The 117,476-nt window shown below is 41.4% G+C and overlaps 4 protein-coding genes across 28 annotated transcripts in view; 2 read left to right on the top strand and 2 right to left on the bottom strand.

Moving 5' to 3' along the window:
• Window positions 1-16,261: 16,261 nt before the first annotated feature.
• On the bottom strand, window positions 16,262-17,716 carry LOC118673521 (tubulin alpha-1B chain-like). Its single transcript, XM_036344455.1, has one exon. The coding sequence runs from the start codon at window positions 17,618-17,620 to the stop codon at window positions 16,277-16,279; it is 1,344 nt and encodes a 447-aa protein (XP_036200348.1). The 5' UTR covers window positions 17,621-17,716; the 3' UTR covers window positions 16,262-16,276.
• A 6,520-nt stretch (window positions 17,717-24,236) lies between these two features.
• On the top strand, window positions 24,237-102,987 carry PRRC2C (proline rich coiled-coil 2C). 25 transcript variants are annotated; one of them, XM_036344394.1, is made up of 36 exons: window positions 24,238-24,441; window positions 44,782-44,947; window positions 45,738-45,915; window positions 47,229-47,338; window positions 48,668-48,793; window positions 50,971-51,194; window positions 52,528-52,610; window positions 53,192-53,325; window positions 53,406-53,493; window positions 55,089-55,233; window positions 58,315-58,368; window positions 60,855-61,467; window positions 62,836-63,005; window positions 63,438-63,687; window positions 64,658-64,868; window positions 66,332-68,569; window positions 70,903-71,111; window positions 72,515-72,669; window positions 76,521-77,292; window positions 77,665-77,750; window positions 79,301-79,486; window positions 79,623-79,874; window positions 81,026-81,118; window positions 83,898-83,999; window positions 87,825-88,026; window positions 89,911-90,114; window positions 91,385-91,497; window positions 91,860-91,996; window positions 95,176-95,407; window positions 95,637-95,759; window positions 96,879-97,097; window positions 97,396-97,499; window positions 97,880-98,006; window positions 98,890-99,126; window positions 100,595-100,647; window positions 101,086-101,293. In XM_036344394.1, the coding sequence occupies exons 2-36, from the start codon at window positions 44,836-44,838 to the stop codon at window positions 101,156-101,158; spliced, it is 8,415 nt and encodes a 2,804-aa protein (XP_036200287.1). In that variant the 5' UTR covers window positions 24,238-24,441; window positions 44,782-44,835; the 3' UTR covers window positions 101,159-101,293. The 25 variants fall into 25 exon arrangements, 21 of the variants coding, with proteins under 21 accessions (XP_036200300.1, XP_036200287.1, XP_036200294.1 ...); XM_036344401.1 differs by lacking the exon at window positions 98,890-99,126; XM_036344389.1 differs by lacking the exon at window positions 100,595-100,647 and having other exon boundaries at window positions 24,239-24,441; window positions 45,744-45,915; window positions 95,637-95,744; window positions 101,086-102,987.
• A 4,273-nt stretch (window positions 102,988-107,260) lies between these two features.
• Window positions 107,261-109,833, top strand: MYOCOS (myocilin opposite strand). Its single transcript, XM_036343902.1, has 2 exons — window positions 107,261-107,601; window positions 109,689-109,833. Exons 1-2 carry the CDS (start codon window positions 107,507-107,509, stop codon window positions 109,831-109,833), a joined length of 240 nt encoding a protein of 79 aa, XP_036199795.1. The 5' UTR covers window positions 107,261-107,506.
• Window positions 109,834-112,745: 2,912 nt separating this feature from the next.
• Window positions 112,746-117,476, bottom strand: part of MYOC (myocilin) — a 7,437-nt gene continuing 2,706 nt past the window's right edge. The window contains exons 2-3 of the mRNA XM_036344222.1: window positions 115,559-115,684; window positions 112,746-114,135 (exon numbers count right to left, since the gene is read on the bottom strand). Of these exons, the coding sequence (XP_036200115.1) occupies window positions 113,351-114,135; window positions 115,559-115,684 (911 nt within the window). The 3' untranslated portion in view covers window positions 112,746-113,350. The remainder of the gene's footprint in view (window positions 114,136-115,558; window positions 115,685-117,476) is intronic.

Raw genomic sequence — 117,476 nt, 5'->3', positions numbered from 1 at the left:
CCTTCAGTCCACAGGCCAACACGCTATCCATTGAGTCAAACCAGCTAGGGCAATACAAATATTTTTTAAAAGAGTGGTATCATAAAAGTCATAGTACAAGGGTATTTCTCTCTGTGTCTCTCTCTTTTTTTATGCCCAAGAGTGTGTATGGATGTGTCTTGGATTTGGTGGGTCTTTCCCTTTATGTACATCACTATGTTTCTGAGTCCCCACATGAATCTTTTTTCCCTGCTTATCCCCCCTCTTCTTCTCTAATGATGACCGTGCTAGACCTATTCTATGGCCATGGTGTAGAACAGATTCAATAGAAAGAAAGGGTTCTCATTCCTCATTTTGAAAGCATTCTATAAGCCATACTGGGAAACAGTATTTGGTTTTGTTCCTTTTCAAAAAAAATAATAATAATTCATTTCATTAGATCCCAGAAATCTAGCAAAAGAGGAAGCATATTAAACACATATTTTTGCACATAAGAAACACTGATTTTTGCACATACCCTTTAAGTCAGGGCTTCTGAGACATTTCATCTCCCAGAGTAATTTGACATTTTCAGAAATTCTTTTTAGTGTATACAAATAGTACCTTTTGCTGAGCCAGTTTTATGTGAAATATCTATCTTTTTACATTTCAATGCTCTGCATCTTTCAACGTGTCCCACTGGGAGGTAGTGGGGGATACTTAGAGAACTGAGCCCAGTATCAAAGGTCTAATACTTAATCAGCTTAACAATAACCCACAACCTTCGGACCAACTAAAAGGTCTAATACTTAATTAGCTGTGTGAGCTTGAGTAAATCATTGACTTTTCCTAAACTTGTTTTCCTTGCTATAACAGAGGAGTTATAATACATCCTATGTCACAAGGGTATTGTAAGGATTAAATGGTGTGATCTACAAACAATGCTTAACCTAAGTCCTGGTAAGTGTTTACTGATAGCTATCTCTACAATGTTAACCTCAGCACAGTGGTTCTCAACCTTCTGGCCCTTTAAATACAGTTCCTCATGTTATGACCCAACCATAAAATTATTTTTGTTGCTACTTCATAACTGTAATGTTGCTACTGTTATGAATCGTCATGTAAATATCTGATATGCAGGATGGTCTTAGGCGACCCTTGTGAAAGGGTCGTTCGACCGCCAAAGGGGTCGCGACCCACAGGTTGAGAACCGCTGCCTCAGCGGGATGCACGTTTTAGTGCTTGTTTTATTTTTTCTGAGCCATAGACCTAGCTCCTCATTGGACATTTCCAACAGTAGATGTCATGGGCTTCTCAAATGCAATATGTACAAAATTAACCTCATTATCATCCCCAACAGTCCCCCTACTCACTCCCTGATACCATCCTCCTTATTCTCCGTAGGGGGAAAAATGTGTATCTCAATAATTAGCTATACACAATTTAAAAATAAATGGTACTCTGACCAAAAAATTTTCATTTTCATAACTAAAATGTCCCATCTTGTGCAAGCATCAAAACTTGCAACTATATATAATGGTGACGCTTCTCCCTCCCCCAAATGGCACCTGCTTGGGCGGCATCACTTAAGTCAGACAAAGACAAATACTGTATGATATCACTTCTATGTGCAATCTAAAAAACAAAAATGAATACACAAATGAGAAACAGACCCATAGATATAAAGAACAAGCTGATGGTTACCAAAGGGGAGGGAAAGGGGGTATTGGAACAAAAATAATACTAAAACAAAGTAAATATGGACAATTTATGGAAATTTATGGGATATTCGGCATTTGCATTATTTTTTGAGATAAATCAGAAGAATTCAAAGAAGCTGGACCATGTGGAGGCTTTGCTTCCATGTGCTACTTCCCTCTCAACTCTCACAGAAATGCTTTGCTCACTGCTCAGGGCTGCACAGGCTTGAGTAATATTAATACATTACTAGTTCTGCAGCAAGTTTGAGAGATAACACGGGAAATGCAGAAACGTTAGCAAATGGCTCCCCCTGCTGACCCAGATTTTAGGAAGCTTTTAAAAAAAAAAAAAAATAACCCTTAGTGACTCCTTATACTAATTGAACATTGACTGGTCTAGCTCAGAGTGTGTGTTAATTAATCCTATGGTAATAGAAATTAAACCCCCCACCCCCCCACCCCATGGCTTTCTCCATTTTATGAAATGAGTTGTGTGCTTCTGTTTCTCAGTGGGGGACACAAGGGTTCCAAATGGGTGGATTGGACTAGATCAGTGACTTGTAACTCCCTTGCTACCTACTTCAGTGGACCAAAGATACTTAAATGAGAGGAGAAAAAACTAAAGCATGCCTTCCCTGCAATCCAACTCACATGCCAGCTTTCTTACCATTTTTTTCTTTCTTGTTTTTTTTTTTTTCTTTTTTCAAGAGAGGGGGGGGGGGGAGAGAAAGAGAAAAAAAATTGATTTGTTGTTCCATTTACTTATGCATTCACTGGTTGATTCTTGTATGTACCCTGACCTGGGATCAAACCCAAAACATTGGCATATTGGGACAATGTTCTAATCAGCTGAGCTACCCAGGCAGAGCCAGCTCTTTTATCTGTTTTACAAATTGGAGTACCCACTTGATTTTATTAGAGAAAATGACACCCTACTAAATATTTGGAAGCCACTCATTCCTACTCTTAATAGAAAAGGATTCTATGTATTAATGTTCAACTCCATCATCTCACTAACTCTCGTCCCTGCTTCTGCGTATAATGGAGATGCCCAATGGGTATAGCTGGATATTCAAGTCTGAACTCCTGAAAGGCTATGGGGTTCTCTCAAAGAGACCACTGGGTGATGCAGAACACTGAATTTCTGCAACACATTCAGCAGAAGTACATTCTTTCTTATAATGTCCTATGTAGTCACTGACAGCAGAAGTCACTAAAAGCAATTCTAGCCTGGCCAGTGTGCCTCAGTGGTTGAGCTTCGACCCAGATACCAAGAAGTCACTGGTTCAATTCCCAGTCAGGGCACATGCCCAGCTTGGGTGCTTGCTCCTCAGTAGGGGGCATGCAGGAGGCAGCCTATCAATGACTCTCTCATCATTGATGTTTCTATCTCTCTCTCCCTCTCCCTTCCTCTCTTAGATCAATAAAAATATATTTAAATAAAAATAAATAAATAAACCTTTTTTAAAGCAATTTTCGGAGGGACCAAATAGCCCAATACAAGTAAGCAGGAACCTGATGTTCTAAAAGGATTACATACCCTTTAGAAATCTTCCCTGAATGCTTTTGGCAAGAGTGCAGCTCTCTGAAAATATGTGATCAATTAAGGGAGTGTCTGCATTTAGACCATCAATTCTGCCAATGTGTATAGAAGCATTTGGACAACTATGAGAACTCAGACTTCTATACCGTAGAGCTTGCCTGCAATTACTTGAGCCTGAAAATTTCTCTGAGCTCATGTTATCATTCGCCTAACTGGTAAAAAGAAGAAAAAATTCCAATGAAGTGTCTTCATTTCATTTTAGCAGCGCACATTGTCGTGAACCCCTCAAGGTATTCTGACTGCAACATGTAATCCTGGGTAATTAAATTAATTGACCTGTTAAGATAAAATGTTGGAGGATACCCCCTGAAAATGAGTCTATAGATAGGTGTGCTCTCTACACTCTTAGAGCTTACCTTCCAGCGGAAAGATGGGAATTAAACAAGTCGTCACAAAACAAATATGTAATTACAGATTGTGACAAATGCTTTAAACTAAAGGGACAGGCCTGGGAGAAAGAATGACAGATTAACCTGATTTAAACTGTGAAGGGATGTGTTAAGGAAGCTCTCTCAGGAAGTAACATTTAAACTGAGATGTAAAGGATTAGTAAAATAAATAAATAAATAAATAAAAAGTGAAGGATTAAGGGTATTTCAGGCAAAGAACCTTAGGTAGGAAGGCCCTGAGGCAAAAGAGAGTACAGTGCATTGCTGGGCATAGGGCTGCTGGCAATTGGTGAGAAAGGAGATTGGTGGGGGAGAACTCGGAAGGAACAAAGCCAAACAAACTGAATAAATCAAGACCTTATAGGCCATGGGAAATATGTGTGTGTTTCCCTAAGGAAAATGTTGTAAACAAAAAGTACTGCGAAGGAATTTTTTAACAGCCTTATTGAGATATAATTGACCTACCACCCAATTTACCCATTGTAAGCCTGCAGTTTGATGAGTTTCAATAAATTACTCACACATTGGAATTGGTCCTACATACAGGGTGTTACAATAAAATGTAGACACACTTTGAATAATTATTCATTCCAATGGATTAAATCTGAAAACATCAATTGAGCTTTCAAAAAACGTGTGTCTCTACATTTTTTGGGACACCCTGTATTATAATTGGGTGTAGAATCTTTATTAATTTTTTAAGTGAATGGGCCATTTATATTTCTTCCTTTGTGATTTCACAATTCCTATTGTTTGGCTTTTTATTGTTAATGATCATGAAGGTTCTGTTTGTTTTACAAACATTAACCCTTTGTGTGTTACATATGTTGCACATATTTTCTTCCAGTCTGTCTGTCTCTTATCTTTTATTTTGTTTATGGTAATTTTCACCATAAAAACACTTTTAATTTTACCTAAGTTCTCTGTATATCTGGGGTCGGGAGGGCACAGGGGAGTGACTTCTAGGTTTGGTGTCTTGCTTGTGTCTTCCTCTCTCAAAAAAGACTAAGATAATCTTTGTATTATTTTAGCACATTAAGCATTTATTATGCTTAATCCTCTAAACAATTTGAAATTCAGTTCATAGCCTGCTGTGAGATAAGAATAAGCTTTTTTCTTTTTCTCAATAATAACCAATTTTCTCGGTAGTATGTATCAAATACTCCATCACCCCTTTGATTTGAAATGCCACCTTTAATACTGAATTTTCTTAAGTACATAGGCAAGTGTTACTGGAGTCTCTAAAGTTTATCCAAGGCATTCATTTTATAGTAAGAGATTACAGTAATTCCTGATAATAAAATCATGGTACCAGAATATCCGTGTACTTATCTCCTTAGCAAGGGGTCAGGCACCCACCTCAAAGAGATATGATGTCAAGTCATTACAGACGAGCTACTTTGAAAGGAAGGTGTAGGCTACATCACATTAGATTTTACTTCCAACTGAATTAAATATCTATTGACCCAAGTTTTCATGAGGCTGCTAAAGTACAGCTTCTACTTTAACTTTGGCAGCTCTGGGGACCATATTAAACTACACAGCTATGTTCAGAATAGAGTCCTGACCACAGAGGCAAAGACCAAGGAAAGATCAATAAAAGCTGCAAATAATTTCATGCTTAGAAAAGCGATGTTGTCACAAGGTGATGATGAGTAAGATGACGGTCAGTAATGGAGGAGCAGTACCTAATTCTCTCCTGCTCGTCCTGTAAACTAGGTACCTACAAAACCTGAATGTGTTCAGGGGGAAACTGGCAAGCATTTTAGATTTAACAACTAGTGAATGAAAGGCCTGTCATATGTAGGCAATAGAGCATTGGCCTTTACAAAAAGGAACAAACCAGACTCTAAGTCCTGCCAGATGGGAACATTCTAACGGGGTTAAAATACAAGCAAGTGCTACAAATTAGAAACCATCATGCCACAAGCCTTGACTATCCTAGAGGCAGGAGATTTCCACCAGACACTGTTTATTTGAGGCTATGCTATGTGAGACTGTTCTCAGCCAGCAAAAGGCTTAGGGTTGATTTCCTTATTTGATTTTCTTCTATTGTTATATTCCTAAGAAAATAAGAGTGAGGGTTTTGAATTGAGTCCGTTCTTTCAATGTTCTTATTAAAACCAAAGCAATTTACTAAATACCTTCTCAAAATCGATAATATCAAAATAGCTACTATAAGTATCACCCCATCCCCTTTTTACAGATGAGAAAACTGAGGCTCAAAGAATTTAAGTAACATCAAACTAGTGTATGGCATGGCCATGAATTAAATCTAGGTCTGGCTAATTCCAGAGCCGGTATGGTATACTTCACCAGTATACCACACCAGCTCAAAGTCAGGAATGGATGGAAGGGCTAGGGTAATGGGTGCGAGATAAGAAAGTTGTTATCCTTGTCTAGCAAAGAAATTATTACAAAAGAGATTTTATCTGAATTCCTCTGGAGGGAAATGAGAGGAAGTAAGGTTTATTTTTCATAAACCCAGATACATAAATGATCCCACAGCTGTAGGCCTTAATTTAAGAAGTTGATGCTTAGTAATTTAGATGATTTATGGAATTTGTTGTTGTTGCTGCTGTTTGTCTTGTTCGACAAAGGGCAGACTCACTAAATCCATCCTAAATTGACAATGTTTGGTCAAAATTTTCATCTCCCTGCCGACACCGGTTTGGCTCAGTGGATGGAGCGTCGGCCTGCGGACTGAGGGGTCCCAGGTTCGATTCCGGTCAAGGGCATGTACCTGGGTTGCGGGCACATCCCCAGTAGGAGATGTGCAGGAGGCAGCTGATCGGTGTATCTCTCACATCGATGTTTCTAACTCTCTATCTCCCTTCCTCTCTGTAAAAAAAATCAATAAAATTTTCATCTCCCTACCACAATCAAATGTGCCAATTTAATTTCAAACTATAATTTTTAAAATGTTATTTTTTTAAAATAATTTTTATTTCTTGAAGTATTACAAAGAGTATTACATATGTCTCCTTTCCCCCCGCCCCCCCTTGACATTCCCACTGGCCTCCCCTACCCCCTAGGGCAGGGGTGGGCAAACTTTTTGACTCGAGGGCCACAATGGGTTCTTAAACTGGACCGGAGGGCCGGAACAAAAGCATGGATGGAGTGTTTGTGTGAACTAATATAAATTCAAAGTAAACATCATTACATAAAAGGGTACGGTCTTTTTTTTTTTTAGTTTTATTCATTTCAAACGGGCGGGCCGTAGTTTGCCCACGGCTGCCCTAGGGTCTTGTGTCCATTGGTTATTCTTATATACATGCATATAAGTCCTTCGGTTGATCTCTTTACCCACCCCCCCCAAACCCTCCCCAGGCTTCCCACTGTAGTTTGACAGTCTGTTCAATGCTGCTCTGCCTCTGCATCTACCCCTGTTAATCAGTCTATACTGGTCCCCATTATCTGTTTCAACCTCACCAGGGCTGTCCCAACCTCACCGGGGCCGTCCCGACCTCACCGGGGCCGTTTCGTAAAATGTTATTTTTTAATGTGTATCATTTGATGTTGGCACGAACTAAATTAAGCTCACTTTAAGCATGTTTTCTTATTTAATGTTATTAAAGGTAGGTGACATCAATAGTATAGTGTGTCATTTGGTTTTGTGATCAGATAAGCAGCAATTATGAGCAATAGCTTTAACCAAATCTGATGAACAGACCAGGTCAGATTGTATGGGTCAGATTAGGGGGTAGAGGAAATACTCAGGGTATCTGATAAAAATATAAACTAGAAATCACATTAAGTGGAAAAAAAGAGGACTTTGCTGAGCAGGGCAATTTTTAAAAGACAGCATGAAATTCAGTACTAACTGTTAACTTTCGGATAAAAATGCTAAGAGAGTAGAGGAAATAAACTAAAATGCCAAAGCAGGTCAGCTCCCATAAAGTGGCTGGACCAGCTGTCCTGATTCCAGGTCAGATACCTGAGTTGCCAAAGCTCTAGGTAAATCCCACTGTGCAACAGCAAATTCCTCCACCAGCAGGACAATGTCCTGAAAAATAGCCCAAACTTGTCCAGGAGGAAGAGGTTTAGATTGGCACCCAGAAACTGAAACTAGTAGCAAGTGAGTTCATTCATACTTTGTTTTTCTAAACCAGCTAAGTATTTGACCCAGAATATCAAATCATACTCATCATTTATTCTAACGGAAACTGTTTCCCACCTACAAAATGCTTTCTATTAAATGAGATCTTGAGCCCATCTTGCTGAAGAACTGTATGATTCTACAAGAATAGGATTGTAGGAAGAATTTGGCACAATAAGCAGTTTCTGAGGGGGGAGAAAATGTCCCAGAATTATTCACCATGACCTGAGAAGCACAAACAGGTAGATGCATGTTTAGAATAGCATTTAAATCAAAGGAGCTGACAGGCGAAGGGCACTGTGTTTTTCCCAGCCCACATTCAGAGCATATTCTGTTCTAAGAAACACACTCTAATAATGACGCTGATACAATAGAATGTTAACCAGCAGAAGGTGATCAGGCTGGTGAGGCATCGGGACTTTGTGTGCCATAACGAACATCAGGACGGGTGGGAGGGTTAGGGAATATTGGTTTGGAGCTCTATAAGCTTGTTCTTCCCACAGACTTGCCATCAGAAATGGCCTAGGAGTCCACTATGAATAAATGGATTACCCATCTTCTCCTAAGAGACCATCACAACTAATGTCAGCATGTCTCAACTCCCTTTTTTCCTTAGTCACCTGCCCAAGTCCAAGCTTCCAGGTCACCCTCAGCAACAGACTCTTCTCTGCCTAGGACACTGTACACACCTGACTGGCCCAACCTTCCACCATTCTGGAATCATCCAAACTTTTCTACCATGTCCTATGGAACTCACAGATCTCATCAGCAGAACCCCTCTACCCTCAAACACTTCAGAGTGTTTCCTCCTCTCTGTGCTTCTCACGGTTTCACCTGGATCCTCCTCAAGTAAATGATATTTTGTCCACATCCAACATATCACAACGCTGGAGATGATATAAGTATCCTTGTTCCTCAATCCCACCTAAAAACCAATTCTCCTCCCTGATCCCACAAAAATTCAACTCTTTAAAGAATATAGCCGAAACCGGTTTGGCTCAGTGGATAGAGTGTCGGCCTGCGGACTGGAGGGTCCCGGGTTCGATTCCGGTCAAGGGCATGTGCCTGGGTTGCGGGCACATCCCCAGTGGGGAGTGTGCAGGGGGCAGCTGATTGATGTTTCTCTCTCATCGATGTTTCTAGTTCTCTGTCTCTCTCCCTTCCTCTCTGTAGAGAATCAATGAAATATATTTAAAAAAAAAAAAAAAAAGAATATGGCCTTGAGCTCTAGTGTCAACTACTTCTTCATTTTATTTTATTTTTTAATCCTCACCTGAGGATATTTTTTGGAGAGTGAAAGGGAGGGAAGAGGAGGGGAGAGAGAGAGAAACTTTGATGTGAGAGAGGCACATCAACTGGTTGCCTCCCACATGCGCCCCCCAAGGCAGGGAGTGAACAAATCTCCATCCACCTAGCACCTGCACCCAGGCAGTTGACATGGTTGCATTAACACACAATAGTGCTGACTGGTTTCAACTTTTATTTATTTATTTTTTAAATGTATTTTATTGATTTCTTACAGAGAGGAAGGAAGAGGGATAGAGAGTTAGAAACATCGATGAGAGAGAAACATCAATCAGCTGCCTCCTGCACACCTTCTACTGAGGATGTGCCCACAACCAAGGTACATGCCCTTGACCAGAATCGAACCTGGGACCCTTGAGTCCGCAGGCTGACGCTCTATCCACTGAGCCAAACTGGTTAGGGCTGGTTTCAACTTTTAAACTGTGGCCACTGGTGTCACCCATGTCTTTAGCACTTAGCACTGCTTATCTCCTGACTGGAATCTTTTGGCAGCAAATGTCTGGATTGTCTAAGTGACTCAGCTCAGGTGAGTGAGAGTGAAAGAGAAACAGAAAATAATGGTGGAAATAGGGGCCAGAGACACACCCTAGGTGATAAGGCTGTGTCTGGAAACAAGCCAGCGTCTTTCCAGAACATTAATTCCTCCTAAAACTGCTGCATAATTTCCAGGGTCATCCGGCATTTTAACACAACATTTAAATTTAACCTCGGCATGGTTCGTTCTTATTCTGTAACTAAAGACCTTCTGAGTCCTCTGTTTTGTATATGCTGTTTTTCATAAAAGGAAATGGGGTGAGAAAATCTGAAATAACTCCACCCAGATGGTTAAAGCAATCTAGAGTTGTACAGAATTAAACACACCTTAAAATAGCCTGCTGGAACAAACAGCCAGAAGTGGGATTGCTGGGTCATATGGTGGTCCTCTTCTTTATTTTTTGAGGAACCTCCATACTGTTTTCCACAGTGGCTGCATCATTTTGTGTTCCCACCAACAGTGCATGATGGTTCTAGTTTCTCCATAGCCTCTCCTACACTTGTCTTTTGGAATTTTTTTATTTGTTTCTGTTTTTGTTTGATAATAGCCAATCTAATAGGTGGGAGGTGACATTTCACTGTGGTTTGATTTGCATTTATCTGATGATTCGTGATGTTGAGCATCTTTTCATGTCTGTTGGTCAAATCAGGATCTTACAGAGATAGTAGCACTGATACGTTTACTGCAGCACCATTTATAGTAACCAACCCTGGAAACAATTTAAATGTCCATCAACAAATGAGTGGATTATTAAAATGTGACACATACATACAATGGGATATTATTCAGCCTTAAAAAAGGAAGGAAATCCTGCAATATGCAACAATGTGGGTTGCATGAATCCACTATATGAGGAAGCTCAAATATCATACTCCTGGAAGCAAAAAAATAAAATTGTGATTGCCAGGGGCTGAAGAGGGCAGGGGAAGTGGGAAGTTGCTAGGCAATGAGTATAAAATGTTAGTTATGCAAGATAAATAAATTCAACATAGATAACAATACGTACTGTGCAGTAAAAATCTGTTAGGAGGGAGGTCACATGTTAACTATTCTTACCACTACATATATTTACTTATTTATTTTTAAATTTACCTGACATTGACATATTCTTCACATGACATAATGATCCAGTGGTCTTTGGGCAAGTTATTTAACCTCTCTGGGCCTCCATTTCTTTCTCTGTAAAATGGAGCAATAATAACACCTACTTCAGAAGAAGACAATGAGAATTATATGACTCAAGTGCTTGAAATGGTGAAGGGCATGAGGAAAGTTAACACGTGTTCGTTAACTTTTCTCGTTATTGCTGTGTTTATGCTGAGGAGTCACCAATAAGATAGAGAAACATCTTCCAAAAGAAAGGAAAAAAAAATGTCTCCATGGTTAGCCAATGGGTAAACCACCCACCCTTGTCTCCATTGAAGAGCTATGCACCAAAATGCTCCCGTGCATTATTAGAACGGATACAGGATATTCCCCGTGACACATCACTACAAATGCATGGCTTACCTTTGTACTGATCCCTCTGTCAAGGTCCTAAGGGGCCTTCATGGGGCACAATAAAGGAAAAGTTGGCTGGGATTCCAGAATGAGTCAGATGAGTTGCTGAAGTGAGCAGGGAGAGAAGCATTCTGGGAAATCTTGGAACTTGGACAAACGGGTCAGTAGACAGGAGGAAGTATTAAACGCTTTCTCTCTCACCTCACCCCTGAATCACAGAGGATGGAAAAGGAGTTGGTTATCAGAAATCTTGAGCCACCTTCCTCCCAGCCTGCCAGAGGGACTGTGTTTAAATGGAAACATTTAAAGTCTGCTGCTTAAAACCCTGCCACGCCTTCCCATTTCACACAATGCTCTCGATCAATATTTTGCAATGAGCGTGTTGGGGGAGGGAGTCAAACAGGATGAAGACAAGGAGTCCCTAGAGATAGATGGGACTTGCGGGGAGGACCAACCCCTTCTCACAAGTTACAACCTGGGATTTGCTCATTATTTCCTCACAAAACCCTCACATTTTCTCCTCCTTGCCCATATCTCATCCCCAGAGAAATTGATCCCCTCAGGACAAAGCCAGAACCTCAGTTCAGCCAGCCCCAGTCCCTCCCCTTTCCCATCTCAAGAAGCCAGTGGAAACCTGGCTCCTGAGTCAGACAGAGCTCATTCCTGACTCACAGCTGCCCGGCGGACAGGAGGGTACAGAAGTGATCCCTTCCGGTGCCAGCACTGGGGATGCAATATCGCTTGGTGGTTGGGACCATGGTCTTCTGAGACCCATGGTCAGGGTTGGAGTCTGGACACTTTGAAGGTGTCAGTAAATCTTTCTGAAGCCCAGTGTCTCGTGTGCAAAAGGATGATAAGAGTACCTGCTTGAGAGTTGTTGCAATAATGAAATGTGATGTCTGGCACATAGCCGCTGCTCAATAAATGTTGGCTGTTATTAGTCATAAAACCTTAATTCTAGAAGCTAAAATTGTAACCTCCTTTCTCCCCTCCCCCATATAGGACAATGAGCACAAACTTCACATTATTCTATTAGCTATGGTAAAAATGAAAATAGTCTCAGGTGCCCTGGCTGGTTTGGCTCAGTGGATAGAGCATCACCCTGTAGACTGAAGGGTCCTGGGTTCAATTCCAGTCAAGGGCACATGCCTGGGTTGCGGGCTTGATCCCCAGTGGGGGGCAGGCAGGAGGCAGCCAATCAATGATTCTCTCTCATCATTGATGTTTCTATCGCTCTTCCTCTCTGAAATCAATAAAAATATATTTTTTTAAAAATTGTCTCGGGTGACTGGAGCACAGGAGAACTAAAACTTGGCACAGAGAGTGGGCTTGAAAGTCAGACAAATCCTTGCCATGCCATGCTAAGTCCTCTCAGGGCCAAGACTATTTGACTCATCCCTTTATCTTTATCGGTTCTAATAGAGTGCTCTGTATAGAGGCAGATTAAACATTAAATATTTGTGACATGAAAAAGCGAACATGTGAAATTACATTTACTCATGCTTAGTGAGTCAGGTGGCCTGAAAAACTGTGAGGAGTCCCAGCAGATGGTTCAGGCACCGTTTAGCTAGGAAATTTACATCTGAATTACTGTTTCTTGTTTGATGAGCTCATCCGCTGAGTCAGAAACTGGTTTCCCGATGTTCCTGTACAGTCAGATGGCAAATGCTTAACTTACTTGCTTCCAACAAATTCTTAAAAGGAAAAAAAAAACAGTTATAAAAATAAAACATGTTCATTTTAGAAAATTTGGAACATACCCAAAATATATATAATAAAGACAGCTTAAATCCCTGTAATCTCTTGTTAATTCTGTAATATGATAATAAGATTTTCTTATGTCATTGAAGATTCTTTAAAAGTATAATTTTATTGATACAACTTTCTATTAATGCATACACCAAACTATTTTCAATTTATTTAATTATTCCTCTGTTATTGGACATGTGGATGGTTTCCAAATCTTCACTATACTCTTGTAAATGTATCTTTAAATACATCTTTAATGGTTTTCATACTTGAGAGTCCTAAAAATAGTCTTACAAATCCTAAAAACATAAAAGAAGCCCAGAAAAGATAGAATAGCATGTTGATGTATAATAGCTCACCAGTAGAAATCTGTAGATTCTTTCAAAAATAACATAGCCCTGGCAGGTGTGGTTCAGTTGGTTAGTGCATCGTCCTGTGCACCAAAAGGTAGAGGGTTCAATTCCTGGTCAGGGCACATGGCCAGGTTGTTGGTTCAATCCCTGGTGGGGGCACTTGTGGAAGGCAATTTATCAATGTTTCTCTCTCATATCAATGTTTCTCTCTCTCTCTCTTTCCTTCTCCCTTCCTCTCTCTCTCAAATCAATTTTTTAAAAGTATCCTTGGGTTTGGCCAGCGTGGCTCAGTGGCTGAGTGTCGACCTATGAACCAGGAGGTCATGGTTCAATTCCTGCTCAGGGCACATGCCTGGGTTATGGGCTTGATCTCATGCAGGAGGCAGCCGATTAGTGATTCTCTCTCATCGTTGATGTTTCTCTCTCTCTCTCTCTCTCTCTCTCTCTCTCTCTCTCTCTCTCTCTCTTCGCCTTCCTCTCTGAAATCAATAAAAATATTTAAAAGAAAAAAACAACCTATAAACCAGTCTGTGAAGTGGCAACTGTTTGAAAGCCAATCCTTAAAAACAACAACAACAACAAAATTTCCAGGTTAATTGCTTCAGCCCAGTAGGAATAGAAAATGTGTGTGAAGTTATTTCCCATATGCCTTTGGGAGTTTATTATATAAAAGATAATGATACACTCACCAGACCATACTTGACTGAATGGTATGTTTTCTCTGATTTGTAAATTCTTTCATAAGGAAAAGGAAATTCTTTTTGTCTGACATCAATTTGAACATCATAAAAATCAATTTGCTAATTGTGTAAAATTGGTATCTAGCTTTCTATTTTCTAAATTTTTCTTCATGCCTTTTCAAATAAATTAGCATTTGACTGGCAAAATTATTTGCCTCCCCAAGATGATTAGAAAGGGAGAAGCTTTTGCAGGTGGCACACATACAAAAACAATTAAAATATCAAAAACATATGATGCAGATTTGATTAACAGAGGACTACCACCTAGAGCAGGGATGGTGAACCTTTTTTTCTGCCAAGGGCCATTTGGATATTTATAACATCATTTGAGGTCCATACAAAATTATCAACTTAAAAATTAGCCTGCTGTATTTGGTCAAATATTTAATTAACTCACCCCTAATTCCTTGGCAGAGCCAGACCAAATTATTTGGCGGGCCTTATACGATCTTCAGGCCAGACATTCCCCACCCCTGATCTAGAGAAAGAAAATCATCTGTATATGAACAGTTTCTACTCAATGCTGGTGACATCTCACCTAAAAGAATGATTTTACTCCCACCAAGTACTCTTAAACACCAGGTTAATCTCCTTAACTCTGAAGAGTTGAGTCCCTTTCTAACATTTTAGGCAGCATTCCTTTTCTGTAATCATTCTTTCAATTTACATATTTCAGAAAAGTTATCTGTACAAAATTATCAAAAGAAAGTGAGTTACATTCAGGTCCTTACCCTGCTCTAATTGAGCCAGAGTGACAAATGTTTCACTCCTGTAGGGGTTTTTTCATCTCTCAGAGCAGTATCATGGTTTCCACTAAATGGTTTGGACAATCAAGGCACTAATATCTGGGGATCTTCCTTTCTATGTTTTCCAAAATAAAACAAAATACCACTGCCATCCCAGTTAGACACAACAAGCACCATTCTAACGATTTTAGCATGCCATTTTTATATACAAGCAGCCCACAGGGAACAGCACATAATAACATCACCCTCCTCCTCTCACCTCCCACTCCCTTCTAAGGCATGAGACACCAAAGAAAGTGAACAAGTGGTAAGCCGATTTAAGAAATTGTGGGTGACATTTGAAACCTGTCTGAGGATGCTTCTAAACTGTCAACCATGGAAAACATTGGTTTTATCTGAAATGTCATGGCTCTTAGAATCAGTACTAGCCAGTTTTGCACTTAATCATACTGTTAGTTCTTTTCACAAAGAAATCTTCACATTTATTGTGAAATAAACCATTGGACCTATCAACCTAAAGGGTTCTTGCAATAAATTTAATCGATCACAATTAAAGATTTAATTAGAAGTACTTGGTGCTTTGTACTCTGCTGTCTGAAAATACCTTTGTACTTGTTTTATTATCTGTCTCCCACACCAGAATGAAAGCTCAGTAACTTCAGGGACTTTTTAAAAATATATTTTATTGAATTTTCACAGAGAGGAAAGGAGAGGGATAGAGAGTTAGAAACATTGATGAGAGAGAAACATCGATCAGCTGCCTCCTGCACACTCCCTACTGGGGATGTGCCCGAAACCAAGGTACCTGCCCTTGACCGGAATCGAACCTGGGACCCTTGAGTCCACAAGCTGACACTCTATCCACCGAGCCAAACCAGCCAGGGCTTCAGGGACTTTTTAAAAATCTTTCATCTTTTCTTCTGCTTTCTCTACTGTACCTAGAGTATAATAATGGGAGCTCAATAAATATTTGTTGAATGAATACAAATGTGCCAGCAGCTAGCCAAATGTTTTTTGTTCCCTCTAGAAAGCCCCCTGAGAATCTCTCTGGTGGCCATCAAATCCCCAAACTGCTTCTACCAGAGTCGCTATAGCATTGCCTTATGTCACTGGGACAGCAGTTCACTAACAAACTGCCTCCAAGATGTTCCCATGACTACAGTTTGCTTATGTCTTCAAGGTTCTCCCTCGAGGTACTCGCAGTATTCCTATGGTGCAAATCTAAGACATGTACACAAGGTAAGATTTAGACCAGCTGGTAACTCTTAGAAGCCTTTACAAGCTTTTAAATTATGATGTTAAAACCAAGAATGAACAGTTATTCTGACACAGATTGGGTTACCACATTGTCCAAAATATGAGGATCAGCAGGTGCACGGGGGAAATGCTGAGCACAGCTGGGCATTCTTTTTTTTTTTTTTTCTTTCTCCATGCCTTTACTTTTAAACATGAAGGGGAAATCGTACAGGTATACATGAAAAAAAAAAAGGCAGACATGATCGCAAGTAAAAGCGAAGAAAATCTAACCAGAAAGCTTTAATGCCTGTCAGTTGTTGAACCTGAAGTTCTGAGTATGACATGTTGCACGGCTGAAAGGAGTTAGTATTCCTCACCCTCTCCTTCAACAGAATCCATACCAACTTCCTCATAATCCTTCTCAAGGGCAGCCATGTCCTCACGGGCCTCAGAAAACTCTCCTTCCTCCATGCCCTCTCCCACGTACCAGTGGACAAAGGCACGCTTGGCGTACATCAGGTCAAACTTGTGGTCCAGGCGAGCCCAGGCCTCAGCAATAGCTGTGGTGTTGCTCAGCATGCACACAGCTCGCTGTACTTTGGCCAGGTCTCCACCAGGGACCACAGTGGGAGGCTGGTAGTTAATGCCAACTTTGAAGCCAGTGGGGCACCAGTCCACAAACTGGATGCTGCGCTTGGTCTTGATGCTGGCAATGGCAGCATTGACATCTTTGGGGACCACGTCACCACGGTACAACAGGCAGCAAGCCATGTATTTACCACGGCGAGGGTCACATTTCACCATCTGGTTGGCTGGCTCAAAGCACGCATTGGTGATTTCTGCTACAGAAAGCTGCTCATGGTAGGCTTTCTCAGCAGAGATGACAGGGGCATATGTGGCCAGAGGGAAGTGGATGCGGGGATAGGGCACCAGGTTGGTCTGAAATTCAGTCAGATCAACATTCAGGGCTCCATCAAACCTGAGGGATGCAGTGATGGAGGACACAACCTGGCTAATAAGGCGGTTAAGGTTAGTGTAGGTTGGGCGCTCAATATCGAGGTTTCTACAACAGATGTCATAGATGGCCTCGTTGTCAACGATGAAGGCACAATCAGAGTGCTCCAAAGTGGCATGGGTGGTGAGGATGGAGTTGTAGGGCTCAACCACAGCTGTGGAGACCTGGGGGGCTGGGTAGATGGAGAATTGCAGCTTGGACTTCTTGCCATAATCGACGGAGAGACGTTCCATCAGCAGGGAGGTGAACCCAGAACCAGTTCCCCCACCAAAGCTGTGGAAAACCAAGAAGCCCTGAAGGCCTGTGCACTGGTCAGCCAGTTTCCGAATTCGGTCCAGGACCAGGTCAATGATCTCCTTGCCAATGGTGTAGTGTCCACGGGCATACTTATTGGCAGCGTCTTCCTTGCCTGTGATCAGCTGCTCGGGGTGGAAGAGCTGGCGGTAGGTACCAGTGCGAATTTCGTCAATAACTGTGGGTTCCAGGTCTACAAACACGGCCCTGGGCACATACTTGCCAGCGCCTGTCTCACTGAAGAAGGTGTTGAAGGAGTCATCTCCCCCGCCAATGGTCTTGTCACTTGGCATCTGGCCATTGGGCTGGATGCCGTGTTCCAGGCAATACAGCTCCCAGCAGGCATTGCCGATCTGGACACCAGCCTGGCCAACATGGATGGAGATGCACTCACGCATGGCTGCGGGTTTGCAAGCGCAGGAAACAGGAGTAGACACGGGTCCCGGTTATTGTTCCCGACAAGCTAAGAGTCGAGGTAAGTAATGTACTCACAGCTGGGCATTCTTGAAAGCAGAGCCAAATGGAGATTTTCTGTAGGTACAGTCAGCCTGGAAATGAAATTAGCATTTTCTCTCTCCCTCTCTCTGCCTGCACAGATACTCACAGATGCAGCAGTGAGATGAGGGCATCAGCTGGGTTTGAAATTAGACCTACGCTCGAACACCAGCTCAATCACCAAAATGCATTGTGAGTTCAAAGCAACTCACTTGTCCTCTTTGAGCCTCAGTTTTAGTATCTGTATTGCAGTTTGCCGTGCAAAATGACATGTGCAGAGGACCTAGCGCAGTGCTGGCCCCAGTGGGCATTTGCTAACTCGAAGCTATAAAGGGGTGGAAGGAGTTAATGCAGCAATAACAGCCAGGTGGGAACCACACCAACGTGTCCAACTGCTGCCAGGGGCTCCTCAGGCCCAGATTCCCAGTTTTCTAGCTCCTCAAGATTAAGAGGACCTTCTGTAGTATCAGCCAAAGAACGCTTCCTATTAGCGGTCTCATCAAGGGCATCTTGACAGGCAGATAGCATAGATCAAAAGGAAACTTAAAGTGGAAGAAGCTTGAAACTAAGATCCATGTCTCCACTTCATTGTGGCCAGCACAGGGTGACCAACTGTCCCATTATGCCCTAAGGAAGTTCCTGAGTCATAGGAGGCATCAAAGTCATGACGGTCTCATTGCCCTACCAGCATCTTCTCAAGATTGAGCAGTTGGCCTGGTCACATGGAGCCTAACAGGTGGCACTATTTTCTTAAAATATATTTTTATTGATTTCAGAGAGGAAAGGAGAGGGAGAGAGAGATAGAAACATTAATGATGAGAGAGAATCATTGACTGACTGCCTCCTGCACACCCTACACTGGGGATCGAGCCCACAACCCGGCATATGCCTGACCAGGAATCAAACTGTGACCTCCTGGGTCATATAGGTCGACACTCAACCATTGAGCCATGCTGGCTGGGCATGGTGGCACTATTGTAGTAACCTTTTATGATTAAGACTTTGCAATTACAAGTTTCCTATAGGTAATACTGGGTATTGAAATGAGAGTTTCATTTCACTGCAATTTACCCAGGCTGTTAAGTACTTTAAGAAGGTTTCCTCAATTCTCTTTCAGTCACTATTCCTCTTCTCTCTTCTGATCAAGACGGTGCCCTACGAAGTTACCAATGGTCCCATCCTTAGAGTATTATACTACTAATTCCCATTCGAAGTAATTATATCACTGAGACGCAAAGAAATATATCTGAAGTGACTTTTAATTAACCCCAGCAGAAATAAGAACGGAGACTACTCTAAAGAAACAAAATCTGAACCAGACAGAGACTACTGATTCTCTGTAATATATGAAATTCTCTTTTCGGTCAGAGTTATTCAAAATACCCTCTCCCACTCCCATAAAAAAAAAAAAAAAAAAAAAAAAGGACTTTCAGCCTTACCTCTCTTAATTACTATGGAGCAATAAAAAATTTGAAACTGGATGGCTTCATTTACACATGGCATATACAGTTGGTTGTGCAGCAAAAAAATAAAGTGTCTTAAAATTTAATGCTACAGACAGCAGCCAAAGTTACAATTTTAGAGATAATTATTGGGTAGTATTTATATCTATTAGTAATATCTCCAGTTTCTTTTTTCTGACCCGAAAAGTTAAGAAATCACCTATTTTGTATCTTCAGTTACCACTTGGCTAATTTCCTTTGTCACCTTTTCTGCTCTGCATTCCCTAGACCCACCCACTTACCCTTTGGTCTCTTGACCTTTTTCATTACTCACTTCCTGTCTCAGGTGAACTTCCAGCCTCAGGCAGAGCTGAGTCTGCAAGTCTGTTTTCTTCCATCTCCTCCCTCTTTCCCTGCCTTCTTCCCAGGGCTCCCAAATTTTGCTCATTAACAATGCCACACCCTCTTGACTTGGAGCCATTGTTCCAAGAACTTGGTTTCTCCTCACAGCTAAGAAAATTCTAGTGAAATTTGGGGTCGTATTAACATATGACTTGTGAAAAATAAATAACATTTCGCCAAAATGTACCTTTTACTTCATTATAAAAAAGGGTTTATTGAGCTAACTAATAATAGAGTGATAAATTACAGAAATAGTTATCCTACTTTATACCAGTAATGTAATATTTTATATATAACACATAGAATATATAGTTCATTTAATATATAACCTTCTAAAGTTGGCCAAGGTAATTTTTCAAAGCACTGGCAATATTTTCGTTATCTTTATTAGCAAAGTTATAATATCTGTTGACATTCATAAATAAGATTACATTTTCATACAGTATTTGGGTATTACAGCATTCATTACATCAGGCTTATAATGTTTCAATTTTATTAAGTATGATTTGCTGGACCACTGGTGAAAAGAAACCAAAACTGTCATGTGCACCTAAATGTTTAAGAAACATTGCAACTAGTAACACATGATGCCTTCATCGTTCCTTTTATTTTTCACCTAATACAGGTCTCCCCTGCTTTTTTAAAATTCACATTACACCACTTTGCTTTCATGAACGACCTCCATTGTTACCTCTTTTTGCTGACCCAAAGAAATCTGAAGAGGATTTTCACTTTTATGTAAAAGGGCAAAGTGAAAATAGTGTTCTGCCCAACGTTTGCCAGTGAGGCGTACAGGGGCAGTGCACACCTGAGCAGTGAGAGTGGCCCTGCCGAGCTCCTTTTCAGGAGCCACACTCAGCATCTCAGTTCAAAGCCACCAGGGCTCTGACCATGTCTGTGAGCATCTCTGCTTTATCTCGGTTGATTCTGTGCATCCATTAGGAAGGTGAGTCCTAAGGTATCAGGAAAGTGCAAGAGAGCTGGTAAGGGTGTTAGCTTAATGTAAAACTGGACATAATTAAGGATATTTGATTTAGCAGGATATTTTGGGGGAACACTCAAAGATTTTTCTATGTAAATTAATGGCAATTGCTTTCTTGCTTTGCACCACTTGGGCTTATGAAAAGTTTCACAGAAACACTCTAATTTCGGCTACTGGGGAAACCTATATCCCATAAGTCTTCAGTGCCTACAGGTTTATAGAATCAATCCCAATGAGAAGGGTAGAAATTCAATAAAACCATTAGCTTAATAAGGCTGGGCAATGACAAAGGAAATAGGTCATGCTATTTGGAGAATCCATTGGTTTTCAATAAGAAACTAGTTTGCCTGATTTTATATCCCCAATTGGCAATTTGATAATGTTAGCCTAAAATTATTGTTTAAAAAGCAGAGCTGGAAATTACATGACAAGCTTTCATTCAATATGTCATGAAAATATTTTGTTATGACAAATGTATTTACTGAAGAAGTATTAGGAGTGAATAAGCCAAAACAAAGTAAATTTTAAAAGAAGAATATTAGCCCTAACTGGTTTAGCTCAATGGATAGAGCATCGGCCTGGGGACTCAAGGGACCCAGGTTCGATTCCGGTCAAGGGCATGTACCTTGGTTGCAGGCACATCCCCAATAGGGAGTGTGCAGGAGGCAGCTGATTGATGTTTCTAGCTCTCTATCCCTCTCCCTTCCTCTCTGTAAGAAATCAATAAAATATATTTTAAAAAAATAAAAGAAGAATATTATTTGGCTTTGGAAATTGTACCGATACCTATAGATTTTCCTCAAGATATTGGAAATAAGGGAAATAAGACTGCTCTCTGAGCTCTAAACTTTAAGATCACATGCAATGGATAAGAGCACAAGCAAGCAAAGTCATCTTTCACACACAAACTAGCCTGGCTTGACTGTAAGTTGATTTTTATTGAAAGAATATTAGTAAGAGGTTTGGGTAGCCATGGAAACAGAGAAAGGAGCACACAGGGGCACCATGGACCAGTGCTATCAAGGAGAGAGGGAGCCCCAATCAACAGCACAGCACGATGTCCCTATTGTATTGGAGATCAATGTGGAATGTTGAGTATTTCTATCGTTGGGACAAACTCATCCTGTCATAGAGCTAGATGAATCAGGAACAAGCTATACCACAGATCTCTACTCCTTCCAAATCCGTGCTCATCAAGCAAGCTTCTGATTAATGCCTTTGGTTTCCTGGAAGTCTATATAGAAAATGCACTAGCTTTTCAGTCTTTAGTAATCAGGTATATAAATGATAGCTCTTGGAAATCAATCCATGAATATTCTGGTTGTATTAACATGCATTGTTTCATGACCTTGATTAATGTACGCTCATCTGAATGCTGGAGCTGCTCAGCATTGCTAAAGGAAGATATTTCTGAGACTAAGACAACCTGGACTGGATCCTGGAAGGTTGCGGGAAATTTACCAAAGTAATGCTTCCCTGTGCTCTTGGCGACAGTCAGCAGGCATCCCCCTGGCCATGACCCTATAGCAGCCAAGCTTTGCCATTTCAAAAGGCCATTGATATGGGGGTGGGGAGGAAGAGTGCCTGTGATTTACCTCTGTTTATTATTTTATTTATTCTAACATTGCTACAGTGGCAATTCTACCACCATATTGATGGGGAAGACAGTTCCAACCAAAAGAAGTGGCAGGAAGTCTTTGGATTTAAAATATACCACAGAACATGGACAACAGTGTGGTGATTCCAGGGTTGGGGCAGAGAAGGTGGAAGAGGGGATAAATGGTAATAGAAAAAATATATACCATAGATAATTCATAAAATAGACACGGTTACCATTTCCTACACATACACCCCATGTTCAAACACAATATTATGATTATTGTCTCTCAGATACAGATGTCCTCACCTCTTCACATTAAGCTTGCCTGAAAAAACCCAGCACGGAGGAATCTTACTATCTGTCTTCTCTATAGCTGTACCAAAGAGCTGACCACTGCTGGAGAAATCATATAAATAAACTGAACTGCATAGTTTACATCCACAATCAGAGGCTTCCAACACGCTCTCTGCAGAGCGTGCCAGTCCTACAGGACTCCTCACACTAGGTTTACTTTTTCACTCACTGAGCTAACTTTTGGATCCTCTCCTCCGCACACACACTCAGCCCTCCCAGGAGAATACCATGTCCCCTACTTCACTGAGAAAAGAGAAGCCATCAGTGTCCCCACCGTCAACTATCACCAAAGGTCCCTAGAGTTGTACCTATTTCTCCTTCAAAGCTGAATCCTGGATCAGCTCTGTTTTCACCCTCCCACCTTCCCATGGCTTTGCCTCCTTTAGGTTCCATCTCTCTGCTACGTTATTGCTGCCCACCTCCTTCTTTTGGATGACGTACTCTCTCCAATACTTTAGAATGCCCCCTCTTTAGTCCACATTCCCTCCAGGCACTACTTTGTTTAGAACAACTTCCAATCTGGAAAGACTTGTTTATCGAGTCTTCAGTTTCTCAACATCTATTTTGCTCACTACCATGTGGCTTTCTGACCTCACTGCTCCACCAAAATTTCTTGCAAAAGATACCAGTGACCTACCTCCACATTGCCAAACACAATGGGCACCTGTGGCTCCTTCTTCACCGGACTTGACCTCTCAGCAGCATTTAACAGAGCTGATTGCTCACACCTTCTTGTAAATCTCTCCTCTACCTGCTTTTGTGACATCATCCTCTTTGGGGTTTCCAGTTCTCTGGTTTCTCCTTCATGTTAGTTGCTAAGCGCTCCACCTGCACCTAACCCCTCAATGTTGTTGTTCCTTGGGTCTGCCCTTTTTTCTTCCCCCCCACACTCTGTCTCTGAGAATTTATCATTTCCCACCATTTTTAAACACACGAAATCACTGTCTCCAATACCAACTCCCCTCTGAGCTCTAGACATGCATGTCACTGACATACTTAACCTACAGTTGGACATTGCATGAACACCTCAGATTTAACATGTCCACATTTTAATTCTTCCTTTTTTAATATTTAATTTTTATTGCTCTACCAACCACATTGTTTTCCTTTCCCATCTCCATAGTCTCTATAAATGTCAGTCATCCACTCAGCTGTTCTAGCCATTAATCTACACGTTTGTCATGGACTCTTCAATTCACACTCCCCACCGCCCATTTAGAAGCGATCAGCTCATACAAGAAAAGTATATTCTAGCTCCGAAATATATCCCAAACCTGTCTACTTCTCTCTATCTCCACTCCCTCTATACTGCTCAGGCATATGATGGCGTAAGGAGCATTTTTCCGGTCATTAAATATTATTCTGAGTTTAATGGCTTCAAAAGTATTACATAATATGGATGTTTTATAATGCATTTATCTATGTCTGTATCAACGGCAGGTTTTGGTATTATGAATACTGAATATGTACCTTTCTGAAAAAAATATCAAGATATTGTCAAATATCAAGATTAAAGATGATTCCTAGTTTAATCTTGAAACACACTGCCAAACCTGCCAGAGTGCTCTCTTCCGTGAGGCATAGCCATGGTCTCTTTAAAAGTCCCTCCGTCCAGCAGGTGGCGACGTCGCCTTCCGCCGGGGTTGCGCCGCCACGGAGGCTTCACGTGGTCCGGCCCGTCTGTGCGCCGAGGGCGGTCCTGCGGCGATTGCCTTACGTACGCCGCGGCATGACGTCATACGTAGGGGCTGGCTAGCCGCCATCTTGCTTCTTTTTCTCGCTCGCTCTCTCCCTCTCGGGCGGCAGCGAAAGTGCTTTGGCGGTTTGTCCATCCGCAACTGCGTCTCTGCCAGTCGGGTGGCCCTTCAGCCACCTGCTTCCTGGGATCAGAGCTCGCGGAGACCCTCGAAGTGCACACACACGCTCGGCTCGACACCCTGGCCGGTAAGGAAAGCCGCGCGGGCGGAGGAGCCGAGATCAACGCGGGCCCCATCGGGGCGGGCGGGCGTGGGAGCGCCCCGACACTGGGGAGCCGCGTGGAGAGGGCCTGGGTTCCGGGCATCCCCTCCCTCCTCTGAGGCGACCACCCTCTCGGTGCCCCGGGAAGTCGCGGCCTCCTGATCGGGAGCGAGAAAACGGAGTCAGACCCGCCCCATGTGGTCTGCAGCGGGAGTTCCGGACCCGTCGGCCTCTCCCACCCGCCCCGGGTCGGCCCGGCGGGGGAACGGCGCGCGCGGCCGGCAGGCGAAGGGAGTTTCCATCCAACGGGATGGGCGAGGGTCGCGATCTTTCCTGCGTGGGGCGTGCGCCCCCCCCCCCAATAGCCCCAGGCTCCTCCGGGGCCTTTCCTGGCCGCCTCCGGTGCGTGTGCAGTGCGGGTGGAATTGCAAGGAGCGGGGTGCGGGAGCCCGGGTTCCAGTCCCGACTCCGGGAGCGGCGCGCTGGGGAACCGGGACCGACCCCCCCTTTCGCTGGGGACGCGCTGCCCCGACTCCCGCGGCGGGTTCGCTGGGCTCTCGCCCCCTAGGCCTCCATCCGCTGACCTGCGGGGTCAGTCCCACTCTGCAGCTCCCCGCTTGGAGATACCGTCCGAGTTATCGGCGTGACGATCACGGCCCCCATGATGGGCCTGGAAGAAAGGGGCAGGAGAGCCAATAGGAACACTGAGCATTTCTTCTCTGCGCGAGAGGAATGCGTCAGATTCCTGTAAAGGGATGTGCATTTGTTTTGACTTGATTTGAGATATTTTTTGGACATGCCCTGCATGCTTGTGTGCTGGCTTCTGGAGCGACCCGGATGTCCGCATTGGCTGATGGAGGAGCGTAGGCTCAGAGATTCTGACCCCGCTAGGCTAGGGTCCTTGAATATTGTCCCAAGGCTGCCCTGCTGAAAGATTTCACTTGGAATGCACTGGAAGCATCAGGATCCGTGATTCAGTGCTCGATCGTTTATTTTCCTGCTAATAGGAAGGATAGGGTGATAGGTCAGCGCCCGCCAAGCCTTCCTCCGGCATTGGTTAAAAGTAGCTTTAAGCTTCTCTATTGATAATTAAGATGCTGCTCAGACTGGAGCCATTTTTAGGTGTGTGTCTCCGATGCACTGCAGCATCTTTTCTGACCCAACTCAAATGCATTGATCTACTAAAAACCATTGGGCATACGTTAGTTTGCGTTATAGCTGAAGCATATCGTCACATAGTCAGCCTCTCCTTTTCTATAGAGGATTTTCAGAACACAGGCTTTTTACCTTTTCTGTTTTGGTCTGGTGAGCTAATAATATATGTGGCTGCGCTGCCTTCCACCGTTAGTTGACCTTTTTCTGTGTACTGAGCACAGTAATCAGCTCTTCGTACACATTACCTTCTTAAATCTGACAGCAAGCCTTTGCAGGCGGTGCTGTTATTGTCATCATCCCCATTTTAAAGGTGAGAAAATGAAATCTAAGAGATGAAAACAGTTCGACCAAGGTCATACAGCAGTTGTTGGTGATGCTGTCTGTATAGATTCAGATCCAGACTGTCTGAACCCAAGGGAATCCTAAACCATCAAACTGCCACCCTGCCTTGTAATTTTATGATCTATGGAAGTTAAATAAGATACAGCATTATTAACCTAGTTTCTTCTGTTTGACTTCAGTATAGAAACATTGTATGTGAAGGTGTAAAAAATGGATTATAGCTACTTTAGGGATGGGCTACAAGCTAATTTTTGTACCTTTTTTAATTTCAAGGACAGTCGAGTAAAACTAACTACAGTATCAGTTATAATTTTTTAGGTTTCTGGACTCTTACTGATAAAATATTTCCTCATCTTTAAAATGGAGATGGTGATAATAACAGTACCTCCCTGGAGGGGCTTGCTGTAGGATTGACAAAGATAATGTATATAGAGGGTTTATGACTGTGCTCAGTACCTAGTAAAAGGTCAATAGTAGTGGAGGGCTAGTGGCAGAATATTGATAGAAGATACTCTCTCCCAAGCAGTAAGTGACCTGCATTTTCTCAGAATGGAGTAAATATTCTTTGGAAAGTTGAAGAAATAGATTTCATGTCCTCTTTTTATTTTTTAAGGCTGTTCACGCTTCCATACTGAATTATGTTTCTTAAAGATTTCTTCTTCATGCTGTACAATCGGTAACCCTGGAATCAGTCTATTACCCATAGCTGAAATACAGAAGTCCTGGCTTATTCCTGCCCCTGTCTCTGCCTATCTCTACTCCATGTCACCTTTCTTAGTGGTAAAATGTCTTTGAAGATTATACTGTTATGTCCCTCTCTCCCTCTGAGTGGTTTCCTCCCACACCCCAAACACTGCTTCAATTTATAAGTCACTTGTACAAATACTTATACCATATTTGTGTAAGAACTGATCATTGACATTTGTTACACAAATTGGTACAGAACCCTATTCTTCCAGTGAACAAGATCTAGAAATCGTCTGACTTGAGTTATACCTAATACACTTTCAGTAAATTGAGACTTGTCACCTTATAAATAGGGTAACACAAAGAAAGCTTATCTTAGTCTGTTAACTGTTGCTTAGAAGTCTTGACATTTTAAATTTCTCAGTATTGCAATTGATGCATCAGCCAGGACATCTTTGTGGGTAAAAGTATTCTAGAGAGGTTAACTTCAGTAAATTTTCTATTGTGTGTTTTTTTACCAACCTCCAGAAAGGCTAAATATATACTGATTTTTTAGTAGTTGTATTTCTAGTAGTTATTTTGACCAAATGCCAGTCATGGTTTCAGGCTTGTGTGTGCACATATTTGTTCACAAATCAGATTAAACCAGGGCTGTTACTGAGTTTCAACACTTGTCTAGTTGGGAGACAGAAACTTTGATATGGTTAGCAGATACCTAGAGTCTGAACACAAAATAACAGTACAATTACTGTTAATGTAATGTAATGTACTCACCTCTATGGTGCTCTGCATTAAAGAAGGATGGAGTCTAATCAGGGTTTATGGAGCATAGCTAGTATTGAAAGCACTGATGGATATTATTTATATAGCATTTTATCGGGTAATTTTCTGTTTACTTGTTTGTTTTCACCAGTACTGATCTGTTTTCCGTTTCTACACTGTTTCCGTGCCCCCATCACATTGTATGGTGGTTGGCATATACCTAGAGTTTATTATGGGTCATTGAATGAATGAGATTAGGAAACAGTACAATAGACCCACAACTCAGGTTCAGCTGATGAATGTTTTAGTGGAGCAAAAGAATACCCTGTCATTTTCCCCGCTTTATGTACCCATGAGAATAGTAGCAGAGCTTTCAAATAGCTTATGTACTATGCATCGTGAGGTTTCTTTTCATTTTTGCATCAGAGTTTCTTTTAATTTTATAAGGCCCAGTGAATCAGAGGAAAATGGCTTTTGGGTCCCACTGCCAAGGTATCCACAGTCTTAAGGGTTATGAATAATAGAAGTTATTGTGTGATATTTTGTTTTATTATTATTCATACCAGAAGATAAAAATAAGGGTTATACAAACAGGTAAGGGAAATTTGGGGCAGAAAATCCATATATGGAAAATTGCCTATAGTATACATTGGCTGCCCAGTTGATTACAAGTGAAGGCATGATGGCCAGAAGAGATCAAGAATAATTGTAAATGTTAATATTTGTTGAGCACTTACCATGCCATGCACTGAGCTAAGAACATTTTGTACATTATCTCTTTCAATCCATATAGTAAGCCCAGGAGGTGGATTATTTTATTCCCACTATATATGTGGGATTTAAAGAGATTTAAATAATTTGTTCAAAATTACTTAGCTAGTAAGTGGTATTCAAATCACTGATCCAGAGTCCAAGTGCTTAACTTCTGTGCTACATGGATTTCCCAGTGGCGAGTATTTCTCAACCAAGTCATTCACAATTTTTGCTTTATCTTCAAATCATATGTCAATATCTTTCTTTAATTCAATTAATTGTCTTTTAATTAAAAGAAAAATGTACATGATTATTTGGTTTTACAGTTTTTCCCCAGCATGTTTTAAAATATAATTTTGAATATTCCTCTGTGGACCACTTAAAATCGTTATAATATACCATCAGTAGTCTTGTATTCCACCCTTTGGGACGATGTAACTGCTGAGAAGTGAGTGCTGGCTGGATAGGCTCAAGCAACAGTTGGAATTGATAAGGCCAGAAGTGATTAAGCCTAGAATGAAATAGATTCGTCAAACAGGAAATGGCAGTATTACGGGAATACAGATATAAATTAGAGCCTTAACTGCATAACTGGGGCAAACATTTCCATGATGAGCTGCAAAGTGGAGTGGTTTGATTTAGACAAATGTAATAGGATGCTTAAGACAATCTATGGCAAGAAGAGGAGGATAAGAAGGAAGTCAGTGGAGAAATAAGGATGGAAGAGAATAATCTGAAAAAATGGGATTATTAGCCAAATGTAGCAGAGTTCAGAATAATGTATGAGAAGTAGCCTTTGGATTTGTCTTAGAAATCCTTGGTGACTCTAAAAGAATTTAGGTCAAATGAGGATGAAAGGTTAAGTAAGCAAGGAGGGCTAAGTAGTGAGACCTTTTGATTTTTAGGTGTATTGAATATGTGTTTCCGTATAGCTTTTGAATTTCATGGAGGAAGGGAGAGGGAGAGAAAGAGAGAATCATTGATCAGCTGCCTCCTGCATGACCCCCACTGGGGATTGAGAGCCTGCAACCTGGGCATGTGCCCTAACTGGGTATTGAACCCAGCAACCTTTAGGAATGAGGGATTATGCTCAACCAACTGAACCACACCAGCTGGGAAAATGTGATCTTAAAAATAGGTGATGTTGCTAACTTCAGAATTACTAAGTGATTGATTATAACAGTTAGAAATGGAAGTGACCTTAGAAGTTAACACATTGTATGCGGGAAACGTGTTTACACGTTTTACGTATTTATACATTCTACCAGTGTAGTAGAGCGCGGGACACGTATTAATACGTTTTTTATAGACTCGTGGTAGAATGCGGGTAACGTATAAATACGTAAACTAAAGTTATTGTAATTTTACTGAACGTTTCCATTTGTGCAAAAAATTAGCAAAAATGGCCCGCACCACCTGTTAGCGCGCGATAAAAACTACCCGCAAGCAATGTGTTAACCAGTTCAACCTCTTACCCAAAGCAAGAATTATCTTGAAAACTAGAGGCCTGGTGCACAACATTCGTGCACTGGGGGCAGGGGATCCGTCAGCCCAGCCTGCGCCCTTTCACAGTCTGGGAGCCTTCAGGGGATGTCTGACTGACGGCCACCACCACTGCGCTCTGACCACCAGGGGGCAGCTCCTGCGTTGAGCGTCTGCCCCCTGGTGGTTAGTGCACATCATAGTGACTAATCATTCCGCTGTTCGGTCAATTTGCATATTAGGCTTTTATTATATAGGGTGATATTTCTGCAACAGATGAAATACTTTTGTTAAAAGAGATATTACTGTTTGTTGCTATAATTTTTATCCTTAATATTTTACTCTGTATTGTAGCACAGATTTTGATAATTAAAACTTGTTTTCAACAATAAAGATTTAAAAAAAACTTGAATATTTCAGAGTCTCTTAACCTCATGATATTTATTATTACATATTTTAAAGCTTTGATGTTTGCCCTGGCTAGGTGGTTCACTTGGCTGGAACATTGTAAGTTTGATACTTATTCCTTCTATATTGAAAATTGAATTCTGATTTTCATAAGGTTTTTATCTAGGGTACTGGTTTTGGTTTCGAGCCTGGATTTAATCTTGGCTCCATCACTTCCTAGCTATATTAGTTTGAGACAAGTTATTTTACTTCTCTAAGGTTGTTTCTTGGTAAGTTTTAGTGACTTGGGCTTTGAGCTCTTATTACCAATCCAATATTTTTATATTATACTACACCTCTAGAGCTTAGTTTTGTTTTTTTCTTAATTGGCTTCAAGAGTTAGTACTAAACTAGGATATATAAAACTTGGATTTCTCTCTATGTTAGAAGTGGGAAAAAGAAATAGCAAAGAGTACTCAAGGTCAGGGAAAATGGTTCTGTGAAGTTGGGTCAAGTAACGTTTGGGAGAGCAGATGAACTTTTTTAAAAAGAAACTTGCCCTTGCTGGTTTGACTCAGTGGATAGAGCATCGGCCTGAAGACCGAGGGGTCCTGGGTTCGATGCCAGTCAAGGGCACATGCCTGGGTTGCCAGCTTGATCCCCAGTGGGGGGCGTGCAGGAGGCAGCCGATCGATGATTCTCTCTCATCATTGATGTTTCTCTCCCTCTCCCTTCCTCTCTGAAATCAATAAAAAAATATATTTTAAAAAGAAACTTTTTCTTTTTGAATAATTTTAATCTTACAGAAAAATTGTAAAAGTCGTGTAAAGAATTCCCATATTCCTTCATCCATAATCTCTGATTTTTGGTAGTTTACCATATTCTCTTTGTACATGTACATAGGCCATATGCATGTGTACTTAGTCACATATATATGTGTAAGCCCTGTCATCACCTGAAACCTTAAATTCAAATCCAAGTTCCCATGCCTCCACTTTTCTCACTCACATAGTCCATTTTCTCCTATTATACATAGGAATTGAATAATGCAATACCTACAAGCTTGACTCTAATAAACATTCAGTAATTACTCTTGTTAGAACTTTTATTCATCCTCATTGAATTGCCAGTCCTTTCTGCTCTCCTCTTTATTCTCTTCCAACTTTTCTCTTCACTCTCTGGCTTAGACTTCCTGGGAATGTTCCTCTGACCAATCTCCTGGCAGTGTTCTCATCTCCCTTGCTTTTCTTCACACCTGTCTGGTACAGCTCTCCTTATGCAGTCCAGCTGCCGTGTACTTCCCACCGGACATGGAGGAGTTTTCCAACCACACAGACTGCAGAATATTGAATACCCTGCCCTCCAGCTTCTGCTGGGATTTCAGTACTGCTTGTTCAATACCTGGAATTCCTAGTGGGATTTCCTCCCAGTTCTTTGCAAACCTTTTTCAGCCTTCTCATATTCCCAAACTGTTACCTCCACTCTGTTGATGAGGACAGCATGCCTCTTTCATTTGTTTCTAGTAGTGTCTGATAATATAATATAGTAGGCAGTGGGTAATGTTTGTTTGAGTGAATGGGAATTCAACATTTTGAGTGTGTAGTTCTATCAAAAACTTTAAGTCAAGATATTTTACTATATAGACAATTAAAAATAAATGTCTTAAAATTGTAGCTTGGAAGAAAGTTTTGGGAATTATCCTTACTGAAGAATGAACAGTAGATGAGATAGATGGCCAAAGGGGAAAGGAGAGGGGGGGGGTGGGGGGAGGTGGCAACAGCATTTGTATAGAAGGGTAGAAAAAAAGGAGACCGCAAGATGTCAGAGTCCCAGAAGCCAAAGAAAATGGTTTACAAAGAAGCTATTTACTTTTTATATTTGTACATGATAACTATTATTACTTAGTAGACATACTTCCTTTACTTTTTCAGTAAGACATTTGTGAAATGTGTACAGTATTCTTCTCATCTGGAAATGGGTTGCGCTTTTTAATGTTAAATTTTTAAATCAGTGGGACATTTTACTGTATCTGCACTGTCTTTCCCATAGGACCTAAACTCTCAGCCAAAGAATGAGGAAAAAGGATATAAATACAGCCTGGGTGGATATCTAGAAGTCCATCATGGCCAGAAATGTAATTGTCATTTAATTGAATTTGGAAAATTGGCCATCTGTGAGTTTTTTTTGTAAAATATATGTCAATATAAAAAAATTCAAACCTGTGAAGAATTTTTGTGAGTTTATTTGAGCCAAACTATCGACAGTTGCCAGGAAGCAAAATCTAAAGAGATTGAGATAATGCTCTGGAAAATGATGGCTTTGCACCTTATTTTATACATTAAAATCAAAAGAGGAGACATGAAATCCATTGATTATAGACTGGGGAGGGGCAGGGGGAAGCCTCTGGGATTGGATAAAATGATAGACACAGCCCTGACTGATTTGGCTCAGTGGATAGAGCGTCAGCCTGTGGACTGTAGTGTCCCAGGTTCGATTCTGGTCAAGGGCATGTACCTTGGTTGCGGGCACATCCCCAGTGGGGGGTGTACAGGAGGCAGCTGATCGATGTCTCTCATTGGTATTTCTAACTCTCTATCCCTCTCCCTTCCTCTTTGTAAAAAAAAAAGATAGACACATACTTCTTTTACATAGTTGGGTATAGGATAGTTAGCAGTCAACAGTTAACTCAATAACAGTGAGAGGATTTGTGACCTGTGCTTTGAGGGGTCCGGAAAGGAAAATTACTTTGACATTCCAAAGATGTGTTATCATAGATGCAAAAAGACAATAGTCTCAGTTAAGGTAAAGATTGACCTTTGTCAGGGACGATACTGGCCCAGGACATAATTATCCACCATAAACTGCTTTTAGTTAAAAAGTTTTAATTTCAGACCACCCTTTGTGGTTACTTTAGGTCTCTGGGTTTGCAAAGCCACCATGCAGGTCTTCTCTGAGCTAGTTTGGTTAGCATGTGGTCCCTTTTCGTCCACATACACAGATTTTGAAAAAAATTTATCTTTATTGTTGAAAGTATTACAGATGTCCCCCTTTCCCCCCATTGACCCCCTCCACCATACCCCACCCCCAGGCCTTCACCGCACACATACTAGATTTTAAATATCACTTAAAAAATATTTTCAGCATTGAATAATTTTTCGTCCTTTTGTGATTGGTACATGAGTAACCTTTGTTATTTTTGCACTGAAGGAATTTTAGAGATCATAGTTTAATCAATAATCTGTTTGCTTTAAAAATACTGGCTCTTTTTTCTTCTTCTTTTCCTTTCTTTTGTTACTGTAAAGGAGACCTGCCCCTAGTGGCTCTGCCTAGGGCCAACTGGTATGTGTGGGTTCTTGACTTTATGCAGGAAAGATTTCAGGTAATTTTTATTTTTATTTTTATTTATTTTTTTAAAATATATTTTATTGAGTTTTTACAGAGAGGAAAGGAGAGAGATAGAGAGTTAGAAACATCAATGAGAGAGAAACATCGACCAGCTGCCTCCTGCACACTCCCCACTGGGGATGTGCCCGCAACCAAGGTACATGCCCTTGACCGGAATCGAACCTGGGACCTTTCAGTCCGCAGGCTGATGCTCTATCCACTGAGCCAAACCGGTCTTGGCAGATTTCAGGTAATTTTTAGAGGATGTTTATTAAAGCTGGGGACAATGAAATAGGGAAGGGCCTAGGATGGAAGGAGCAACAGGAGAGGGATGAGGTGAGGAAATGAAGAAGTCAGAGAAAAGAGGGCCTTGGGGACAGGGTCCAGGGGATTAGCCTGGCATGAGCCGCTGCTGCCCATTGCTCCCTGGTTGCAAGCCTTAGAGTTTAGGGGATGCACACCTGTGGGAGAAGAGTGGGAAGGGCAAGGCCCAGGTATGCTCCTCAAGCACTGGGACTTGTTTTGAGGGTTTTTAAGGGCTGGGAGTTTAGGGAAGGATCTCAACAGAATATTCATCAGTTTTATGCTGATATGCCAAAATGGGATTTATTCCCTTAACTTCATTTGTCCTTGGGTGTGGTTGGCAAATGGCACTAATTGGATTCCTGAGTAGGGTGATTTAAGCTATTTACCCTCTAGTTGGGGAGAGGTGTAAACCAAGCATGTCAAACTCGCAGCCCACCAGCCACATGTGGCTCACAGTGAATATTTTTGCAGCCCAGCCAATATAACAGTATGTAAGAAACATTTTAATAAAAATTTTGTAACTTAATTTTTACAATATCCTGGTATACATAATCCTATCTAATAAAGCAGTAATATGCAAACTGACCATCACTCCAACACACAAGATGGCTGCCCCCATGTGGACACAAGATGGCCAACAGGGGAGGGCAGTTGGGAGGGACCAGGCCTGCAGGGGAGGGAAGTTGGAGGCAATCAGGCCTGCAGGGGAGGCCAGTTAGGGGCAACCAGGCCTGCAGGGAAGGGCAGTTGGGGGTGACCAGGCCTGCAGGGGAGGGCAGTTGGGGACGACCAGGCTGGCAAAGGAGGGAAGTTAGGGGTGACCGGGCCAGCAGGGGAGGGCAGTTTGGGGCGACCAGGCCTGCAGGGGAGAACAGTTAGGGGTAGTCGGGCTGGCAGAGGAGCAGTTAGGTCAGGGGTGGGCAAACTTTTTGACTCGAGGGCCACAATGGGTTCTTAAACTGGACCGGAGGGCCGGAACAAAAGCATGGATGGAGTGTTTGTGTGAACTAATATAAATTCAAAGTAAACATCATTACATAAAAGGGTGCGGTCTTTTTTTTTTTTTTTTTTTTTTTTTTAGTTTTATTCATTTCAAACGGGCCGGATTCGGCCCGCAGGCCGCAGTTTGCCCACAGCTGAGTTAGGTGTTGAGCAGGCAGGCAGGTGAGCAGTTGGGAGTCAGCAGTCTTGGATTGTGAGAGGGATGTCCCTTGGGGGGTCCCAGATTGGAGATGGTGCAGGCTGGGCTGAGGGACACCTCCCCTGCCCCCGCACAAGTTTCGTGCACTGGGCCTCTAGTTATTAACAATGAACTACAATGTTCGTTAATGACTGGTTGGTTACTGTAATTGGGTTGCATTCATTTCCCTTACGTGCCTTACACGCAGGCGCACCCTTTCTCTCCACTAATACTAGCAGTGGATATTTTAGCAGCCGATTGCCATGTCATTAATCTTGTACTGACTTGTTTGGTGTGTGCAACAAGAAATATTTCACTTTCGGAGAACAAGAAAAATAGATTTATTTGCATTATGCTTATTTGTACAGTTACTCAGTGTCTGGTAAGTTAATGTTCAAGAAAAAATACTAATTTTTATTAAAATGTTATATTCACGATTACTCATTTAGTTTAGATCTGTGTGTTCAGCATGTCTCTATCGAAATAAACCTGTTTCTATGAAAATTGAAGCTTTTGGGGTTTTTTTGCGGTCCACATAAACCTTGTTTATTTGGCCTGTTTCAGCCTTTGAGTTTGACATGCTTGGTATAAACCAGTGGTCGGCAAACGGCGGCTCATGAGCCACATGCAGCTCTTTGGCCCCTTGAGTGTGGCTCTTCTACAAAATACCGACTTCTGCGCATGGGCCACGAATGTGCGCCCGCATGTGGTATTTTGTTATAAAAGATAGGAATTGTTAGATGGCTATAAACTGCTTGGCTTTTAACTGTCTCCAATTTTCCCTATTCTGCTGTCCTGTCTTACTAGCCTGTCTCATTTTCATCTTAACATTTTTTGTCCCAAGTATCTGTTTACAAAGTAATTAATTGTTCAAAATCTGGAAAATGCAGATGCACATGTTTTGGTACATCTAACTTCAATGGAAAAACGTTAGTTTTTTTACCAGAATTGCTCAGTTAGAGTCATAGAACCTTGAATTTAGAAATAAGATTACTTTCTCTTCCCATAAACAAAGAATGAGTGGTGTGTTATTCTAAAGGCTTTGGCTTTTCAGAACTGATCCTTAATGATTTTGATTTTTAGATACATAGCAAGCAGGGTAGTAACATTAAAAATATTCTTAACACTGTACAAACAACAACAAAAAACTTCCAAAGTTAAAAGTGGTACAAGTAGAGGATATAATTTCTTTGGTCTCATAACTGTGCTGATCCCTGTTTTGAAATCAGAAGCTAGTAGAAAAGAAATGTTCTATTGAATTTACTGTTTCAAGGGTTTTTGAATTACTAATTGTACCATTTTCTTAAGTGTGAGTCTGCTGAATGCAGCCAAGCGATTGAAATTTTTTTTGTTAGTTTTCCCTCTAGTAGCTCTTCATGGCATTCAGAATAAACTCAGGCAATACTACTAGCCTCCCCAAAATCTGACTTCTGCCTCCTCCAGCTTCCCCTCTCTGACTTCCCCTCAGCCTCTCCCTGGCAGGCATGACCTTTACAATGGAACCTCCTTCTCCTGACCAAAATTGGTTTGTTTTTTCGGTGGTTCTCAACTGTGACTGTTGCCAGCCCCAACCCAGAAATTCTGATTTAATTGTTCTGGCATGAGGCCTGGGCAATAGCATCTTTTAAAGTTTTTCTGGATAACTATGCAGCCTGGGTTGAGAACCACTGATTGATCATTGTAGCTCACGTCACTTTTCCAGGGAGGTCTTCTGGACCTTTCCCAACCTTTTTACCCAGTTGCTTTTTTTTCACTTCCATATTTTTGTTTACTTATTAATTGAAAACAACAATTGACAGTTTGTTAGTTCTCAACACAATTTGTTGTATAAATGCTGTTGAATGAATATTGTCTCTGAGGCAATAGGGAGGTACTTCGTTGCTTCTGTGTAATCTATAAAAGATTGCTTTACTGAATTGTATTTCAGAGAATATACTAATTGCTCCAGCAGGCTTTAAGAGGGCATTGTTTTCAATAAGGCTTCAGTATCCTAGGACAAGAGCACACTAGAGAGATTTGTAATCCCCTAGAAACAGTGATATAGATGTGGTTTAGGTTCTCTTGGCCAGTGCTCAAAATGAAGAGGCATCACCATACTTGCAAGCAACTTTGGAGCTATGAGGAAGACTCATGACAATCCTGTATCTAGTCTCCATTTTTCAGCCACAGCCACATCATCTGGTGCCTAGGCTATTGCAGTCTGTGAGATCTCTACATTCCACCCTTGGCCTCCGTAAGATATTTCTAAACTAACAGACATACTTCTGCTCAGAATCTAATGGCTTCCCTTTGCTTCAAAGGTGAAATTTAAAATCCTAATAGGCCTACCTTATTCAGTCTTCTCTTTGTATTTCAATTCTCCCTTTCTTACTAGCTTTTATGTTTTGAACATGATTAGCATATCAGGGCCTTTATATTTCTTTTTCCTCAGCCTTGAAGCTGGCTCCTTCCTCATGAGATCCATATTAGAAGCCTTTCCCTCAGAGAGGCCCCAACCTCCTCTCCTCCTAGGAGGGGAGAGGAACTGGAGGTCAAGTTCATTACCCATAGCCAGTGACTTAATCATTCGTGCCATAAAAATCCCTGAACTGCATTGGTTGGGGGAGCTTCCAAGAGGTGGAGCACCACAAACTCCTGTGCTCAGGACCCTCTGGGCCTCCCCTTGTGTGCCTCTTCATTTGGCTGTGTCTTTAAATATTTTTGTCATAAAGGGGTAATCTAGTATAAGTAAATTGTTTCCCTGAGTTCTGTGAAGTGCTCTACTAAATTAATCAAATCTCTGGTTTATAGCCAGCCAGTCAAAGCCCAGTTAACAACCTGGACTTTTCCAATGGCATCTGAAGTGGTGGTGGTGATGGTGGTGAAGATACTATACTCTTGAGGCTCTGAGACCTATGAGATTTCATGCTGTCTCCAGGTAGATTGTGTCAGAATTGAGTTCAGTTGTAGGACACCTAGCTGGTTGGTTGGAGAATCTTAAGAATTGCTGGGTGTGGGGGAACACCCATCCCCCACCCATGGTGACCAGCAGTGTCAGAAGTGAAGTAGCATATTGAGTATGGTGACAGATGGCAATGATTTTCTTCTTTATACAGGGGGAAGGGAGGTGTGAAGGTTGGTAAGATTGGATTCAGAAATCAGCAGCCCTGATAAGGAAAACAGTGTAATAATAGAGCTAATATTGAAGCAGAAAATGTCAGAATAAGCAAGGAATCAACAAGTAGTGTTGTTGATAGGAAAACACTTTAAGATTCTTGTGGCTACAAAGTTAACCAATAGACAAAAATAGAATATAGAAGTGAATCAATTGGAAATTAAAAACAAGCCTATCTTGGAAAAAGGAGGACCTCAAAATCAAAATTGCAAAACTAACACAGAAAACACCTCTTAACGTTAAAAAAGGAATGCTCTTAAGAACTTTCATTACCAGACCAAAAAAAAAATGTTTAAAAAGTTACCCCAAAAAGCAGGAAAGAAATATCAAATTAAAACAAAAATAAAAATCGATAAATCTACGAGCTAGCTCTTTTGGATAAAATATGTTAGCTGAATCACTCTAAGTTAAAACTAAGAATGAGAAAAATAGTATAAACACACATGAAGAGAAGGATTGAGAGGTAAGGGTTTTCTAGGAATTACCAAATTTGGCTCAAAACAAAAAAACAACTTACTCAAAAGCTGGCCACCCCCAAAAATGTCTGGCTCAGGCAGTTTCACAGGGAAATTGTAGTGTCATTATAATAGGCATTTCTCATTGTATTTACAGTGAACTAAAGACAGGGCTTGGCAACTAAAATCTGGGCTGTGGCCTCTTTGTATGACCTGGGACAGCCGTGGGCAAAGTACAGCCCGCGGGATCCGGCCGTTTGAAATGAATAAAACTATTGGAAAAAAAGACCGTACCCTTTTATGTAATGATGTTTACTTTGAATTTATATTAGTTCACACAAACACTCCATCCATGCTTTTGTTCCGGCCCTCCGGTCCAGTTTAAGAACCCATTGTGGCCCTCGAGTCAAAAAGTTTGCCCACCCCTGGCCTGGGAGCTAAGAATGGTTTAGAATCCAGCAGTATAACTTAACGTGTAAGAATCTATCTAAAGAAAGAGTAACGTAAGTGTGTAAAATACATATACGAGGATATTGACTGTAATATGGTATATGATAAAATTTATAACATGTCGCTCATTAAGTGATCCATACTTTAAAACATTGAGCACCTGCTCTGTCTTGTATTTTATGGACTGGAGATACAAGAGCCAAAATATGCTCTCCTGGTCCTCACTGTGTAATCTGGTGATTCAAATACTAGCTAAACAAGATAATTTTAGATGGCAAAAAATGCTGTGAATATAACCAAACAGGACAGAATTGGAAAGTGAGAGGCTTTTATGAATATACTATAATTTGGTTATCCAGTCACCTGTTGGTGGACAGTTTTCCATTTTTTGTCTATTACAGATAAAACCAGAGTACAAGTCTTCATATGGACATATGTTTTTATTTTAGTTTTTTGTATAAATAAGTGGGATGAGGGGGAGGGGGTGGGGGATTGATGGATTTTTTCCTTTCTAAGAAAGAAATTGCCAAACTGTTTTACCAAGTGGTCACAGCATTTTACATTTCCATGAGCGGACTGTGAGAGTTCCACTTCTTGTACATCCTTATCAATACTTGGTATAACTATGTATAGTTTTAGTCAGTAGAGTAGATGTATGAAATATCTCATTTGGATTTAAATTGCATTTCCCAAATACCAATGCTGAAATGCTGAACATCTATTCATGTGTTTGCTTGTCGTTTGTAGATCTCTGATGCAGTGGTAGATCATCTTTCAAAAAGCAAAAAGCCAACTTATAAATTTCATCTTTTATGGATTATTTTTTTGTGTGTACTAAGAAGTCTTTATCTAATCCAGGCTTGGCAGTTTTGTAGTTTAAGGTTTTACATATTGTCTATAGTTCTTTTTTAAAAAATTGATATAGATTTAGCATGTGTAAATTTGAATTATACAATGTGTTGGTTTGATGGCACACTGCTGTAATCTTAGGTGACACCTCCATCAGGTCACATAGACTCTATTCTGTTCCATTCACTTTTCTATTTTTACACCAGTATCACATCTTCATTGTGTTTTACATGTCTTGAAATCAGGTAACATTGGCCCTCCATCATTTTTCCTCTTTACAAAGTGTTTTTTGGTTTTTCTAGATCCTGTCCATTTCCTTATGGATTTTGGAATCATGTTGATAAATTCAACCCTCCATCCTCAATTTTTTTCCTGAGATTTTGGTTGGGATTTCTTTAAATCTGTAGATCAGTTTGGTTAGAATTGACATCTTAATTTGGGGTCCTTTAACCCATGAACACAGCATATCTCCATTTATCTAAGTCTTTAATGTTTTACAGTTTTCAGTATACAAATCTTACACATTTTTGTCAGCAGCTATATTACTAAGTATTTCATATTTTTAATTGCTATCATACGTTGTACTTTAGTTTCAAGTTCTTATTGTTTATTGCTACTTGTTGAATGTATAGAATGCAGTTTTAATAAAGAACATTTCATATTCTTGTACAGTAATTCTAACATCTGGGTCAATTGGGTTGGTTTTAGTTGATTGATTATTCTCCTTAATTGGTTCATATTTTCTTGTTTCTTTGCCTACATAATAATTTTTTTAATATGTTTTTATTGATTTCTTGAGACAGAGGAAGGGAGAGAGATAGAAACACCAGGCTTCGGCTGCCTCCTGCACGCCCCCACAATGGGTTTGGAGCCTGAAACCCCGAGCATGTGCCCTGACCAGGAATCTAACCGATGGCCTCTTGGTTCCAGGATCAACGTTCAGCTGCTGAGCCACATTAGCCAGGCTGAATAATAATTTTTTTTAGTATATTTTATTGTTTTTTTACAGAGAGGAAGGGAGAGGGATAGAGAGTTAGAAACATCGATGAGAGAGAAACATCGATCGATCAGCTGCCTCCTGCACACCCCCCACTGGGGATGTGCCCGCAACCAACGTACATGCCCTTGACTGGAATTGAACCTGGGACCCTTCAGTCTGCAGGTCGACGCTCTATCCACTGAGCCAAACCGGTCAGGGCTGAATAATAATTTTTAATTGGATGCTACAGTGTGGATATTACCTTCTTGGGTGCTGGATACTTTCATTTTATATAAATACTAGAGGCCCGGTGCATGGATTTGTGCACCGGTGGGGTCCCTCAGCCTGTGCCCTCTCGCAATCCAGGACCCCTCGAAGCGGCAGGTGGTCAGAGAGGGCGCCACGTGGCTCCCATTCATCCCAGCCCCACTGCACCTGTGGCAGGAGAGGCTCGTGCCCCTGCGGAGCTGTGTTCACCAGCCATGAGCCCGGCGTCTGGCACCTGGCGGACAGCTGAGCAGTGCTCCAGCTTTGGGAGCACACTGACCACCAGGGAGCAGCTCCTGCATTGAGCGTCTGCGCCCTGGTGGTCAGTGTGCATCATAGCAACCAGTCATTCTGTCGCTTAGGCTTTTATATATATAGATTCTTTAAATTTGTTTGGGACTCAGTTTCCTGGAAACACTTTGATCATTTTGAGTGTTGCTTTAAGATTTGTTAGGCAAGACCAGAGCAGTATTTACTCTAGGGCTGTGGTCGGCAAACTGCGGCTTGCGAGCCACATGCGGCTTTTTGGCCCCTTGAGTGTAGCTCTTCCTAAGCCTTAGGAGTACCTAATTAAGTTAATAACAATGTACCTACCTATATGGTTTAAGTTTAAAAAATTTGGCTCTCAAAAGAAATTTCAATCGTTGTCCTGTTGCTATTTGGCTCTGTTGACTAATGAGTTTTCCGACCACTGTTCTAGGGGTACTTTTTTACCACCAATCAGATAAGACATTTCTGAATACTCTGCCAATGCCCGGTGAATTATGAGGTTTTAAAAAATGTCTTAGCTGGTGAGAATACTAACTATTCTCAGCCCTTAGTGAGCAACAGACACTATTCCTCTTATTATTATAAGTGGTTCTTTCCTAGCTTAGGGACATTTCCTCACACATGTGTGCACAGTAGTATTCTGCTGAATATACGAGGGGGTCCTCTTCAGATCTGTAGCATTTTTCTATCTGGATAGCTCTCTTCTTTCCAATATTATATCCTAGTTACTTTGGTCACCCTGTGGTATCAGACTCGTTTTTTTCAACTTAGGGAATCTACCAGCCTCCACTTGAACTCCTTCTTAGTGCCATGACCTGGGAAGTCTCCAGGCAATAAGTTCAGGAAACCATAGGGCTCACTTTATTTGTTTTCCATCTGTAAGTTATCACTGTTCTTCCTTGCTCTGGGTCCATGATTCTTCAATTCATTTTAGTCATCCAAACAGGACTTAAATTTTTTAAAGTATTTTTAAATAAATTATACAAGGTGAAGCTAAGTCTTGATGGTGCTTATTCTGGATTGGTTAGATTATTTTGACACTTTGTCCTAAAAGGAATCTTTTTAAAATATATATACATTATTTTATTTAATGTAGTTAAGTAATATTTTTAAACTAGTCTCTGATTTTTCTCTCAAGTATATGTTGATGAAGTTTTGATCTAATTGAGAGTTTCAGAGTGTCTCTCAAGCCTTTCAGAAACAAAACACCAAAAAAGGTAGTAGGCTAAATTAAACTTTGGCTTTAAACTAAAAGTGCCCACATTTAATGGGCAAACCATTATAGTGGAATTGGACTTTCTTGTTTTTTCAGTCTTGTAATTTATGGCTACAAATTCTTAGCCTTCAGAAATACATATTCGTTTATAGCAATGGGTATCTCTCACACATATCGATGTGTCTCGATTAATTTTTGATTATTTTTCATTTCATTTACTCTAACTTCAATCATATGTATTTGTGGTCTGCTTTTTCTGGTATAGTGCTTTAAAACATAAAAACTCATAAGCATATGAAAACACTGAAGAGCATATTATAGACAGTAGTTTAATAGTGGGAGGAGAAACTTTATAGAATTTTGAACCTTAAAAAGAACTACTCAAATATTAATTTAATATATTTGCAGTCACTTTTACTTTGCCCTAATATAAATCATATTGTGGCTTTTGGAGTCAGTTGCTTATTTTTTGTATTTGGCAATTTTTTTTCCCTATTGATTTACATTTTTTTTCTTTTTCTTTTTCTTTTAGGCAGTGGATTGGAGGGAGGGAGGAGGCGTGGGGACATTTATATGAGAGAGACACACATCAATTGGTTGCCTCCCGCAAGGGCCCTTGACCGGAAATCAAACACAAGACCTGACCCTCTAACCCAGGGGTCCTCACTACAGCCCGCGGGCCACATGCAAATACAAATAGTGTATTTGTTCCCGTTTTGTTTTTTTACTTCAAAATAGGATATGTGCAGTGTGCATAGGAATTTGTTCATAGTTTTTTTTTAAACTATAGTCTGGCCCTCCAACGGTCTAAGGGACAGTAAAACTGGCCCCCTGTTTAAAAAGTTTGAGGACCCCTGCTCTAGCCACTGAGTCACATCGGCCAGGGCTGTATTTGGAAACTTATTATAATTTTTGGTTTGGTTTTGCTATTAAATAGAGAAATTAGGTTCATTTTATGATTCTTTCCAAGCCCTAATTTTTTTGATGGCTAGAATTGAATTAAATAATATTCCGTCGCCCTGTGGTTCAGTTGTGTAATGTTATATTGTTTTCCCTGTGTAAGCCAAGGACAAGCTGAACCCCCTACCTTGTTATTTTAATTTTTGTTTACTTATAAAATTGAACATTTTGATACATTTGCTTATTGGTATTTCTCTAGTGAATTGTCCATAGCGTAGATTTTTTTTGTTCTCTTCAGTTTGTTGAGTTCTATTTTATAGCTTTCACATTTTGTCAAATGTTGAAATAGGTTGACTGTTGACTGTCATTTTAATTTTTTAACTACCATTTTCCATTGTGCTATGTAGAATAATTTGGTCATCTTATTTCTGAAATCCTTAATATAAAATAGATGCCTGTGTTTGAGGTAAAGTTGAAACTTTATTCAAAACAAAGATATGTAAATAGCCAGTGGGATATGTTCTTTAGGAGCACAGAGTTCTGGGCTAGAGATTCAAATTTTGGGGTGACCAGTTGGTAGTTGAAACCATGGGAGTGGAAGATTCTCTACAGAGAAGAATTTAGAATGAGAAAGAAGATGAGGACTGGAAGGATGTCATGGGAGGAAGGTCTGGCCTCAGGTGGAATGGGAGGAAAGCTGCACACTTCCTTTGTAGCAGTGAGTGTGAAGACTGCTCTCCTATTAGAATCACTAGAGAAGCTTTTCAAAATAATGGTTGATGTGCAGGCCCCACCCCAGCACCCCAGATTCTCATGTATTTGAAATCCCCTGTTGATTTTAATGTGCAGAGAGAATTAAGAACCACTCTTTAGAATATATCTGCTTATAATAAGTCAGTGAGCCCTAAACTTTTGTATGTCACAGAATTATCTGGAGGACTTGCTAAGTAAAATGCGGAGTACTGGGCCCATCCTCAGTGTTTGATTCAGTAGGTCTGGGATGGGCCTGAGAATTTGCATTTCTAACAAGTTTCTAGGTGATGCTGAGAACCACTATAACCATAGGTGGAGGAAGGGAAGCCCTTGGGAAAGATGGGTATATAGATACAGGTGGGCTTTGTAGGTTTGCTCCCAGGGCATTTCTTAAACTGAAGGGCAATAGTATGAGAGCTAATTTGTGAATTCTTATTGATGTGAGTTAATTGAAGATTGATTTCATTTCTCTGTGTTTTTTTTTTTTTTTTTTTCAGAATTTCTGTGAACATTTGAATTTTAGGAGTTTTTAGAAGGCTAATAAATTATAAAATTTTCTCTTTTTCTTTTTCTTTTTTCATGTGCATCTCTAAGACTGGTTTTAAGGGGTGTGGCCGGCGGTTTTGGACTCGATGAGTTTCCACCGAAATGTCGGAGAAGTCAGGCCAGAGTACAAAAGCAAAGGATGGGAAAAAGTATGCGACACTCAGTTTATTTAATACTTACAAGGGTAAATCATTAGAAACTCAGAAAACCACAGGTGAGTAAAATTAAATGGCATTTATATTTTTATGGCTTTTTTGCTTTTGTTACTATACCAGTAAGTGGTGCACTGGAGCTTTTGCTGCTAAGAAGTGGGACAAACCCATGTCCACACACCCTATTTACAGTGAGCTTTTTATGTACACAACACTTTTCAGGGGATATAAGTTATATATCTTACAATTAAAATCTATAAACATGTTTATTTATTTTTTCTTGTTTGTTATTAGCAGAAAAGTAGAAGTTGTGTGGTCTAAAGGGGAAACTGGTGCAAGGAGATTGGTAGGCATAGAGATACGTGTTAGTGGGATTTATTTCCATTTCATATTATGGACTAGAAAGAGTCCTGTGGTTTCTTTGTTTTGTTTTTTGATACCTTAAACCCAGTGTTTACAATAAAAAGTGAAAGCTGGACCACATATGTTACATTAGCAGTGTTCATTATGCACATAAGATCAGCATATTTATTCTTTAACATACTAAGTTTTTGAGTTTGAAATAGATTCTCCAAAAAAATTACAAAACTGGCATTGTCAGTGTTCACCTTTCGTTGTGTATAGGATTTATTGTTAGAATTTTTACAGCATCTGGTTAGTGGCTTGATAGTTTATTTTAAATATAATCTCTGCATTGGATTTTGTTGCAGATGTGTAGCTTAAAGATTCTGGCCTTAAAATATTAGGAAATAATAGTTCCAGATTTCATTAATTTCTATTTCTATATTGTTTTAAGAATAAAGTGGGTAATAAAATAGATGTTCTAAGAAAGTTGATGTTATTGACCTTTAGTTGCAGCTCGACATGGATTACAGAGTCTTGGAAAAGTTGGTATTTCACGGCGCATGCCTCCACCCGCTAACCTCCCAAGTCTCAAAGCAGAAAACAAAGGCAATGATCCTAACGTGAACATTGTACCTAAAGATGGCACGGGATGGGCATCAAAACAAGAGCAGCACGAAGAAGAAAAGTAAGTCAACGTCTAGTAAAGAGTGAAACCAGCCCCCTTTCTTGGTAGGGAACTTATGTTTAAGTTCCTTCTATTAGCTAGGTGTTGTGCTGGGTATATGATATATGTCATGCCCTTTAAAGTTCATCAAGTCAAACTTTTGATTGATTTTCCCTGTAAGTGGGTTTAGTGGCAATAATTCCATACGTTAAGACAGAACAATGACAGTTGATAATAACAACTTTTCTTAAAACCCTCTGTCAGGTTCCCTCCTTCCCCACTCCTACCAAATCAGGCTTTCTCTTTCTAGTGTGATTGGAAGTGGATTATATTGAATAATTCCATGGCACAAAGAATTTCTGTCTGCCTGGTTCCCTGAAACTATGCCTGGTGCACATTGTAGGTGCTCAAGTGGTATTATTTCACTGAATAAAGAACTAGCAGGAAAGCTGGAATAGAATTAGTGTCCCTGTTAATCATCATTCATTCAACAAATATTTAACATTCTGTATGTCAAGGATTATGCGGGGCTCTTAATTTGTTGAATGATCAGTTTAAGTAGCAGTAATTTAAAAAAAATAAGGCAAGTATCTGGGTACTTAATGCTTTTTGCCTATATCATCAAATTTCTGTGCTCTTGTTTGGGGAGCTCTCTATAGTAGATTTGACCACTGGAGTAAAGCTTGTCAAAGATGGACTGTCCTCTGCTTCTTAGTTGTAGAATTATTTTGCAGTAGTAAGAGGTCCGAGTATACCAGAAATATATTGTATTTAAGTCTCTTAACCACCTTTTTCCATATTTAAGCATTAACTCATTACAAGGATTGAATAAAATTGTAAACCCTTTTAAAAACACCTTTTACTTGGGGTGCATTAGGCAGATTGCTGTTACCTTTGAATACAGAAATAAGTACAGTGTTGAACCTGTTTACTGCCAGATGGAGAGCTTGCTTTATTAGCCTTATCCCCTGGCTAATTCCATCACTCCAGACCGTATGTATGTCTAAACTGTTAATTCTAATTATAAATGTTCACTTCTTCAAAATAGGTTTTGGGGAGCTATGTTCAATAATGAGTGTTTCTTTTTTTTACAAAATGGAAGTAAGCAGAGCTGTCTTCTTGGGGTATTTATCCAAAGGTAGAAATGAAGGGGGACAAAAACAGCTATACTTCATTTAAAGGGATGTTGCAGAGGGAAAGCTTTTGTGGAGGCTGCATCTGTGAGTAAATATGTAGCCAGAATAATTGTACAGAAATTCATCTTAAATACAACATTCAGTTTATTTTATTTAAACATAAAATATCTGAAATAATGGATTCATATTTTTTTTAAGAACACCAGAAGTTCCACCAGCACAGCCAAAACCTGGGGTTGCAGCTCCCCCAGAAGTAGCACCTGCTCCAAAATCATGGGCCAGTAACAAGCAAGGTGGGCAAGGAGATGGTAAGTGGACATTAGCTGGGGCACATGGTCAGGCTTGATAGTTACTGAACAGCCATGCAGGAGATACAGGGTTGATTAGTGTGCTGGCAGCGCGGAGAACATTGTCAAAGGATATACTCAGGCCCTATTAGGTGTCTTTTAAAAATCTCTTGGGCTAATTAAGATTCTAGGTCAAGAGCTATGTATGCCCTAATGATAATGAGTAAGATTTAAGAAGGAGTCTTTAGGATACACGCTGTCCCATATTATTTTATCTTTATCCTACACGGCCAGATAAAGCTTGTACTTTCAACTGTTTGAGACAAGTACATGTAGATTGCTAGAAACTATATTCATCTTCATCTATGTACCCTAACCTCTCTGTTTCAAACATACTGCTCATGATTTCCATGGTAGAGTAGAACTAGAGAGTAACCCGAAACATAATAGTTAGAATACTTCTCTCCCCACAGGGAATTGTGGACACCCTAGCAAAAATTTTTCCACTTAAAAACAGGAAATGTCTATAAAATACTGTACGGAAAAATTCATCTAAGCCCTGAAGCTAATAAAATTAGCTCTTTTAATATATACAAGTATAACATAAATACGCAGGCAGATAGGGTAGGTAGGTGAAGAGTGAGGGTCAACTAGTAGCTCAACAGTAAATTAAATGAAAGTAGGCAATGAGATGAAGGCATTTTAGCCTCACCATGGTACTTGAAGTATTCATTAAAACTATTTCAGCCCTAGCTGGTTTGGTTCAATGGATAGAACGTCAGCCCACAGACTAAAGGGTCACAGGTTTGATTCTGGTCAAGGACATGTATGAACCGCGGTTGCAGGCTTGATCCCCAGCACTGGTCGAGGTGCGTGTGGGAGGCAACCAATCAAGTGTCTCTCTGGCATGGATGTTCTTCTCTGTCTCTCCCCCTCCCTTTTACTCTCTCTAAAATCAGTGGAAAATATATCCTTGAGGAAGGATTAACCAGAAAAAATCTTTTTCAGTGATATAATTTGAACTGATTCTTAGAGGTATTAAGGAATTTACTTCTACTGAAATAAATGAGAGAGAAAAGTGAAACTCTTCACTTGCTTCATCTTAGTGAGTCCTCTGTGACAGTGTCTGGGATGCTCCTTAGATCTTTATCTCCTCATGGCTGTTCATTAACTTTCCAAGGGATTCTAAATCTAAATAATTAAAAAGTTTTGTGGATACGAATAATCATCATTGAAATATGCAATAATTTACCAGAAGAAGGCAGAGAGCTCTATCCTGGGAGGGTTTTGAATATTCTTTGGTATTGAGGTTACATTCACTGTTTTTTTTTAAAAAAAAAAATTCTATAGGAATCCAGGTGAATAGTCATTTTCAGCAAGAATTTCCCAGCTTGCAGGCAGCTGGGGATCAGGAAAAAAAAGAAAAAGAAGCAAATGATGACAACTATGGACCTGGACCCAGTTTACGCCCACCAAGTAAGAGCACTTTCTGTTTAATAAAAACCTAGAATGAGGTAACATTTGTGTTTTATCTTGTGATGTAACTTCCTGCCTGCTAGTGTTGTATATATGACTCGCCTACTTTTAAAAGGCAGACAGTAACTAGTTGTTCGCCATTCAAGTGTGGTTTCTACATTAACAGTATCAGTTCAACTTGAGAACTTGTTGGAAGTATACATCTTAACAAGATGCCTAGGTGACTTATTTGCACACTAATATTTGGTTGTTTTTACAATAGTAAAATATTTAAGGCAAACCTCCAATATGCATATACTTACGTATTTATAAATTATTCTTTTGCTACTCCATTAATATTTAGGGATCCCTTGCTTTTGAACTCAAACCCAGGAACTAAATAAGTTTGGATAGTGAGAGATACTTGCATTATGTATATTACAAAGCAAAAATTTGAAATAGAAATATAAAGTCTTTGAGATTTCTTTAAGGCTTATTATTTGTATTAGTTTCATATTATCATTACCAAATATCTCAAAGGACCTGTATTCCTGGGGAAGTTCCTCTTTACAGTAATGGTTACAAATTCATATTTCTGATATCCTGATACATTTTGTATTTTGGGGCTCATTTCTTGTCAGGTCTGGGTAAATCATCTTATTTTATTTATTTATTTAATCCTCACCTGAGGATATGTTTTTTTAAGAAAGAGGAAGGGAGAGGAAGAGAAACACAGATGGGTTGCCTCCTATACTCGTCCCAAGTGGGGAACAAACCCTCAACGTAGGTATGTACCCTGACCAGGAATTGAATCCATGGCCCTTTGGTGGATGGGACGACATTCTAACTAACCGAGCCACCCAATCAGGGCATCTTTTTTTTTTTTAAGTGCCATGATGTTCAGGAATTTATATTAGGAATAGAGTGTCAGCTCTGCTATTTTCCTTTGATTTTCATCACATATCTGTTACTGCAAAACCAATTTGGCAACTTTAAGCAAGAAACTGAGCCCTGCCCTGACCGGTTTGGTTCAGTGGATGTAGCATCGGCCTGCGAACTGAGGGGTCCTGGGTTCGATTCCGGTTGGGAGCATGTGCCTTGGTTGTGGGCACGTCCCCAGTGGGGGGTGTGCAGGAGGCGGCTGATCGATGTTTCTCTCTCATTGATGTTTGTGACTCTCTATCCCTCTCCCTTCCTCTGTGTAAAAAAATCAATAAAAATATTTTTTTAAAAAAAAAGAAGAAAGAAAGAAACTGAGCCCTGACCAGTTTGGCTCAGTGGATGGAGCGTCGGCCTGCGGACTGAAAGGTCCCAGGTTCGATTCCGGTCAGGGGCATGTACCTTGGTTGTGGGCACATCCCCAGTAGGAGGTGTGCAGGAGGCAGCTGATCGATGTTTCTCTCTCATCGATGTTTCTAACTCTCTATCCCTCTCCCTTCCTCTCTGTAAAAAATCAATAAAATATATATTTTAAAAAAAAAACAACAAAACAAAACAAGAAACTGAATAGACTGATGGTTTCACACAGTACCTGAGAGTCAAGGAATGTGGAAGCAGCTTAGCTGGAGGTTCTGGCTCAGGAACTCCCTTCACAGTTGAAGTAAAGCTGTCATCTGACGCTGACTTTACTAGGGCGGCTGTTCCCAGCTCACTCATGTTGACCTGCCATCCCTTCTGTTCTTTTCTGCAGGTTACACAGATCAGTCTTGGTACACTGTGAGTGGGTGGTAGACAGTGTGTGAATACCAGGTGATAAAAGACCCTTTGAGGCTACCTACCAAACAAGGATTCCTTGTAAAACCACTTACCAGTCTTACTTGGTTAAGTGTAGTTGAACCAGATAATATAGTCACTAAATCTGCTCACTTGGTCACATGTAACTAGCAATAGTAGATTGAAAACATGAATGAGCATTATTGTCAAACTTTCTGGGTTGTAGAACTCTTACTCCCTACCCTAAGGAACTTCAGGCATAACTGTATTTTAAACTCAATATCAGATATTGGTAAAGCTTAATAGAGAACTACTAATGTTTTCTTCCCCTACCACATATTTTGTTTTGGTGACACCTTCTGAGGTACATCTTCTCTGCCACTGTTCTTGACTACCTGAAGCTTTAGTAGGGCCTAGATTAGATTTTCACTCTGTTACATTTTCAGATTTTTCCTTAATTCCTTTCTTATCTCCCTCTGTACCAGATGTTGCTTGTTGGAGAGACGGTGGTAAGTCTGCTGGCTCACCCTCAACATCTGACCAAGATGAAAAGCTTCCTGGCCAGGATGAAAGCATAGCTGGGTCATCAGAGCAAAATGACATCCTCAAAGTAGTAGAAAAGAGGATAGCTTGTGGTCCTCCACAAGCTAAACTGAATGGACAGCAGCCTGCCCTGGCTTCCCAGTACCGAGCTATGATGCCTCCTTATGTGAGTATTGCTAAATAGCAAGTGCTTAAATTAGAGGTGTTTGATTGGGGTTCCAAAAAGAGACTTGGAATGGGGAAAAGTTTAGGTTTTTAATTTTTATTAACAACTAATAACAACAATTAGCATTTTCTTTGATAATGAATTAGGAAACAAATCACAGTACCTGTGTTTTTATTATTAATAGGGGTCATTGATATTTTCATATCACATTACATTGTTTTAGATATTTCAAAATGTTGTTTATACTCAACATTACTTCATAATATTTATTAGGCCCATGGAGAGACCCACTTGTTATTTAATGACCTAATAAAGAAGTACAACACATTTGTGACATTTGTTTTTTTAAATATTGTGGTGACAGAATTTTAGTATAATTGTCATATTTCACATCTATAGATTGTGCATTTTAAGACATTTTTATTTTAAAAGTCTATAGAATTTATCAGACTGCCAAAGGAATCATGTATGGCACAGAAAGGGTTAATACTGCTTTAGTTCTAAAGTCTTTGTTAGTATATCTTTTTTAGCTTTTCATTATGGAATATTTTAGACATATGTAAAAATAGAAATAATAGGACAGTGAACCTCTCTCTTCCCATATCTACCATCCACATTTAACAGTTAATTTGTGGTCACTCTTATCTCCTGTTTCCTACCATCTTGGATTATTAAAGTAAATCCCAGATGTCTCAGTTTATAATTACTGTCTGCATAGTAACTTGACTCAGAATCCACCTGTGCCTACCCATAGGAAATCTCCAAGCCACTCCCCGTCCACCCCCCTTGGAGTATAAACTCTCCCTTATTTTTACCTGAACTTAGTTTCTCTTTATCAGCAAATCTGCCTTCAGTTAACCTGCCCCTGCATTAGGATCAAGTCTCACATTATTTCCTTTCAAGTATTAGAATTTGGTTAAGGCAATGTTCGGCAAACCGCGGCTCGCGAGCCACATGCGGCTCTTTGGCCCCTTGAGTGTGGCTCTCCCACAAAATACCGACTTCTGCGCATGGACCATGAAGTTTCAATCGCACTGTACGTGCACGCCCGCACGTGGTATTTTGTGGAAGAGCCACACTCAAGGGGCCAAAGAGCCGCATGTGGCTCGCGAGCCGCGGTTTGCCGACCACGGGGTTAAGGCTTTGCTGTTTTCTGGGGTGCATGCATATCTTTTTTAGTTTTTCATGTCAGTTCACAATCACCTTTATGTAATTTTGTTAACGGGATAACAAGTTCTTCCTGTGATGTGTGCTGGTTGTTATCATTTGTAAACACTTGGTGGAGGCGGTGATCTTACAAATGGTATTTATCATGTTTGTTTTCCACATTCAGATGTTTCAACAGTATCCGAGGATGGCATATCCTCCTCTTCATGGTCCCATGAGGTTTCCACCTTCTTTATCTGAAACAAACAAGTAAGACTACTAAATGATTAAAGTCCACATGAAACACATATTATGCTCATTAAGATTTTCTGGCAGTTGAGTGGATTGTGATGACTGATTTATTTTTCTTTTCTCAAAGTACAATTGTATACTTGGCTAGCTTTTATACAACAAAATTATCTTACATAAAATTCTGAAAACTGACAATTAGGGCACTAAAAATCAATGGCACTTGTTTATTAGCCCTTCTTCTGTAATGTTAAGGACTCCCCATTCTCTTTTTGCTTAATGCTCAGCATCCTCCTGAATGATGGTTTTGTTAAAGTTCTGTATTTTGAGATTAGTATTAGCCATATTTTCCTTTAACATATATTTATTTTATTTTAAACCTTTGACAATTAAAAAACCTTGTCTGCTATTAAACACTTGCATAAGAATTATGTATTGCCCTAAATTTATATTTTAATATTATAATTTCTTCATATAAATGCATTATATTTTGTATATTGTATATAAAACATTGTTGAATTGAAATGAACTAAATTCTAATCTTTTAATTTAGAATTATTAAACCTTTGTATTCTTTCTCCTTAAAACCTCTCATTCATTAGAAGCCTTCGAGGAAGAGGCCCACCTCCTTCATGGGCCTCTGAGCCTGAACGCCCCTCCATCCTTAGTGCATCAGAACTGAAGGAGCTTGATAAATTTGATAATTTAGATGCTGAAGCAGATGAAGGTTGGGCAGGTAAGAGGCAAAATTAATGAAGCGTCTAAAATTTTTTGATGCTTCTAAGCAATCCTTCTGAGTTTTCCTTATTTTAATAGGTGCCCAGATGGAAGTAGATTATACAGAACAGCTGAATTTCAGTGATGATGATGAGCAAGGAAGTAATAGTCCTAAAGAAAACAACAGGTAAGTTGTGATGTCTTTTATGATTAATAGTGTGAGTTTATTGGCATTAAATCTGAGAGGCTTCATTATTAATAGGCATTTGTTCGTTATAGAATTTCTACATTCCATTCTAAGGACTTTTATTGAGTGTGGATGTGATTAATGAGCCAATTTAAAAAGTACAGTTAATCAGTAAATTAAAGTTTTTTGTTTCTAAAGAAAGTGGATATTTTAACAAAGATGTTTAGATAACTGCCATCTAATTGGAGATCTTTTTTAAAAAATATATGTATATATTTTATTGATTTTTTTTTTTTTTTTTTATAGAGAGGAAGGGAGAGAGATAGGGAGTTAGAAACATCGATGAGAAAGAAACATTGATCAGCAGATCTTTTTTAATCCTCACCCAAGGATATGTGTATTGTTTTGAGAAGGAGGGAGAAACAGCAATTGCTTGCCTCCTGTACACACCCCAACTGGGGATCGAACCCACAACCTTTTGGTGTATAGGATGACATTCCGACCAACTGAGCAATTCAGCTAGGGCTAATTGGAGATATTTTGAGAGACAACATTAAGGACCATTTAAAACTTATTACTTGCTTGACCTGATCTATAATTTACAAAATTGGAGAAATGTTACTTGGGTTACTACATCAAGTCTTTGATTTTTTAAGCTTAACAAGCAGCGTCTTGGAAAATGGGAACCTTATTTTTTCTTTCTTATGGAATATAGGGGCCCCAGCATCAAGAATATATAGGTTATGTGGCATAGCAATTAGGCTTTTAAAATACACAGGAGCTTGCTTACATGCACACATTGGTGTCGTTTTTCAGCCATGGCATTGTAATACTCTGCTGTTTCGCGATCAATTGTGAGATGCTGTGATTTGTTGTGGGTGTTTTTTTTTAATACTGTAATTTGATTTATCTTTTTCATTAAGGTAAAATAAATTACAATACAGTTATTAAGTATCTGTAATATTATTAAGTTGCATTCATTTGGGACTTTGGGTGAGGGTGATGGAAAATGACGGGCCATTTGCCAGGTTGTGTTGGGTGTGAATATATATATTTTTTTATTATTATTTTTTAATCCTCACTTGAGGATATTTTTCCATTGATTTTTAGAGAGAGGGAAAGACAGAGAGAAGCATCAATGTGAAAAAAACATAAATTGGTTGCCTTCTGCATGAGCCCCTACTAGGGTCCGGGCCCAGGCCAGGGAGGAGCCTGCATTCAAGATGTGTGCCCCTGACAAGAATCGAACCCAGGACCATTTGGTCTGCAGGCTGATGCTCTATCCACTGAGTCACTCCAGCTAGGGCTGTGAACATCTATTTTTGACGGTACTGTACTTTATATTTTGTGGTGATAACTTGGCCAAGCCCAGTCCCCACTACAGTATAGGTATATATAGTGGTGCTAATTTGTTTATATATTGAATAAACAAATTAGCACCACTGCATCACAAAACCATCTCTTTCATTCCTTGATAGATTTTTTTCCCTTGAAAACATCTGGAAATATCCTTTTCACGTAAAGAAAATTCATTTACTTAAGGTAGAGTCTGTCCACCTCACTTTTTTATTTCACTTGGTTTTTTTATTCTTCAGTGAGGATCAAAGTTCCAAAGCCTCTGAAAATACTGAGATTCGAAAAGAAGCAGATGAGGGGTGCAGCACTAAATCATCATCTCAGATACCTACCCAGCCACCAGTAGCAAAAGCTCCTTATGGGAAAGGACTGCCATTTAACCAGGTTTGTTGGGCTCCAGGAGATCTTTGTCCCTGCAGATACTATGGATGAATTAACCTTCTTAATCAGAGTTGGACAAAGACTTAGCAAACGGAAATGGTATATTTTTTTCTTGAATAGCTCTAGATCTAAATCATAATTTTATTGCATATAATAGGAACTGTAATACAGTAACTAAAATTATTATGTAGAAACTAAACTTTTACCCTTTTTTTGGTATAATAATTCTGTCATATCGAAGTAGAGGAATAAATTGTTTTGCCAGGCTACCATTGCTGAAGGGCTTTATGGTTCACTGAATACTTTATACATCCTAGTCAGTAGTCATCTGAAATTGTACCCTGAGTAGGGAGGTCACACATAGGGACTAGGAACATCTATTAACTGTGAGCCATTTTGAAGAACATTATTAAAGAAGGGAAGTAAGTATGTGGGCAACAAATACACTTGATCCTACTTGAAAGTAGCAAGAGCTTCATTGAGAACTGGGAATAAAAAAGAGCTACCTTCCAGAGAGTCCACTTAACTCCACGTATTAGTTGAAGTCACGCAAATAGATGGAGGAACCCGTCCCTTCAGGGCGTAAAAGTGAGTAGCTAGCAGTCTCTATGAAAGCAAAAGAAAGTCAACAGACTTCAGTTACAGCACACTGTGATAAAGTGCTGCAAGAGAGAATGCACATAGGAAATTCTTGGAGAATACTATGGAAAAGCCTTTACAAAAGGCTTGGTACTTGAAGCAAGAATTAGCCAGTAAACACGGGAGAGCAATTCCTAGCAGTGAGAGCAAGAGTAAGAGCTATGTAAAAACCAGTCGTTAGTTTTGTATGCTATAAAAGGAGGTTTAAATTTTGTTCTTAAAGCATTGGTTAGCCATTGGAGAATAAATTTGGAAACTTTGAAAAGGGATTTTTCAAGTATTCTTCATTCTAAATTTCATCATTTGTGTCAGTTTTAACCTACTGGCATAATGGGAAGTGATAATTCCTTTGTGAAAGAAGAGAGAAATATATATATGTACATATACACACACACACACACACACACACACTAGGGGCCTGGTGTACGAATTTGTGCACCATTGGGGTCCCTTGGCGTGGCCTGCAGGATTAAGCCAAAACCAGCTCTCCAACATCACCCAAGGGGTTCTGGATTGCGAGAGGGCGCAGGCCAGGCTAAGGAACCCCACCAGCATACGATCAGGGACGGGGAGGGATGCGGGAGGTCTCCAGGGGGTGTCCGGCCTGTCTCACTCACTCTCGATCAGCTGAACCCCAGCAGCAAGCTAATCTACTGGTCAGAACATCTGCCCCGGGTGGTTAGTGCGCAAAATAGCAACTGGTCGACTGTCTGCCCCCTGGTGGTCAGTGCACATCATAGTGAGCGGTTGAGTGGCCTTAGCATATCATTAGCATATTAAGCTTTGATTGGTTGAATGGACAACCGGACACTTAGCATAGTAGGCTTTTATTATATAGGATATTTTTTATTGTTTAAAGTATTATATATGTCTCCTTTTTCCCTGATTGACCCCCTCCCCTGTCCACTCCCATCCCTGGGGCAAACCCCCACTACCCCAGTGTCCGTGTCCATTGGTTATGGTAATAGGCATGCATACAAGTCCTTTGATTGATCTCTAAACCCCCCTCCCTCCCCTGCCCCTTGTCTTTGGATCTTTTTTTGTTCATTAGTTTATGTTGATCATTATATCCCACATATGAGTGATATCATATGATATTTATCTTTCTCTGACCAGCTTATTTTGATTAGCATAATGCTCTCCAGTTCCATCCATGCTGTTGCAAATGGTAAAAGTTCCTTCTTTTTTATAGCAGCATAGTATTCCATTGTGTAGATGTACCACAGTTTTCTACTCCACTCATCTGCTGATGGGCACTTAGGCTGTTTCCAAATCTCAGCTATTGTAAATTGTGCTGCTATGAACATAGGGTGCATATATCCTTTCTGATTGGTGTTTCTGGTTTCTTGGGATATATTCCTAGAAGTGGGATAACAGCGTCGAATGGGAATTCCATTTTTAGTTTTTTGAGGAAACTCCATACTGTCTTCCACAGTGGCTGCACCAGTCTGCATTCCCACCAGCAGTGCAGGAGAGTTCCTTTTTCTCCACATCCTCGCCAGCACTTATCATTTGTTGATTTCTTGATGATAGCCATTCTGACAGATAGGAGATGATACCTCATTGTTGTTTTGATTTGCATCTCTCAGATGATTAGTGACTTTGAGCATGTTTTCATATCTCTCAGCCTTCTGCATGTCCTCTTTCGAGAAGTGTCTATTTAGGTCCTTTGCCCATTTATTGATTGGATTATTTATCTTCCTTTTGTTAAGTTATATGAGTTCCCTAGATGTTGGAGATTAAACCCTTATCAGTGATAACTGGCAGATACGTTCTTCCATGCAGTGGGCTTTCTTATTGTTTTGTTGATGGTTTCTTTTGCTGTGCAGAAGCTTTTTATTTTGATGTAGTCCCATTTGTTTATTTTCTCCTTAATTTCCATCGTCCTAGGAGCTGTATCAATAAAGATATTGCTATGACAAATATCTGATATTTTGCTGCTGAGAAGTATTTTATAGACCATATTTTGATATCTAAATTTTTTCTGTGTTTGTGACACTGATGTATATATTACCAAGTGAATATCCATATATTGTATCTGGTTCCAACATGTTTTAGATGTATGTTGTTTTTTTCTTTAGGTAAATCTCAGTTTTAGTTTGATGTTAGAGAGAAAATCCAGAGAAAGTATTGGGCTTAGATAAATAAAAATTCAAAATTAGAGGCATATTTCTAAGCAGCCAACTTACCTGAGCTAGAATTCCAGACTTTATACACTAAAATTTTACTTTTTTGCCAAGTTCTTTTGAGATCCTAACCTTATAGAAATCACAGAGTAATTCTATAGAACGTAAAGTTATCTTTGCAGTTTTATTGAAAACGAAGAAAGAATAATGATTGTTTGCTTTTTGTAATCTTGTGGTTTCACTGAAAAAATATATATATATACAGTCAGAAATATTTCCAGTAGATATTTTTCTCTAATTATTTTGTAACAATCCATAGGAACGTGGACCATCTTCTCACCTGCCACCACCCCCCAAGTTGCTTGCACAGCAGGTAAATTTTAACTACATGCTGGTTTATGATCTCTATGTGTTTGACTTTGTTTTCAGGAAAGATTCTACATGTGTTTTATTTATAACTATTACCAACTTTCTTTACCTCATAGCTCCTACATGTCTACCTCTTCAAACCTTCCCTCTTTGTTCTTAGCTGATGAGCAAACTCCTCATTTCACTAGGAAAACAAGAAGCAACCACTTTTCCCATTTTTGTGCCCTTCCTGTTCTGACTGCCTTCCTGTTGCCCTTACCTCTTTTCCATGTTCCCTGGATCCCGTCTTCTATCACTTGCCAGTAATATTATCTCTCAAACATCTTTTAAACCAGGCTCCTTTCACTCTCACCCACCCTCCATCCCCTGTGAGTTTCTACTCTATTTCTCTGCTCTCCTTCATGGCAAAATCATTTCAGTGAGCTATTCATACTTGTCTTCACTTTCTCATTAATGTCTCCTACTATACCTTTGAAACTATTATTATCAAGGTCAATAATGACTTCCATCTTGCCAAATCCAATTCTCTTATCTTCATTTTACTTAATCTCAGCAGCAGTTGACATAGTTAATCTCTCCGTCCTTCTTAAATCTCTTTTTTTTTGCTTGCTTTTGAGGCATTATATTATCTTCTTCCCTTTTTTCAATTTGTATTCTTTCTGGGCCTCCTGTACTGGTCTTTGAGAGTTGGAGGGCTCAGGGCTGTGTTCTCACTCCCTTTTAGACATCTGGTAATACTGTCAACAATTTAAAAATATATTACAACTTAGTAAGACCCAAGAATGTGATTTGAACATTCACTTCACAAAATAAGGTATACAGGTGGCCAACAAGCACATAAAAAGATGCTCGGTATCTTTAGTCGCCAAGGAAATGCAAATTAAAACCACAACACATCCCAAATTAAAAAGGCTGATGACACCAAATGTTGGTGAGGATTAGAGCAGCTGGCGCCCTCATACATTACTGGTGGGGCTGTGAAACCTTATCATCACTTCGGATGATAAGTGATTTTTGGCGTTTCTTATGAAGTGAAACATATACATACCATATGACTCAGCAGTTCCATCCCTAGATATTTATCCCAGAGAAATGAAAACATACACTTACACAAAGACATAGGCATAAATTCTGATAGCTGTTTTATTCATAGTTTAAAAAATCTAGAAGTAATGCACATGTCCATGCACAGATAAAGCCGTGTGCCTGAGAAGGAATACTACCCAGCAGTGGAATAGAGCAAACTTGATGCACACAGTGATCTCAGCCTGTTAACCTGAGCTTAAGAAGCCAGGCACAAAAGATAATATGACTTGAAATCCTAGGAAAGGCAAAACTACTCTTTCTTGCCAGCGTGGATCAGAGGCTGGCTGGGGGCAGGATGTGGGCAGAGGAGTGGTGGGAAGGCTCCATGTCTTGATCGGGGCAATAGTATTCAGGCGTGTGCATCACATTTTATGTAAATTAATACTTTAGCGAAGTTGCTTTTTTAAAAAAAAAATTGCTTGTTCTGAGTTTACTGTGTACATTAGGCACTTCTATATAATTGCTTTGTTTATGCAGCTTGCCTTTGAGCTATAGAATGTAAGTGGTTTGCCTAATACAGCACTGTTAGTAATTTATAGTCTATCTTCCTGGAGTTTTGTTTTGTTTTTTCATATTCAGCCCAGTGTTTTCACCAGACCATTATTTTTTAGGATTCTGAGTAGGTAATATGGCTTTTTAGGTTTCTTCACCCTAGTAGCTTATTAAAATAAGTATTTTTAAAACAAAAATTTTTTAAATTCCTTAATTTTTCAACCCTTTTTATTTTGCCAGTCTACATAGTCGCTGGCAGTGATTTTAGACCTTACAGTACTTATTTTAGAACACATTAACTGAAAATTGAATCATTAAAACTCAGTCTGCCAGGTGATCCTTCCTTGGTCCATTTGGACTCTAGGTGGGCCTTTCTGGATTTCTCAGTTTGGAGCTGGCGCTCTTTCCACTCCTTCTGGGGCCAATTTCTAGGGACTCCCTTCTGTGGAGTGGCAGTGTCTTCAGCTGTCTGCCCTTCCCTATAGCCACTGCCATCTTCTCAGGGCTCACATCATGCATCTTTCTGGACTTTTTCTCCCTCTTTAGGCTTCCATCTTCTGCAGTTGCTGTTAAAACACACATTCTAAATTTCCTTTGTCTCTAAATTTAGATTCTGAAAGTCATGTTGTGACAGCTTCTAACTTTATTCAACAAATACTGAGTGAGCCTCATGTCCAGACAATACATAGGCACATGCTCAGTAAATATTAGATGGTTGAATTAATTATTCTGCTGTTAGTTTGGGGAATTAATCTAGATTCAGTGTGTTTGCATTTTAATGTGTATGTGTATCAGGAAAATTTCTGACATTTTGTGGAGTTTTTTTCTTCCCTCTCCATGCCTATTTATATCCCCCATTTGTCAGAAATAGATTTGTTTAATCTCATCGGATAATTTCTCTGAATGTTTCAGCATCCTCCTCCGGATCGACAGGCCATACCTGGAAGACCAGGCCCTTTCCCCCCGAAGCAGCAAGTACCGGACGAAGATGAAATATGGAAGCAAAGAAGAAGGCAGCAGTCAGAACTCTCTGCAGCTGTGGAGCGCGCTCGTAAACGGCGTGAAGAGGAAGAGCGGAGGATGGAAGAACAGAGGAAGGCAGCTTGTGCCGAGAAACTGAAACGATTAAATGAGAAGCTGGGCATCGTGGACAAGCAGCCATCTCCAGAGGAAATTAGAGAAAGGGAGCGAGAAAAAGAACGGGAGCGGGAGAAAGAACTTGAAAAAGAACAAGAACGGGAGCGGGAGAAGGAAAGGGAAAGGCAACAGGAGAAGGAGAGAGAACTGGAGAGAGAGCAGGAAAAACAAAGAGAAATGGAGAAGGAAAAAAGGCAAGAAAAAGAGAAAGAACTAGAACGGCAGCAGGAAAAGGAAAGAGAACTAGAACTGCAGAAGCCGAAAGAGCAGGAAAAGGAATGGGAGTTGGAGAAGAAAGAAAGGGAGAAAGTAGAGGAAAAAATCGAACATAAAGAACCTGCTTTAGAACCTGTGGTAGAAAAAACAGAAAATGAGAACTGTAATAAAGGTATAATAGCCTTATTTATTCTTATACGCTTTACAAAATGCTTCACGTTACTCAAAGTGTTGATATCTGTATATTTTAATGTGTGTAATCTGATTTTAGAAATCTAAAATATAATTTCATGTGTAATCTAAAAAACAAAGGTTGTGGGGTTTGGGGGTTTTTTGTGGGGGAGAGAAATTAACTTTCATTAGATGCTTTAATATATTGTTTCCCTAATTTTTTCCTTGTGGTTAAATACATGTGACATAAAAGTTAGCATCTTAACCATTTTTAGGTGCACAGTTTAGTGCTATTAATACATTCATAATGCTGTGCAGCCATCATCACCATCCGTCTCCCGAACTCTTCATCTTGCAAAACCGAAGCTCTGTACCCAGTAAACAATAGCTCCCTCTTTCCCTCTCTCCACAGCCCGTGGCAACCATTCTACTTTCTGTCTCTCTGATATTGACTATTCTAAGTACCTCATATAAGTGGAGCCATACAGCATTTGTCTTTGTGACTGGCTTATTTCACTTGGCATACCAACCTCAAGCTTAATCCATATTGTAGCGTATTATAAGAATTTCCCTTTTTTTAAGGCTTAGTATATGCCACATTTTTCTTATCTACTCATCTGCTGGTGAGCACTTGGATTGTTTCCATTTTATGTACCTATTTTGAATAATGCTGCTGTGAATGTGAGTGTACAGAAATCTCTTTGAGACCCTGCTTTTATTTCTTTTGAGTTTATACCTGTTTTCTAGAACGAATATGACTATGGTTTTCTTTGAGATGAAAATTTTTCTTTTTGGTATGTGTATGGTTCTCCTTTTGTGTAATCATACTTGACACCCTTTACATAGAATAATGATTTATGTTTGAAGATAGTCAGTGATCACTATGTTATCATCAGACTTAAATTCATTCTTTTTCTTTATAAATAATAGTCCCTTGATTAAAAAAATATCCAATGCGTTTTATTTTAAGTATTTATAGGCTGTCTGTGTTTCCACGTAATTTCTTGGGAACGATAAGTAAATGTTGATAGTAACATTAATATTTATTAAACCATGGAAGATAAGAGGTGCTTGAAATGTTTTACTATCACAGAAAATCATACAGATTTTTATATAGTGAAGCATTTGGACCTCTGATCTCAGTATTAATAAGAATCCATCTTTGAGGAAATCAAAGGTTTTATTAATCTAATATTACCTCATTGATGGCTATCAATATTAGAATGCAAAACAGTGTTTTCGAGTATTGGGGATGATTTTGTCTTCGTTTTCTTTTTAAATATAGCTAATAATTTCACTTTAGCACAAACATGTATTTGGTAAGTGTTATAGATAAATTATCATTATCGTTTATCTTTTCTTTGGGCAGAGGATGACCCGGTTTGCACTAGACAAGACAGCAATCGCAGTGAAAAAGAGACCACACAAGTGGCACATGAAACAGAACCAGAATCAGGGTCTCAACCCCGGCCTGCTGTTTTATCTGGTTATTTTAAACAGTTTCAGAAGTCTTTACCACCACGATTCCAGCGGCAGCAGGTAACAATAAACACATTATCATGTACAATTGAAAAAGTTTATTGTTCAATAGTCTGAGAAATAATTTGACATAAAACCTATGATACATAAAGCACACTGGTTTTCCTAAAATTCTTGCCCATTTTAAGAATAGTTTGTTAATAGGGATTTTACCTTGAACTTCTGTCATTCCTTTTTCATCTGCCTCCTTTATAGACACCACCTCTCTTTCTAGGGAATGGTTTCTGCGATATAATTAATGAGTGATTAGTTGCTTAAGTCATGATCCCATAACTTGTCCTTTGTTCCTTTGTTTTGCCATCTTTTGCTGTTAAATGGCTCTTAATTCTTTTCCTGGAATTATTCCAAATGTTCTATTTTTTCTATTTGATTGGTCATATTAATGTTTCACATGGAACTAGAATCTCAAGCTGAGGGGCTCTGCTATTTCAGGAACAGATGAAACAGCAGCAGTGGCAGCAGCAGCAGCAGCAAGGTGTCCTTCCCCAGGCGGTCCCTTCACAGCCATCTGGGGCTGCTGTCCCTCCTCCGCCACACCGACCTCTGTACCAGCCCATGCAACCCCACCCTCAGCACTTGGCTTCCATGGGCTTTGATCCGAGGTGGCTCATGATGCAGTCGTACATGGATCCTCGAATGATGTCAGGTAGACCTGCTATGGATATTCCTCCCATTCATCCTGGTGAGTTCAAATCCCCATTGTTGCATGGCTCACTTGTAGTTATGCAGGTTCAAAGTTTTTCATTTTTTACTTCCATTTTTAGTCTTAATTCCTCTAAGAACTTTAAAGGACTGCTAGATTTTTAATCATAAAATTAGATAACTTGCTTTTAGCAGAGAGTAGTTAAATACCAGACACTAGTAAGACCAAATTCCTATAGCTATTTCCTGTTTTGTAAATGTTATTTGAAGTTTTTAAGATGGAAAATTACTGTTTCATTAACAATATCTATTTGATACATTGTTTCATTCTTTTGTTGTAGCTTTGAATTTTTCCATATATTATATATTCCATCTTAGTTTTTCTAACATTTATCAGCCTAACATTTGTTTCATTGTAGTTTAGCTAAAAACAAAAGAATTAGCAGCCTTTCATGGAATCTATTGAAATAAATCCAGACAGCCCATTATCAAAATATTGAGGAAAATTTATAAGTGATAAGAACATGATCAAGAAATCCCATTGTGATAATGAAATTTTAAAAGGCACAATTAATAGCATATTGATCAGCTAATTAAACTAGATTAATGTTTCTATAGGATATATCTTGTCTGAAGTTTTTACTATTGGTGTCATTCTCCTTCTGTTTGTATTAACATGCATAGGATTATAATGCTTGTCATCTGATTATATTTCTTTCCTATAAGGTAAAATAGGCTGCTGTTGTGTTTTTGCTTGCTTTGTTTCCTCAGTTCTTAAATATGTTTATTTAATAGCAGCTATGAAAACCTCACTCATGGAAAAACATAATTGCCAGTAATCGTTTGTTGAGTTCATTAATTTTATGGCAAAAAGTATTTGTTTAGCTTGAGTATATCAAGAATACCAAATAGCAATTAATAACCTACATTCTGTGTCTCTAATGTTTTTGTTTATTTCATTTCTCTCCCTCCCACCCGCGACCCCCATCTTTTTCTGACCTTTTGTGCAGGAATGATTCCTCCTAAGCCTTTGATGAGAAGAGACCAGATGGAAGGTTCAGCCAACAGTTCTGAGTCATTTGAGCATATAGCTCGATCTGCAAGAGATCATGCGGTTTCCCTCTCTGAGCCTCGTATGATGTGGGGGTCAGAGGCCTATCCTCATACAGAGCCTCAGCAGGCCACTGCTCCTAAGACAGCAGAAGAACCTGAAGGTGTAAGGTAATTATGAAAACTGTTCATAAACCCAATAGAATATTGTGGTGAAACCAATACTGTTCAGCATCCCTGAAGGTCATTCTGATTCAGGACTGAGCCACAAACCTGATAGCCTCCCATTTTGTGTGTCATTTCATTTTTGGACATATTTTCTTTTTTCTGGCATTTCTGTATTGATTAGGGCTCTTTGTAAACTAGTTCCATACACTGAATTAAATGCTGAAGTTCAGTACATGTTAAAATTGGCATGTTTCTACCAGTGATAAGGTACTTGACATACAGTCTCACTAAAGTGTTGATGTAATTCTTCCACTAATGAGAAATGGCAGACATTTAATATCAATATCTTATGGATGTTTTCTAAGATCAACATAAGACACAATCTAATTCAAAGAAACTTTGAAGTAGCAGACAGTCGGTGGTCTGTATAAACTTATACCCATAAAGTTAGTATTTCTGCCCTTTGTATATTATGATTTTTATAATTCTGATTCTTTGGGAAAGATAGACCTACTCAAGGTAGTAATAGGTGGAAATTATCAGTCTTGATGTGTTAAAAAGTCCTATCAGCACAGTCTAAAGGAATGAACTTTAATGTTTTTAATTGTGGGGAAAACACATAACAAAATTTTAGGTATACAGTACAATGTTGTACAGTGATGTATAGCAGAGCAGAACTCAAGAACTTAACTCTTCTTGCCCAACTGCAGTGTTCACCCATTTAGTAGCAACTCCTCATTCCTCCTCCCTTTGAGTCCCTGGCAGTTACCATTCTGCTTTCTGCTTCGATGAGTTTGATTGCATTATATACTTCATGTAAGTGGGATCATTACGTATTTGTCCTTATTGTGACTAACTCTTTCACTTAACACAATGTCCTCATCTATTAGAGGCCCAGTGCATGAAAATTCATGCGCTCAGCGGGGCGGGTGGGGGGGGGGTGTGTCTCTCAGCTCTGCCTGCACTCTGGGACCTCTTGGGGGATGTCCACCTGCCGGTTTAGGCCCGTTTCCCGGGGGACCGGGGGCCTAGGGAGGCGGGAGAGGCTCCCACTCACCACCTCTGCACTCGCAGCCCTCAGCCCAGCTTGTGGCTGAGCGGAGCTTCTGTGGGAGCACACTGACCACCAGGGGGCAGCTCCTGCATTGAGCATCTGCCCCCTGGTGGTCAGAGTGCATCATAGCAACCAGTTGTTCCACTGTTCGGGTCAATTTGCATATTACCCTTTTATTTATATAGGATACTGTATTTTCTTAACTCAGTCATCTGTCAGGGACATTTAAGGTGTTTCTACCTCTTGGCTATTTTTGAATAACATTGCACTAAACTTTATAGAGACATGAAGATGCTGTTTATGATTAGGATCCATTGTTTGCTTTAAAATTAGAGGGTTTATTTTGCTATGCACTTACATGTGTGAAAGATTTTGTCTTGATGGTTATGCTTTTGAATTCTCTTTATGCTAGGTCTGAAGCCACGCTGGATCAGGAACCGATCACTGCTGCTTATCCTGTAGAACATAGTCAGTTAGAGGCCCATCCAAAGACAGACTTTGTTAGAGAATCAGGTGAGGCCGAAGTACAGAAGGTTTTAAGCAGGTCTGTGGAAGACATTAAACCTCCCCACTCTGACACAGTCAGTCAGTCTGCTTGCTTTGATGTTCCTGATCAGAAGACTATATCCACTCCTCAAGAAGAGCGGATTTCATCGGGAGAAAATCAGCCTGCCCGAAAAAGAAGTGTATCCCATGGATCTAACCATACTCAAAAATCAGAGGAGCAAAGAAACGAGACATCTGCAAGCATTCCTAAAGTAACCAGCAGGGGCATTGATTCAAAAGAACCAGCAGAAAGGTCAGAGGAAAAACCAAAAAAAGATGGCTTTCTACGATCTTCTGAAGGACCAAAACCAGAAAAACTGTATAAATCTAAATCGGAAACTCGTTGGGGCCCGAGGCCAAGCTCCAGCAGGAGAGAAGAAGGTAATGACAGGCCTGTCAGAAGGTCAGGTCCCATTAAAAAACCTATCCTTAGAGATATGAAAGAGGAACGAGAGCAGAGGAAGGAGAAAGAAGGAGAAAAGGTCACTGAGAAAGTTGTAAAACCGGAAAAAACTGAAAAGAAAGATCCTCTTCCTCCACCGCCACTACCTGCAGCACCTATTCAGCCACAGGCCGTTCCACCACCACCTCAACCAGAACCAGAGAAATTTCCTTCAACAGAAACTCCAACTTTGGTGCAAAAGCCACCTCCAGACACTGAGAAGCCTTTGGAACCTGTAAGTAGTGCTGAGGTAGAGCCTGCAACTAAAACTGTAAATCAAACTGTAACAGCACCAACAGTCAAAGAAGAAAAACAACCTGAGAAAGTTGTCAGCAAAGACCTTGTTACAGAGAGGCCTCGATCAGATTTAAGGCCAGTAATTAAAAAAGAATCCACTCAACCTCCTAGGACCTATTGGAAAGAAGCGAGAGATAGAGATTGGTTTCCAGATCAAGGATACAGAGGTCGAGGCCGAGGAGAATATTACTCCAGAGGCCGAAGCTACAGAGGCTCTTACGGAGGGCGGGGCCGTGGTGGCAGAGGGCACACTCGAGAGTATCCTCAGTACAGGGACACTAAGCCTCGCACAGAGCATGTGCCCTCAGGACCTCTCAGACAGCGAGAGGAAAGTGAAACTCGCAGTGAGAGCTCCGATTTTGAAGTTGTTCCCAAAAGAAGACGACAGCGAGGTTCCGAGACTGACACCGATAGTGAAATTCATGAAAGTGCAAGTGACAAGGACAGTTCAAGCAAAGGAAAGCTTCCCAAAAGAGAAGACCGGTCTGAAAACAAAAAACCTGTAAAGCCTCAATCTTCTTTCAAGCCTGAAAATCATGTCCGAATAGATAATAGACCTCTAGACAAACCGTACATAAGGGATGATGACAAGTCTAAACCAGGCTTCCTTCCTAAAGGAGAGCCCACCAGGCGAGGCAGAGGGGGGACATTCAGACGCGGTGGGAGGGACCCTGGAGGACGCCCCTCGCGCCCTTCCACCTTACGAAGACCTGCCTATCGGGAAAATCAGTGGAACCCAAGGCAGGTAGAAGCTCCTAAACCAGATGATGGAGAGCCACCAAGAAGACATGAGCAGTTTATTCCTATACCAGCTGATAAGCGACCTCCAAAATTTGAGCGAAAATTTGACCCAACTAGAGAGAGGCCTCGAAGGCAGCGTCCTACCCGACCACCCAGGCAAGATAAGCCTCCTCGATTTAGACGGCTCAGAGAGAGGGAGGCGGTCTCAAAAACCAATGAGGTGGCAGTGCCCACAAATGGCACAGTGAGTAACGTGGTTCAAGAACCAGTGAGTACTGCTGGGGATGTTTCTGGGAATAAGACTCCAGACTTGTCTAACCAGAACTCTTCAGATCAGGCAAACGAAGAATGGGAAACAGCCTCAGAAAGCAGTGATTTCAATGAGAGGCGGGAGAGGGATGAAAAAAAACACGCTGATTTGAATGCACAAGCTACTGTGAAGGCGGGAGAGACTGTTTCAGCCCCCAAAAGAGAAATAGCAAAGAGAAGTTTTTCTAGTCAAAGACCTGGCGTGGACCGCCAGAATCGGCGTGGCAACGGAGGTCCACCCAAATCTGGGAGGAATTTCTCAGGTCCTAGGAATGAAAGGAGAAGTGGCCCACCATCCAAAAGTGGGAAGCGAGGGTGAGTCCTTTGTTTCACATATAATTACTTTTGCACCTTTAAAGAGACACAAAGTAGACTTCTTGGCTGAACTGTGCAAAGGAGCCAGTCTAGGTAGAGGACCACACATTGTTCTCCCCAAGTTATCTTTTCTGTTCTCCAAGTGTAATGGGTGCTTGAAGGAGAGAGTTAATGTCCCTCAGGAGTCTCTGCCTGCCTGGTGTCCAGTAGGGGCCTTCTAGGAATTTGTAGCTTTGGGAAAATTTATGCACCTGGGGCTGCATCTGTACAACGATTTCCATTTAGTAAGTCCTCTTACTGATGATGAGTAGCCCACCTTTTTCTTTGTTTCTCATTCACTGTGGTGCTCACAAGTGGCCTCTGGACTTAAATTAATATGTTATAATAACTATAGACTATATCACTCTGTACTGGTTTATAGATAGTGAATGTTGAGCTTAAGGATAAATTATATTCCCCCTCTAGCTGCAAGCCTACAATAAATGATGCAGCTAGAGAGAAACCCAGAAAGCAAAGTCCTGCCCAACCACCAAGGCCACCACTAACATAAATACCAGGTTATTGGATTTTTTTAAAAGAATTTTTCTAAACTGTGCTAAACTTAATCTATTCTTTTAAATATTAAAATGTTGGTTAGTTATTGATTTCTTTAGTATTAGAAAAAAAATAAATCTAGTTTTAAATCTAGGCCTGGCAAGTTGCGTATAGTTAGCATTTCATCCATCAATGAACATTTTTGCTTTCTAATAATTTAGAAAAAGTTCCAGGGAGATAATCCGACTAGTTGTGTTTCTTGGGAATCTGCTTAACAAAAATTTGAACATCCTTTTGTAAGGTCCAAAAGAAAAGGATAACATATATTACAATAACTTTGCAGTTATTGACTATACCTTAACTATTAGAAGTTTGAGTAATACTTAAGACATTCTTGTGGATTTTTGAGCAATGTAGATTTCAACTACTTAGCAAGACTTTAGTGCCATGTAAATGCTAACAATGCTGAACCTGCAGAAACAGCAGTTGCACCTTGTAGTTAAAATGAATGGTGTAAGAGTCCCGTTTAGAAGACAAGTGCCTATTTTTCAGATGTTGGAGGTCATGCTGTGTTAGGCACTAACCCTAACTTAACTCTGGTGCCGTGTCACATATAGAAATTTTTTGATATTTGCAACCATAGTAAAACAAAGACTTATATTTTTGATATTTATTTTATATATTTAAATGCCATTTAACAAAGAAAAATCAACCAAAAAAATGCGTGTCATAGGTTCACCATCACTGCTATAGGCTATGATGAAAATTGAATTTTAAGCCCATCTTCCCTAGCCTGTTTTCATAAAATATTTATAAAATGAACCAAAAATAAAATTTATCTGTTGGGAAACAAAAACTTTAGAAATACATTTGTTTTATGAAGTGAATTGTTTCCATATAAAAGTTTTTTTTAACATGTTTACATTAATGTATAAATATGATTAAACTTTAAAAAAAACATGGTATAAACATAGAAAGCTTTTCTAAATTTTTTTTCATAGGCTGCCCTCTTGTGGAAAAGAGATGTAGTGCCCTAGCTGGTTGTTCAGTGGTTAGAGCAGGGGTGGGCAAACTTTTTGACTCGAGGGCCACAATGGGTTCTTCAACTGGACCAGAGGGCCGGAACAAAAGCATGGATGGAATGTTTGTGTGAACTAATATAAATTCAAAGTAAACATCATTACATAAAAGGATATGGTCTTTTTTTTTTTTAGTTTTATTCATTTCAAACAGGCTGTAGTTTGCCCACGGCTGGGTTAGAACATCAACGTGTGGACTGAAGGGTTCCAGGTTCGATTTCAGTCAAGGACACATGCTCGAGTTGCGGGCTCGATCCCCAGTAGGGGGCGTGCAGGAGGCAGCTGATCGATGATTCTCTCTCATCAGTGATGTTTCTATCTCTCCCTCCTCTCTGAAATCAATAACAATATATTTTTAAAAAAGAAAAAAAAAGAAAAGATGCAGTAGTGAGTACTTTGTACTAGCTTGGGTTACAGATTTTCTGCTATAAAGTGTTGCTTAGCTCATTTATTTATAAAATGATAAACAAATAGATACATAAGAACCTTCAAGATTCTCTAATTTAATTGCTGGGAAGAACTACCCTAGTCCATCTCCTTTACTGGGAAGCTCAGTTTTAGTGAAGTTGTTCTCAACTAAAGCCACTAAGGCTTGTTGGTTTTGAGCTAAGGTCTTTTATCCCACTGTTATTTCTTCTTAGACTACACTTTATAAATTGCCAGTGAAGGATTCCCTACCCGAGTGTGGCGGTGGTAATATCTCAAATTATTATTTTGTAGGCCATTTGATGACCAGTCTGCAGGCACAACTGGTGTTGATCCTGTCAATGGCAGCTCTGCACACCACCAGGAAGGAACACCTAATGGAACAGGACAAAAGAACTCCAAAGATTCTGCAGGGAAAAAAAGAGAAGACCCAAAACCAGGCCCTAAGAAACCCAAAGAGAAAGTAGATGCACTGTCACAATTTGATCTCAACAATTATGCAAGTATGTCTTAGGTTCTATTTACTTATTTTATTTATTTATCTATCTATCTGTCTATTTGCTGCATTGAGTTGGATGCTATACATAAAAAAGTTATCAAAGAAGGAAAGAGTTGACCTAAACAATAGAAGCTGAATATGAAGCACTAACTGATTTAACTTGAACTAAAATAATAACTGTATACATATGCTGTCTTAAATGAAAGAAATGCTAAACCTCATTGAGTTGTGACCTTAATGAAATAGGTATCTAAGATGTGGTAACTAGAGAATAAATGATAGTATGGGAGACTGTGTTGCTATGGATACTTTCAGAAAGCTATGGAGTGAAAGAATATTGGATGCAAAGGATGACAATAAGAACATGTTTGATGAGGGAGTTAAGGAATTAGACACTTAGGTGAAAATGAGCTATTTGTCATTCATTCAGATGAAACTTAGACTGGAAAAACTGAATAAAATGGAGAGATTTGCTAGGTTAAGACCTGATCTATTTTAATTTTTTTAATATTGCTTAATGAATCTAGATGTCTTATACTCACTGGGATATATGATAATTTTAATAAGACAGCTAGAATAATTGTTAATAGGACAATGAGTGGAGTCATTCATGTGATGGGTTATGATATGTGTGCATCCATGCCACTTGTTTTTAACAAGTACACATTGTGGACAATGGTCTATGTAAAATAGAGGCATTAAGAGTCATAAGATCAGGTTGGCTAGTCAACTTCACCTAGCAAATGGGCATCTCAGAGCTTACTGTATCCTCTGAAAAAGAGAAACAGCAATACCCACCTCTTAAGAAAGGCTAGATGCAAATGAGGTAAAGTGCTATATAGATTTTTACAGCATAATACAAATCTCAGGCTGGGAGAGGTAGAGATTAAAGTGATTTGACTGGATAATAGGGTAATATTTATTTTTAAAAAACACATTACCACTGTATTGCTTAAGAAAAAACTATATCGTTCAAAGCAGATAATTGTAGAACTTTTTTTTTTCCTCCAGAGAGGAAGGGAGAAGGGGAAAGAGAAACATCAGTGATGAGACACAATCAATGATGGGCTGACTCCCTCATGGCCCCTCCTGGGGCTCAAGCCCACAGCTTGGGCTTGTGTCCTGACCAGGGAGCAAACCGTGATGTCCTGGTTCATAGGTCGACGCTCAAGTACTAAGCCACAGCGTCTGGGCAGGACTTTTATTTTTAACCTTGTTTATGAAATCTTTTCAAGTCTTACTAATGAATGGACATCTTATGGCGTGGGAAATGGATTACACTGTGAGTTACAGGAAGAACTAGACCTTTGCCTTGTCTTTCTTTTTTAATCACTACTGGATGAACATTTCTATGTATCTTTTCTATTGGGGGGAAAAAATATTTTAAATCTTCTCCCATACCCACAGGTGTTGTTATAATTGATGACCATCCGGAAGTAACGGTAGTTGAAGACCCACAGTCAAATTTGAATGATGATGGTTTTACTGAAGTGGTATCCAAAAAACAACAAAAACGTTTACAGGATGAGGAACGCCGGAAGAAGGAAGAACAGATCATACAGGTTCAGTGTTCCAGCTTTTTGCTAGTTGTTTAGGTTGCTGCTCAAAACATGTTAGCAAATAATCAAGGTTTCTGTCTACCTGGAAAGTCAAGGCTGGATTTATTACTCAATGTTGAGAGTGACTGGATTTTCACAACTTTAAACTGTTTTAACCAGTATTGAGATAAATTTTAAATAAAATATAATCACTGTTAAGCTTAGTGTATACCAGTGGTTCTCAACCTTCCTAATGCCGCGGCCCTTTAATACAGTTCCTCAAGTTGTGGTGACCCCCAATTTCATTGTTACAAAGTGAACATAATTAAAGCATAGTGATTAATCATAAAAACAATATGTAATTATATATGTGTTTTCCAATGGTCTTAGGCGACCCCTGTGTAAGGGTCGTTTGACCCCCAAAGGGGTCGCGACCCATGGGTTGAGAACCACTGGTGTAGACCTTTACTTTAGTAACATATTTTATGTTCCAGTACTAGTTGTCTTGTTTGCCTCATCTTGTCAGCATTAACATTAAATTATCTTGGAAACCTAGTAAACGCAACTGTCGTGATCTAAAATTGCAGGTACTTGACTTAGAAAGTTTGAGTTGTAATCTAAATTAGTTCACTTACTAACACACAGAATGAATAAGTTATTCTATTTAAATCAACCCAAATACCCCTTTTTATAAATGCTGACACAGATAAAAATAAGTTGAACACATGAATTATAGTGATAAAGACCTCTAGCAGATGAGAGAGCTTAAAATCGAGACACTATAAAAATTATATGTAGATAGTAATACTGAGTTCAATTGGACATGACCTTTACAACTAGATAATTTCAGAAGTCATTTGTTAGTTATTATCTTTGGGATGGTGGAATTAATAGTACATATATCCTGTGTAGCATAGTGCCCCAACAACAACTAAAATACAGAACAACTATCATCCAGAACTGTGGGAAAGCTGGCTTAGTGGAAGTACTACAACTAGAGAGGTAAAGAAGAAACCACATTGAAATTGGTACAAGGTACAGGGGCGCAGAATGCGCCGGCACCTGGGTGTGCCGCTTTTTTAATTGGGAAGGAGATACAAGCTCCTGCTTGCTCTGAGCTCCAGTGCCGGGCCAGACTCTGGGGGACCCAGACATATACGGGAAGAAACTGGACTGTCTGGCATCAGGGCAGGAACACAGAGGTGTCTTTCCTACAGAGGGAGGTGCTCACAATGGTCATTGTTACTGTGTTGGGACTTCCCTGGTGCAGGGCTGACTGGCAGCTATTGCTTTTTGCACTGCCCTGGAGATTCCCTGAGACCCCTACCCCACCCGAGCTGTGGGCAGTGGATTTTGCATATGAATGGCCTGCTCTTTCTCAGCCTAAAACCTGTGAAACAAGCTGCAGCTGGGTCAGGGAGCCCCAAAGCTATCAAAAGAAGGCCCAAGGCTGGCACCAGCATCAGCCTTCCTTCCTTTACAACTGGGCCTGGTCTGGGCACTACCAAATCCAATACAAAGAGGAGGAATCTGCAGATCTCTCTGTAGTTCCAGGGTGGCCCCAGGCAGTGGTTGACTGCATCTCCTTGGAGATCCAAGAGCCAGTGTACCTAGTGATCAGTGTGAGACCATACCAGATTACAATTCTTCACATCCATAACTGACACACTCAAGGGGCAGACTCAGTGAGCACCAAAGCCCCACTGAAGCAAGTCCTGCCCCATAAGGGTGTCTTCTGCACAGCAGCTCTTCCATTGTAGACACAACTGGTCATCACAGCCAATTGGCCTGGAAGTCAATTCCCCCCAGTGATACCAACAGCAGTCAAGGCTCAACTACAACAAGACTGTGCACACAGCTCACAAAGGGGTGCACCTAGAGTGCCCAGCTCAGGTGACTGGGGAGGCTGAGCCATTGGGCCCTATAGAACACCTACTATACAAGACCACTCTACCAACTCAAGGAGACATAGCAGCTACCCAATACATAGAAACAAACACAGGGAAACAGCCAAAATGCTGAGACAAATATGTCACAAATGAAAGAAATGGAAGAAAGCAAACTTCTGGATATAGAGTTCAAAATCACAGTTATAAGGTTACTCAAGAATCTTCTAGAAACCTCTGAGAAACTTAGTGAGACCTTCAAGGACCTTAGTGAGAATGCCAAAAAAAAGGGGAAAGGACCAGTCAGAAATTAAGCATACACTGACTGAAATAAAGAATAATATACAGAGATCCAACAGCAGACTAGAGAATCCCAAGAATCAAGTCAAAGATTTGAAATACGAAGAAGCAAAAAACACCCAACCAGAAGAGCAAAAAGAAAAAAGAATCCAAAAATATGAAGATAGTGTAAGGAGCCTCTGGGACAACTTCAAGAGTACCAACATCCGAATTATGGGGGTGCCAGAAGAAGAGAGAGAGCAAGATATTGAAAACCTATTTGAAGAAATAATGACAGAAAACTTCCCCTCCCTGGTGAAAGAAATAGACTTACAGGTCCAGGAACCGCAGAGAACCCCAAACAAGAGGAACCCAAAGAGGACCACACCAAGACCATCATAATTAAAATGCCAAGAGCAGATACAAAGAGAGAATCTTAAAAGCAGCAAGAGAAAAACAGTTATCTACAAGGGAGTACCCATATGACTGTCAGCTGATTTCTCAACAGAAACTACGCAGGCCAGAAGGGAGTGGCAAGAAATACTCAAAGTGATGAATAGCAAGAACCTACAACCAAGGTGACTCTACCAAGCAAAGCTATCATTTAGAACTGGAGGTCAAATAAAAGGCTTCACAGTCAAGGAAAAGCTAAAGGAGCTCATCACCACCAAACCAGTATTGTATGAAATGCTGAAGGGTATCCTATCTAATAAAGGGGGATATGTAAATTGACCGCCACACCATCACAAAGATGGTGGCACCCATAGCCACAAGAAGGCGGTGCCCAGTCCCCTCAGCCCTGCTGGAGTCCCCCAGTCCTTTCAGCCCCTCCAGGGGAGATGGGGCAGGTGCTCAGTGCAGCTGGGCCGGCCTAAGGCACAAGCAAGCCTCGGATGTCGGCCGCCCAGGGCCGTCCGAGGCTTGCGCTGCCCGCAGTGGCAGCAGCAGAGGTGTGATGGGGGCGTCGCCTTCCCCTGGTCGCTGGGTCACCTGGCGGCCCTGAGGGCTCCCAGACTATGAGAGGGGGCAGGCCGGGCTGAGGGACACCCCCTCTAGTGCATGAATTTTCATGCACCGGGCTTCTAGTTCTTTAAGAAGAGGAAGATGAAAAGGGTCAAGATAAAAAATTATGAACAACAAATACATCTCTATCAACAAGGGAATCTAAAATTCAAATGAATAAAAAATCTGATGAACAGAATAAACTGGTGAGTGTAATAGAATCAAGGGCATGGAAATGGAGCGGACTGACAATTCTGGGGGAAGGGCGTGTGAGGGGGTGTGGGAAGAGATTGAACAAAGATCTTATATGCATGTACCTATGGTATGCAGTACCTATTGACACAGACAGTGGGGTGTTGAGGGCCTGGGGTGGGGTGGGAACCGGGTGGAGGGGAGCTATGGGGGGATAAAAGAGGGACATCAGTAATAATCTGAACAATAAAGATTAAAAAATATATATATATATGATATATGAAAATGCAAAATATAAAAGAATGTATAATACATTTGTCTTTTATTCCCAATCCCATCCTGGCTTCTCATAATTTAAAATCTCATGAGCAGCTTTGACATTTTTGCTCTGTGAAGTATCTATTTTGAATAGTTAATGGAGCTAAATTAGCAGTAGGTAGCTTTGTTAGAAATCATATTTATGAACTGTTACTTTTAGCTGTTAATGACATAATTTATTTTTACCAATTTTTTAAGGTCTGGAACAAAAAGAATGCCAGTGAGAAAGGAAGAAGTCAGACTTCTAAGCTTCCTCCAAGATTTGCCAAAAAACAGTCTACTGGGACCCAGCAAGCCCAGTCTCCAGCTCCAGCCCCAGCCCCAGGTCCAACTTCAACCTTGCCTTCAGGTCCAGTTTTAGCCTCACCCTCGGCCACAGCTGTATCCGCAGCTCCGGTCCTAACTTCAGCTTCCACTCCACTCCCAACTCCAGCATCAGCTCCTACTCCAGCCTCCACCTCAGCTCCAACCTCTTCTTCAGTTCCAGCTCCAACCCCAATCCTTGCCTCAGCTTCAAACCCAGCCGCTGTCCCCATTCTTGCCTCAGCCTCAATTCCCATTCTTGCTTCAGCCCTACCACCAACTTCAGCAACACCTCCAGCTAGCTCAGCCCCAACAGTACCAGCCAGTTCAGCCCCAACTGCCCCAGCCAGTTCGGCCCCAGTCCCAACCCCAGTCTCACTCCCAACCCCAGCCCTTGTCACAGTCACAATCCCAGGCCCCACTGCCCCAGCCCAAACTCAGGGACAGACTCACAAACCAGTCCAGAGTCCCCTGCAGACTACAGCACAGTCTTCAAAACAGCCACCACCTTCAATTAGACTACCTTCAGCTCAAACACCTAATGGCACAGATTATGTAGCCACAGGAAAATCCATCCAGACCTCACAGTCACATGGCACTCTTACAACTGAAATATGGGATAACAAGGTGGCCCCACCAACTGTGCTGAATGACATCTCTAAGAAATGTAAGTGTGCAACAGAAGTGAGGGCTTGGGAATATTGGGGTTTGTTTTTACTTTTGTTTATATATTCAGTATGGGGTTTTTTTTAGCCTTTTCTTTAGTAGGAAGCAGTTAAAGTAATCTTAACTTCCTTTCTTAAAACCTTTGGTTCTAAATCAAAGGTGTTACATTTTTAATAGCCATATTTTATATGTTGATAAAAGCAATACACAATGTTTGGGGACTTATATTTATTTTGGTATGCAAGAATCTCTGAGTGTGGTGTGAAAAGTAATTGTTTTATTGTTTAGTTACTGTTAAATAAAGGGTTATAAAGATTGGATTATTAGCCTCTTAATTTTGGTGTTCACATTTCCTGTGGCTTCTTCTCTTCAGTAGGGCCCATTAGTCCGCCACAGCCACCTTCCGTCAGTGCCTGGAATAAGCCTCTAACATCGTTTGGATCAGCTACTTCATCAGAGGTAGGAATAGACTTGCTAATGGTCTTGGTGGGGTTACTGGGGCAGAGTTTCCTTAAAACAGTTTCTCAGATTTCAGCATGCATCAGAATTCTGTGTCGTCTAGCTTTCTGCTTATTCATCTTCTGTCACTGTTCTTAACTTGCTGTGTTCGAGCTGTTCTAGCCTTTTTTATTCTTGACCTTCTACTAGGTGTTTGCTCTGCCAGAAACACTTTCAGTATGACCTCCTGGGGTCTTCCTCCATCCACCAATCTAAAATGGCTTAACCATATTTTAATTTTTGTGTATTGCTTATCTGACTTTTCAGTTGTCTATTTTCTCTATCCATTATAATGCAAGGTCTGCGAGTTAGATTGTCGTGTCTCTGCATCACTGCCTAGCACACAGAAAGTGCAACAAAAATGAGTATATTGTTTTATTTTCACAGCACGCTTACAAGTAGGCAACACTGGTATTGCTATCTTCTTTCCCCCATTCATTCGTCTGTTTATTTCTTGCTGGTAGTGTCTTACTGTGTTTGTTGCTTTTACATTTGTTTTAAGTGATGAAAGAACTTGAGGCTGTGATGGCCTATGGTTACACTCATGACACAAAAATCAGGACTTTAAAAACTTAAGTCTTGCTGAAACCGGTTTGGCTCAGTGGATAGAGCGTCAGCCTGCGGACTAAAAGGTCGTCCCAGGTTCGATTCCGGTCAAGGGCATGTACCTGGGTTGCAGGCATATCCCCAGTAGGAGATGTGCAGGAGGCAGCTGATCGATGTTTCTCTCTCATCGATGTTTCTAACTGTCTATCTCTCTCTCTCCCTTCCTATCTGTAAAAAGTCAATAAAATATATTAAAATAATAATAATAAATAAAATAAAAACTTAAGTCTTGCCCTAGCTCAGTGATGGTGAACCTTTTGAGCTCGGCGTGTCAGCATTTTGAAAAACCCTAACTTGACTCTGGTGCCGTGTCACATATAGAAATTTTTTGATATTTGCAACCATAGTAAAACAAAGATTTATATTTTTGACATTTATGTTATATATTTAAATGCCATTTAACAAAGAAAAATCAACCAAAAAAAATGAGTTCGCTTGTCACTTCTGACACACGTGTAATAGGTTCGCCATCACTGCCCTAGCTGGTTTGGCTTAGTGGCTAGTGTCGGCCTGGGGACCAAAGGTCCTGGATTTGATTTCACTCAAGAGCACATGCCCAGGTTGTGGGCTCGATCCCCAGTAGGGGGTGGGCATGCAGGAGGCAGCCAGTCAATGATTCATCATTGATGTTTCTCTCTCTCTCTCAACCTCTCCCTTCCTCTCTGAAATAAATTAAAAACAAAAAACTTAAGTCCTTGTCCTAGTTTTCATTTTATTAGTTGTTTTCTAATACATACAAATCATTGTGTTTAAGGGAAGGTTCTCTTAAAACAATCAATGGTAGTTAATGTCAGTTAATATGTGGGTTATTTCAAACTTCCTTCTATTTAAAATAAGTGGGGCTACATAAATCATGCAGTCAAATCTGAACTCTGATAGCAAGTTTTTAAATATTCTATTACTAGGGAACAAAGAATGGTCAAGAAAGTGGAGTTGAAATTGGAATTGACACAATTCAGTTTGGTGCTCCAGCTTCAAATGGGAACGAAAATGAAATTGTTCCTGTGCTTTCGGAAAAAACTGACAAAATTCCTGAACCTAAAGAGCAACGGCAGAAGCAGCCACGGGCAGGCCCCATCAAAGCCCAGAAGGTAAACACAATTCATATTCCAGGTGTAATTGTATAAAAGCCACTAACATTTATGAGAGCAAATAACAGTTTTAAGTTTTGTATTCAATGAATGCTTTTGATCATGATCCTTTTTTGTTTATAAACATTGACTTTAGCTTCCAGATTTGAGTCCAGTAGAAAACAAAGAACATAAACCTGGTCCTATTGGAAAGGAACGCTCATTAAAAAATAGAAAAGTAAAAGATGCCCAACAGGTGGAGCCAGAAGGACAAGAGAAACCAAGCCCTGCTGCAGTCAGAAGTGTAGACCCTGGGACAGCAAAGGAAACCAAAGCCGCTTCAGAAATGTCTACTGAAATAGGAACGATGATCTCAGTGTCATCCACAGAATACGCCACTAATGTGAAGGTGAGCAGCTTGCAGAGATCCCCAGTTCAGCTGATGCAAATCATGTCTAAAACAACAACCTTACACTTTTGTTTGTTTTTTGCTTGAGACATACAGCACTATAGACTATGGGTTACTATTACTAGAGATTTTATTTCATGGTGTGCATGTGTGATCTAAAGAAATTCCTTGCAATAAATTATTTCCTTTTTTTATGGAAATTTACTCTTAATTCTGTACCATTCGGTTGTTTAAAGTGAAAAATGCCTACACAAGATTAAGATGCTTTTTATTTGGGTTTGTAGACTTTGAAAAAGTTTCTCTCCATTACTTTTGTTAGTGGAGTTAACAGTGGAGCTTTATTTTGCCCACTCATGAGATTTTGAAGTCAGGAAATAAGGCAAAGTTTAGTAACCCCAGTATAGCCAATTTTTTTCCAGAGTTGGAACAATCACTATTGCATTGATTGAGCCCCAGAGGAAGTAGTTGACTTGTGCTTAGGGACCACATTGAGTTAAAGATGTATATTTTGAAAACTCATTAAGGCAAATTCCACTGAGTAACTTAAAGGAGCTAACACTTGTGAGAACAGCAAATTTATGTCTGCCATTCCAGGATGTGTATTTATTGAGAAGAAAGAGAGATGGAATCTTTCATATTAATTTGAGTATTTTTCTCTTAAAAGCTCGTGTGATTTAGTTCTGCCACATTTAAGGAAGAGTTTCATGATAATAAGCAAGAGTTTATCCTAAAACCTAGTGAATTGCGACAGCTAAGATCTTGACATTCATTTACTTACTTTGTTTTATTTTGAAGAGAATAAAAGTCAGAAGTTGCAAGTAATCTATAGATTGTGAGAACCACACAAAGAATTCTTTTAGGAATCCACAGAAATTAAATCTTTATTACTGATGACAACTTCCTAGTACTATGCAGTGCATTTTTAAAAATGCACAGGATCCAAACAGAAGTGGAAATGTTATTATTTCAGCAGTGGTTCTCTGTTTTATCCCACTGTTGGTTTTTAAGTTAAGATTTGGGAGAATTCAGTCTTAAGGTTTGTTCTCCTCCTGCTTTCTTCCGAAACAACTTTACAACTGTTAGGCTGTAATTAGAAAAAGTGACTCATTAATTCAGTTTAAAATCTATTTTTCTCTATTACTACTCCACAGGAGTCTGTAACAGACTACACTACACCTTCTTCTTCTCTGCCTAACACTGTGGCTACTAATAATGCAAAGATGGAGGATACTTTGGTTAATAATGTAAGTAATCAACTTGTGGTGTGGCAAGTTTGGATAGAAACCTGGCTATTATACGTACTATATGGCCAATATTTAACTTTTCTCAGGGGACAAGTTAATAGCAAATTTGTATTTAGGAGCACTGTAATGTAATTAGCAAAAATAATCAAAGTAGAGTTTTTGTTTTTCCTCCTAAAAGTTGTCCGCTTTCCATTTAGGATCCAGGCCTTTGCTGCTTCGGCTTAGTGTCATCAGGACTAATCCAATTACCCTGGTTTTGATAAGAAGTTTGGTTCTTAGCTATCACATACTTCAGTGTTTTATTTTTGTTGGTAATTTTGTTCTTAAATGAAACCATTTTATGATCCATGAAAGCTCACTCAGTAAAAACACAATGTTACCAGAGATTCAGGTATTTCCTTTTTGAATTTGAAAAAAATTATACTAGGCCTTAATAGCAACATTCCTGTTGTGAAGACTGGGCTATAATGTATATGTGCTTCAACAACTCTTAAATGCTTCATTAAAAGGTGATAACAAGTCATGTAAATTTGGCTCTGGTTTCTCAGAGCAACCATGTTATAATTCAAGATTGTGTTACAAGTCGTCATAGTCCATCATTTTGACTAGTTCACTGACTGAAAAATTGAACGGCGAGCCCAACAAAGTTAGGTGACCTGCTGTGGTAGAGAGCATTTTAGGAGTTACATGTGAGGTCCTTGTTTTGGAGGGCACAGATGGTGGAAATTTGGTCAGCTGCTTTAAATGTCGTCCCGTATAATAAGCAAAGGCATATTCTTTTCAAAAAATACCCTTTATAGATATATTTAAAAGTCGCTCACACAGGGCTTTAACTCTATCATTTTGAGAATAAAAATCTTGATTATGTTTTGGTACAAAGTTTTTCTTACGCTTTCTGTTCCCTCTAGCATCAAGCTAGAGTCAGAGAGGTGACATGCGTTAGAGACCATTTAATCCAACTGTGTGGTCCAACTGAAAGGCTCTTGCTATGTAGCTGAGTGAGTCACACGTTTTCTCTTTGTGATAGGAGTGCACTTTAGGAGCTGGTTAATGTAATTTGTCCAAATTTAGATCTTACAAAACTTCATTTCATAGGCCAAACCTTTCCCCTGACCTTTTGGAGAAAGGTTGAAATCTACTTAACTTTCTATAGGAAGTAATGGAAAACTTGGGAAGGACAAAAAGACTTCCTGGCAAATTGCTCACTATGTAGATTATTAAATAATCAGTAACATATCAGTAAAGTTAATTGTACTTTAATTGTGGTGTCTTCTCAGTTTAAAAAACATAGAGTATTTCTTAAATGTTACTTTTTCAAGAAAGTATATAATGCTTTTCTGTCTGACCCTCTAAAAATGACTGAAAATATTCATATGAGCATTTTATTGGTTTCCATGTGGTTTGCTAGGCTAATGAACATGGTGAGTTGTGCACAGAAACAACTGAGGGGAAGAGACACGATCTTGTGTATCAGTGAATAATCTGTGTTTGATTTTAGCAATTTATCAAGAGTACGTTTGGAAACAGGAAGATCAGGTTGGGTCACGGAGCATCATAAGTGGTCACCAGTTTGGAATCATTCCATAGCATTGCTTATTTGTGCCAAGTATGGTGGTGATTTTGAATTTAGTTAATATAGTGTTAAAAATAATGTCCAAAGTTTAGTTCCTTTTGAAATGTTTTTGTTTTCTTCATTAGTCTGGTTGGTTGTTCTATTTTATGGTAGGATTTCTGTCTTTTTAAAAATTATACTTAAAAGAGGCTTATTTCTCATTGAAGCTTAATATACTTTTTTAGGATCTTAGTTGATATTTATTGGTTAGTGTTACCTAATAATACAGTTGTTTTGAATGTCTTGAAGATATAAATGCTGGTGATGATTTTGATTATTATAGCACAGCTCATCTCCAGTAACTAGTCTGTGGTATCAGAATCTCCATAGTGTCACAAAGTGATTATCTGGCACCCTCGTATCTCAGTCATTGTACCTGAACAACTGAGGGAACCATCAAAATCAATCATGCAATAAATAGTACATCATAAAAAATCTCAAGACCCCGGGACTTAGAGGGGAGGAAAAAAGATATGGGTAGTGAGTTTCTAATATCTTCAGGCATTTAACAATATTTGCCGTAATTGTGTCATTACTATTTACTATATAACAAAGCAATTTGTTTAGTTTTATGGGGGAAGCAATATTCCATATTTTCCTTCCAATTTTCCTTTTGTTCTTGAATATAGTTGACAGAAAGTTTGACTATTTCAAGAGATTTATTTCTTAAATGTATTATATTTATCATGTTGAATGCTTCTGATAGAACCTGTAAATCCCATAAATGGGGGAAATTGTATTCCCTTAAAGCTTTGCTGCATAGTGTATGGTCCAGGGACCAGCAGCCATAGCATCACCTGGGAACTTGTTTGAAATGCAAAATTTCAGGCCTGGCTCCAGACCAGCTGAATCAGGATCTGCATTTTAACAACATCCTCAGATGATTTGTATCTACATTAAAATATGAGAAGCACTGCCATCAAGGGTATGCCTTATATTTGGGACAGGCTCTTTCAATTCATGCATAAAACAGCAGAAAATATTCTCTTCAGAAGTTTTATCTAAGATGTCCAAAATTATCAATTACTATAAACACAGTCTAAGTAATCGAATATTCATGTTGGCTCTGATGAAAAATAGAACACCCTTAGAGTATGATAGCATTAACTGGGCTTTGGTAGCAGACCCAGTTAGTTAGATTGTGATATGTGTTGCCTGCCTTTTCAGGTGCCCCTGCCCAACACCCTTCCCCTCCCTAAGAGGGAGACTATACAACAGAGCTCCAGCCTAACTTCAGTTCCTCCCACTACTTTCAGCCTCACCTTCAAGGTATGTACCATATCCATCTCTAAAGGTCCATGATTGTTGCATGCAAGGGGGACATACGCTAATACTATTCTCTTGGGTTTTTTACTAGTTTTGTGTGGTAAGCAACAATGCTAAGCAGAGGAAATGATGTGATGTCAAATTACACCTTAAACTTTTATTAGCTTCTAATACCCTTAGCAGCGACTTGCTATCCTCTCTAAAGTAAGGCCTATCATGCTTGTGAATTTGGTCTTAAAATTACAGGAGAGTAAGTCTCATGTGAATTGAATGAAAGCATTATAGCAGTTAGAACATTTTATGAAGCAGTAATTATGCAAGTGATTTAGAATTGATTGTTGGATAATTTTTCAATAAGAGGGCAAAAGATTTTGGACAACACGTGCTTTTTGATGTCAAGAAGTTTAGGCTTCTTTTGTTTGTTTTTTAATCTCTTTATAATGTTGAGCTATGTTATTAATGCTTTGTTATATTTGAGTTGTTTGAGAGCATTTTCAATGAGTTCACCTCAAGATTAGTCAACGGTTAAAAAAATGCAGACATAGAATTAAGTGAGGGGGTTTTAAACGCAGGTATTCTATGTGTAATAGCTGGACCTCCTAATGTGGCTCTGGTTGTCAATGAATCTTTCTGATGGTCGTCAGGAGTGGGAAACGAAATTGTTTCACAATGTGGACAGTGTTCACGTTTAGACTCTTTCTGTTTGAGTCTCCAGCCTCCTGACCACTTGACCCTTTGCCCCCCAACTTGTGTGTAAGAGGCTTAATGAGTGTCGGCTGAGACTATAAAATTTGTGCTATTCGTCTTCACCCAGTTCTTACTACTGACTGCCAAATCCTATTCCACTTGAATGACTGTCTCAGTCTGTTTCATCTTATGTATTTATATTATTTAAGGAAGTAGTCTAATGCCACATAAATAAATATAATACCATTAATTATTCTTTAGGCCGTTGTTAATTCTTCAGAAAAACCCTTCAACATTGCCTTTCACTCAATGTTTTTAACACTCCAAGAAAAAATAGCATAATTTTAATTACTTTAAATTTCATTAACTTAAAATTTTCTCTTTATTTGTACTTCTGACATCCTTCTGGGTAACATATAAGGTATAGAAAAATTCTGTTATGTGGGTATTATACACAATATATTTATCGAGGGGAAAGGTGAATTTCCTTGAATTTCCAAAATTGTAATCTGAATTTTCTTGCTGCTTAAGAAATGAAATAGCCTGGCTGGTGTGGCTCAGTGGTTGGGTGTTGACCCATGAACCAGGAGGTCACGGTTTGATTCCTGGTCAGGGCACATGCCCAGATTGCAGGTTTGATCTCCATTAGTGGGTGTGCGGGGGACAACCGATCAATGATTCTCATCATTGGTGTTTCTATCTCTCCCTCTCCCTTCCTCTCTGAAATCAATTTTTTAGAAAAGAAATGAAATAAAGCCAAATGTATGTGACCTACATATATTATGCAAGTTTGATTAGACATGACTTAATGTGTTTTCACCACAATAAAACTGGTATAAAAGACATTGCTCTGTATTAAAAAATCTCTAAACCATAAAAATCTCAGATTGCAAATTGCATTATGTTTAACTTCATAAGTTATTTTTAAACCCACCCTCCCTCCAAAAAAAGAAAACACACAAAAAACAACTCTTGTTTTAAAATAAAACACATGTGAAACCATCAAGGTAATAGTGAAAAAACTCAAGCAAATATGAATTATCTTATATTTCAAATTTATGGAGATGACATTAGTCATTAAGAAAAGGTTAAATTACATATAGTGTGTGTTTTAACAGAAAAGCGGGAGGCATGTAATTCTTCTCAAATTCTCACAATTAAAATAAGGTTACAGTTTTAAAAGTTGGTACTTGAAGAACTACAAACTTCTTAGCAGTACTATAAAAATCTTATTAAAAAAATCCTCTCATGTGACATTGCAACTGAATTTTATGTATTATATTGGGTTTTCCTTTTGGCCCACCCAGTATCTCGACTACTAAAACTAAAAATGTCAAAACCTATGTGTTTCCTCCCTGTTCAAATAGCCTTAGGATAGTGAGAATCTGCATCTGTTCTCTCCAGCTCTGTGGCCATCAGCCCCTGTGGTTAAAATCACTGGGCACTGGATGTGGCTGATCCAAGTTAAAGTCCAGTGTGTGTTTCAGTATAAAATAAAATAGACACTGGGTCTGACAGGTTAATATTTTTTAAAACATTAAAACATCTCAACTTTTATGGTGATTATACGTTTTTATGTTGTGTCGAATAAATGTTATCAAAATTAGAATTACCTCACCCTGACCGGTTTGGCTCAGTGGATAGAGCGTCGGCCTGTGGACTGAAGTCGATTCCGGTCAAGGGCATGTACCTAGGTTGCGGGCACATCCCCAGTAGGGGGTGTGCAGGAGGCAGCTGATCGATGTTTCTAATTCTCTATCCTTCTCCCTTCCACTATGTAAAAAATCAATAAAATATATTTGTTTAAAAATTTGAATTACCTCTTTATTTTTTAAAATACAACTACTAAACTTTAAATTATATATGTGGCTTGCATTTATATGTCTGTTGAACAGCAGTATTCTAGAGAGATTGAATATAGATTGAAATAAGACCTGTTTCTTCCTTTTAAGAAACTAGGAGACGACTGCTAAAATCAATAGCCCCAAAGCCAAATGGGGCAGTCAGTCCCTGAAATGCCCAAGGAGGCTTTGATGTGAAACAAGTATCTCTGATACACTCAAGCCTAAAACCTGTCTACTTACATTAACTTGTCAAACGCTATGAGCATAAAACAGCCAAACAAACGGTGCCTGTCATCTGCCATTTGAGAACTGTTGGCTTAAAAACAGAATGTAGGGAATGGGTATTGATGGGGGGTTTTGGTGCCTTTCCTACTAGAGTCAGAGCCTTAAAGCACTCCTGCAGGGGCCTGGTATTTCTGTTTCCTTAGTTGCTGGTCAGGGTAAGGACTTGGATCTAGATGATACAGGAGCTGTGAATTTATATTTCACTGGCCTGATTGCCAGAGCCATCCACAGCTCTCTGTGGAGACATCATTAAAGTACCCTGCCTCCCAATTTAACCCATAGAGTGCCGGGGAGAGTGATCGCGCTCCTCCTGCAGTATCTAGTTCTAAGTCTGCTTTTATTAGTGATGGTGATATTGCTAAATATGTCAATTCTTGCTGTGAAAATGATGATTTTGTGGAAGATATTGAATATGTAACTTCATTTACTTGCGATTCATAATTTTTTTCCTAAACTGCTGTAAAATCAGCAAAAATGCCTTGGCAATTTTAGCATAGTTCCTAGGATATTAGTTGGCACTCAAAGGGTTAAGTAAAAGAGCAAAGATAAAGGGGAAAATGAAAGGTTTGAAAACTCTAGGGTCGCCCTAGCCGGTTTGGCTCAGTGGATAGAGTGTTGGCCTACAGACAGAGGGTCCTGGGTTCGATTCTGATCAAGGGTACCTGCCCAGGTTGCGGGCTCAATCCCCAGTAGGGGACGTGCAGGAGGCAGCCAATCAATGATTCTCATCATTGATTTTTCTATCTATCCCTCCCTCCGTTCCTTTCTGAAATCAATAAAAAAATAAAAATAGTAGCATCGCCCAGTGGGGTGGCCAACCTGAAAATAATTGATTAGGTGTGAGAATTTAAAAATTATCTTTAAAAAAACAAACAAACTCTAGGGTCTTCATTTTTTACTTTAGGGTTTCTGAAAGATATTTGGAATTTATATATGTACACGCGTGAGTATATTTATGTATATATGTGTAGTCCATGTTCGCATAGTGATTTTTTTCCCCATTTCATTGCAGATGGAGTCTGCACGGAAGGCTTGGGAGAATTCTCCAAATGTGCGTGAAAAGGGATCTCCAGTAACTTCCACAGCTCCTCCAATTGCCAGTGGTGTCAGCAGCAGTGCCAGTGGCCCGAGCAGTGCTAATTACAACTCCTTCTCCAGTGCGTCCATGCCTCAGATCCCTGTTGCCTCGGTCACCCCCACAACGTCACTGTCAGGTAGAAGTCTTTGTACCTTTCCTTTCAGTATCTTCAATTCAAATTTCTTAGGATCACTTTCTGTTAACTATCCCCCCAAAAGTATCTATAATAATAAAAGCATAATGATGTCTTTTCGGACAACGTTCCGGAGCTGCCAGGGAAGCCCGGGTCCCGGGTGCCTGCCGTGGCTGGAGGGAAGCCGGTGTCGAGGGAAGGAAGGCCTACTCTTGCACAGATTTCGTGCATCGGGCCTCTAGTTATTTATAAAAGACATCAAATTATGCCATTCGTATCCTCCCCTCTCTTTGCCCTCTCCTAGTTTTAGTTTAGCAAATGCTTATTCATTTACTAAAACACTTTCCTGAACCTTCTCTTCCTCCTCTCTCCCCTGCTATCCCCTGTTACAATTATTAATGAGTAATTTGTGAAAAAATTTGCATTATGTTTAAGTTTTTCTACAAAATTTACCTTTTGACTTATTTTTTAACTCATACAGCTAATTGAACCACCTCAGAAATAACATAGAATCATACAGTTTTTAAATTTTTGGCTGTCTCTATCTAATTTGAAGGAGCTATTGGCCTAAATCTATTGGGTTGACATTTTCTGATGAAGGGTAGGGATAGAGAATTTCCAGGTTGTGTTTTGAGTGGATAATATCCACTAGTATTTTGGTTTTGGTTTTGTTTGTTTTTAAGGAGAGTCCAGCAGCATCCCCATTAGAAGGCTGTTTCTTTTACTGAAAACAAATTTTATTTCAAGCTTCCTGATATTCTCATATTTCAAATGCAGCGAGAAACTCCTTTCTAATAGTTATAAAATATATCTGGCAAAGAATTTACCTTCTTTCATTCTTATTTACTGATGGTAGTACTGCTTTTCAATATTCTGACATTCTCTGCTAGTTGTAAGTACTAAAACAACTGATGGTTGGGTTATGCTACAGTTTACAGGGGTGGGAGACGTCAGCCCACGGGCCGTATAAGGCTCGAGAAATCATTTGGTCTAACCCTGCCAAAGCATTAGGGGTGAGTTAAATGTTTGATCAAATATAGCAGGCTAATTTTTAAGTTGATAATTTTGTATGGCTCTTGGGAGAAAAAAGGTTCCCCACCCCTGATCTAGAATCAGAAGTATGTATTGTTCTTTATTAAGACAAATCCGGAGATTCAAATCAAAGGGAGTGTTCCAACTATATCTCTTTCTCTGTGCAAACATTCCTCACCACCCATTTGCAAGGCATCTTTATTCTGCTACTGGCTCTTGCTTAGGCCCCAGTCTCCTGGAGAAGAGTCTGTAGGAAGATTTAGGAAATAAGGGACTGCAAAGCTTCCTACTTCTTTGGAACCCAGCTACTTCCTTTTTTCCAGGTCTATAGTTTCTCCATAGTCCCTCAACTAGGATAAATTTTTTCATGAGGGCCATCTTGTCATATTACTGGTAGAGACTCAAGTTGAACAGCTAAGGTAGTTTAATCTGATGCTCTCTCATATAGAACATCATTAAATGTCTAAAAATGATTATATCTCTCTTTAGTCAAATACCAGTGTTGTCATTTGCTTTAGTATTGCAATCATTGGAACTCATTGATCAACAGAAATAATTGACCTTTCAAGTTGTATAATGCCACATTTATTAATAGTTGTATGTGTTTTTTTAAGGTATGTAGGGGGTCGGTGCTGGAGAGAGAGGGTGAGCTATAGATAGATAGAGATCATTATGGTAGTGATATATTTCATATCCCCCTTTGGCCCAGAGGACATATAGTATCTAAGTACATGGTGGGCATAAACATTAGTTCTCTAGTTTCTGGCTAGCACTTGAGTTCCTTTACTATGAACAACAGCGGCCCTTTAAAATATATTACATTGTTCCCTTATTTTATCTCTCTCCCAAATATAGGAGCTGGTACATACACTACCTCTTCTCTGAGTACAAAATCTACAACCACATCAGACCCTCCTAATATTTGTAAAGTGAAGCCCCAACAATTACAGACAAGCAGCCTGCCTTCCGCAAGTCATTTTTCACAGTTAAGCTGTATGCCTTCCCTCATTGCCCAGCAGCAACAGAGTCCACAGGTCTATGTGTCTCAGTCCGCAGCAGGTAAGGCTTTTAGACTTGAATATAAGGAATTGAGAAAACGAAGACTTTTGAATGCTTTTTCTCTTTTTAGTTACACTTCCAAGTTTAAATATCTTTTATCTGCTTTGCAAATTTATTTCCAGGTAGAATTAACTGCTCTCTCTCCTTGATAAGCATTTTAGGGCTCTTGGCATTTATTTCTTACAAATATATTAGACAAGTTAGTGTCCAATAATTTGGAAAATAACTTATGCATTTGATATTATTCCAGTCATATTATAAAAGTTTTGTTATCTGGAACTTCACAGATTGATAATAAAGTTCATGGGGAAGAATAAACGTAAGAATAGCAAAGAAGAAAAATTTGTATATTGGGAGCGGGAGTTACTTGTATTACTAAATATCACAATGTTAATCTGAATAAAATACGTAGTAAATAAACATTTGGATAATATTCAAACTCTCTAATGATTTAAATTCAAAATTAATAGGCTATTTCTTACCTTTCCATATGGGAATAATAGAAAGATTGATAACTAGCATCTTTAATACCCAGGATCATGGGTATTGTATTAGGCTCTTAAAATACCTTGCTGGTGAGAATATATAAATTGACATAATTCTTTCAGAAAGTTATCTCAGGACATTTTATGTGTACATACTGTAGTAACAGCTTTATAGTTAAGTTTATTTGTATAAGATATACATAAACTTATTAATCAGAGATACGTGTGTGAGGGTGTTCATTATAGTATTGTTTATAATGATGGCAAATTAAAAACAATATTGAAGTTCTTCAAAACATAAAAATGGCAAATAACAAAATAGTGTGTATAATACATAGAAAAGAAATCTGTTAAAAATCTATACCAGCCCTGGCCAGTATAACTCTCACATCAATGTTTCTCTCTCTCTCTCTCTCTCTCTCTCTCTCTCTCTCTCTCTCCTTCCCTCCCTCCCTCTTTCTCTAAAAATCAATTTAAATATTTTTTTAAAATCCATGCCAAATTCTTTCAGTTATTAAATGTCAGTTCTTTTAAATATTTTGCTAAATTCTAGTTGGTAGATTTAAAATTGGAGTGGACTTGCTATTAAACAGGTGGGTTCATTTTCAGTTTTAGTAGAATATGTAAAATTTTTCTGTTTTATACCCCATTGGCAGTATATAAGAGTGTCATATTTTTCTATATCTTCACAAGTACTAGAGTTTCCTTGTTTTAATTTGCATATACCTGTCTAAATTCTGAAATTTAGATACTTAAGACTGGTTTTTTTTTCTAATGGTCTATAGCTCAAATCCCAACTTTCTATATGGACACCAGTCATTTATTCAATACCCAGCATGCACGATTGGCTCCACCATCATTGGCTCAGCAGCAAGGCTTCCAACCAGGTCTTTCTCAGGTAAACATCACATACTTCTTCCATCGTGCAGTTGTTTTTTTGTTTTTCTGTTTTTTCATTTTGATGGCGTAGTAGTTATCTTGGGCTACAAATAATAGACTCTTTGAAGTTATAATCCTTTTAACAATATAGGACAAACCATGATTACCTAGGATGTATAAGCAAAATGTTAAAACTTTCCCATTGTTGATGGTTAACAATGTAGAATCAAGTAATGGATTGAAAGGAAAATGTTTACATTTGGTTTTAAAGAAAACTGGTATGTGGTATTAATCATTTATTCTTCATAGCTAAGTTTATTTTCCCACATGTCGTGAGTTGTATACATGGTGCTCACATACCGTTTTCTCCTTGCATGGCAGCCCACTTCGGTTCAGCAGATCCCGATTCCTATTTACGCACCACTGCAGGGGCAGCACCAAGCCCAGTTGAGTTTGGGTGCTGGACCCGCTGTTTCCCAGGCCCAGGAATTATTCAGTTCTTCCCTTCAACCGTATAGGTAAAACGCTTTAAAATACATTTGTGGGTTGGAAACATTGTAATTGCTGAGCTTTCTTGCCATATTCCTACTGCTTCTTCCTTCCCTTTATTAGCTAGGATGACCCTCTTATAAACTACATTAAATTATTAATCGTGTTGATTATGAACCTCAGTCTGTGGTCATTTTAGTCAGACTTTACCGAACAAAGTCAAGCCTCAAAATTTCTTGAAGAAGAAGGTAACAGCAGTCCCATGACAATTTGAAATCATAGAAAGTAGCTGCTAAGGGCCCTAAAGGTTTAAGTGCATCTTGCTGCTAACAATTGGAAACCCAAGTCTGCTGTGTAAGGGCTGAGGGAGTGTGATAAAAGACGAGTAGAGGGTCGGACAAGGAAGAGAAGTAGTGGTGATGTATATGATGACTATTCAGCCTTTTACATGCAGTAACTTAGAAAATTTAGTCCTCACAAAACCATATAAGGTGGATTGTCATCCCCATTTGACATGCCGAGTTGGGACTTAAAAGGGGTTGGTTGGTTTGTTTAACTTAAGGTTACATTACAAATCAGTGAGAGCCTGATTCAACCCCAAGTGGTCTCATCTCCAACTTAATGAGTGTGGAAGGGTGGGGGCATGAGCAAAACCCATGGCGTAGCTCTGTCATCATCGTGGCATGGCTGTGGTCGATATTCTTTTGATGGCTCTAAACCCGCAAAAAGAAAAGTAAAATATTTCTTTAGGGCAGCTTAGAATGGTTGCAAAATTAAGCATTAGTTTTTAGAAATATATTGGGTTTTGATGTGGTCCAGATAGAATTTTTATATTCTATATATAGATTAGACTTGGCATCAATTGGTAATAGCTTATTTCTTTTAGATTACATAAATTATATTCCTAAAAAAGCTAGTTTCGGCTAATTAAACTTCCTTAGCAGAGCATAATTATTAATAAACTTTAAAAATGTGGCTCTCCCATCTATTTATTTACTTAAATATGTTTTTATTGATTTCAGAGAGGAAGGGAGAGAGAGATAGAAACATCCATAATGAGAATCATCCATTGACTGCCTCCTGCACGCCTCCCTACTAGGGATCGAGCCCACAACCCAGGCACATGTGCTAACTGTGAATCAAACCATGACCTTCTGGTTCCTAGGTTGACACTCAAGCATTGAGCCACACTGGCTGTGCTCACTTTTGTTTTTTGATTTAAGATTCTTTGGTAGAATTCTTTGGTAGTATATCTGTATAATTATATATGATGTTTTATTTTCTGGTATTTACTCCATCATTTAGTTTGGTTATTCCAAGAAATTCTCTCCCATTAGAAGCAAAACTATTTACCCCAAGTAGAAGTTACAGGCCATCTCTTTTGTACTATTAAATTTGTGGTTATCTTGGAATCTGTGATTAAAAATTTTAAATTTCTAATTCAGAACTAGCAAATAATCTCATAATCGAATCTCCTTTTAATTGTTATTGACTGCTTGAAACATTGTTAGAAAGTTGCAGCTACTTTTCAGCTCTGACAAGAGAGTTCAGTGATTGCTTAACAATGTCTTCCATGGCCTGGGAGATGGAGTAGCAGTGCACTGGCATTCTGTATCTGTACTTCCCATTGTGGCAAATGCCTGGGAAGACCAGACTGTTTATTAGGGCTATAGGGTAAGCTGTATATGGCTACTGTATTAGAAGACACAAGTTTAGGCTTTGAAAGCAGTTTGTATCTCTACTACATCATTCTGCTACTTCTTGCTCTCAACCTAATCAGCTTGTGTTTATTCATAAGGAATCCCTGAATTGATATCTGCCAGTGCAGTAGACTTTAAGATTACTTAGGACTCTAGACTAGCACTCCTGCTCGGTAGCTTTTGTCCCTGCCACATGTCAGTTTAACAGAGCAAAATTATACTAGAGGCCCAGTGCACAAATTCATGCACTGGTGGGGTCTCTCAGCCTGGCCGGTGATCGGAGCCAATCAGGGCCCTCGCGCCCAGTCCCAGTCTGGGCAGGGTTGGCTGGCCAGGGGAAGGGACTGCAGGAGGTTGGCTGTGGGAGAGCACTAACCACCAGGGGACAGCTCCTGCATTGAGCGTCTGCCCCCTGGTGGTCCGTGCACATCATAGCTACTGGCTGGTCGTCTGGTTGTAACTGTCACTTAGGCTTTTATATAGATAGATATGTAATAATTGATAATATTATCTTTAATCCACTACTTTGATTTTAGTTACTTGCTCTTTATCTTAGCCTTCTGTAAAGTATAGATTGGAGGCCTCTATCCCAGAGGTCTTAAGTTAGATTTCAGCATTGTATTTTATTTTTTATTCTTAGTGTTTTTATTGGGGTGATACTGGTTAACAAAATTATGCAAGTTTCAGGTGCACACTTCCACAACACATCTGTACACTATATTGTGTGTTCACCACCCCGAGTCAGATTTCAGCATTGGGCGGGGAGGGGGTTGTTTTGTTTTTAATTTTCAAATAGTTTCCATGGAGTAAATTTCAGCCTAGTAACTTATTTTATAACTAGAAATTTGCACCCTTTGATCATAATATTGGTGTTGCATATTTTAAAGATGCTAAAAGAGTAAATCTTAAAAGTTCTCATCAAAAAATTTGTAACTATGGTGACTAGTGTTGACTAGACTTGCTATGTTGATCATTTTGCAATATATGCAAATACCAAATTATTATCTTTATATAGGTATATATGTCTATTACACCTTAATTTAAAGAAAGAAAATACTTCTGAATAATCCTAATGTGAACTAGTACTCTGCTTCATTCCATAGAGATCTTGAGGCCTCTTATAAGAAATATAAGAGGGGAAATAATGAAATACAGATGATGCAAGTCAGAGCTATTGGTGCTGTAAATTAAATGGAATGTCAGTACCAAAGAGAAGACGGTAGGTAGGTTTGGTTCTGAGCTTGCTAATAAACACATGAAAAGAGAATCATTCTCGTTGTTCAAAAGGAAAAAATCTTGCTGGTTTCTGGGAAGAAGCTTTTTTCCAGAATTTTTATATAGTGGGCGCTAAGGCTTGAAACAGGTACCTTAGATAAGGTCTGTGGTCACTGCCTCCTTTCTTACGCTAAGTAGAGTACTTGGACATTTAGGCTACTGAGTCTTAAGGTTGCCAGATTCCAGGTAGAATTAACTTTTAACACATCCTTTTCTCTTCAATACTGATGTAGATCTCAGCCGGCCTTTATGCAGAGCAGCCTGTCCCAGCCATCTGTGGTCCTTTCTGGTACTGCCATCCACAATTTCCCAGCTGTCCAGCACCAGGAACTTGCCAAGGCACAGTCGGGTCTTGCGTTTCAACAAACTTCCAGTACTCAGCCAATTCCTATACTGTATGAACATCAGCTGGGTCAGGCATCAGGACTGGGAGGCTCCCAGCTGATCGATACACATCTTCTCCAGGTAATTACAGCATGAGCGAGAGCATGCACTGTCTGTCATTGCAGTCTTATGCAGCAGGTGATTTAAGGACAGTTTTTAAAGAAAAAATGTTAAAAGACAATGGAAAACTAAGGTCTTCCTTTTGATCTGAGACTAAAATTCTTCCAGATTTCTTTGAAGCCATAACCTTGGTATCTGAATTGAAAATTTTAAAAATCTTATTGTTGTTTTCTTATTAAATTTTTTCTAGGCTAGAGCAAATCTTACCCAGGCTTCAAATCTTTATTCTGGACAAGTACAACAGCCTGGTCAGACAAATTTTTATAACACTGCCCAGTCACCGAGTACTCTCCAGCAGGTAAACTATGGCATGGTAAATTTCCTCAATTTTCTTTATCATTATTATTATTGTTGTTGTTGCTGCTGCTGCTTCTGTTGTTTGGGAATTTCAACAGAACCAAGATAGGGAGATGTGTGATAGTCTTCAGACTTTTCTCTGGTGTCCTAGGAATTCCAGGGGGTCCACTGGTTGGTCCCACAATACCCGTCTTTCACCCACTTTTTATCCTTTTTTTTTTTAATGGGTTTCCATGGACTTGTTTATTTTAACAAAGGAGTCCATGAATGTAAACATTTGAAGGCTATTGTTAGGGATATGCAATTACGTGTAAGTGATAGGTGCTTTACTTCGTGCTAGAGATGAAGGAAGATTAAAGACCATCGTAGTGGTCACTGTAACACCCAGGGTAGTGCAGCAGAAGGTACATGGCAAACATATTCCTTACATGTATGATTGTAATTATAATTTTCAGTGAAAAGTATAAATTTTTAAAACTCTCCTGGCAATTTCATTAATCAGCTTACTCTTTAAAAGTTGGTGGAGGGCTGGGTGAGAGAAGCAAGCCTCAGTCATCTTCTTATAACTATTTTTGGTGGCTATTTTAGGGGTGATAACTCATTCCTATATATTACCTATTGACATTCAAAATAAATTACTATTTGGGAAGTTGTAACTACTTTCTTACATTGTATCCCATGATTTTATTGTATTTTGTGTTTGTTTGACATGTACTGTAGATTAATTAAAAGATAGTTATTTCAGTTAGTTTCTCCGATGCTAATTTGTTATACTGTTATACTTTTCTTTTTTTTAATCCTCACCAACTATGTGTTTATTGATTTTTAAAGAGAGGAAGACAGATCTCGTACATGCCCCGATCTGGCATGTTCCAGATCGCACAACTTTTTGGTGTATGGGATGATGCTCCAACCAACTGAGCCACCCGGCCAGGGCATACTGTTGCATCTTTAAAAAAAGAATGGAGATAGTTACTAAGCAAAAGATTTATATGTGAAATGTGCTTAATATATTGATGTTTTCTGTTTAAAATCTTACTCAAAAGAATTTGAAGAGTTGTGTTATAGTTATAGGGATATACGGACAGGCTCTGTATAAGCAAATTGCTACAGTTTCTGTTTGCTTATGTCCTAGGTTACAGTACCTTTACCAGCATCCCAGCTTTCCTTGCCTAACTTTGGATCCACGGGGCAGCCTTTAATTGCTCTGCCTCAGACTCTTCAGCCTCCGTTACAGCACACTGCCCCCCAAGCACAGGCCCAGAGCTTGAGTCGCCCTGCACAAGTCAGCCAGCCTTTCAGGGGATTAATCCCTGCTGGAACCCAGCACAGCATGATCCCAACCACCGGGAAAGTAAGTGAAGAGAAATGGACAGTTTCTTTGAGAATCTAATGTGTTTGGCCCCCTCTGTGTTTTACCTCATAACAAAGAATTCACAAATGTTGTGGGAGAATTGGATTTATACTGCCTTTTGGACTTTTCAGCCACAAATTTGGCCTTGTTAATTCCATGGTACTTGAAAACTATAGGATTTTGGTACTGAGGTTCTTTGCCCTTTGCTAGATTAAGTCTTCATATATAGAATACTAAACACAGCAGGTTAGCTTATGGAGTTGCAGAAATGTTACGTTTATTTTATGCTCTTTCTCAGATGTCTGAAATGGAACTAAAAGCCTTTGGAAGCGGCATTGATATAAAACCAGGCACACCTCCAATCAGCGGAAGAAGCACCACACCCACCTCTAGTCCCTTCCGGTAAAGTGGGCATTTGCATTTGCTGTAGAATTCCCAATAACTGGTTACCTTTTGTTTGTTAGATGCATACAGTGTCGCCAGTCCTGTGGTAAGCACAGACATTCTGATAGTTTTATGTGAAACATTAAGCTATTGAAATATTAAGAATATATTTGTTATACTGTAATTGAAGAACTTTGTAATACAGGGCAAATATAGCCAGTATCCTTTCTCACCTCTGCTCCTCCAATGTCTTTCCACTGCTCTGATGTTTGGTAACTCACCTTGGTAATTCTCATCAACTACCAAGTATGATGAGTCTGCCAAGCACACTGTCTACAACTCGAATAGCATCATTAACCCAGCACTGCCATACTGACCAGTGACGACTTCTTTCCAAGGGCCACTTCCACAAGTCCGAACAGCCAGTCCAGCAAAATGAGCAGCATTGTCTATCAGAAGCAGTTCCCGTCAGCCCCTGCCACTGTGAGAATGACACAGCCTTTTCCTACACAGTTTGCACCCCAGGTGGGCAGATACAAGTGAGAAATGAGTATGATTTACTTGCAAATGCTTGCTAACCTGGCGAATTCTCTGATTTTATAGTCTTGCCCTATTATAACCAGTTCAGAAGCACAGTTTTTAATGAGAAGCAGTTTCTTATTGAACAGTAAATCTATAACATTCAAGTATAGACTCTAGGAGTTTTAGCTAGACACAGGTAGCTATATAGTTTGAAAGCAGACAATAGAAATAGTCAAAAGATTCCCCACACAGCTCTGATCCTTTTATTTCAGTCCTGTTCCTTTTATCTTGTTGAAGAAGTTGACTTTTCAGAGAAGGGTCCCAGTGCTTAAAGTTTCCTAGGGTTTTTTGTTTGTTTTGGGGGTTTGTTTTGTTGTTGTTGTTCATTTCTTTTTTTAAGATAACTATAGGTAAGGTAAATTTTCCAAAAGATATTCTAATCTATGTATTAAAATGTTGGCTTCTCTTCCCTTTGCTGATCAGATGGAAGGACTAAAGTTGATAAGAACACTCACAAGTTAGAATTGGCACCTGAAATATTTGCCAAATAGCATTATTTTTTATTTAGCTTTAGATTATGTGTGGAGTAGGTGTATGCCTTTTCTGCAATTATATCTTTTTAAAAAGGTATCCCGAGTAATAGCCTCCCTGTCCCCCGTTCAGAATCTGTAGCTGGGCACTGGCATGCTGCACTGTCTTCCCGTAGACTCTCCCAGCATGGCCTGCGGTTCTTGTCCCGGTGCTAGAGCGCACAGATCCGTACACCCTTTCATGGCGGTCATGGCGGAATTGGTGCACATTGACTCTGGGATAAGCCAACCTGGTCTAGTTGGCAAAATAAAATTTTTTAACAGTTTAATGTTGTATGTTTTGTTTTTTCACTCAGATTCTCTCTCAGCCTAACCTGGTCCCTCCATTGGTAAGAGCCCCACATACTAACACCTTCCCAGCGCCCGTTCAGAGGCCGCCAATGGCACTGGCCAGTCAGATGCCTCCTCCGCTGACCACAGGCCTCATGAGCCATGCTCGTTTGCCACATGTAGCCAGGGGTCCTTGTGGATCACTGTCTGGAGTCAGAGGCAATCAGGCCCAGGCTGCGCTGAAGGCTGAACAAGACATGAAGGTTAGTACAGTGTTGGCAGCCGCCAGAGCAACCGTCTGTCTCTGAACCATGTCTTATGATGCTCTGGACCCATAACTGCATATCCAGGCATTCATTGTCTCAGCAGACTTCACCAAGCTAATTGCTTTTATTTGTTCCCTTTTTTTTATTATTATTATTATTACTTATTTTATTTTTCTCCCTATTCCCCCCCACCTGTTTTTTTTGCTTTTTCTTTTGCAACTATTGTCAACAAACAAGTTAATATTTTAAATTCTGTGGCCAAATGAATTGCTTATAAAATAAATATTTGAGGGAGATCTGAGTTTAGCTGCTACATTTTTTTGGAAGAGTAAAAGTAATATAGACTATTATAGGCTTCCCCATTTTCTTTCGTTTATTTTTTTTTGTTTTCCTCCCCCAATCTCCCCTTCCCAAAGTTAAGATATAAATCATGCTTCAGAGAAAACTCTGGAATGGGTAAGACATGATGTCTGGCTTGATTTTTCTTCCCTGAGTCCCAAGTCCAATTTTCTTCTTGAACTGTTTTCATACTCCTTTGCCTGCCACCTGCAGTGGCTCGTTCCACAGCAGTTTGTGTAGCTGTGTAGTTGTAGATGAAGAGCTCACAAAAGCACTTTGGGATCCTTCGCAATACAAGGCACTGGTGACCGTGAGGTGTGCTGATGCAGAAGTGCCTTGAGGAGCCTGTGTGGGGACGGTTTTGTAGCATAAACCTTACCTGTCTGCCTGTACAGCCAGCTGAGTCGTTTATGTCTGTGTTTACTTAGTCTTGACTTTAGAGGTCTTCATAATTTTGCCTATTATGTCACCAATCTGTATCCGGTCAGACTAGAACAAAGAAAAGCTTACTGCTTCCAAACAGGGAAATGTCCGTGGTTGGGTTTTACTCGGGATTAGAAACATGTTTATGATAATCCTAGAGAATTTGGTTGACTGGCTGGAGTTTCTTTCCGCGTTGATAGCCCTTGTTTCTGATCCTGAGTAAGCGCATTTAAAGACTGCCCTGCAGTGAAACTGGTTAACGTCCCCTCCTTTACTGAGGCTGTGCACCCAGAGTCTCCCTCTGCTCGTAACTGACAGATACTGGTCTCTGTAGAAATCTCTGGGCACTGTTTGGCCTTGGTTTCCAGTTTTGTTCCTGGCTCCTCGGCAGTTGATTTCTCGTAAATTCCCACATTGGGAATGGCATTGGAGCTTAATAATAGGGTGGAGGAGGGCACAGATTTCCTGAAAATTGTTTCAGATTTTTGGATAGTACAGAACATGTGGGGTTTTTTATATGCAAGAGGTGTAGAAACCTGTGTTACAGTGGTATAATTTATAGGTCTACGTAAGTATAAACTTGGGGCATGTAGTCATTAAAATGAGGCAATTATTTTACCAGCTCAGAGTGTGGTAGGAGCTATCAGAACTTAGTGATGCAGTGAAGTCCTAGTTACTAATTTCTGATGCTCTTCCCCTGCAGAAGAGAGCTGTGGGAAGAGGACTCAGCCACAAGACATTTGGTCCTAGGTGTTGGTAATGCCACAATATAAGTGCTTCCTTTTCATTTTATTGTAGACCACATGCTGATAACTAGAAGTTTTAAGTGTAACATAAATGTTTTCAAGTTCACAAGCAGGCTCCCTAGATAACATATGGTATCAGTAAGGTTTGTCCCAGAAAAAATACAAAGTAACAGCAATTTCTATTTTGTTGCTTTATAAGAGGGCAAACTGAAAAAGTGGTGGGAGGTGGTCCTGTTTTTTTCAATATTAAAGGAAAAATCACTGAATGTTTTCAGAGATAGGAAGAACTCTTTCCATTAAATGCTGAAAAATCAATGAGGTACTTTTGGTTTGGGCCAAACCAGCGTGGGAAAGCTATTGGTGATTGGTGAAAGAATTCAAACTGAGAGTGATTGACAGGCTTTGGTGATGCTGCAGCATCTTCAGTTGTTGTTTCTCATTCTTTAAGGCAAAGCAGAGAGCAGAGGTTCTTCAGTCCACGCAGCGCTTCTTCTCTGAACAACAACAGAGCAAACAGATAGGGGGCAAGGCCCCGAAGGTGGATGGCGACTCCAGCAAACCTCCTGAAGCACTGACTGACGCTCCTGGTGTCTGTCAGGAGAAAGTAGAAGAAAAGCCTCCTCCTGCACCCACCATGGCCACCAAACCTGTTCGGACTGGACCCATCAAACCTCAGGCCATCAAAACCGAAGAAACAAAATCTTAAAAGGCTGTGGTTTATTGCAGGCGCCTGGGGAGGGGAGAGGGGAAGAAGGAAGGATGCAGACAGCTCATGCCAGCAGCCGAAGGGGTAAAATGGTCTGTGACACTATCCTATCCCGAGCTCAGAGGTGCACGGGGGACATAGGAGCCATTCACACTGACACAGGCCGCACCCGTACAACGAGGCTTTGCCAGCTCACACCCACTACACAACACACCCTGTTGATGGCCATGCATCTCAGTCTGGATTTACATACAAACATGTGCACATGTTCTTGGAGTGTGTACCACCTAGAACTCAGTCCTTATGGTTAGAATAAGACACCAGAAATCAAGAAAGTAACACTGCAGAGGAGTAGCCCAGCCCAAATAGCACCTGGTCCCAGCTGGTAACAGCAGTGACTCTCCCTTCCAGCCTGTGGATGTGGTGGTGGCATTGGTGGGCGCAGTGGTGAGGAGCTGAAGAACTAGGGCTGCACAGAGGAGCCTATGTCTGCCCCGGGCAGCCTGCTGCTTTTATAACATGGTAATTGAGTTGAACACAAAGTATAGTAACTGATCTCCCTTCTTCCTGGCTGAGCACGCAATGGTGGTGAAATAGTGGTGTCAGCACCTGAACATGCCCGGGTGGGCAGTGCCTGGCTACTGCTTCTTTTTGAAATGATGCTTTGCTTTGGTCGTGGCCCAAGCTGTGAAGTGTTGCTGGGCTTCTCCTGTGGCCTGCTGATCACTCACACGATAGTCACACGGCGGGTGAATACTGGTTGGGGCAAGTCTTGCCTGCCTCCACTTGGTCATCTTTATATGAATCCAATGAGGTGTGTTGGGGGGGGATTATTGTTTTTGTTTGTTCATTTTGGTCTTTCTGAAACGGTTTTTAGGTGATATTCATGAAGGGCAGTCAGTACCTAGAACTGTGCCACTAATGAGAGGAAAACCTGTCTGAGAAGGTGCGTCTTCCCAGAGCTGCCGTCCCACCCTTGGGGCCTCTGCTGGGAAAACAGAATCAAGTCTCAAACAATGCCTTTTTAATTGTATCTCTAGTATTATAGACGTAGGGCAGTATGTATCATACCTCTGTGAATGTAAAATACCTTGTACCTGCTTTATGATACGTAGTAGTGACCGTGCTTTATCAGAGCTGTTTTTAATGACGTTATCCTAGACTGTTTTCTTTCCAGATGATGATGGAGAAGCTTAAAAAAAAGAATGGTGCCAGGTATCACAACAGTGACAGAACTTTGCTGTTTTCTGGAGATTTGTTTTTTACTTTTTTTTTTATTGGAGTGTGCTGGATGTCTATAATTTTGTTCAGATGACTGCAGAACCTGGAAAAGCTGTTGCTGCTATTGATGCATAACATACTGCTATTGGTCTTTTTATATAAATAAATATATATATATATATATACATATATATATAATTTGAATTTTTGGAAACTTTAGCTGTGCTGTCAACTTTGGAAAAACTATCCCAGTTGTACTGTGTTGGGTTGGCATTGTACAGAAATTAACAGCCATATTGGTCTAGAAACGTTCAACATAATTTTTTCCATTTGTACAGGGGCAACGCACTGTATTAAATATGTAAGGTCTTAATCTACATGGGTTTGATTACAGAAACTAATAAAGTATTCTCTAAATAATGAGTCTTGGAGCTTCTGATCCATTCCTGAAATCTGAAGCAAGGTCTGTTGTGCCCAGTGAACAGCATTAGCAGGGACTGGTTTCTGACTTGGAGGAACGTCTCTGCACTCATAGTCATTAGCACCTACACAAGGAATTGATTTGTCAGTTAAACTTGTTGCCTAAAATTCCATACCCAAAAGCATGGTTTCCAGCCCCAGCTTTAGGAAAACTGGTAATTCAGTCACTAACATATTTGCCCTCTCCCATTGCCACTGGTTTCCATATTCTGATCCTTAAGTTCAGTGCTCCTAAATTTTCAGAGCTTACATTATCTTCATTTGCAAGCCAAATTATCTTAATTTGCTCAGTTAATCATTATTAACTTGAAACACCACTAATACCTTAGGCCAGTGGTTCTCAACCTTCCTAATGCCATGACCCTTTAACACAGTTCCTCATGTTGTGGTGACCCCCAATCTCATTGTTACAAATTGAACATAATGAAAGCATAGTGCTTAATCACAAAAACAATATGTAATTATATATGTGTTTTCCGATGGTCTTAGGCGACCCCTGTGAAAGGGTTGTTCCACCCCCAAAGGGGTTGCGACCCACAAGTTGAGAACCGCTGCCTTAGGCACTTTGCTGGCTAGGGTCTCCAATGGGAAAAAATGTAATATTTTTACATTTTACCCCAAGTGATATTTGTATAACGGCTTCTCTGTTTGGTCATACAAATCTCATCTCTGGCTTCTCTGCCATATGATACCTCAAAAGATGTTGCATTTAGTAGTTGACAGTGGATTTGGTGACAAACTTCTGGACATTCTTTACCCCTTGAACTTTTCTGCTGAAAAGGAGGGTATGTTTTTGTCCTTAGCTATGACAAATTGTGCTTTATGATGGAAGAAAAGATTGGGGGGGGAGGGGGGAGGGGGGAGAGGGGAGGATATTTTGAAAAGGCCTGTTGTTGGCATTTTCACAATACAAGTTAGAGAAAGTAAAGCTCAACATACTCTTAGCCAGAGGCAAGATGTAGAAGGTAGAATCAGAATGCATCATGGATTTTAAAAGATGGAGAGTAGACTGTCTGAACTTCAATGTTGTAGGCATGTCTTGTAACAGGTCACCGAGGTTTTTCATGCTTGACTGCAGCATGTATCATAGCTTCTGAGCACTTTTGGTATTTTCACCTCCGCTTTCCAGTTTCCTCGCAGTGTGCAGTTAACCACAGCTCACCTGTTTGTGAAAATCACCTTAATTTGATTACATTTTAGGAAGACATTTATTTTTCATCCAATCCTCTGATTAAGTCCATGCCACAGTTTCTGCTCATGAAATGAAAAGGAAAAGAACAGGATGATGACTCTGAATGTTACACCAGCCATCTCAGCATTTGCATGTCACCAGAGAAATGATTCCTTGGCCCTTTTCCTTCCTCCATCTGCTGGTCTTAACTCACCCTCAGGTGTAGGGCTGAGTCTGCTGTTGGCAATCAAAGCAGGGGCTCTGCCTTAGCTGGTTTGGCTCAATGGGTAGTGTCTGCCTGCAAACCAAAGGGTCTTGGGTTCGATTCCTGTCAAGGGCACATACCGTGGTTGCTGGCTCCTCCCCGGCCCAAGCCCTGGTCAGTACGCGTGCGGAAGGCAACCAATCGATGTGTTTCCCTCATATCAATGTTTCTGTCTTTCCCTCTCACTTCCACTCTAAAAGATCGATGGAAAAATAGCCTTTGGTGAGGATTAACAACAAAGCAGGGTCTCTGTGGCTTTCTGAAGTACGCAGAAGACTGGCATCCAAGCCCAGAGTGCTGTTGAGTTTCAGCCTGTCTGGGGATCCGACAAGTAGAAGTTCATTTCCGTTGTGGGATGAATGTGATATTATGTCACTTGGATTCTTAAGTAAAAGCCCTCGACTATTTCTGGACTAGTGGTCCGTTGGGTGAATCAAAAATCATGGATGCCTCAATTGCTTGGTTTTATTTTCATTTTTTGTTAAGCCTCACCTGGGGTATTTTTTCCATTGACTTTTAGAGTGGGAGGAGAGAGGGGAGAGAGACACACATCGATTGAACTACAACCTAGGTATGTGCCCTTAACCCTTGGTGGGAATCAAGCCTGCGGCCCTTCAGTGTGAGGACGGGCGCTTTACTCGCTGAGACACCCTGGCCAGGGCTCAATTGCTTCGTTTTAGGTATACATTTATTTCCCACCCAATCTTTTAATGAAGCCTATGCATTTCTTTCAGATGTCTGCTAAACTAGTCTTACATATAATCACTTCAGATGCATCTGGACTACAGACTCCCCAAGACTCCCAGATAAAGCCCAGTTCTCCACAAAGCCATTGCACCAGCACAGTAACAAGATATAAAACAGACCATTTTAAGAAATCAGTATGGCCCTAACCGGTTTGGCTCAGTGGATAGAGCGTCAGCCTGTGGACTGAAGGGTCCCAGGTTCGATTCCGGTCAAGGGCATGTACCTGGGTTGCGGGCACATCCCCAGTAGGGAATGTGCAGGAAGCAGCTGATCGATGTTTCTCATCCATTGATGTTTCTGACTCTCTGTCCCTCTCCCTTCCTCTCTGTAAAAAATCAATAAAATCTATTTTTTTAAAAAAGTCAGTACCGTCACCGTGTTCCTCCTGAGGTGGACGTCCAAAAATTGCTTCTGATACAGTCAGGCCCCACACAGAAATCTGTTTATACTTTGACAACCTTCCACAATTCGGAGACTTCGGTGATGCTCTGGCGGAAGGAAGCAGCTGGGAACACAGCACCTGCAGGTTCTGATTCAGCTTAAGTGATTGTTGGATTCCCACCTGGCGCTCAACACTGCCGCGCCCTGGGGAAGGAGGGAGGAAAACATTGGGCGCCTCCTTTCAAAAAGTATAGAATTGGATTCGTGAGGAAATTGGAAATTGCATACACATATATTCATCTTCCTCTCTGGGCTAAACGCATATATAAAAACATTTTAAAATGCAAGAAAAACCCATATAATTAGGGGATTTTGCAAATATTTTCTCAATCCTCACAACAGCCCTAGGAGAAAGAGTATAACTCCTCTTTACAGGTAAGAAAACGGGCTCATCCAAGTGAAATGACTTGGCCAAGATCACTCAGCTCAAAGGTGGGAGCCCTGCCATCAGTCAATTCTTTTCAAAGCCAAAGCACCTGCCACCTCAGCAGGAGTGCTGTCAATCACCAGAAGGGTGGGCTCAAAGGTGCTGATGGTGCTGGGAGGAGAGGTGACCATGACTCAGCTTCAAACTGTAGTCGGTAGCTATTGTCATGTTGGCCAGCCTCTGCGTTGGTGCTTCCTCCTCGCCCCAGTGGCAGAATGCCCTTCCAGGCTCTGCTCTTCAGACCCACCTTCTCCGGCCACAAGGCCACAGGTTGGGAATTTCCCCACTGCTGCAGGGATCATTTGTATCAGCTGCTACCTAATGTCTAAGGGCGCAAATGACTGTCATTAACTCAAGTTCCTGGGAGAGAGGGCCTCAGGAGGATAAAAGACAGGTGAGGCAGTGGGTGTGGCGGGTCAGTCTTTCCTTCCCTGGAGGTGGAGTAGCTGGAGTGTGGGCACAGAGTCTACCCTAAGGGCATGAGCTGAGGTGTGGAAGGGGTTCTAGACTGAGCTGATCTGGCATCAAAAGGTAAGTCAGCGGGGCTTCCTCTTAAGAACAAACTTTTCAGCCAGAAGACCTGCCTGGCTCCTCCGAGGCCGAGCCCACATGAGGTTTGCTCAGCCCTGTCATGGAGAGAGCACCGTCTGAAGCCAGGCGGACCTAGGTTCAGATTCCAGCCCCGTGGCCCTGGGGGAGCTGCAGGAGTTCTCCGCTCCTCACCACCCCCCGGGCCCCCCCGCCCTTTGTTTGATGGGGACCTTAGCACCGACCTGGCAGAGGTACTGTGGTTATCAAATCAAGTCCTGTGAGAGGACACCCCTCAGGGGCTGGCACTAAGTGGGTGGCTGCTATGATTTCTGTTAGCAATATCGAGCCTCAGGTGTCTGACAGGCGCACAGCTGAGCGAGTAGCCTGGGCCCGAGCCCCAGCTTTGTCCGTGTCGCCTTCCCGTTCTTTAGGAGGTAAGTGCCCCGGGAGGAAAGCTGGGCAGGTGTCAGCGATGCCCAACAGACCTGTGAGAGGTGGGCTCTGTGCCAGTGGCCCCTGTTTGAGGGGAAGCAACACCATTCAGGGCCCAGCTGTGCAACCCGGGGAGAGTCGGTTCACCTCTCTGGGCCTCCATTGCCATATTGCAAGATGGGGGAAGAAAGCCTGTCCTACCTCAGGGGCGAGAGGACCTCCTCTCTCCCCCAGGGCAGGTATTTGAGGAAGTCCCTGCCTCGGGGCAGGGCTGGGGGCTGGGGGCCGCTGCAGGAAGGACCCCCGAGGCAGGGAAAGCCCTCTGCAAACCTTGCCAGGCTGGAACTGGCAGATTTCCTCTCACCCTGATGCCTGTGTTGCTGGTGCTTGTGTTTTAGACTCACAGGTGAACTGAATCTAAATCCCTCGAATCCTCTGAGCACAGGCCATGGCTCAGAAGAGCCTCCTGGGCAACGGCGTGAGCTTCCCCTACAAGGACCTGGTGTCCGAGGTGGCCAGACGCAGGTTCACCATGACCACCAGGTACGCAGAGCTTGGGGGTCAGTGGGGTGGGGAGGGGAGACGCTGGCGAATGTCAGTGTATTCAAATGTGTTCGTCCATGGCAGGGAGGAGACAGATTTTGTGAATGAGAAACTGCTTTGTCACTCACTTGGGGGGGAACAGACCTTTCCCACGTGGCTCCTCCAGAGGTGATGGTAAGGGGGCTGGGATGGATTTCAGATCCGTGGCTCTTAATTTGGGGTGGTCACTTTGGTAAGTTATGAGGTCCCCTCTTAGTATACAAATGCGTGACTTTGCAAAGTTTGGGCACAGCAAACCCCTGAAGCTCGCCGTTATTCCGAAGGCTGTAAGCTCCTGTGGGGACACGGTCTCCTTCCCCGAGACCGGCCTGGTGCCCAGTACCATGCTCATGGTGCCCTTAGAAAGGAGACCCCTCACAGCTGTCTCGCCTGAAGGAGAGCGTGTGCCTGCCGCTGGAGGTAGGGTGGGCAGGTAAAACACTGGGTTCCTAATTACATTTGCATTTTAGACAAACAACAAAAAGTTTCTTTGGCCGAAGCACACCTGTGCAATATTTGTGATATGCTTCTAGTGAACAATCAGTGGTTTATTTGAATTGCCCGATGAACGGGGCCCTGTGTTTTCCTTGGCTAAATCTGGCGAGCCTGCAGGGGTCGCTGTGGGAGGGAGGCCCTCCTCTCTCGGGTCTGAAGACATCTGTGGATAAAAGTGCCTGCAGAACACGGGGACTCTCATTTCTACTAAAGCTGAGCTCTATGCAAACCCTGGTGCGGCCAGACGCCTCCCCTGCTGTGTGTGGGGAGGTTCGGTGGAGAAGCTGAATCTCCTGGTGGAGGGACAGGAGCTGGAGGGAGCCGGTAGGACTCTTCACTCCGCCGATGCCCACCTGTTTGTTACTCGTGTCGGTTATGTGGATTGATGAGTTATATTGTCTAGTCTTAAGGAATGTGGCCCTCGAGGTTCTGCGAAGAAGCCTGCACTGAAGCAATTCTAATACAGGAAATAGGAATAAAGAACAAACATTGGCAGGGCGGACCCTTCTGAGTTGTCAGGTTGGGTATCAGTTTAAAAATGATGACTTTATTAAACCTGATAAGTTAGCCAAAACTGTTTTTGAAATATTGATTTAAAATCTGGACCTCTATCCAATATTGTTCACAACGCTTGTTGACCTTAGAGATTATTGGAATATAAGGTAGTAGTGAATTAGGTGCAATTTCTTAGTTCACAGGGATGTGGAGTTTTGGAAACCTTTAGTGATTGGCGTATATGGCAACCACTGGTTTAGACCGTCTTGGGTTGGGGGCTGTGGCCACTGTGCTCTGACATCCACGCAAGAAGGAATAGACTCCCCTCCCCCACTCAATTCTGGGGCCTTTCCTAGCCCACACATGACCCTCTCCATCACCCCACCTCCCCTGAGCAACAGTGGGCTTCAGCTCTGAGAGATACGGCAGTGAACTTGGGGTCGGGAGGTCTGAGTCTGCATTCTGGTCCTGCCTTTTACGGGCCACAGGACAGGGGTCAATCGCTGCCTGTCTCAGCTTCCTGGGCTGAGAATCTGCATGTCCTTCGTATCTCGTTCATTTCTAGTCCCTGGAACAAAGCAGGCGGTCAGGGGACAGTTCAATCTGGGTCTCTGAGCTCTTGATGGGCTAGTCTAGTTCCTTGAAGGCAGGGTTTGCCCAGCCCTGGGTGGGATGGGGGTGGAGGTAAGTTAGGCAGAAAGGAGAAGGGAAGTGAGCCTAGAACTGAGCTGGCGGAGAAAAGCTGGGATGCCAATGAGACCCTGAGGTCGAGCCTGCCCTGGGCTGAAACTGGAGAGCTGGCTGGTAGGGGTGGACCCAGGGCCATGGGTTCCACGGGACCCGTGCAAACAGCTGAGTTCCCTCTGAGACGAGCTGACTCGCAGTTAAAGTCTACTAGCGTGCGGCTCGTCTTCACCAGGTGGCAGCTCTATGGGCATCGGTGGATGAGTCAGGAAGTGGCTATCTTTTGGGGCTGGGGACTAAGGGTTTTTTTTTTTTCTTCTCTTAAAAAATCCTGTCTTTGTTTAAAATACCATTCATGATGCCTTTCCTCCCAGAGAAGAGATGCTTACCAAGGAAGGTGAGGAAGCCCTGATGAGCAAGCCAAAGGGTTTGGATCAAGTCCCTTTCCCTGACATGGCCGACCCCCCATTCCCCCGAGCCCCACCTCCCTCTCCAGCTGAGGACCCCGAAGTCTCCTAGGCATGCAATGCGTCAGTTGTTTTGAAATGGACTTGGACATAAAACCCAGAGGACGGTTTGGGGGAGGCCTGGGGTTGTCATGGAAGACTGTCTTGGAAGGTCTTTGTTCTCTTTCCTGTCGTCTTCTCCTCACCCACTGTTGCCCTTTGTTATCCTCACAAATGCTATAGCGTCATCTTTGGTTCTTCAAGCCACGTCTCTGATATGTGTATATATTTATCTTTAATTTCAGTCATGCTGTTTGAATTTAAAAAAACAATAAAAGAAAAGCAATCAGGCCTCAATGTTTGTTAGTAAATCTGGATGATGACAAGCCCAGGCCTCTGAGACTTTCCAGATCCGAGCTCCAGAGGACCCTGAGGTGTTTGGATTTTCGAAACTCAGCCTGAGACAGGGCAAGTTTATGGCCTGTGGCCTAAGGGAGCTGCATCGCATCTCCGGCGCTGGTGCGAGGCGGGTGGCATTTCACATGTATGGGCAATGGTTTTAAAGTTTGCACCTAGGAGATTTAAGTGAATTTCAAGCTCGGTAACAGAAGGATTGTACCTTGAATAGCAGCCCACAGCAGGGACCTCACTGGGGAGAAGTATATTACTCAGACTCCAAACTCCGGGCTCCCACTGATCCCAAAGCACCAGGAAGGATTCCCACGGCTCTCTCAACAGCCCGAGAGCATCACAAACGTGATCGTGTGGGAAACGTCCTTAGGTGCCATCTTTCATATCATCCCCTTCTTCGTAGAGTCTTGGTAGGTGTTCTCTCACCACGCTGGCCCTTAACATGTGCTCCAGTCCCGCCCCCCCACCCCTCCCCCACCCGCATAGCCAGCGGCTGTGGTGTTGGTGTGAAGTCAGCTTCCTCACCTGTGGTTGCTGCAGCAACAGGCGTCCGGGGCGTGGGGGGTGCACCATGGGCACCTGGCATTGCCTGCTGGGTGTCCCACACAGGACGCCATCTCAGTCCCAGGAGGAAACAGACCTGCGCTGTCCAATAGCGTAGCCACTAGCCACATGTGGCCACTTAAACTTAAATTCATTAAAATTAAATAAAATAGAAAACTTACTTCCTCAGTCACACTAACCATATTTCAACAGCCCGGTAGTGACTCGAGGCTGGTGGCTACCACACTGGATGGTGCTGGTGTCTGGGTCAGAGGCCGAGGGTCCTGTCCACGGCCACAGTCAATGCAGCATCGGCACAAGGAGGGGGACGGGGAGAAGGGCTAACAGACGAACTCTTGGGGTGGCTTTATTTCCTGTTGTTTCTGAGTAAGTTTCAGGGTGGTTTCTTTCTGCTCATGTGAGGATGTCCTGTGCCAGCTGGGCAGGGCCCCAGGGACACATCGTTGAACAGAGTGACCCAGGCCCGCACCCATGAGTTCACACTTCAGTGCGGAAAAGTGTATCCAGTGTAAACAGTGGACTGTATCATGTCAGGGATGATGCGGGGAACCGGTCTAAAATAGGACGACAGGGTAAGGGAAATCAGGTGGCAGAGGAGGCAGCAGTCGCGAGCTCGGATAGGGTGGTCTGGGGAGGGCACCCTAGGAAGGTGACATCTGAGTAAGGACTTGGGGACAGTGATGGAGTTCGGTGGGTGGGCATCAGGGCCAGTGGGAAGGGTCAGTGCATAGCCCTGAGGACCCAGGTGTGCCTGGTTGTTCAAAGGACAGTAGGTGCTAGGGCTTGGCTGGAGTGGAAATCAGGAGACATTAGAAGATGCAGTCCCAGTGCAGGGTGGGGCGGGGGTGTGTGCTTGGCAAGGACTCTGCTTGTGACTTTGTGTGAAATAGGAAGCCGTGGGGTGGCAGGGGTGGGGTGGCTTGTGTCTCAGTGGGCCTCACTGGCCGCTGAGTGGAGCTTGGGTCGCATGGGGCGGGAGCACACACTTCAGAGTAATGCAGGAAAAAGGCCATGGTGACGTGGACAGGAGCAGCTGTGTGCGTGTGTGTGTCGGGGGCGAGTGCAGGGGAAGCCAGGGAACCCCAGAGAGGAAAAAGGAGCTTAAATTCTAGAGCGTTCTTGACAAGCCTTTGGGTCCCAGATAGTTTGGGGCATGAGAAAGCAGAAGCGACGTCTGCTTGTTCTGGGTAAAGCATGTGTTGGTGGCAAAGTTCCAGGAGAAGTGACTCTTCAGCAGGAAAACCAGGGGGAACCTGAGCTCTGTCTGGGGGAAGGGCCCGAGCACCCTGAGTGTCCGACGACACAGGCGAGCTCGGACACGTGCCAGTGTCCCCGGTGGGACACAGGACGGGCTAGAGAAACACAGTGAGCCGATGGGCTGGAGGCCAGAGCTGGAACTGGGTATGGACACACGGTGTCAGCAGCCAACACAGGGATCTGTGCTGGTGGCTAAGACCAGGTGTGATGAGTAACTAACTCTGCCTGGAGCCTCCCCTCCTGCTGGGGGCCCTGAACCAGCTTATCTCAACCGCAAGGGCCACCCTGAAGAGAATGGCGAAGAGGAAACCCCTGACTTGACTGAAAAAGCTAACGGAACACAGTCCAAGCAGAACTGCCAAGAGAAGGTGTTCTGCCCATTAAGTTCAGTTATTAAAAAATAATGCTGTAAGGTTTGCTTACCTGACGTGGTGGTTTACAAAACTCATGCCAGCAAATAAGGACCAAAGTGGAGTTAGGGTGAAGAGAGGGTGAGCTGAGGAAAGATGAAAAGTTGATTCTGGAAGGACCAAGAGGGCCAGGAGATGGGGCTGGGAAGGTGTACGTTCCAGTGTTTGCCAGGTGTCATCCTGGGTGACACCTCTGTTACACACACACACACACACACACACACACACACACACACACACCTTGAGCATCCTGCCATCCCAGCTGCCAACCCAAAGGAATTCTCTGATGGTTGGAATCTGTATTCTCGTCTCTTATGCAAAATATCCCACAGTATCCGAGGAGGATGGTATGTGCGATCGTTTTATTGCACGGGCAAAGGGTATGTCATGCCCGCCTGCTCTCTACCTGAAGCATGAGAAGCAGCTAGAGTCAGTGCATCTTACACCAGTTCAGTGCTGGCCACAGAGCTTCCTGGCCCCCCCACCCCCCAAGGGCTGCTCTCATGGTGGCCTGTGTTAACCACACTGCACGCGAGCGCAGGGGGTGGCCCCGGCGTCCACCTGGATCCCAGCCCGTTTCCCCAAACTCTTCTCCAAACACCCTCGTTAGCCAGGGGAGGCCACTTATAAAAAGCCTTGTGGTTTTCATGAAGAAACGACTACACGTGACAGCGTTTGCCCCAAATCACCAGGGAACTCCAACGATTTTGGCTAAACACCCCTTCAAGAGCTGACAAAAGACAAGCGTATCTACTAGTATCTATTAGGAAACTGAGGGCCCGGATGGCTATTCCCGCTGTCAGCCGCAGTGACGGCGAGGGGGCGCGTTCTCCTGGATTCGCGAAAGCGGGGGACGCAGAGGACAGCTGCTGGGCTTTGGCTGGCCGGCCCCTGGGGACCCCCGGACGTCCTCTCCCGCCGCCCTTCCTGACCCAGCGTGCCTGCCTCTCACGCCTCGGAGAGCCTGACGTCGTAGGTGACCATGTTGAAGTTGTCCCAGGCGAAGAGCTTCTTTCCCAGGGGGTTGTAGTCGATCATGCTGCTATACTTGTAGCGGTTCTTGAACGGGATGGCCAGGGCCTTGCTGCTCCCCGTGCCCGTGTCGTACGCGAAGTTGACAGTGGCATCGGGCGACGAGTAGCTGCTGACAGTGTACAAGGTGCCGCAGATGACGAAGGCGTTGGCCACGGACTGCTTCCGGATGTTCGTCTCCCAGGTCTGCTCACGCTCCAGACTCTCGGGGTTCAGCCTGGACAGGACGATGGCGCCTTTGGCCTCCTCCGTGCTGTAGATGACCCACAGGCCCGATTCGTCCACTGCCAGGTCCATGTCCGTGTAGCCGCCCCAGGAATACGGGAACTGGCCGTGGTAGCCGGCTCCCGGGATGTCCTTCTCGGCCTTCACAGTCTCGGTGTTCAGCTCGTACCTGACCACCGTCCTGGACTCGGCCCCCTGGAAGTAGAGGCTCCCCCCGTAGACCACGGCGCCCGTGCTTTCCAGCGGCCGGGGCAGCACGTGCACCTTGGAAGGGTAGCCCTCCAAGAACTGGCTGAGGAGGCTGTACTCAAACACCTGGCGGATGCCGGTGCCCACCGTGTCGATCCTCCACGTGGTCTCCTGCGTGTAGGGGTAGACGGGCTTGGGGTCTCTCATCCACACCCCGTACTTGCCCGTGATGGTCTCAGCTGTTCTCAGAGTCACGGGCTCTCCCACCCAAACCAGCTCCCCGCATCCTGGTGAATTAAAAACAAACAAAACACAAAACACATGGACTCACCGTCGTCTCTCCACCTTGTGGAGCCGGCACAAGCCAGGAAGGAGCCCAGAGACTGACCGCCCGGGTTTAAATCCTGGCTCCGCCACCTGCGGGCTGTGTGACTTTCAGTCGGTTACTTTGCCAACTCGGCTTCTGTCCTCTCATTGGTCAAGGGGATAATGATAGTGCTTTGGGTAGAGGGCAGAGGTTCTCAACCTGTGGGTCGCGACCCCTTTGGCGGTCAAACGACCCTTTCACAGGGGTTGCCGAAGACCATCCTGCATATCAGATATTTACATGACGATTCATCACAGTAGCAACATGACAGTTATGAAGTAGCAACGAAAATAATTTTACGGTTGGGTCACAACATGAGGAACGGTATTTAAAGGGCCAGAAGGTTGGGAACCACTGGTAGAGGGGCTGTTGTAAGTCTCCAGTGTCATTAGACACGTTCAGCGCTTGGTTAGAGGAAGCGGCCAGGACAGGTTGTGATTGTACGTGGTCAGAACTGAACCTTGACAGAGGCTGCCCCGCGGCTCCGGGCTGTATTTGTCATATCTGACTCGCCCTGGCCAGGGTCGCATGTGTGTGCACTGTATTATTCTTATGACTCTCATGTCTGATTCATCTTGTTATTTAAAAACAAAGAAAATACAAAAATTAGGTCATTAGAATAATCGCTAGAGTTTTACAAGCCCTGACTGATGGACCCTATATTTCAGGCATCATTTTAATACAATAAAATCTGAATATAATTTTAAACACGCAATGAAGAGGTGGTTAGAAACTTAGATTTAGCAGAATCCTAAGTTTCTGTACTTGACGAGGAACCTTCAGTTTCCTTAGAGAAGGTGCTCGTATCTCAGGGAATCGTATTTTGAATATTTCCAAGTGCCCCATCCCCCAGGCATGACCTGCAGTGCTAGCAATTATTGTCAAGAACACGGAGAGTCACCGTTTCTGAAAACTGCAGTCTTTGTCTTAATGTCAGGCTCTCGGGACACCTTCAAGTGGGGTCACTGTACGCTTCCTAAGGACCCAAAGTTCAGTGACAGCCTGTGTGGTCAATGGTGTCTATCTGGCCCTGAGATACAGATATGAAGAATCCACTGACAAACTTCATTGTTCATGAGTAATCAAGTCAAGGTGACAATCGCGTGGGTGAAACAGACACATCTCCCATCTTCCCAGGTGCAGCCCAACCCAGCCCGACCCAGCCCAACCTGACCCAGCCTGACCCAGCCTGACCCAGCCTGGCCCGGCCCGCGATCCCCAGTGTGGGTGACAGGACACAGGCCTTGGGGGGGAAGTCGGATTTGCCCTGGAGAGGGAGCACACGGGACTGGACGCAGACGAAGGCCACGTGCGGACGGAGGAGAACACACTTAACTTCATACCAGTGTCCCCGCCGCCGCTCCCGGGGTGGCCAGGCGGACTCTGCTTCAAGATGCGGGAAGCAGGAACCTCAGTTAACTCTGACTTCAGTTCCTGGAAGTCCACGTTCTCCGGACTCCACCTAGAAACTATATTCAAAGAAAGAGACAATATCCACGTGAGGAAGAGTGGCCGGTGACTGGGCGGAGGATGGCATCCCAATAGGCTTCCAACGATGCGTTTGAAGATAGTAAATGGGGGGAGGGGGGCGGAGGATAGGATTGGACTTTGCTGACAACTGCCGGAGCTGGGAGCTGGGGTTCCTATCGTTCTCTCCGCTTTGGAGAATGTTGGGAAAATTCCTCGATAAAGAGCTCACAAATAATAAACTGCATAGCAATGTGCCGAGCAAGGAGTAGGACTTTTAAAATAAACTAAAGGCGGCTTGTGCTCCGTTAAGATAACTCCCACTCGAAGGTCTGATTTCTGAATAGGAACAGGGTGTGGATTCAGGGGTATTGGGGAGGCCCTCGGCTTCTCCTGGGGTGCCCGCGATTCGACGGTGAACAGCCCCCGGCATGATTTGGGTGTTTCCCCCCCTTTCCACAGATAGGCAAACGTTCCTGTAAGAAGCAGCGTTTCTCCTTGGAAGTGTTAAGCTTTCTCAGTAGAGGGCGCTGGAGGGGCGTGGTGGGAGCAGATCTTCAGTCCTCAGGGGAGGCTGGTTGGTAGCCTGAGTGTGAACCCGCCGGGTGGGGCCCCGGGAGCCTTGGCCTGGCCATGACCTTTCCACAGCCCTCGCATCACGGAGCCCGGAGTCCCTGCACGCACCCCCCCCCCCCCCCCAGACTTTGCCGGGCTCCTGCAGCCTGTGCCTGACCCTCCTGGGCCCGCAGCCACAGGTTGCTGGCCGCTCCACCTGCACGCCGGAGGTGGCCTTTGCAGCCCTGGACCAGCTCCGGCCCCCTTCCCCACCATCTGATGGGCTGAACCCCACCTTCCTCCTGAGGCCCGAACTCCTTTAAGTGTGTCCTTCCTCAAGCCCGAGGGTGCCATGGAGAGTGTACTTACAGCTCACGGTGACTCCTTTATCGTTGTTAGTCATTCTTTATAGAGCTCGCCCTCCTGGGAGCAAGCCCACACCTTTCCTACCCCTTCTTCCCCCACAGGGGTGCATCTCCTAAACCTCAATGGTCCCCGCGAGATTTGCAACCAGGGGAGCAATGGGCAGCAGCAGCTCGTCTGGGTACCCCTGACCCTGTCCCCAAGGCCCCCTTTTCTCTGACTTCCCAGTGAGCAAAGGCAGCCGGCCTTGGTCAGTGTCTCTCCTGTAACCTCTCTAGAGAGCAAAGCCGCCCGGCCAGGCTCTCCTGCGGCTTCTATCCGCCGCCCTTCCAGTTCCAGTCCCAGCCTTAACAAATGTCATCTAAGGAAACAACCGACTCTTGATATGAAATGTCCCCGACTTAACCAGCTTGTTACCAGAGGGTTTACAAAAGCCTCAGCGACGTTTCTCTGTCTCCCTTTCTCCCTCTGCTCCCTCCCCTTTTCCGCCACACTCTGCGGGAGCCACACCTCAAGCGCTTTTGAAGTAAACAAGAATCACCATAAAACATAATGTCAGGGCATGGCTTCCAGGGTGACTGCGAGGCCAGTTCTCCGTTGGCCGGTGAGCTGGCTGGAACAGAAGCCCGCTGGCTGGCTTCTTCTTGGTTGTGTCAGCCAGAGCATCTGGCAACAGGCAGACTCCCAGACCAGAGCTGCCTGGCGTGAGGACCGAAGCCTGTGGGAGAGGATGCAAGGCTCCAGGTCCAAAGTCCTAAAGGCAGGGAAGCAGTTGTGTGAAGGGGCCTGGACTGGGCTTGGAAGTCCTAGCTTCCTGGCTCAGTATTGCCAGGTGCCTGCTGTGTGACTTAGGGCAAGTTACTCAACCTCTCTGAG

Source organism: Myotis myotis, unplaced genomic scaffold (assembly GCF_014108235.1).
Source record: "Myotis myotis isolate mMyoMyo1 unplaced genomic scaffold, mMyoMyo1.p scaffold_m19_p_18, whole genome shotgun sequence".
NCBI classification, from domain to species: Eukaryota; Metazoa; Chordata; class Mammalia; order Chiroptera; family Vespertilionidae; genus Myotis; species Myotis myotis.
The sequence above is the reverse complement of the archived record's forward strand: the minus strand, read 5'-3'. Positions and strand labels throughout refer to the sequence as shown.

Excerpts from the sequence above, each read along its gene's own strand:
- LOC118673521 (XM_036344455.1), bottom strand. The coding sequence starts at position 17,620 with ATGCGTGAGTGCATCTCCATCCATGTTGGCCAGGCTGGTGTCCAGATC.
- PRRC2C (XM_036344385.1), top strand. The coding sequence starts at position 44,836 with ATGTCGGAGAAGTCAGGCCAGAGTACAAAAGCAAAGGATGGGAAAAAG. Across the intron at positions 98,007-98,889 it reads CTACACAGTTTGCACCCCAG|ATTCTCTCTCAGCCTAACCT; the intron begins GTGGGCAGATAC and ends TTTTTCACTCAG. Across the intron at positions 99,127-101,085 it reads AGGCTGAACAAGACATGAAG|GCAAAGCAGAGAGCAGAGGT; the intron begins GTTAGTACAGTG and ends TCATTCTTTAAG.
- MYOCOS (XM_036343902.1), top strand. The coding sequence starts at position 107,507 with ATGGCTCAGAAGAGCCTCCTGGGCAACGGCGTGAGCTTCCCCTACAAG. Across the intron at positions 107,602-109,688 it reads AGGTTCACCATGACCACCAG|AGAAGAGATGCTTACCAAGG; the intron begins GTACGCAGAGCT and ends CTTTCCTCCCAG.